Raw genomic sequence first — 125,444 nt, forward strand, 5'->3', positions numbered from 1 at the left:
CTGCCGTGGCATTGGCTTCATCCTGGGGCTTCCGGGGGCTCTGCTCTGACCCAGCCCCAGGTGTTCCAGGGCCAACTCTTGTGTCACCAAAACAGGGGAAGCAGCAGCACATGGATAAACAGCTTTGCCCCACACTCTCCAAAGCAAGAGTCTCTTTCCCTAACTGTGTAAAAATCTGGTGCTTGGCTCTCGCTGGACTTGTCTAGAAGCAGGGGGCAGAGTCTCAGGACCTCCCTGCTCCTTGTGTGGGGTTGTTCCAGCCACAAGAAATAGAGCCCCGTAAGTTACCTAGATAAAATCATCTAAGAATTGGGATGGTCACTGCTGCACCGAGCACCCTGCGACTGGAGGGCATTTGTAGCGCCAGGCATCTGTCCCCACAGAGCTGCCTTGCTGTCCTCTCAGCTTGGAGCTCAAGGTCCTCAGCTCAGAGGAAATATCCTGCAGGCGACTCCGCTGCTGCCAGCAGAGTCCTCACTGGGCACTGTTGGGTTTCTCTCCACTTTACTTCAGACTCAAGGCCTCTGCTGTCATGCCCCATCACCCCTTTACTCTCACAGCCTCTCAGTGTCTGTTCCTGCTCTTCACAGACTTTCCCCTCATGCCTCCCAGTCCCGAAGAGGAGAATCAGATTGGCTTGCTGTCCTGACCTCGCCCAGAGCCATGAGCCCGCATCTGCTCCTGGCCCTCAGCCCGTCGCTCTGTCCCCAGCCAGAGTGGCCCCAGCAATGCTTCGTGCTGCTCCTTTTGGTCCTAACTCCCTGGCTGCCAACTCTGTCGTCTCACCTCTTAGCACCGTGGTCCGTCTCCATTCCCCTGGGGACAAAGCGTAGGCGTTGGCATGGCCTCCATGTACCTGTCCAGTGGGAGAGGAGTAGCCTGTGGGGTTGATCTGATGGGGCCAGCAGAGGCTCTGGCAGCTGCCTTGGTGGGGGGCACATACACATAGAAGAGTGACCCCTCTGTGAGGCAAAGTCAGAGTCAGGAGACCGAAGTTTCTCACCTGTCCTCATTCCCACGGACTCTTCTGAGATGCGGTGCTTCCACGTGTCCTCTGTGGAGGTAGTCGCATCTCCACAGAGCTGGTGAACCCACTGGGTTTTCTTGGGCAGCTGGGGCCAGCTGGGTCATGCTCACATTTGAGTGGTGCCTTCCCGTTGTTCTTCTGCGTTCCCTGGGAAGCAGTGTCTGAGATGGAGCTTAGCGTACAGGAGGTTTAAGGAAGGAGTGCTCTTGGGGTCACTGCCTGTGGATGGGCAGAGTAGAAGCAGTCCTGGGCAAAGAGAAACGTGTGTTGTGACAGAGTCTCCATGGGCGTCCTGAAGCTGGCATGGCTCTTCCGAGGTGTCCTGAGCTGGGGGAGAGGTTGGGAGTTTGTCTCTGTGCTCATCAGCCATCTCTCTGATGGGTTGTTCCAGGAAGGGGCCATGACCTGGGGCCACGTGACTTCGGTGAAGGCGGTTGCGTCTGCCAGCAGCAGCCCAGGAATCAGGTCTTCCCTTTTGAAAGGGGACCCACTGTGCCCTTCTTTCCTGCCTCACTTCCCTTTTCCCCTCATTCTTGTTTCCTGGGATTGTTTCTGATACTCCAGCATTAGTAGGGAAGCTTTGCCCCAGACTCTGCTTCCTGGGGAACCTGGGAACAGATACCCACTAAACCACCACCATCCCATTGGGGAGAGCTTTGTAGTGAGATGTATCAGAGACTATTGGCTGGCCTATGAGATAACGTCCCCTAGGTCAGGTGATCGACTCTTGCCCACTCATCTGTGGCCAGAGGCAGGGTGGGACAGACATCAGTCACCTGGGCTCCAGGGACAGTCTGTCCACCCTTCCCTCAACAAGGGACTGTGAGCACAGCAGGCCCTGGCACTGACCCCTCCTGCACAGCGGTGCCTGTGTTTGATGGGCCTGGACTAGAGGAGGGGGGGGAGAGAGGGAAGGGAGAGCAGGATGACTTTCATATGGTTTCTGTCCAGGGAGCTCGCAGACCAAGTGGAGTCCCTCATCTTTTCCTCTTAGAGACCTTACAGGGAACCCCAAACAGTGGTAGAGGCAAACACTGTAGGCTATACACCGCCCGCCTCCTCCATCAGCCATTCCCACCTACTCTGCAATTTCAGGATGAACTGTGAATGTTGTAAACCCATTATGGTGGCCAATGACTGGTTTGGTCTGGGCATGGGATATGGCTGGGTCAGTGCCCCAAAGGGAAGTCTTAAAAGTTAGAAAAGGATTTCCTCACCAGTGAAAAGCAGCATGAGAGGAAATGCTTCTTTTTGATGACCCGCATGTGATTGCCTGAAAATGCTGCAAGAACAACGTGACTGGGGTGGGGAGACATGGTTGCCATGGTGATGATGGCTTTGTTGATGATGTCGCTGAACCCCAGAACTAACCCTCCAGGAACTCTGGCTCTGGACTCATATTTAGATGAGGTCGTCAGCATCCTTATTAGTGCTGCCCCTAAGACCCGGGTCTCTGATGCCTGATTACCTACCACTTACTAACTGTGTGACCCTGGGCAAGATGCTTCACCTGTCTTGCCTCAGTTTCCTCACCTGTAAAATGGACAGAAAATAAGAGCCATCTCAAAGGCTGCTGTGAAGTGTGAATGTGTTTGTATTTGTGGCGGGCCTATAACAGCCTGGCCCTTAGGGAATGGGGTATAAGTGATAGCTGTTATTTAGACTTCCTTTAAAGGTAGATCTAAGTTAATAGGTAGACAGATCTGGAAGTTCATGACATGCCACTGGTATATTTATTAAAATAACAAACACCTGTGAACCCATCACTCAACTCAAAGCGCCAATCGTAGGTGCTCTGCCTTATGTGTTTCTCTTGAACTGGCACCCGACCACCCCACGCGCTAACCCCTCAGGTGAGTACTGCTCTGAATCCTGTTTATTACTCACATAAGTTTTCGTGTGTGTGTGTGTGTGTGTCTAGTTTCATCACATATAAATGTGCATCCAAACAACATATTGCTTTGTTTTGCCTGCTTTTGAGCATCACAAAAAGGGTACATACTGCATGGTCTTCTGGGAGTGTTTCCTTCCGTGAAGACACTTTTATTTGGGGTTTCTGCTCCTCAGCTGAAGGCAATCCAATCACATAATGCCTTCTCGAGGGAGAAAGAAAAAGCCCACTTTCAGCAAACAGGACACAAAAGTTAGATCTTTCCTTTTCTCATTTCTCGTGCGTCATTTGGCTGTGGAGGCGCACTGGCTCTCCACACAGAGGGTCCTTCCAGAAACATCTTCCTTCTGGATTAATGTGCGAGGGGGTGCACGTCCCGGCCCAGCCTCTCTGTGGGGCACAGAGTCCAGGTGGAAGGGACTCAGAGATGTGACTGCTCAGAGCCCCAGCCCGTGTGGAGAGAGGCTGCGGCTCCCGTGGAATTTTTCTGATGCTTTTGAATCTCCACTGGGAATCGTTTTCCCTTTTCCATCCCAAATATGGGCTGGGGCTCTGGAAGGCGTGGGAGAACTAATTTGAGGCGAGTGTAAATACTTCCATGCCAGTGGAACCCTGGCCAGCAGAATTCCAGGCCATCCGAGAAGTCTGCCAGCCTAGAGCTGGACTTTGGCTGGGACCCTCTGCTGTAGCTACTTTTAGCTGGGAACATTTTTTTCCCAGACTCTGGAAGGCCACACTTGAAGGATTAAGATTTACTCCATAAAGACCCCGAAGTGACCAGGGTCATTTCTACACTGAGTTGACCATTTACATGCCTGAGTCCCAAATTTCCCCTTTCTGGGTAGTGGAACCTGCCTGCTTGTTAAGACCCAGGGCTCAGGAGGCAAGTAAACTTGGCTCTCCCCCAAGGTCTATGTCTTATTGACTTTGGGCCAATTACCTAGCATGTCAGAGTCTGTTCCCTCATCTGCAAAATGGAAATAATATTACTACCTACCTCAAGAGTTGTGGTGAGGACCAAGTGAGATAATAATGCATTGTATATGTTTGCATATGCTCATGCTTGTACCCGTCAGTCCAGGCGAGGCTATGCTGCAGTAACAAACATCCCCCAAAGCTCAGTGGCTTATCACAACAGAAGTTTATTTTTCACTCTTACAAAGTTTGCTGTAGGTCCAGGCCACATCTCAGGGTACCTTTGCCCCATATGTGACACGTGATCCAGAAGATCATATTCTGGTTCTACCATGTCAGCAAGAAGCCCCCGTGTTCTCTGTAGTAGAGGAAGAGCTAAAGAATCGGGCAGAATACTTTTGCTCTCAATTAATGGGCCAAAACTATCACATGGCTCCATCTAACAGGAGGGTTTTGGGAGGTATAGTTTTGTGTATGTCCAGGAAGGAAAAGTAAACCAGATTTTGGGGAGCACTTGTAATGTCTGCCACAGTGTTCAATATACATTAGCTTCCTGCCTTTATTTTTGACCCTGAAAGAGTTTAGAACCTGTTCGGGGGGACAAGGCATAGAGAGCTGAAAAGATAAACATATTTTCGTCATTCCTTAGGAGCGCACCGTCCTTTGTATTTTGTAGAAGGCTTTCTCAGCCTCATCTCCATAGTCTGGAGAGGATGTCTCCTCCTGGTGTGTGAGGAGAGAAAAGATGGGAATAAAGTGCTCAGTGGTTGGACAGGCAAGTGTCAGCACCATCTGGCTCTCGGAGGAACCTCTCTGCCGCAGACCTCCAAGGAGGGCAGAACATGAGGCTGGCGCCTCAGCAGTTCTCTGTGGACAGAAAGGAGAACATACCATGTGCCGGGCCTTAAGCCAAAAGTTGTACGTGCTGTCACTCACGTATTGTTAGCACCCTGATTTGACAAATGAGGAAACTGAGGCTCAGAGAGAGGTGGACTGTCCTGCTGAAGTCGTGCAGTCAAGACACGAGGGAGGCGATGGGATGGGGTGTGGGACAGTCTCTGGCTTGAGGAGCTAGTCAGGAAGGCCCGGTTCTCCCTTAGCCCTTCTGCTCATGCTATGACTGAGCCGGCCAAACAGAGGCAGCTGTTCGCAACATTCCAAATGTGACGATGCGCACGCGAGAAGCTCTTTGCAAAAATCCAGAGTGCTCACAGGAGTTTCTCACAATTAAAACATAAGATTTAACTTTTCAGTGTAGAAGCAGCCATTGCCCCTTTTGGGTGGAAGGGACTTGGGGAGGGAGGGAGGGATTCTGCAGAGTGAGGGAGGGGCTGTTTTCCATGCGGGAGTCTTAGGCTGGCCAAGGTCAGGGTCAAAGTCTCCTTTACTTATAATACAGGGAAACTGAGACCCAGAGCGGGGGAGGGTTTGTTGAGGATCACACAGCAGGAAGCAGCCAACGCAGGTGAGAACTCAGGTGTCCCAATGCACTGTCCCTCTCCCCCCACCATGAGCCTGCAACATACAAATAAAAAGGGAGCAGGGGAAGTGACACCCCTACCACACTTCAGTCCCCCAGAGCGTCTCATTTCCCATAAGGGTTATCAGTAATATGAGGTCATGGTATGTATTAGGATTCTGGTAAGATGGCAGAAAAATCAAGACCAAGAGGCATAAAGAGGGGACACCTTGGTTTCCGTGTTTATCAACCAATGCACCGATGAGGCAAACCTTCCCAGCTCCTCCCTGGCCCTCCCCGGGCTGCCCTCCCAACACTGAACTAGCACCTGCTCCCTAGTGTGCACGTGATCCGCTCCCCAAACCCTAAACTTGGTTTTGCCAGGAAGTGAGATTTGGAATGTCCACACGTGAACGGGCTGTGTGTAGGTGTAGGTGGGGGTGAGCTTCTCATACCTGGGTATGCACAAGCTGAGGTTGGCAGACCTGGCACACTGCAGGGCTTGTCCCACATGGATGGGATGGCCTTCCAGTTCGTGCTCTGTGCGCTGGTAGCTTCTTCTCTCCATTGGCGTCTCCCACACTCCCTCGCACTCTGGCTTGTGCTGGGGTTTCGCCAGTGGGAAGCACCAGCCGGTGAGAAGACGGCTTCTCATGCTGCCAGGCCACAGCTCCTAGCTGACGGCCTCACCAGACACCACCTCCTTTGCTTCTGGTACCTGCTCTGTCTCCTGTCCCTTCAGGCTCCCCACTGTGCTCCACTCAGGGTGCCCACCATCCCTTTTTGGTTCCCCTTCCCCAGTAAGTACCCCATCATAAACTCCCCTCAGTTACCCTTCAGAAGATGCCAGCTGTTTCCTGCCGGAACCTGGACCGATACACATAGGAAGGATGGGACATCCACCCCCTGGACCTAGTCTGTTCCAAAGGTCGTGGCTCCCCAGGTCCTGTAGTTGTCTTGCCATCCCAGTGTTTCTGACAGCCTGGCCCCTCTGTGTGCCAGGCCTGTGCCGAGCTCCCAGCAGTCTTGTTTATTTATTGAACAACATGCAAGCACAGTTTCCTTTTGTGTTTAATGTGTCAGCGTTTCAGTGGATTCGGACTTCAAGGCTTGGATTTTGTTGACAATAATGAGATCACCCAGACAATTATCGTTTGATTTTTCAGTTTGCCAGAGAGGGGAAGATTAAAGAAAAGTTAAGAAGCTTTGGCTGTTTCCTGTTATCCATTTGCTGGGAGGGATGGGGGTAGGGTTGAGGGGCTGGGAAGAAGAGAAAATCTAACTGCTTAAAAATGTCCACATCGGGAGACACGCAGTGTCTGCACCCGTGGGCTTCGCTCGTACATGACGGTGCCCTGATGGGATGATTTGAGAGGCCCCCAGAAGGCTCCTCTCTCCCCAGGTACTTCCCCACCTCGGGCCGCAGCGTCTGAAATTCCATCAGCTCCAACATCCACTCCTCCAGTTCAAATCCTGGAGCGAGAGATAGGAGACTGGAATTAATGAACATTGACTATTATCATTATTATTATTGATAGAATTATTGTTGCTGTTTTAGCTTAGCCACTAACTCATTGACATGGTTGGCTTCACTCCTCTGGCCTCAGTTTCCCCTCTGTGCAGTGAGGAATGACTAAATGAGAGGATCCAAACCCACTTCAGCCCTGACGTCCACCACCGATCGCTCCCCCTTCATTTGTGTGGCTGTATGTTTCAGATGGGGAGACCCTGGGAAGAGGGTGTGAGGGTGCTGAAGGAGAGGAGGCACAGCAGGTACTGGAGCCCTCGTGTCATATCCTGTGCACCTGAGACCTCAGCCCCAGAGGACGGGTCCCAGCTGGGGCTTTCAGAACATGTCCCATGAGTTCCCCAGAGAAGCAGGTGCTGGGGAGGGCAGGGCAAGCTGGGGGGTTTACTGCCTCCTTCCAGCCCTCCATCTGGGGTTCCTAGCGGGGTCCCTCCTGTGAACTACTCCACTGACTGACAGAACATGGCTTTTATGCTCGGAGAGACCATCCAGAAAACGACTCTACCTCTGGGAATGCTCTCACCACCCCCTCTACATCTCACCCCTTTCTAGAACACCACAGAGACCCTCTCCCCTGCCCACCCCACCCCAGCAGTTCCGCCTTTCTCCCTGGCCTTTCCCACTGCTTATCACCTTCTCTCACTCCTTTCTAGATCTGCCTGCCTCTGTGGCCTTGCCTCTCTGCCTTTTCTCCCAGGTTGTTACTGTATCGGTCTCTACAGGTGTAGCACTTTCAAACCTGCTAGGTGTGGGATGTTCGAAGGTGACCATTGAGACAAAGCTGTTTGTCACTGAAGAAAGAGAGACAGAGAGACAGAGAGAGAGAGAGAGAGAGAGAGAGAAGCAGAGAGACAGAGAGACAGAGAGACAGAGAAAGAGAGAAATGATGGGGGTGGGGAGAGGTGAAGAGGACTCAGAATCTTTGAGCAAGAAAAATGCTAGACAAATGGGGAAACTGAGGCCCAGAGAGAGGAAACAACCCAAGTTTCCCAACTTGGCTCAGAACTGTAGCCCATCATGTAGGCTTGAACCCCCCATAGCAAAAGCAAAGGGGATATACTGAATTTTTCATAAACCTTTTTATTCTGGGAGTCAGTCCTTCCCATTTGGGTGTGTCAAGGCCCATTCTGGAGAAATCCTGGTGACAGTGAATAGTTGCCGATTTCCTCTTTAAATATCCTACTTGGCATAAGACACAGATTTTTAAAATTGGCAATGTGAAATTGACAAGCCGTATTTGGGGGAGAGTTGACTGTTTTATGACAGCCATTGTCTGGGAATGTCCGCCTCCCAGCACAGTGAGAAGGACATAGACCAGCGCTTGTTAAACTCCTCCCCTGGTGGGGAGCTCCCTACCTCTCGTGGATTGCGGTTCAGGAGAGCATAGTCTTAGGGAAGCCAATGCCCACAGCTGTAACCGCTGCCTGCCCCCATCCCCAGGCAGAGCCCAGGTGAACCCAGAGCCCCACTGCGGGACAGTTCGCAGTCCAGCCCCAGCCACTCTAGTTCCCGATTCCTTACATCGGGATGGGTCAGAGAAAGAAGGACGAGAGTTTTCCTGCCCATGAGTGATTAAGGGTGATTTTTCACTTTCTTTGCTATTGTCTGAATTTTTCCAATGAGCAGAATCACTTTTATAGCCACTTCCAATAAGTCATGTCTATGTGTTGAAAAAACATAGCCTGGAAACCTTTGTTCTCCAACATTACAAGTAATAATTGCTCATGGAACTAACTTGGACCACCAGGCAAGGGATGAGAACAGCTCCCTTCCGTGAGAAAAGGACGGCCAGCAGTTTGGGTCTTCCCTCTCCATCCTTAGGACCACTCAGCACCGAAGGGCTCACCTGTGTGTTCTGTGTAGGAAGGCTGGGTAGCACAGTTATCAAACACCTTTGCTTGGAGGGGTCCTGGGGGGCAGAGACTAAGCCAGCTCCCTCTGGGGGTTGGTTCCCCTCTTTTTACGTGCCCACCCATCCACACCAATCTCCCACAGACACCAGCCCAGTAGGAGCTCTCCTGATAGATATTTGTGGAGTTGAATAAAAAGGCAGCAGAGAAGAGCCAGCCCCTAAAGCGTGCTGCCACTCCCAGGCCCCCAGAAGAACCCTGTGTGATGGACTTTGACAGACAGGGGTTTGTTTCTTCCTGTTGTTTAGCGCAAAACAGAGCCAGACTCTTAAATCATCTCAAATGACCTGAAATGGTTTCCTAAGCAACCTGGGCAGACCCTGGTGTCCAGAGGGCATCAGGGGCCCTGGGCCTCGGGGGCTGCAGGCCTGCCTGCCCTTTCTCTTTCTGACTCAGATTCCAGAAGGGCAGCAGATGCCAGATGCTGAAGGGCTGGGGCCAGTGAGTGTGTGTGCAGGGTGTGGGGAGGGCTGGGCAGGGTGCAGGGGTTCAGCCTGGGCCTGGGGCAGGGAGGGAGGAAGTGGCCTGGGGTAGCTGGGGACAGAGATGAGCGAGAAGAATGCGGTCATTCTTCCAGAAAGCTGAACGCTCAGAGCTGGGGTAACTGTCGGGGCGGGGGGCACTGTTTGCCCAGGGCAGAGCAGCCTGGGGTCAGTGCCAGAACATGTCTTGGGGATTCACTCAGGAGCGTCCAGTCCCGGGGTGCAGGGGGAACTGATGTTGGCATACCAGGTAGTTCTGTGACCTGGGATTTTAGGATGTGGGGGTGCCTGCCAGTCATCAACAACATGGGGAAACTGAGGCTCAAAGAGGAGCAAGAAATCTCCTGAGCTCCCTTAATGAGTTAGGGGCAGAGCTTGGTCCTTAAGCCAGGTGACTCTGGAGACCTGGGTTTAAATTGCTTATTAGGTGTGTGTGTGTGTGTGTGTGTCAGCCATGGGCACCACTGTCAGTTTTCTGTCCCTATAGTTTTGCCTTTTCCAGAATGTCATAGAAATGCAGTCGACACTGTGGAGTCTTTTGAGCTCTTTATCTTAGCAAAATGCATGTGAGAGTCAGCCAGTTTGTTGCATGTGTAGCTGGTTAATTCTTTTTATGTGGACATACCACAATTTGTTTATTCATTCCCAGTTGAGGGACATCTGGATTGTTTCCAGTCTTTGGCAATTACAAATAATGCCATTATAAACATATGCTTGCAGATTTTTTGTGTGAATATAAATTTTTATTTCTCTTGGGTCATACCTAGAAGTGTGATTGAGGGGTTGCATACCGTGTTTCCTCGAAAATAAGACCTAGCCAGACCATCAGCTCTCATGCGTCTTTTGGAGCAAACATTAATATAACACCCGGTATTATATTATATTATACCAGTGTTATGTTTTGTTATGCTATATTATGTTATATAGACCCAATCTTATATTAAAATAAGACCAGGTCTCATATTAATTTTTGCTCCAAAAGACACATGAGAGCTGATGGTCCGGCTAGGTCTTATTTTCGGGGAAACATGGTCGTTAGCATATGTTTAACTTGATAAGAAACTGTCAGATTATTTTCAATGTAGTGTGTGGCACCATTTTGCATTCCCCCCAGCAAGATAAGAGAGTTCTCGTTGCTTCCTGTATTTCTCAGCACTTGGTATTGTCAAGTTGAATAAAAACTAGCCATTCTAATAGGAGCACAGTGTTACCTTCTTGTGATGTTGATTTGCGTTTCCCTGATGACTAATGGTGCTAAACCTCTTTTCACCTGGCTATTTGCCATCTGAATATCTTCTTTAGTGAATTGTCTACATCTTTTGTTTAGTTTGTTTTTAAATTACGCTTTGAAAGTAATTTATATAGTCTGGATACAATGCAAAGTATTTTTAAAAATCAGAATCTGTTTGTAATATTTAGAGAGATTTCATGTAAAAGTTGGAATTCTGGTTTTTTTTAAATAAAATTGGAAGCTCTGGCACAGCCGAGCCCCGCATCCCAGGTGTCAGCAGTGGCTGAGGCGAGGGGGAGCCGCCATCTTTCTGTGGGCTGCAGCCTGCAGCCTCCTGCCTATTTACGTGCCAGCCCAGCAGGCGTTTGAGTTTGAGACCCTCTGAATGATGCACTCTTCTCTGTTTGACCTATAAGGTGTGTTGTCCACGTTGACAGCGCCTCCTAGGGCTGAGTTCAGATTTTTGCACTGTTTTTCTTTCTATCTTTCCCATCGCCCCTAACCAGGGGCTGAATCGCCCAAACCTACTTATTCAAATGACCTCTAGACCCCTTGGTTGCTTGATGTTCCCACCTGGCTACCATGTTGAGCCATTCACGCAGTGGTTTATGTGGACGGCGCCCCCTGGAGTTGTCCAGTGCACAACCCACACTGCCATCCCTGCTAGCCAGGTCCTTTGTCTCTTCCTAGCCCAGGACTCAGGTGTTACTGTTTGCTCAGCAGATGGGAGGATGCTATGTAGCAGAGGCCAGAACCTGGCATTGTCTCAAGACGGCCCCCCCCCCCTTCTTGACTTTTGAGTTTAAACTTACAAATTCACTGTGAGGATTGTATTGGGTCAATGGTTTCCACTTTAGGGTGTGCTAGAATCACGTGGAAGGCATGTTATAGCTCAGATTGCCAAGCTTCACCTCCAGAGTATCTGATTCAGTAGTTCTTAGGAGGGGCCCCGAGAATTTGCATTTCTAACCAAATCCCGGGGATGAAGACGCTGCTGGTCCAGGACCAGCTCTGAGAACCACTATCCTGGATCATCCCAGAGGGAAGGGGAGGAGAGGAGAGTGATTCTGAGTGGGGGAAGTTGATTTAGGGAGGAAAGGGGAATGTGGAATTCTGAGGTCCCTAAAGTAATAGGACAGAAGCTGAGGAGAGGGCTGTGGTAGCCCCTCCCAGGGAAATGGTCACACCCAGGGTGGCTGCATCAACACTCAGGCCTTAGCAAAGATCCCACACCCAGGAGTGGTTGGAGACGTCAGAATGGCAGCCTCCCAGGGGCCCGGTGGGGCGGTCCAGCTCTGCCTTGGGGTGGGGCCCCATCAACAGTGACCAGGAGCAAATTTCAGTCAGGTTGCTGGGAGGGTACTTGACTTCATGTTTAATTTGATTTTAGAGAAATAAAAGAATGACTTATTTTTTTATACATCTAAGATCATGGAGAAAATTCATACCTGCTATACATGATTTTAGTTGTAAGCACGTCCGTCTACACAGCTGCAGGGATTTAGCCAATAATAAATGGATTTTCTTTCTTGAGCATGGAGAAACTGACGGTGCAGAAGTCAGCAGACGATAAAAATCATGGATAATTTGCAAAGTGGAAGAGTCAGGAGTTGGTTGAAGTGACTGCTGGTTAGTTCTCCCTATCACTAAAGCTTTTTCATGATAATGCTAACTATGATGAGAAAAGCACTAGCCAGCTGCCAAGGAGCTACTTCTCAGGCACTGTGTGCAAGAATGTCCAATTATGTGATTTGTTTTGAATTTCTCCAAAGCCCTACGAGGTGGGATTTTATTACTCCCACACTATAGGTAGGAGGAACTGAGGTTAATAGTGTGTTTAAAAGCTAAGGTCAAGGGCAAGGCAGGATTAGAACCCAGATCTCTTACTCCGTTTACATGAGGAATTGTAGGGCTGAAAGAAGAGCTAAACTCTCAAACGACCTTAAACATAGAGTGGTGCTCCATAGCAAGGATGCAGGGTGAGGTCAAAGGGCAGGGGCTGGGGGAGGCTGGACCTCAGGAAGGCCTGGACAGGGAGAGTCGAGGCTTCTCCCCCTGCTCTCTGGGACCAGCTGGACTTTGTTTCTCTCTGCACGTCAGCGTCATCCTTTCCTTTCATACACTTCATCATCCTGCTTACCTGTGGTCCAGTTTTGGTTACTCCAGTACAGCATTACGGATTGGACCCCAGCCCAGTTCCACTGTTGGGATAAAGGATCTGTTGGCCCAGCTTGGGTCACGTGTTCACTGCTGGTCCAACTGGCTGTTTCAAGGGAAGGTGTGGGGCACAGAGATAAACAAGGCTGAGGGGTGTGTCGGGGGAGGGAGGTCCAGACCTGGGTGGGAGGGTGTTCTCTGAGCAGGCGGCCCCCAGGTTGTGTAGGCAAATCTTAGGCTCTGAGAAGTAATCACCCAGCTCATCGTGAACCCAGAATGGAGCCACTTGCCCAGGTTTGCAAACAGGGAGACCTGGGTCTAACTCTTGGTCCAACTGCATAACCTGCGTAAACTTGGGCACGTCTTTGAGCCTCCAAAGCCTCAGTTTTCTCAACTGTAAGATGGAGAAACTATAACCCACCTCCTAGGGTTGTCGTGAAGAGTGGGTAGTGTGTTGTTGTGCGGGGTGGCCTGCGGGAGACCCTGCTCGCTGCGCCATGTGTCGTTCAGGGAGTCACGCGGGGTCTCTGCTCCCGCTCCCCACATAAGAACGCAGGATATGGTGAGGCCAAAAAGGAACACCCATGGAGCCATAAGTAGGGGGAGTCGTATCACTACAGTCTCACTGGCGGCATCCGCCTCTCTGCAATCCGCTCTTGCTAGCTCAGCCACCATCTTCTTGCTAGCCCCCATTTTCTGCTGGCGTAGCCACAGCAGTTATATTAGTGGCCAATGGCTCACTGATTACAGTTGACAGCCAACTAGCCACAGCTGCTGGCCATCCAATCACAGTTGATGGCCATTTACTACCTGGGTCAGCACCTTCCTATGTGAGGCTGAGAGCCTGGAAACTGCTTTCTGGGGCTCTGTCCCCCCATGTGTCTACTCAGCAATTTGGACATAGTAGATCCCAGCGTTACCATCAGACGTCCCTGGGTTACGGACAGGCCCCTTCCTGTGCTTTTCTTTTCCAAAATAGCTGTATGGAGCACAAGGTCAACGTAAGAGAGGACGAATTCGTGTTAATTCCCTTTGTCTTGTACTTCTTACTTCAAGTCTGTCATTTACTTCGGAGTGACCTCAGGCTGGTTATATGGGCTTCAGTCTCCCCATATCTGTAAAACAGGCACAATCATCTCCCCACTACCTGTACCTTCTTCAACGCGGGGCTGAAGTTCTGGTGGGCCCAGGGTTAGAAAAACAGGAACTTCAAGAGAAACAATCATTTACAAGAGCCGTTAAAAAGAAAAAAAGGTACCTGAATAGGGTTGAAAACTCAAATGCCCCCGAGGATCAGGAAAAAAACCGTCAGAAAATTATTAGCTCATTCCTTCCATAGAGGCCCGTATTGCCAGATATTCTGGTTTTAAAAGAGAAATTAGAAGCAAAATATTCTATTTCTTTAAGAAGTATTTAAGCATTTGATATATTTTAAAAATCTTTTAATATTTGTATTAGTATTTAAACAAAAAATCATTTCAGGGGTCAAATAACATCTACCTAGGGGCCACCAATTTGAGACACCTCCTCACAGGCTGGCAGGGAGGTTTGGGGTCTTACGCTGAAAGCTGTCCCCCATTCCAGCATTGGCCTGAGCCTCTGGTCCAGTTTCTGGCCAGGCTACAGAACCCTCCCCCACCCCCAGTCTCCTCCCTGCCTGGGGCCAGGGAGCACTTTAGCTGGAAGACAAAGGGGCCTTCATGTTCAAAGGCCAGCAAGATGGCTCATCCTCCGTCCTCCACAAACAAACGGGGCAGCTTTGATCTGGGCGGGGGTGGAGGCAGCAGCTCCAATTAGGAGACCAGCCCGTGACTGGGCTAAAGAATGTTGGTAATAAAATAAAAGATCTAAGTGGCGGTAATGAAGGGTGATAGAAAAATAGTGTCACTCAGGATTCTCTCTGAGCTGTCCCCATTTGAAGTGGATTAACCGACTGGTACAGGAGAGAGGACAAGGGGCCTGTCCCTAGGGCCTGTCCCGGCCTTCCCCCTCACCCCTACTCTCAGCGGGGTGAGCATGACCCCATTTCCTGACGCAGACCCCTCCTCACCTTTGCAGACACTGCCCCTTCTACCCATGTGAGTCAGAGCCTTCTCCAGTGGGGAAGGACCCTCCTGTGGGGAAGATGCTTCTGCTGTCCCAGCCTTCGTCCCCCCCACCCTACTGTGGGGTGCTTCACTCTCTGGAGCCAGACCCATGGAGTTTGGTCCTGCCTTCCAGCAGGGCTTGGGCTATTTCGTGCTAGAAACTTTTGTTCCTTGAGGTCAGGAGCCCTTGTGCATTGCTGATGGCAGTCCTTTCTCAGCCTTGACAGCCATCACACTCAGTATGGAGGAAGGTGCACAGGACTTTGAGTCAGTGGTATAATACGTAACCTGCCATAGAAGGAGGCGCAGTGGGTACGTCCAACTACTTTACATCCATCGTCAGGAATACTCTGTATGGTTGCTCAGTGTGTGTACTGCACAACCCAACAGGCTGCCATTTACAGCTTCAGGAGTGACTTTTTCCATAATTCCATTTCTCTTCATGATTATGCTGTAAGGCAGTCATTGCTTCTCGAATGAGGAAACTGAGGCTCAGGAGGGTTGAACGATAGCCCCAAGCAGGAAGACTAAGCTGGGAATGTGGGTCCTGCTGGCCCCTGATGCCCGTATGTTACCACATTTGCACACGACACTGAAGGTAACAGCTTGGAATAGCTGTTCAGTAGCCACTGTTCTGTGGCTGTAGTACATTAACCCACTGAACCCTTACATATCCCGATGAGGTGGCTGCAGTGACTGTCATCTCTGTTTTACAAACGCAGACTTAAGGAACTTGCCCAAGGACATCTAGTAAGTAGAGTTGTATTTGAATTTGAGCTGGGCTCCCAAAGCCCATGACGTGAGTCGCTGCACCCACTTGCTCTCATTTTTACCTCATTCTGGCTACTTCGACTAATGTGGCTTTTTTCCCTTTTAAACTGATGGCTCCATTAACCTAAGAAAGCCTAGGGAGAGATTTTTTCTATCCCAGACCCTGTTTGTCCCTTCCATGTGGGCAGGAACCCCTGGGCAGGAACTTCCTGGGGTGATGGGGAACCAAGTTACCCAACATGCTCTCCCTGTTCTGCCCAGAGGCAGCAGGAGCCATTCCCACACTTCCTGCCGCCCTTCCTGCAAGGGGGTCCTGCTCCTGGGCACAGGGCTGAGCACAGTCTGGACTTATCTACAATATGTTTTAAAAGGCAGTCCTTTCCCTGGCACGGAATTCCTTTAGCTTTTCTTTCAGTTTTCCTTTCTAACTATTAGCTTCAGCTCATTTGGAATGACTTGACATCCCTTGCTTTTGAATTACCAGTGAGTTGATGGCATGGGGCTATTAGCCTTGTTCCTGTCTACTCAGTGACATAAGAAGCGATGTTTTAAGACGAGGGGACTCCCAAGGAGGCAGCAGTCGCCCATCCTTCTTGTGGTGGAAGAGGGGAGGGATCTAAGAAACAGTGGTTCTGGTGTGGTGACTCCGATTTAGCTCCTGAAACGGAGATCAGGCCGGTTGGGAGGGCTAGCAAGGACAAGCAAATCCAGGAGGCCACACTGGAGGCTGCTTTAGACACACGTGTGTGTTTTTCTTCTCACTACTTGTCACAGGCCTTTAAAATCCATCAAACTTTTGAGTTAGCCTCAATAACAGGCCAACCATGCTGCCAAGTGTAAATTCAACTAGGACCCAAAGCACCATGGAGAGGGCCGGGCCCCTTCCAGCATTCTGGGCTGCTGAAGGGTCCTTTGCCAGCAAGTTTCAGCCGGCTTTGCCACCACTTGAGGGAGAGCCATGGCAGTTTACCCACTCATACTGCAACCTCATCCAGAAACACCCTCACACACCCACCTGGGATGACTTTTGACCAAGTGTCTGGGGCCCCAGTGGCGGAGTAAAGTTGACACATAAAATTCGCCGTCACCACCTCCCGCAGAAGCCAGCTGCTTAAAGAAGAGATGGAGATGAGCTCTATGCCCATGGGCTTGGCATCTGGGGAAAGGTCTGTGTACAAAGAAAGCCATATGTCACCCTGTGGGCCACTGTAGGACTTTTCTAGGGTAAATCTGACTGTAACCCAGGTCCACCATCCTTGCTGATATGCACCCCCTAAACGGTACCCCCAATCCCCCCTGAGTTGTGCTCCCCCTGCCCCACCTGTCGTAACCACCGCCTCCAAATTTTCCCCTCAGCTCATATGTAATCCTGGGTGGTCCCAGCTGCCTGTACTCCGTGGTTGACATTCCCTCACCTCCTGCCTCCCACAGGCCACTCTCTCCCCATCCTGCCCGGGCTGGTGGGGTGAACCTTCAAAATGCTCTCTTTTCCTCACAGACCCATAGGCTGTGGGACTGGCAGGGTCTTTAGAGATGGAACATCTTCTCCAGACCTCCTCTCCCTCTTCACCTCTGAGAAGCTGAGGCCTGGGAGGGAAAGGGACTTATGGTCTTCCTGTGTGTTCCCAGGGGCCAGTGGGAGTGGGAGGATAGTGAAGAGGGGGCTGTGGGCATGATGGGGAGACGGGATGTAAGTAATGTGATTAGGGGTGAGTATGAGTTGCAGGTGTGTAACAGATATGTGTGTGCTGTGCATGTGAATAGGTACGTGAATAAGTGTGGCTCCTACAAAATGATCCCAGGCAGTGGACGCTGGATTGAGGGGTGGGGGCAAGAGAGCTGGGCAGGGGCCAAGCAGTGTCGGCCAGTTAATGAATAAAACCACTTCTCTGGGGTGCTCAGTAGAGGAGTGAGAGCTCTACCCGCTTCAAACACAGCCACACCCATGCACAACTTGCTGGGGCTTGCAGAGGGGCTGTTGTGCCCGAGCTTTCCTGGAAGGGTGGGGGTGGGGGATACAGTTTGCCCAGGGTGCTCCTGCAAGTTGGCACACTGTCTGGAGGCAAACCCAGGGGCCAGCTCTGTTGAGCCATTTCTAGCTGTGTTCCTACAGGGTATCATTTCTGTCATGTGTACAGAAGGGGTGTGTCAGTGTCAGGCTGGAGGTGGTTTCTAACGCCAGCATCTGCCCCCTGCCCTTGGCAACACCAGAAAACTAAGGACAATGTAGTGAGTTGTTCATAAGTCTAAATGCATTCCGTTTAATGGACTGTCCTTTCTTCTCAGATGACGTCTTTCTTCTTTTTGATATTCAAACGCCCTTTAAAATGAAATTATAGATGCTGTGTGTGCACATGTTTGCATGTGTGTATGGTTATGGAAAAAGGCAGAGTAGTGATCACAGTGTGGTCCGAGAATGCCTGACAGTCCCTAAGACCCTTTCAGGAAGTCTACAAGGCCAGAGCTATTTTCCTAATAACACTGAGACATTATGCACCCATTTTACTGCACATTTTTTTGCATTGGTGGTACAAGAGCAGTGGGGGATAAATGTGCTGGGGCAGGAACACGAATCGAGCTGTGATGCACTTGCAGGAAGATGAAAACCAGAGAGACAGTATCATTTCAGAATGTCCTTGAAGCAGGAACATTTAATTTGCTAAGTTCTCGACCTTTGAATAGAGCCATTTAAATATTGTGTGTGACCAGATGCATAAAGCATTTCTCCTGCGTACTGAAATACAGTAGTTGTCTCAAGGAAAAAGACTTGTGTCATTGTTTGAGTTGTGAGCTGACCTAGCTGAATACTATTTTTACTTGGGAAAAGAAAAGATTCACAGAGAAATTATGATTATTCATACTTGAGTACTGGCAGACATTTTCTTGAAAATGAATGAAATGTGCCTGTCACTTCAAGGAAAATAAGGGAGAGTATTTAAGATAAAATCAAGCTTTCAAAATAATGGCGATAAATGCCTGGGACAGAATGAGTATCTGATAAAGGCTATCTTTCCCTCCTCCCACCCCCATTTCTCTCCCTCCTTCACTCTCTTCTTGGTTGAGACTAGCTCCTTGGCCCTGACCGGCAAAGTCTCTGATAATTTAGTGTGAGCTGGAGAAGAGGTATCAGTTAGGGTACAGGGTAAGCTGCTATAAGAATAGTCTCCCCAAATACAGCAAATTCAACAAGATAGAAGATTTTTCTCTCATGCAAAACTCCACGTTAGGAGGTAGTCTGGGAGTGGGGTCCAGTTTGACTCCATGAAGGGGATCAGGGCCTAAGCAACTTCCATCTCATTCTCTTCCCACTGCCGTGGTTGAAGATGGATCTCTGCACCATTTCTATGCTTCAACCCACAAAAAAGAGGAAAGGACAAGGTGAAGGGCAAACACACATCTCTGCTCACATCTTGCCCACCCATAGCCATACAGAGCTGCAAGGGAGACTGGAAAATTCAGTATCTAGCTGTGTGGCCATTCTATAGCAAAAATGAATAAGGGGAGAGTAGATCCCGAGGCAGAGGTAACTCTTTCTGCTACAATGGGAGTGGTGTAGGCACGGGAGAGAAAAATATGGGAATAGCAAACGTGGTACCTGTAATTCTCAACTTCAGGGAGACTCTCAGGGGACAACCCAGAGAAGCTGACATGGACGCAGCACTCAGGCATTGCTACCTCTCCTCACTTTGTCAGTCTGGACCCATGATCTAGGCCATGTGCTCTCAGGGTCTCTCGCAACATCTGAACCCGGTAGATGTAGAAGGCATCTTTGAGATGCCCCCTCATTCTATAAAAGGAAGGCGGAGTCCAGAGGGGGAGACTCTTGCCCAGTGACACACCGTGAATCAGAATCAGGGATGGCACCGGAACCAACTCTCCTCCCCCGGCCCACGGCCTTCCTTTTGCACCACACAGCCCTCTCTGCCATGATTCAGTTGGGCCTGCTCCCTGCTGGACACACCCGGTGACTCCCTACCTGAACTGACCACCCAATTCCTCATCCCGTGTTACTTTGAAAAGCACGGGCAAACTTTAAACAGGAACGAACTAAACTTACAGCACAAATAAAAAAGAAGGACAAGCAGAGAGAAGTGATTGAAGGAGGGTCATTCAGGGAAGGGGTTTTCCATCCCTTTCCATTCCTATGTAACTCCAGATCCTTTTGGTGGTAGGTAAAAATCCCACTCAAAGCTGCTTACACAATTAAAGGGGATATATTGATGATGTACTCACCAACTCCATATTTTCAGGGTAGGTCATTTTCAATACCTAACTCTTGGTACCAATTCTACCTCACTGGAGATGGCTGGTTGACAAGCAGCAGCAACAAGCTCTGCGTAACCTGAGTCTTCCAGGCTTTTGTTGGAATAATCCTGGGCTGCTAAGAGGATTGAAGGAAGGGCTGCACTGGACCTGAAAGTTGTATTTCCCAGGGTGTCAGCAACAAGACGGTCTGTCAGCTGATGTTTCTCTCGCAGCCACTTCCGAACCCTGAGTCCAAGGGCCACGTCTAAGGAAAAACATTGTATATCTGCCCCATCAGAAAAAGATGGGGTGAAGAGGGGGAGACTCTCCCGACAGATAAAAACATCACAATCACACCTTCAGTCGCCCCATCATTACCCATGTGTGTTTCATCGATGGGTTATGGCTTTATTCTCAAGTTTTAATTGACAGGTATGTGTATAGACCTTACTGCTAGCATTTTTCTAATGGGAGGCAGTACACAGAGGAGTTAGGAAGTCTTGGCTCAACACTTATTAACTACATAACCTTGAGCAAGTTACTTAAATTCTCTGAGACTCAATTTCCTCATCTTTAAAATGGGGGTAAAAATTCCTTGTTATTGAGATAATGCAAGAAGAGATCTTGAAGTAGACTGAGCATTCAATAAACAGTGGCTACTTTCATCCTTGTAACTTCCCTCCCTCTCTACTCTCTTAGGTTGGGATCCCACAGCAGATTCCCAGAGGAGGAAATGTGTACGAGGTGGGAAAGTGGCATCAGAAAGGGAAGGTGTCAATTAGGGCACAGATTCCCAAGCAAGGGTGGGATATCAAGCAAGGATATTGTATCAGCAAAATGCCCAGAAGGTAACTTGGGCCCACTCCACAGAGGGACTCTGCACATACTGAATTGGGAAAGGGCAGGCAACAGGGCCTCATTGAACCCACGGTCTAGAGACATATATTTCAATATTTATTTGAGAAACATTCACATGGCACTTACTCTGTGCTGGGACGAGTTCAAGTAAACTCATGGCATATTTGTAGGTGGTGTGAAGGTTCTGGGATGTTTGGTGGGATTTGGGCTACCTCGCATCTGATCCTAACCTTTGGAGGAATCATACACCTGTCCTATGTCTCCATGAATGGCTTGGGCATGACTGGGCTGATGGGATTTGGTCCTCTCCAGAGAAGCAGGGAGAGCCGAAGAGTCCCTTCCAGCAAGCAGTGGCTGAAGGATCCAGCGGCAGTGTGGATGAAGGGGGTGCAGATGCAGGCGAGATTTAGGAAGAGGGGACAGAATTGGCACGCTATTGGTCATGGAAGAAGAGTTGGGACGCCCAGAAAGCCTTGCTCTGAGGGTTTGTCAGGACGGCCCCTTCAAACCGTAGAGTGAGCTATGAGGCTCTAACGCAGAACAGCCCCTCTGTCATGTATTAAATGTATTCCCTGGAGGGGAAAGACATTGGCTCTTTGGCCCAGGACACCTATAATCGCTACAGCAGGCATGATGTAGTCAGACTAGCAGTGCTTCTTATGCAGCAAAAATGATGAAGACACAGGACAGATATAGTAAGGAGCTGGAGAAGGAGAAATTCTGGAGACTGACGGGAGAAGAGGGTTGCAGAAGCCAATGTAGGAAGTCGAATGAGCAGGTGAGGGAGATGGACAAAGACGGGCCTCTGCTTACCCTGGCCAGAAAGATCCTTTCTGCTTGGGCTCGTTTGAGTTGGATTCTGTCAGTGTCACTGACAACCAAAAAGTCCTGGAGAAAACATTCTTTTTTGGTGCTTTTATAATAATAATAATGAGAGCCCCCTTTATTGCGTATCTGCTGTTTATCAGGCTCTGTGTCAGGCACTCACACACACTGGCTCATGGTTCCTCCATCTGTGTTATTTGTGTGCTCATCTCCCTGAGGTTGGGTCTGTCTCAACCCTTTGCAGAGCACCCAGCTTGGTGTCCATCCTGCACTAGGTGTAGGGCAGCCTGATGACACCCCTCAGAGGGCCACCTTGGACTTAGCATCCTGGTGACAGGTGGTCAATGCAGTCTGTCACCACAGGGGTTCCACAGGCCACATAGAGTCTGTCCTTTGGCCAGGGGTTGCTTGTGGACTGGGGTGGCTGCATACAAGTGGGAAGGACCCCCCACTCCTGCTCATCCCACGAACCCCAGCCGCAGCTCCCCTTTTTCTATCAGTGTGTTAACAGCTGGTGCCAGAATTCCTTCTGGGGGCTGTGAGAGTGAGGGGACGAGGCACTGTGTTTGCTAAGCCACTTGGGTTGAAGGTAGGGCCTCCCCAGGGCTCCCACTGGGAGCTAAGACAGGGTGTGTCGTAGCCCCCAGAAAGACAGCTGGCTTGTGGAGGAAGAAGTAACATCTATGCTGGGAGTGAAACCTGAGCAGGAGCGCAGAGCGGGGACAGCAAGAGGACAGACTCGGAGCTGCCTGAGCATCTGAGGGGCTGGCCAGATAGTGGAGCTCCAGGAGGCCCAGGGTGCGAGACGAGGGGGAGAGTAGCCAGCCCAGCGCTGGCATTCAATATGCCAGCACGTGTTGCTCACTTTTAAGAACACAAAACTTGGCATTAAAAGTTTTTTTAAATCTAAATTATTTTCATGTGGAGTTAGAGATATCCAGAATGTTCCATGTGCATTAAAACATTGACTTGAATGAGGGGCACAGGCTATGAAAAAGACTACCCCTGTCCTCTGTTTATAACCCTTCTGAGATGTCTTATTGCTGTTTAGTTGTCATTCCCCAGGTTTTAGGGAGGCCCGGGAGCTTTTCAGAGGTTTGCTAGTCCTCTCTATGTCCCCCAGAAGTGTTTGGGCCCCCCACCCCATAGCACCCTCTTACAAAGCGGAAGCTTAAGGTTTTGGGGAGGAGCAGGGAGCAGAGTCTGAAGTGTTGCCCCCAGCCCGCCCCTCGCTGCCTCCATGTCCACTTTCCCTGGGTTGAGTTTACCCAAGCAGAGGGAGAAACTGGTGAGCACAGCCTGGGTTCCCGCTTGGGATACATCTTTCATTTGGCCTGCACCGTGACTTACATTTGTAAGAATTAGTTGCCAATATTTTAAAATTTGGAGATTTCACCTAGAAACCTAGGTTGCCAGCTACTCTTGGAAAATCAAGAGATCCAGCAACTCTGGGCCCTTGAGTGATCCCTGGCGTGGAGCCGCAGCTGTCCGTTTAGGCTGGGCATATGTCACCAGCTCTACCAGGTCCAAGCCCCTCCCTCTCCTGGTGACCCTGTGACCACCGGTTCTATGGAACTCCTGGGCAGTCCCAGTGCCCTTTCAAGTCCCACTTTGGCAAATCATGGCCGTGCCAGGGCCTTCGTCTGTGTGATGAGTGTGTTCAGCAGAGAGGTGAACACACCTTGCTAGGTGCTCTCCAAATGTGCCGGCCACAGTGCCCACGCTCACAGCCAGGCCTCCATTGTCGTCCTTCTGCACTTTCTCTTCCTCCCCTGCCTCCCCCGAGCCGGCCTGCCAGGCTGCGGCATTGTTTGGGGACGCAAACATACACGAGTTATTAGAACCCCAGATCAAAGGCGGCGTCCCACGGCCTGCCTCTCAATGGACCCTTTGTGCAGATGGAAGCTTGTGAGGAGCCAGAACCCAGGCCGAGCGGGAGGCACTAGGGAAGGGGGCTCAGGACAAAGATACTTGTCACCCAGAGAAGCCTGCAGACGATGATGTTAAAAGAGGCGCCAGGTGGAGGACGTACCCCACCTCGCTGCTGGAAGATGCAAATGAAGAAACCTCAGTTCTGCAGAGGAGAAAATGCTCGTCCCCATGGTTTCAGAGGGAAGGGACAACAGCAGTGGCTGGTACACAGCCTCCGTCTGCCTTTCTGCCCTGGCTGGGGGCAGGTATGATGTGAGCAAAAGCCACTTGGAGCAGCTATAGGGTGGCAGTGACCTCCGCTTGGGCACAGAGACAGAATAAACAAAAACGATGTGGAAGGAGGGCTTGAAAAAGGCTGGAGATGCCGTGGGGGACAGTGTCACCTCTGGTCAGATGGCCATTTGCTCAGCCTGCAGCAAACAGTTCTAAAGCCCCTACTATGTGCCAGGCATAGTGTGGTGCCAGGTGGGCACAGACATGACTAACTAGGGGTCAGGGCGGTGGGGTGCTCTGTTGTCCTCACCTCATCAGGGAAAGCCTGCAGCTGGATTGGATGCCCTAAGCGTTTCACACACATTGTCTCATTTATCTCTAGGCTGGTTTGAACAAAGAAGTGCTTTGAGAGTTCAGATGCCGAACCAGGAATCCTGCCTGCTATGGATGGGGGGGCGGTGGGGGTGGGGAGCAGGTAGGAGAAGGATTTACTGAGAAGGGGGTTCTCTACGAAGGGAACCCATGAGGACTGAATGCAGGTCAAGAGTTTGTGGTGATGCTGAGATTCAAGGAGACCCGACGACACTTGCAGACCCCTAAGCTTCCCAGGGCCCCAGGTCCGTGTCCTTGGCTCTCTTCTGTTCTGGTTCTACACTCACACCCCAGGGTCTCATCCAATGTCAGGCTTTCAATTCCAGCTCTATATTTATGACAGCCCAGCGTGTACTTCCAGTCTGCAGCTTGCTTCTGAATTCTAGGCTCCTAGAGCCACCTGCCTGTGTGATCCCACTGTTCCGGTATCCAACAGATCTCTCACACTAACGTGCAAACGCAGCTCGAGCACTTCCCCGCCCGCCCGCAGATGGGCCCACTGCTGGCTTCCTCAGCGCAGCTAAAGGCAGCTCCCTCCTTCCAGAGGCTCAGGCCAAACACGTTGGCATCTTCCTCTCCTTCTCTCTTTCTATCCCATCCAACGCCTAATATTAGCTCATCTTGTCGCCTCGAACTTCCAAATACATTTGGCATCGGACTTCTCACCTCTTTTACTGCTTATCCTGCTCTGAGCCATCATCCATCATGTTATGCCTGCGATGCTGCAATCACCTCCTCATCTGTCTCCTTGCTTCTGCCTGGTCTGCAGCTACCATGTTCTCAACATAGCAGCCCAGTCACTCTAGGGGCTTTCCTCTAAGGGCTCCCGTCTCCCTCCAGTAAAGCTGAAGCCCTTACCAAGGCCCACGATCAAGCCTTGTCACCTTCCAATCTCATCACCTTCTCTTCCTTGAAATCCCCTCTCCCTCCCTCTGCTTCAGAGCCACCGGCCTCCTTGTCCCCTAAATATTTACGCATGTCCCTACCTCAGGGCCTTTGCACTTGCTGTTCCATCTGCCTGGACCCACTTTGCCCTGGCACCCTTATGGTTCCCTTCCTCATTTTCAAGTCTTTGTCCAAAGGCTACTCTCTGACTCCTCTACTTAAAATTGCAACCCTCCCATGGCAGTTTTTGTCCTTCTTTTCCACTTGATTCCCCCCGCTCCCCTGCCCCCGGCATATATTTCACTGACTTTGTAAGCAACAAAGATAAATAAGAGCCTGGTATAGATTAGGCCCTCAACCGATCTTTGCTGAAGGACTTAATTAACAAAAGAAAAACACCTTTACTTCTTGGGTCCCCTCCTCCCTGACTTCTGTCCCTCCTTCTCCTCCCAAGTACTGCTGCTTACTCAATGAAGAGGGAAGTTATAGAACCCTGGCAGCTGCTGAGAAAGCTGAACTTTCTAGAGCCTTTGAGTGTGGTCTACAGGCCAATGACATCAGTCTCATCTGGTAGCTTGCTAGAAATGCCGATTCTCAGGTCCCACCCCAGATTGCATTTCAACAAGCTCCCAGGGAGTCACAAGCACATTAGATCCCAAGCAGACCTCACCTAGGCTATTTGACCCCAGACGAAGAAAGGGGGACCCAGGGTCAAAACATGCACGCAGAGGAGTTAGGAGTGGGGCACAGACAGTACCAGGGATTAGAACAGTCTGTCTATGTGTCTCTCTCCATCTGCTTTAGTAGCTCTGCTGCTCTCTGACCACTGCTATTCCTGCTTCCTTCTGCTTGTTCATCAGCCCACATGGACCCCAAGCAGCTGCCCCAGCTGTCCCAGCCCCTGGGACTATGGAGTCCTTGAGCTTCTGAGACCACCAGGGAGTGGACCCCAGGCCCTGGGCCTCTTTATTCACATTCTACAGAAAGATGCTGATTGGTCACACTTGTGGGTCAGGCATCCAATCAGCTGTGGCCAAGAAATGCGGGGGTCATGTGGTACCAACATGGCGGGGGGGGGGCGGGTGTGAGGGGTGCGGGGGGGGGGGCCCTGAAGCTGTGCTCTGTGGGTGGGAGGAGGGGCAGGAAGAGAAAGCTAAGCTAGAAGGGGAAGCAGGTGAGGCAGGCAGATTGACCACTAGCCTTGCTACAGTGGCTGCTTTTCCTCCCGCCTGGAGCTGGGGCCTTAAGAAGCCCATGTACCCACATGGAACCTCATGTGTAGTAGGTGTCTGATGGCTCCTAGCCTGCAGGTGCACAAATATGTCCTAAGATACACTAAGTGCCCACCATAGACACAGGTGGGTGTACTCCTTCAGGGCGCCTTCCCACAGTGCCTCTGTCTTCACTGAGCTTTCCTTCCTGCCATCCTCTTAGGCGAGATCCCTGGGTGTAGTACCTAGAATCTCAGATTGCAAAGAACCTTAGAAGCTACCAGTCCAGCATTTTCCAAAGTCTGTTCCACGAACACTTGTCTTCACTTGAACTTCCGAAAATGGGTTTCCTGGTCCAGTGAGTTAAAGAAAACCCTGCTTAGGACGCTCTCCTCTTGAAGAATCATAAAGCTCAGCTGCCCACCGAAGGTTCTGACAAGTCCTGCAGGAAAAGGAGCTTGTTTCCTCCCTTTGGCCAACCCAGGGCTGCCCAAAGTTTCCCATGGAGCCTTTTGTTTCACACAACAACAGTGGTGTTCAGAGAACCCGTGTTGGGAAATGCTGATCTGACCCACCCTTCCTTCTATTTTACAGATGGGGCGAGTGAGTGTCGTGATTGGGTGTAGGTTGACTACATGTAATTAGAAAATGAAGGCTTAAAAAGATGGAAGTTTCTTTCTCCCTTTTGTAAAAGAAGTCTGGAAGTAGACAGACTGGTACAGTGACTGCAAGGGCTTCCCAGATAAGCCAGGAAAAGGGCAGAGGGGCAGCAACCAGAGGAGAGCACGATGGGACCGGGCTGGCTCTCTCCAGCACCACCTGGGAAGTGTGTGTGCGCTCTGAACTTGCTAAAACACCCTAGACCTGGGAGGAGTGGGTGGTACAAAAACTCATTTCAGTTCAGCCAACATTTAGGCTTAAGTAGCTGTCTTTGGGGTCTCTTTCCTCCAGTACCAAAATAGGGTGGCTTGGGGACCTCACACCTTATTCTGGGGGAAACCCAGCCTCTCCCCACCCCATCTCCAAGGATGGATGCCAGGGCATGGCATTCCTCCTGGCTGCCTCTGGCTCCCATCTTTTCCTTCTGATGAACATCTACACTCAAGACTGCCTGTGGCCTGTGTTGGTCTGTCGTTCTTTCATTCTGTCTGTCCTGTGCCTCTAACGCAGAGGTGTGGTTAGGTTTGGAGGAATGGAGGGTGATTCCAGCATAGAGCTGGGCTGGTGACAACTGCTAATCGCACACTAGTCACCATCGTCCTGAAAATTAATGGCCGCTCCCTGTATATGCCCCTTCTGAGGCCCGTATTTTTCACTCTTATCTCATACTCTGTTTCCCTTGAGACCCTTGTTTTCCTTTTCCTGGTTGCCATCTCCAAAATCCCTGTGACTTTCTCATGCAGGACAATTGAACTCTCCCTTCCTCACCCAAACCAGGTTTCCAGGCCACTTAGCAATGCCCAGACTCACCAGAGGACGGTGCAATGAAGCAACTCCAGGGATCTCTAGGAGGAACCAGCAGAGACTTGGATGGTGATTTGTTCTTCAGTGTACCCCAGATCATATTCTGGGCAGCCCTCCACCCTCTCGTTGGCCACAACACACTCCAGGGCAGAGGTGGGGCTGGGTGGCTTCCTGTCATTCCACACAGAACACCTCCTATGGGCAGTGCTGGGTACTGCATCTAGAGATCAAGACCCTCACCCACCCCAAGGAGCCCAGACTCTAGGAGGGAAATTGAGCTCCAGCATTAAAAAGTAAGGAGTGCCAAGTGGAGAAAGAGGGGAGGGGACCTTGGCTATTCAGAGTGGTTAGAGCTCTTCAGGTTGGAAGGTCAAGGAGGGCTTCCTCTAGGAAGTGGCCTTTGAAAGGGGGCAGATCAGATGGGTTAACCTGGATACGAGCATGAGGGTGACCATCCAGGGTAATGTGGTGTGTTTTTTGCCCCCAAACCTCCTAGCTCTGCGTCTGACAGATTTCACCTAAACCAGCCTTCCTAAATCTCAAGCCCCATGAAACCCGTTTCTGTTATAATCTCTCTCTCTTATCTCTTCCTTGCCTTCCTTTCCCATTCTCCTCCCCCAAAGGATGGGAAATCTTCAAAGAAAAAGATGTGTCACTGTAAGTACACAGCCCAAGAAATGGGCCAGATAAATTATTAAAACATATAAAAAGACAGTGAGTCGTGGAGCGGGAAGCCGGTGGACACCGAATAGCCACCCCAGGTGGACAGTGGACTGGTGGCCTCTGGGGAGCCCCTCCTCGGAGCCCTGGAGAGGCTAAGGTTTCACCACAAGGCCCACCTCCCCAGTTTCTCACCCCAGGGCCAGGTTGGGGTTCGGGTGAAGGGGTGTCCTGATTTCAATAGCAGTCCCAGGCGCCTGCTGGGCTGGGAAGGGCCAGGCTGAAGGTGGAGGGGGGCCTCTGTGTCTGGGCTGGACTTTTGGGATTTACTTCCCCCAAGACTCAAACTGGTAACTGCAGAGTTTTAGTCGTTGCTTTTATCTCTTTTTGAACTGTAAAAAGAAATTCCCAAGGGGTAGGGGGGATACTTTTTTCTCATGAAAGAAGAAAGCCATGACCGGTTTAAGGAAGTAACCAACTTTCTGAGCACTGTGAGAAAGAACACGGGGAGTTTTCCTTTGATTTAGATGCACCCTGGCACGGGTGGGGGGTAGGGGTGAGAGAAACAAACAGTAATCCCAGCCGTTGTCTTCGGAGGGCTCTGCAGGAAAGCTGCCACTCTGATTCAGACACTCAAACCCCCTCCTCCATGCCACCCCTGAACCCATCATCCTGCTCTTGCTTGTTCCTTCTCCTATAGCTCATGGGTTCACACTTTGGCACTAATGACATTTTGGGCTGGATAAGTTTTTGTTTTGGGGGCTGTCCTGTGCCTGTAGGATGTTTAGCAGCTACCCTGCCCTCTTCTTGCTAGATGCCTTCAGCCATTGCCAAATGTCCCCAGGGGGGCACATTGCTCTGGGTTGAGAACCACTGCTGTAGCTGGTGGTTCCCTCCTAATTTATCCCACTATTTGCCTGTGCGTTATATCGATTGTTTCTTTCAGCAGAGTGCGCTCCATCAGAGTGGGGATTGTCTGTTTTGTTCACTGACGTATCTTAAAGTGCCTAAAACAGTGCTTGTCACACAGCTGGTGCTGAATCAATATTTGTTTCTAGACTGGGAACTCTCTCTCTATGGTGGAATGTGAGGTGTGGACTGTGTTAGGACAACCTGATTTAGTGAAAAACAGCACGGGCAAGGGGATCAACAGGCATGAGTTCAGTTCTTAACCAGGTCACTGGCTGCTGTGTGACCTTGGGCAAGTGACTTCACCTCTCTGAGCCTAGTATGTTTCCTCTTTTGTAGAACAAATACAATCCTGCATCAGTGAGTGTTTGTGAGGTCTCTGCATGACTTAGACAATGGCTGGTATACACGTATAGTAGGTATAGGATAAAAATATGCAGTATAAAATGGACAGTAGTATTTTGGTGGGTCCCAGCACTCTGGAGGCAAATGAAACCGCCCCGCTAAGAGCATTAATGTACTTGCTTACAAGATTAGCCTTCATTTCCACCAAAAAGTATGTGTAAAAAAGTAAGTTTGGAGGATGGAAATAAGACACTGTTGGATGAAGATATTTATGACTCTGGAGGGACACGTAGCTCCCAATGTCCTTTTGAGACATGGAAATGCTCCAGAGCTGTGATGTCCAGTACAGTAGCCACTAAACGAACCATATGTGGCTACTGGTTACTTGCAATGTGGCTCGTCTGGGTTGAGATGTACTCTAAGTGTAAAATACACACCGGATTTCAAACAATGCAAAACGAAGAATGTAAAATATCTCATTATATGTTGAAATAATATTTTTGATATATTGGAATAAATAAAATGTTACTAAAATTACTTTTATGTTTTACTTTTTTAAAAATGTGGCTAGAAAATTTAAAATTAGCTTGTGGCTCACATTATCTTTCTATTGGACGGTGCCACTCTAAGGAGTGGGCAAAAAGGGTAGAATTGAGCCTCCATTCTACAGACCCTAAAACTGAGGCTCCCGCAGAGAATTCAGTCCACGGGGCAAAGCTGGTCTCCTCACTCCTCATACAGGCTTTTCTTTTTCCACACCCAGGCTGCGGGGTATCAGGATGAGCTTAACACCAGGCCCACAAGCAGAGCAGGCATTCTCTCGGAGAACCACAAAGGTGGGGTGGAACCCCTTGATGTCGCCCTCCCTTCTGCAGAGACCTCCCCAGACAAAACAAACAAGCCTTTGGGTCTGGCGAACTGCAGCGGGGAGCGGAAACCAAGGAAGATCAAAGACCCAGCGGTTACCCCCTTCCGGGCCGCGCAGCTGGCAGCGCTTCCCAACCCCAGGCGGGCACCCACGGGCCCCTTGGCGAGGGGATCCCAGCGATTGGCTAGCAACTTGTCGCTTTTGGACACTTGTCGCCCTCAGGAGTGGGCTGGGTCCACAACTGGCTCGAGGTGCGGTGGGGGTTTCTCTTGGACTTCTAAACCAAAACGTAGAGCGCGGGTGGGGGGGGGGGCATGGGGCGAGCAATAAGCTAACACTTTCTGCAAAGGCAGGTCTTGGGAAGACTGGGAAGGGGCAACGCGGGAGGCACGCATCAGGCGCTAGTTCCCCCGAGGCGTACCTCTCCCGACCTCAGTTTCCTCACCTGTAAATTGGAGCCCCTGAGTCCTGCCCAGCCCGCTTCAAGGTAAAATAGAGCGGAGGGAAAGGACAGTACTGTTAGCGAGAGGAGCGGTTGTCCTAGAGAGGGCAGGGCCCAAAAGGGTGTCTGTCCCAATACTCCCACTGGCCAAAGCCCCCAAACCTTGTCCTCAGTCCCGGCTCCCCAAGCCCGGGCCCCCCGCCGGAGCACCAAAGCAGTAGCCTGGAGGGGGGCGCTGTATCGGTCCGGCAGCGCCTCGCCGCGCCCCGCCCCCAGACCGCCGCGCCCCGCCCCCAGACCGCCGGCCCCGCCCCCAGACCGCCCCCTCGGCGGCCCGCCTCGCCTTTGATGCGCCGCGCCCGGCCAATGGGCGCGCGAGGAGGCGCGGGCCGCGGCGGCGGGCTGGGGGCTCGGCGCGCCCCGGCGTCAGTCGGGCAGCGGCGTCGGCGGCAGGAGCGCGTCCCGGCGCCGCCTCGGGCTCCGCTCGGCTCGGGGATTGCTCCCGGAGGAGGAGAGCCAGGCGAGGCGCGGCCAGCCGCGGGGTCCGTGGGCCGGGCGCATGGCTTAGGGACGCCCCGCTCGCCGCGCCCCCAGCATGGGGAAACTTCACTCCAAGCCGGGTCAGTGTCCTCGCCCGCGCGCCGGCCCCCGGGCCCCCGCCGCCTTCGCCCCCGCGATCGCTGACTCTCTGCCTCTCCTTTCTTTCCGGCTCCCGCCGCCGCCGCCGCGCGATGTGCCTGCAGCCGCCGTGTGCAAGCGCAGGGAGAGCCCGGAAGGTAGGGGCACGCGGGGCACAGACCAGGGGGATGGATGGGATGGCCTAGCCCGCGGGATCTCATTATCGGGGCCACCCCCACCCCCGGCTCTGGCCGCTAGTCCCGCAAACCCGCCCCAGGCGCTGCCTTCGTGTCCCCCTCCTCTGTCCACCTACTCCCTCCCAGTGGTCCTGTGCTGCTCCCTCTTTAGAGCCTCAGTCCCTCCTCTCGCGATCCCCGCCTTCCGCGCTCTTTGCACCCCCTCTTCAGGCTCCCAAGCCCCTTCCCCCAAGATTCTGTCCCCTCTTTCTGGCCCCCAGCTCCGTCTCCCGAAATCTCGGCGCCCGCTGCGCCCCTTCTCCTGGCCCTCAGTTCTCCTCTCCCCCGCACCTCGTGTTCCCCGAACCATCTTCAGATCCTCACCGGGTTGCTCAGCAGTCCTGGTCTCCGGGGCTCGCTCTTCTGATCCCCAGGCCCTTCCTCCTCGGGTACTGCTCCCCCTTCGCGCTCCCTCCCCTCTGGGTCCCTGTTTTTGGAGCTTAGCTGAATCCCCTTCTAATTGCCTGCGTCCCTCTCTTGGATTGTGTCTCTCTCTCAACCCCTTCCCCCCCCCCCTGCTTCTGCTGTGCCCACTCTTTCTCTTCTCTCTGGGGTAACTTTCGGCCAGCTGGTGGCCAGACTCAGGGGCTTGTGTCATCCCTGCCCCAGGTGACAGCTTTGCGGTGAGTGCTGCCTGGGCTCGGAAAGGCATCGAGGAGTGGATTGGAAGGCAACGCTGCCCCGGTGGCAGCTCCGGACCCCGACAGCTGCAGGCGGCAGGCACAGTTGGCAGAGGAACCCGGGTATGAACCCCAGATACCCCTCCTTCAACCTGAGATGGGTCTCCATACCCACCCACCCCAACTTTTAGCACCCTCTTGGGACAGCTTCTAAGTCCAAAAATCCCTTCTTAGCTGCCCCTGCCCCACCAACATGACCCTGTACCCCTCATGCCTTGAGGAACCTTAGAAGTGACACAGGTGGCAGTCTCCTGTCAGGGTGGGAGCAGAGGGCCACCTGGGGGAAAACGTCCTAGGTGAAGAGGTGCTGCAGGTCCATTTGATGGGTAATCTTATCTGTGCTGGAGGAATTTGGTGGCCTGCTCTGACTACCTTGTTTTTGTGGTCAGCATTCAAAGGTGGGTTTAGAGGTGGGGCTAGTGAGAGAGGGAAGGAATCTAGGAATATCTGGGTAGAGGGCAGGACTGTCTCTGGAATCTGTTCCAAGTGTCTGTGGCATTCATTGCTACCATCTGCCTGGGAACCCCAGTTAGAGCAGGCTGCTATCTGGGTGGCGGAGCTTGGGGGGGCGCTGGGACCCCCGTATACTCTCTGGCTTGGCCCATGATGAGAGCACCTCATTCTGCTGTAGCTGGGGCCCATCCCTCAGCCTTCACCCAGTGGGTCCCTGAGGTTGGAGTTGTACCTGGGGAACAGTAGATGTGACAGGGGACTGAGTGAGTCCAACGCCAGCTCCTGGCCTGGGACTGGTGATCACAGATGTCCTCTGAGCTCCGGAACTCTGCACGGGCTTTCAGATGGTCTGCGTGGAACTCAAGAAAGCCAAGGATCAAAGGATGAATCAACTTTTTGATGTGACATTTAATTTTTTTTTTTTTTCAACTTCGAGGGGAACAGACTGAGTCTCAGGTCTGGTTAGTTCTTTGGTTTTGTCCATGGCTGGGGAGGGGCCAGTGGAGTTTTTAGATGTGTGTGTATATTTGAGTGGTGAGTCCTGGGCTGGGTGCAGCTCGGTGGCAGGGGCCAGTGTTGGGAGGTGAGCCTGTGGATAAAGCCTGTTCTCATGTGTGTATGAAATAACCTCTGCGTCTGGGAGAAACTCCCATCTCCTCCAACACTGCCACTGCTTAGCTGGGCTTTCTCTTCTGCATTTCTCTTCATCTGTTGGCTGGGTTGGAAATGGACCTGCTGTCCCCTAGTACAGGTCAAACCTTGGTGGGTGGGGGGCACTGCAGTTAGGGCCCTTTAAAAAACAGACATACACACTTCCCTGTCTCCCCTCACCATTGCTAGTTTTTGATCTGCTTAGTTATTTAGAGCCCAGTGAAAATGACCCGATTTAGCCATATGAACAAATGCATTTGTGGCTCAAAACAGAGGCCAACTGAGTGGATTTCCATTAATCAAGTTTTGGGTTTTTTTTCAGCATGTTTATTTTTACAAAGTATTCCTGCAGAATGCCATTTTTTGCAGCATCCCCCGCCCCCCACTTTTTTCCTCTCCTAAACTGCCAGGCAGTTTGCTCCATGGTTTAGGGGAAACTTGAACTACAGCAAGGGCTTACTTCAACTGACTTTTATCTTCAAAGCCGTAACAAATGTTACCCGCATGTTTTTGGTGGGTCTCCTTGGCATCCAGTCCTGGAGGATGGGAGGGAGGAGGAAGGAAGGAGAGAAAAACAAAAGTCTGTCGTTTTTAATTAAATAGTAGTGTTCCCAGCAAGAGGAATGTGAGCCAGTAAAAGTTGCCATGGGGGGAAATGAGGGAGGGTGGGGAAGGGGCCCCGGCTTAAGTCAGTGGCTTTGTTAAAATCACGGAATTTTGTTGCCTGGTTTCTTCCCCCAACTGAGGACAGTCTGGGATGGTGCTTGCCCGCTCCGTCCTTGCCCCCTGTCCCAGAGAAGCACTGAGGGGTCATTAAGTGCTTCTGAAGACGTGAGACAGAGCCATCAGCATGACATGTTCAGTGGCGGAGGGTGGGCCCCGCCATCCAGGATTATTAAGGGGAGGGAACCTCTGCTTTCTTGAGAGTTGTGCTTTGTGCCTGGACCCGGATGCCTGGGTGCCAGCCCGCCCTGACCCAGACACTGAATCTGCAGAGGTGGGGATGGCAAGTGCAGCCTGGGAGTGGTCCGGTGAGCCCACGATGGGGGCCCGTAAGGCAATTTCCGGTGGTTCCCAGAGGAATATTTTTAATCTGAATAGTTAACATTTTTCTTTTATCCGAAGAAAAATAACTAGAACATCAAACCTACGATATCGTGGATGTTACTGCTTAGGAGGAAGCTCAGTTGAAACAGATAGTCTAACGTTGATTCTGAGAAAAATAATTAAGTGCAAGTGGTCAAAATGGTGACTGGGGATGGAATGCCCAAAGTTTGGGAAACACAGATCCTGGACAGGACAGCGGTGGGCAGCCCTCTGTCTGGTTTAATTTCCGCGATTCCCAGCGGCATGGAAAGGGTGGCTGCAGGTTCTTCCATTATATCATCAGGATATAGGAGGGTGTGGGCTCCAAAGTCTGCCGCCTTCCAAGGGCTGGCAGAGGTCCCCCCACCAGCCCCAGGCCTGCACGAGGAATGGCCTCTGTCTCCTTTAACTAAACTGGCTGGAGACACATTAGCGCCTCATCTAACTAGCTTTTATTATTGCAGTGCTAACTACTATGTGTCAAGTGCTTTGCTTACATCGTCCTAATCCTCCTTATAACCGTGTCAAGTCGCCAGCCAGCTGGTGGGGACTCTGCTCTTCTCCCTTCCTGGAGTACTTTCTAGGACAATGGGAGCCACGTGTGGCAAAGCCCAGTGCCAAAGCGGCTGCCTGGAGGGTGTCACACTTACTACTTCCCAGAGAAGTGGCAGCCTCTGGTTAGAGTGCTTCGGGGTGAGGCAGGTTTTGGGGTGGGCAGAAGCAAGAGCGGTCCCTGCCTACACTTGTCCTTCCTGACGGGGTCTGAATAGCTTAGTAAATGTTCAGGGTAGGCGCAAGTCATGTGCAGGTTCCTGAGGGCCAGAGCGTGACCTCGCTGGCACTGACCTAAGCGTGTCCTCAATACTAAAATAAATGAAGTCAGGCTCTGCCGCCGGAGCATGTCACCTTGTATAAGCCATTTTTCCTTTGTATACCTTAATTAGCGCATATGTAAAATGGGCGTAATAACATTCTCGTCCCTGGCAGGGTTATGATAGCTAACTCTTCAAAATGAGTAGAACCTGGGGGAAGGGTACTGGGAGGTTTGCTGAGACACTGCTAGGGGTGGAAATGGGGGGCCCAGATTATAAAACCAGAGGCTCCTGCCAACCCCTACACCACAGACTCACTTGGAGGGACACAGGCTAAGACCAGGGCTTCTCTCCTTTCTGTGGATTCATGGTGAATTCCAAGGGAATATAAGCTCAGAGGAGAAAAACAATGAGGAATGCCAGGTGTACAAGTGCTACGAAAGAAGAATAATAAAGTGAACAATTTATATGCCAGGGAACAATGTGCTCAACAATTAGAAATTAAAACAAGCATAATAATCTCAAGGAGATAAAGGAGGGTGGTGTTGGAAATAGGATGCAGCAATGGGCAGTTATAAAAGAAAACCAGTTGGAAATATTGGGCCTGGAAAATATAATGGGTGAAATAGGAAGCTTATACTAGATGGATGGAGTAGCATAATGGACACAGAGACATTGATAGGACAACACTTGGAGAAGCAGGACCTGTGTGCATGCTCAAGCAGTGTGTACACGTGTGCATACATGCATGCGTATGACCCGATTTAAGATAACTGCCTCCCCCCCACCATTTGGCCCTTTTGTTTGTTTGTAGCAGAGCTGCCTGAAGAGAGCTTGAGATTGGTGTAGGCAAGTCTGTCTCTGGATCAAAGATGGCTGCCAGGCAGTTAGGTAATTTGATTAGGGGACACCTAGTGCATTTTGATATTTGGGGAAGATTGGGAGGGCGCAGGCCCTGTTGGAGCCCTCGGGGACGTGTGGGGCTGCGCAATGAGATTGGAGGCTGGCCCAGCTGCTGCCCGAGTGCCGGATTCCCGGGGAATTACCCTTGAATGATACCAGTTGGCACAATTAAAAAGCCCCATGTCTTCACCATATGGAAAGTGTTAGGCCTCCTTACGTGGTTTCAGAACTATGTGCCTGGGGTGGACTTGACATTTGAGGTAAAGCATAAATCAAATATTTGGTGTTTTGGAATTAAAAGATGATTTGCTTTGAGGCTGTTGGAGACATTTGGGCCTTTATTTGCCGGCATCTTTGAGTTCTTCACGGAAGGTCTCCTCTGCCCATGGCATCCAGGTCAGCTTCACAGCCCCGCCTGGGAACTTTCTTTACCCCCGGGCAATGGGGAGGAGAGACGGGAAGCTTGGGTTGGGCCAAGTGCCAGGTGGGGCATCTGGTTTCCAATAGGTCTCCATCTTTCAGGATGGTGGGTGGTGGGCAAGGGTGTCAGTTTCTGAGTGCTTTATTGCATCTCTGTGACACGTTGTCTGGGAGAGGCTTCAAGGAGTGTCTCGTCCTCCCTTTGAAACTTTTCTTCTCTGAGAAAGAGGCTGCTTCCCCGAGTCAGGCCCTGTGTGTGTTTCAGTCCCTCGAACTCAAGTGTCGCCCCCTACTTTCACGTTTTGTACAAACTGTAATAACCCCTGGAGAAGCTAACCCAGGAAACAATCACGGTGTGTCCCACAGGGTCTTAGAACCTGGGCATGAGTCATCCCCTCTCCCAGGGGGGATGTCAGAAGTGAGAGAAGGTGAGCGAGGGATGGACAGCGACTGTTCATTCTTCTTTGTGCCAGGAGGCTCAGACACCACACTCAGGGACCAAACTGTCCTCTTGAGGACTTGAAACAGCAAGGCTGAACCATGAGCAATGAAAGAATTGCTTTCTGAGTAATGCGTCTTCTCTGTGGTAGCCCCAGGGCACAAAGTGGGCACTCGCGATATTTGCTAAATGAATGAGTGAATGAATGAATGAATGAATGAATGGAAAATAGATGAGGGCACCAGCCTCCTCCTCCCCCAGATCCTCTTCCCCATCCAAATGGAATGGGAAGCAGGAATAAATGGGAGAGGGAATTTGGCCTTTTCTTTCAGGCATTCAGGTATTAATTAATTATGATTAATAATGAATAGCTGTTAATTATTAATTCCCTAGCTGTGCCAGCATTGAGGATACAGTGGCAAATAAAAGGGACATGGTCCCTGTCCTCCTGTAGCTTCCAGTCGAAGAAGGATAAGCACATACACCGGCTCGTTGACAGACAGTAACGCTCGTGAGAAGCTGTGTTAGCAGCACGTAAGCAGAGGCCTCAGAGACCTGCAGAAGGTGTGGGAAGAGGGACTGGCCCTTGTGCAGGGAAGAGCTGCCTGCGGCCCAAGGCTGGCTCTTGTCTGTGGAAAATGGGTGGGGGTTGGGCTGAGCAGTCAAGGACTCGGGGCTCCAAGTGGTCCTGCAGCCTGTGGGGACTGGAAATCTGTCCAGTCTTTCTGGAAAACCTTGTGTATTCGTGGTTCTTGGCCTGTTGCACTGCCTGTCCCTCTGGACAGGTGTGGGGTGGAGCTGGGTGGGCAGTCAGCATGCCCCACCCCCTCCAGCCACCAGCATGCTCTTTACAGCTGATTAACGTAGACTGTCATGTACTTGGGGACATTCCTCCAGTTGTTTGGATGGCTTGGTGGCCCCTGCTGCCTTGGGGGGAGGAGGGTTGGCTGTAGGGCCAGAAGCCCAGCCTTGGTGGGATGTGGGGAGGCCTGAGGGGTAGGATCGGCTGCTTAAGGGCAGAGAGAGGCTCTCCAAGGGCTAGGGGACAAGAGGCAGTGAGAAGCCAATCCCGGAGAGCCATCCTGCCCCAGGATTGCTGTGAGCCTGTGCCTAAGGCAAGAAGGTCCCTTGCCTTGGTTTATCAGATGAGTCTGAGAAAGGGGGCTGGGCAGTTGTCAACGGCATCAGCTGGAGTTGGTGTCAGGCACCCCCAAATCCTCTTAGTTTAGGGGTTCTTGTAGCCTCACTCACTGGCTGTGAGTTCACAATGTGCTTTGGTTTAGAAACTTGGAATTTTTAGGTCGTTTGGTGGATTCCAAAGCAGGCACTTCTGGCTGCCTCCCCGACTTCCCTCTCTTTTTTTCACTCACACATGTTCTTTTTGTGGCTCTTGTCTCTTACAGACATTCTTTCTCTTCCTCACGCTCTCCCTCTCCCCCTCCCTTCCCCTCTCCACCCCCATCATCTCCCCCTCTCCCTGAGGAAGGAAAAAATTCAGTCTCACAAACAAAATATCTGCCATTCCATCTGAGGGAGAACTGAGGCAGGAGCCCAGAATATCCTGGAAGAAACGCCAGAGAGAGCTGAAGGCCTCAGTTGTTTAATCTGGAAGGCTGTCTTTGATGTCACCGTACTCCGTTTATCCTGGGAAGCTGCCTGCTTCTTTATGGCTGGCTTCAGACTCTCTGCGTGAAGAATGGCCGAGTTGCTTCAGGGGCGGGAGGAAAAGCCTGATCACTCCCCAAAGGGCAGGCCTGGTGATGCCGCCGCTCCTGCCAAGCCCAGGTGGGGTGGAGAACCTTTTCTAAACAAGCATTTCCAGAGACATAAGTAATTCTTTGATAACTTCCCGGGAAAGAAGAGGTGGCTGTTTATCCATGTGGGCACCAGTCACGGGGCTCAGCGAGGAAAGCCTTGGGTCCCTCCCCTGAAATCATCCTCAGCCCCAGAGGCAGCACACACGAGCTCTTGCCGGGGGCTCTGCCCTCCAGGGTGCACCCTGGTGTGTGTGTGTGTGTGTGTGTGTGTGTGTGTGTGTGTTTAGAGGGCTCCAGGGTTGGTCTAGGCTTCACTTTCCTGACTTGGTGAGCCATGTGGGCTGTGGCCTTGTGTGTGGCTGACACCTTTCAGAAGACCCCAGGTACTGGGTGGGCTTCACAGTGGTGTGACATCAGCTGACGGGTCCCTCCCTTCTTTGGGCCTTGGATTTTCCAGCTGTAAAGTGAGATAAAGCATTCATTGTAATTTAGCAACGATCTAATGAATGTTTTCTATTCAAATCACTGGTACATCTGTGCAGTAGACACCGAGTGCCTACCTGAGGCCAGGTCTACACTTGCTCTCTCAAGACACCTGTTTTCATGACACTTACACTGTAGTAGGAAGTACTTTTGAAAACAGTTTTCACAGTTGTGATTCGTGCCTCAAAGGAGAAGTCCTGGGTGCTATGAGAACACTCAGTAGGGATCAGCCCTAATCTGGGTGGCGATTCATTCCCCAAATATTTGAGTATATGTAGGACGTTGTGCAAACTGTAAGGAATAGGACATAGTTCCTGCCTCGGGTAACTTAGCGCTTAGTGGAACTAAACGTTCATCTTTGCCTCTCATCTGTTTTTCTTATTGCGTTGGTTAGAATCTCCTCTATTATGTAATAACCGTTAAATATAATATCTGTTGTTTATCTAGTTAAGAAAGCTTTCTTCAACTCCTGGCTTGCTATGATTTTTTTAAACCAGGAGTAATTATTGAATTTTATCAAGTGCTGTTGGGGTATTGATGGGGCTGGTCATTCTTTGCTAATGTATTCATATATGATATGTAGGCATAACTTATACTGTTAGATTTCCCAATACTCAACTTTCTTTGCACTCCTGAACAGAATCCTTCTTTGTCTCGACGATACACTGCTGTTTTAAAATGCTGTTGTGCTTGATTTGCTAATGTTTTCCTTGGGATTTTTGTGTCGATCCTCATGTTAGGTTGGCTCATAGTTTGGGAAGGTAGCTAGTGAACAATGAAGACGATGTTAAAGGAACGTCAGAAGACCCTCTGGGGACTAGAGCATCGAGTGCCAACTGGTCTGTTGTCAGAGGTGTCCCAGAGGAGCTGCGGTTTAGGCCCGAAAGTGACTGGGGGTGGGCTCGTGGTGAGCACGGCCAGGAAAGGGGATGTGTGGTGGCAGCGTGAGTGTCTCCTGGATGGGCCAGCAGCATGGAGTGAAGAGGCCAGTTCATTTGAGATGCTGATTGACGGACCTTCAGTTGGCTGGGGGCTGGGGGCTTTCTCAGCCGTGTTATGGAGCTTGGCCTTTGTCCACAGGGGAGACAAGCAGCAGGCCCTATGTGTGGGGCCAGCAGGGCACAGGTGAGCCCCGTGATCTGGAGGAGTTCTTGTGTGGGGAAAGATGGAATGTGGGGACGGGCTCTCAGTTGTAAAAGTATTTAGGAGGATAAAGAGGAATCCAGTGACTATTCTGTGGGCTCAGTGAGAGATTCTGGAATGTCTGCATTGATCCAGGCACAGCACTTAGTTCTCGGGGTCATCCAGGGGACCCTTGAGGAAGCCACAGGTAGGCGAAGGCCCAGGAGGAGTAGACTAGGACATAAGGCAGTCTAGGGTGGTGATGAGAGCGAGGACTTTGGAGCCCGATGTTCTGGGTTCAAATCGTGGCTGCACCATTCTCTAACTGGGACCGTGGGCATAGTGTGAAACCTCTGCAGCAGCCAGGGGTCCAGCGGAAACACATGCTCCCAGGAGTGTGGGAAGGGTGAAGGGAACCTTCACGGGGTATCGGTGCACCCAGGGACTGAAGGTCCCTGGCAACAGTGGGAAGCTGTTAGCACCCCCAGCGCAGGAAGAGCCAGGGGAAGAAATGTGGGAGATTCGGGGTTGGCTCCCTGTAGGTACTGAAGCTGAGGAGGGGGCAGGCCAGGCAGGAATTATAAATATGGAGGATTAACCATAGTCAGACATAGTATAGTAGTGAGGGGTGGAGAAGAAATAGTCCACATCTCTCTCCTCACATCCTGTTCCTGCCAGGGCCTCCCATTGGCTGAGTGGGAAGTCAGAGGCCTGGAAGCCCCAGTGAATGGAGCCCCAGGGGTCAGCTTGCTGGGGCACAGAGAAGGGTGGGGAAGGCAATAGAATAATCACCTCTGTGCCTCAGTTTCCTCATCTGTAAAGCCAGGATGATAACAGTATCTGCTTCATGGGGTGATTGTGAGGACTCAGACTCTAAAATGGTTATAACTGCCTGGCACATGGTAAGTGCTTAATACAGGTTAGCCGTGAAAGTTACAAAGCTATGAAAAGACATAGGACTGTGGAGACTGGAGAGGGACTTTTTGAAGGAGGTGACTTGTGCGTAGGTCACTGAAGGATGGTCAGACTAAGACCAGGGGTCAGAATCTAAAGGACCTGCAGGGCCCAAAGAAGTCATATTAATCAATGCAGCAGGCCAGGTGGGAGATCCCTGGTGTGGGGACAGGGCTTCCCTGGGGAGCACTCATCCTGTCTCAAGGGGATGACCCCACTCAGCCACAGCCAACCATTGTCATGTGGGATTGTGGCCCTGGTGTTGCCACAGCTTCTGATCAAGAAAAGAATTCAGCCATCTGGATTTTTGTGTGAAATAGTTCTCATTTAAGAAAACTATTGTCAACCAAATAAAATGTTTAGAAAACACTTTCTTTGGGTGGACCTGGACAGCTCGATTTGGCCTGTGGTACCCTGGCTTAGCGATGGTTGATTTAGACCTACCCGATTTTGGTGGGGTTTGAGTCTGTTAGGGACAATACTACCTAAAGGTGAGTGTTAAAGGTGCCTAATGCTTTCCTCGCATTCTTCACATGTGCTGTTCCCCTGTGTACAGATGAGGAGACGGGCTCAGCAAGCAGGTTCAGGTTCCACCCCGGCCAGGGAGAGCTGGATTCAGGCAGCACTGAGGTGGAGGGTACAGCCTAAGCCAAGGCTGGGTGCTGGGAAGTCGTGGGCAGGATGTTTCCGGTTGGCGGAGAGCAGTGAGTGGGGGCAGGTGGGGCAAGGACAGGAACGTGGTTTGGGCCGCTTTATACTGAGGCCTCCGCCTGTGCACATAGTGGGTGTCGCACATGTGGTTGGAGCTTTCCAAAGCTGACTTCCTAGGTGCGAGTCCCAGCTGCACCTCTCCCCAGCTGGGTGGCCTTGGGCCATGTGACGGCTCCAATCTGATCCTCTGGGTCACATCTGGGGACTGGGTAGAGGCATAATTCCTGCCTCCTGTAGCTATTCTAAGAGTGAGAATTCATGAGGCAAATCAGGGAGAGCAAAGTAGGTGTCATCCCTCCTCCTACTGCTTGCTAGTGGCTCTTGCTCACAGTCACTCAGATGTGTCCAAGGACAGGGACAGGGTGCCATGAGAGAATAAGGAGGGGGCTCTTCTCGGACTGGGAAGTGACATTTAAGTTTTTGAGACCCAAGGAACACCCAGGCAGGTGATGAAAGGTTTGGTGAGAGCATCTCAGACGACGGGTTGGGGACATGCAGGGGCCAGCAGGCATGACTGATCTTTAGAGAAAGTCCTCAGCACACTTCCGGTGTCTGACTTGGGACCAGACTCTAGTCTGAGATGTTCGGGCAGAAATCTGTGGTCCAGCAGAGGGGCTGGGTGGTGCCGGGGGACGAGGGGGGCTTGTTATATGTTGTAACTCTTTGTGAGCCCTTGTCCACACGCTGCAAATCTTCTGTAACTTTATTTTGTTACTGATGTCTGTTCACTCCAGCTTCTCTCCTTTCTGGCTGGGTGGGTGGTTGGGGGAGAACTCTCGGTCTCATGAAGCAGTGTGAACCTGGAGCTGATTGGCCAGCCTGCCATGTGCTGCCCAAGCCCCCTGGCCCCGAGTGCAGAGCTGGGGCCCTGGAGAGCCTAAAGGGGCAGAGCATAAAGGGCCCCTGTTAGCAGGATGGGCCTTTCCACCCTCAGGCCACAGGTGAGGGCTGGGAAGACCACAGCCTCCCTCCAAGGATGTTTTCCTAACTGCAGAAAGCCGCGTGGGCTGGCTCCTCACGCAGGAGCTTTGGCTTGTGGTGGCTCCACTGAGTGGGTTTGGGGGTGCTGCGTAGGGGTGCCACTCCATGTCTGGCTTCTAGAGGGAGGCTTGTTATAGGGCAGTTTGATCTTGACTCCATTGTGTTACCCTTGCCCCCCTCCCCCACAGTGATATAGCTAGACTTCAAAAGCAAAAAGATGATGTAAGAAAACTACTACAAATTGGGGACAGAGTTGCCTTTTCAGTGGGCACTGGGGGCTTCTCTTGTCACTCTCCTCCCTGAAAATCACAGGGGTGCATGGCCCCGGTCAGTCCTGGGTACATGCCTCCTGTTTCGGTGTCCTGTGGCTGCCTCTCTGTGTGGCTGTTAAGGGCCCACTGTGAGCCCCGTGGCAAAGCATGGATGCAGCATTGAGTGTCCGCTCTCTGCCAGGCCCTGAGCCAAGCGCTCGGTTCTCTCAGCACCATTAGGAGGCAGATACTATTATCATCCCCATTTTACTGATAGGGAAACTGAGGATTTAAAGAAAGTATGCCTCCTTACCCAAAGTCACTTGACTTGGAAGTGGAATCTTGCTCCAGCCAGACTCAAGGTTGGTCTGAATAGAGAGCTGTCTTAAATTTGTATAGATGACTTTTTTTTTTTGCTTCAGCCATATATTATAACCCCATTCATTGCTCATGAAATCAATTTAGTGTCCAGTGTTAAAAAAACAAAATAGAGACGTATAAAAATATGAAAAAATATCACATAAGAAGAGTAAATATTGCTTTGTGCAACTTCTTGTTTTTTTCCCTTTTTTAAAATTGCATTTGTTGGGGTGACATTGGTTAGTAAAATTACAGCTTTCAAGTGTACATTTCTGTCAAACATCATCTACATGTTCTTTGTGTAACTTCTTGTTTAGTTTATGGACATGGATTTACAGACATAGATACCCGTGTCTGTAGCTAGCGAGCTGGATCTATCTATACGTACACACATACCTCTACCCAAACCCAGAGGTCCATGGTGAAACATATTTCTTACTGTGGGTCACGATCAAAGTGTTTGGTCACTGGTGTGATCTCTGAGCCTGGTTTCAAGTCCTAGATCTGCTCACTGGCTGTGTGACCTTGGACAAGTTCCCTAACCTCTCTGTGCCAAAGTTTTCTTTTTTGGCTTCAGGGCCTTCTGGTTTGTTGACTTCTTGGTGAGAACAGATTCTCCTAGGATTGCTGTGGGTGCTCTTTCCTCCCTTTGCTTAGGGCATGAAGAGAATGAGGAATCCTCTGTGGTCCCCAAGTTCTCTCATCTGGGAAACCAACCTCTGAGCATGAGCAGCAGCTGCACCTTCATCCTAGGAGAGAGACGTGGCTGCGTCTTTGGGGACTCGACAGAGCTATGTGCTGGGAATCCTGAGCCTGGGCAGGAGTTGGGAGGGTGGGTGGTTTGGCTAGCAGGTATCTCTTGTGTAATGAAGAAAAGGAGGGTGTTTAGGTTATATTTTGCTATGTAACAAATTACGCCAAAACTTAGTAACTTGATCATTTTATATTTGCTTAAAATTATGCAGTTTGCGTAGGGCTTGGCAGGGACAACTTGTCTGTGGCTCCATGTAGCACAGTTGGTGTGGCTCAAACAGCCAGGGGCCAATTGCAACGACTCCACTTGGCTTATGTGTCAGGAACCTCTGTTTTCTTCCAGGTCGCTTCAACACATGGTCAGCTTGGGCTTCTGCTAGTATGGGGGCCTTAGGGCAATCAGACTTCTTACAGGGGGGCTGGCTTCCCCAAGAGTGCGAAAGTGGAAACTGCTGGACCTTCTGAAGATTTAGGCCTAGAGTTGGCAATGTCACATTTCTCTTGGTTAAAGCAAGTCACGGGTCCAGCCCAAATTCAGGGGAAGGGACAATACAGGGGCATAAACACGGGGAGGTGAGTCTCATCGGGGGCCATCAAAGTTCTCTAGCAGAGAGGATGTGCTCTGCTGGAGAGAAACTGCTGAGGGGCTAAGTCAGAAACAGGACTGAAAGGTGTTCGTGGGATTTTGGATGCTGGCAGTCACGGTTGGGTTTGGCAGGAGCTGTCTCGATGGAGGGACATCAGAGGTGACACTGGAGCGGGTCATGAGGGGAATGAGGAGCACGTGCACATAGACAGATCACATGCTCGGAAGAGGATCCAGGGCTGTGTCATTTGGAAGAATGGAAACTCCGTAACAGCTCAGATATCCGCCACGGAGGGCAGGCTAATAAACAGCGGTGTAGCCATGGGATGGCTCTCTCCATCACTGGTAAAACCAGGGTGAGCGAGGGCTGCACACCAACGGGACGGAGGCCCGGAGACGCTGCTGACTGAGCAAAGCAAGAGAAACACCTAAGTGGGAGGGGGTCCTTCTTTTGGCATTATACTAACGTCTATTCGGGCCTAAGTATCTGTATGTCTGCAGGTGCACAGAGAAAGATCTGGAAGGGTACCCTGTCAAAGGCTATTTCCCTGAGGAGTGGAGTGGTGGGAGGTGGTAAAGACTGAAGGAATTTCGCTTTTCGCATTATACATTTCTACATTGTTTGACTTTTTTTCTTCGATGAACATGTACTACTTTTGTATTTTTCCAAAAGCCAATACATCTTACAAGAGAATGAAAGATGAGGACGAAGATGGCATATGCAGGCACCTCTATGGGGCACCTTCATTGGTGAGGGTGCAGACGGAAGGCAGTAGCTGGAAGGGCCGACGGGGTGGTAAGGACTCAGGGTCTGGCCTGAGGGCCCCCTACCTCTGAACCTCCTGAGTGCTGTTCAAAATGCAGAGACCGTGGGTCCCCATTCCCCCGAAGCCCTCTGAATCAGCGCCTCTCTGTCCTGGACAACAGCTGTATTGATGGGACCCTGGGGACCCCGAAGGAAAGGTGGGGAAGGGTGCAAGATAGGGGAAGGCTAAGGTGGGGATGGCCCTCCCCATCTGTAGAATTGTGGGGATCAAGTGAGTGGCCCTCTGGAGAAGCTGGCGCAATTCCTGACTCCTGAGCAGCTCTGTCAGCAGCGCTGTCTCCTGTGCCCTTGCCCATGGCTGGGGCTCCTTAAACCTGCAAGTGGATTTAGAACGTTACTGACAGTTATTGATACCCGGCTTCTCTTTCAAGGGCTGCCAGGCCCTTCCTTTTATAAGTGGGAGGAAGGAGATGTTCAAAGGACCTCTAGACTAGTGCTGTCCGATAGAACTTTCTGTGATGATGGGAATACTGTGTCTGCACCATCCAGTACAGGACCTGTTGGCCACCTGTGGCTACTGAGCACGTGGAATGTGTGACTGAGGAACTGAATTCTCAATACAGTTTATTTGAATCCATTTAAATGTAAGTTTAAATAGCCACGTGAGGCTGGCGGCTGCTGCGTTGGACTGCACAGCTCTGGACCAATGGAGGAGATCAGCAGGAGGCTAACCCCAATCCTGAGGGGGGGCTAAGGACTTACTTGCAGCAGGTGGTGGTGGAAAGAAAGCTCTCCCCCCAGGAAGCAGTGGTGAAGCCCTCCTGGAGGCTTTCCAGACCCCACTCCTTGGAGGCATGACTTCCCTCACGCTTTGAGGGAGGCCGCTCCATCGGCCACTGCCGCGATCAGTGATGGGAAGGCTCGTGGGGGATTGGAGCCCCTTCTGGTGTCACAAATCGGGGCCTTCTGAACCTTGGGGGTCCTACTTGGCAACTGCTTCTGGGGTTCTTGGGTGAGGACTCGTCCCGTTGGCTCTGGCCTGGGGCACTGCAAGGCAAAACCCATTGCTGGGGATGCAGGCGGCAGCACTGAGAGGGCCAGCTCTTCTCCAGTAGCAAAAGCCAGTAGTTGTCCAGAGTTTTGTGGTTTGCAGAGCCTTCCTCATACAGTGATCTGTTAGGTATTCAATATTTGCAGAAACCTGGCTAGGGTGAGTAATCACACCCTAGGGAAACTGAGGCCAGATCGTGAAATCCGTTAGACTCTTCTGTATCCTCGGGGACTTTTGTACTGTGTGGCACGCGGCAGAGGCTCAGAGAATATTTGCCAGGGAAATGGGTCTCAGAAGGGCCCAGCAGGGGGCACAGAGCCTCAGAAGGGGGCAGGAGTTCAGATCCTGGCCCTCCAAATCCCCAGCTCTTTTCACAGATACACAGTGCTCTCAGCCTCTGAAGAGCACCCCTGCTTGCTTCTCCCCTGCTCTTCAGAAAGAGCCCTTACTGTTTTTCTTGTGGTACATGAAGTCTTGCACATGGTAAAAAACAAAAGAAAAAGAAGGAAAATTCCAAACGGTACTAAAGGATATGTAATAAAAGGAAGCCCCTCCCTCCCTCCCACCTCTTCCACTGGCCTCTCAGCCGCCTCTTCCCAGGCGTCTGCGGTCACCGTGTCCTCGAGGCTTCTCTCGCTGTGTCCTCTGTCTGTGTGTGCTTATCCAGCATGGGTAGTAGAAGCCCTCTTGGCCCACAAGACTGGGAAGCGTTGGTATCTGTAGGTTAAGTGAAAAATTTGCTTAAAATAGGGAACTATAAAACAGTGATAGAGGCCTTCAACATTTTCTTTTAAGTTGCATGTTATAAAACCCGAACAGTGTATCTTGGAAATCATTCCATACCATTACATATAATCTTATTGCTCTTCATGGCTCTCAAACCTTCCATTGTAAGGAGGGACCATAATTTATTACACTGATCCCCTGCTGTTGGGCACCTAGGTTGTTTATGGCTTGTCCTGTGGTCTGATTTAGATCAATGGTGTTCCTTTCTGTGACTGTGCTTCTGCATGCGCCTCCACCCCCCACATACACACCACACACCCTGATGTCATCTCCAGGGGTGGCTCTACTCCTCCAGGCCAGTGTCTTCAAATCCTAGGAGGAAAGCAACTTCAGGAAGTAAGTATGGCCTCTTTCTCTGTATGGAGTAGTCAGGATCCTTTGAGTTTTAAGCCCATCTCAGCTCTTTTATACAAAGATATTTTACTGGCTGGTAGAACTGGGAAGTTCAGAGGGAGTATTGGATGCAGGTACAGCTTGGATCCTGGAGCCCCAGCTCTGTCCCAGGATGGCAATTTGTGTCTCCTGCTCTGGTTTCTTCTAGGCCGGCTTCATTCTCAGACAGACTCTCTCCAGGCCGTGGCAGTTTGGCTCCTAGCAGTCCAGGCTTCCATCTCCAGCTAGAAGAGACAGTTCCAACCAAAGCCCAGGCAGGGCTCCCATTGTTTTGATGGGTCACGTGCCCATTCCAGAACTAATCCCTGTGCCTCTGATGGTCCTGGGTCACATGGCCACCCTGGAATGGGGGCTGGGATCAGCTTCCTCACCCCAATCCTCAAGGACTAGAAAGGAGGGGGTGGATGGTTCTCTAAAGAAAAACCACCTGTGAGAAGAAGGCTGCGGAATGCACGCTGTTGGGGATGGAACCATCTGTGCACGGTCCGGCCCCTGGGGTAAGACTCACTGACCACAGCTCCGGTCAGCAGCAGGAGAGTGTGGGTGGGGACAGGGCAGCCCAACAATTAGCTGGCCATCTCGGGAGATCCACTTCTTGCTCTTGGATCTTGGAAGAGACCTGGTGGTTTGCCACCTCCTCTGTGTAGCCCACATGGGTCACAGCCTTCCTTTCAGTCTCCTGGCCTCTCCATGATGATTATAGATCCGTGGTTCCTAACCCTCAGAGGGTAGGTAACAAGCCCCTTTGGGGAACCTGCCAAATCTGATGGTGTCCCTCTCCTCAAATCAATGCACTCACACCTTTAACTCCTGTTTCAGGCTACCCATAGCCTTAAGATTAAGAACCCCTGCCTTAGTTTGAATGGCTATTTTTTAAACCTCATTTTATTAACTTTTTTCCCTGTGTGGGTCTTCTCCCAATTCCAGGGGGCCCAGAACTTTGAACCTGGGCTTCAGATCTGGGTTTATACTGAATTCTATCAACATTGGGCCTTAGTTCCCCCACCCGTAAAATGAGAAAAAGACTACCCACCTCTTGGAGTCGTTTCCGGGATTAAATGAAATAATGCACATAGTGATTTAAGGCTTAGCGGGCACTCAGTGAATGTACTCAGCAGCCTTCAGAGCTGCTGAACATCGGCAGGACTCCCAGGAAATGCACTCCGTCTCTCCTGGCCCAGGATAGCACCTGGAAGGGGCTTGGATGCTGTTTGATGGATGAAGAGAGGACATCTTTGTTCGCTCAGGAGTTGCCCTATAATGATTCTTCTCCACTTCCAGATGGGAAAGCTATACCTGGGAGGTTTCATTGACTTATCCCAGTGTCTTGCGATTAGTTGGGGCTAGTTGTTGAGTGCCTGTACACTCTGATCCTAGGACACCCCTCGTTTTATAAGCTGTGCCTCCTATCTGGCCAGGGACAGGTCACAGGTGACAGCCCACCTGTGCGCCATGGCCGCCTGACGGAGTTCCCCAGTCTCAGCAGTCCTTTCCAGCCCCTCAGCCCCAGCCAGTGGCTCCCCTGCCCGCCTGGCTGGGTACCAGTTCCAGGGTCGTGGGTATTGTTCTGTAGAAATTCGAACTGGTTCTTTGCTTGGAGAGTATTAAGACACAAAGTCCCTGTGGTGAGCAGCGAATTAATCAGTGTTAAGGAGGGAATGTCGGGTAGACATGACTTCATGAGCTTGTCATAAAGTCTGCCCCTGCCATGTTTCACTCTCCAAGATTTTTGACTTTCAGAAAAGGAACCACAGATAGAGTTACCAAGTTTTACAGAAATATTTTTACTGGGCAGAAGATTGCTTTATGGCAAGAGCCAGTTATTTCAGGAGACAAGCAAAGAGCTCTTTATTCTCACGTTCTGTGGGAGGAAAATATTATGCTGAGAAACCCGCTTCTTGGAGGGGCCTTTTGAGAGGTCAGGCCCCATTTCTGGAGTTTGGAGTGGGTGACATGAGATGGTGTGGGGACCTGGGGGGCCCCCACACATGTGTCCACTTTCTCCTAACCCTCCCTGGGAATTTTGGGCTTGTTTTGCAGGCAGAGCAGCAAAAGGAGGTGGTCAGAGCTGGGCTATGACCTGCAGATGCAGGGTGGAGAGGAAGAATCTGGGGGTGTACCCCCATTGTGTGAGGCCCCCTGCTGGAGAAACAGCAGGCCACTTACCAGCTGTGTGACTCTGGGTCCTCATGCCTCTGAGCCTCAGTTTTCCATGCGTCAATGGGGGATAACAGTTATCCGTCGCATGGGCTTGTCAGCATTAAGTGAGGTCATCCATGTCAAGTGCTTACCCATTTACTCTACCCTTGATGTCCATGATGATTGTTGGAGGCAAGGAGATGAGCCTTCCTCCATCCGCTTTCCAGAACCAACTCACCTTGCAGCGTCCTTTGCAGTGCTTTCAAAGGGCAGTGGGCCTATTTCTTGAGTCGCAAGTAAGGACTTCCGGTCTGGTAGTGCAGCTAGGGTTGGCAGTCTGGGCCACCCCAGCAAGCTGGAGCTGGAGATTTATGGGCCTCATTCCTTAAGCTCCAGTAAGTACTTCAGTTCATGGAAGGGACTGTTCTCTCCTGGAAATTAGGGGGAAAATATTGGCTTGACTGGACTCAAGGAGGGTGGGTTTGACCTTTGCGGATTAAGATTTTGTTCTCCCTCTCCCTTCCTCGATGTGGAAGGAGGACGCCTGCCAAAAGTTTTGTTTGTGTCTGGAGCAGCCATGGGCCTGATAAGGAGACAGCATCTTTGCCCCCTTCTCGCTTCTGACCATAATTCCTTTCAAGTTGGGCGGTTGGAGAGGGTTGATTTATTTCGTTCTCTTCCTCACCTCCCTTTCATTATTTAGAACGCGAGGGAGAGTTTATCTTGTTCTCGAGGAGATCTATCGTTTCAGCTTTGGAATGGCATCGAAGTTTACAGAATGGAGTCTGGTGCCCAGAGCCTTGGGGTAAATATTTTGGGAAGTTGGATTCCACTGGCATTAGGGCCCAGGGGCTGGGCAGTGGGTGCTTTTCCATGATGAGATGGCTGAGCTTGGACTCGTCTCATGCAGTGCCCTGCACGTGAGCTACGTGCGGAGGCATCTTAGCGCCCAGAATTCCTGCTTCTCACGGGCCCCCTTGTGCTGTGCTTTCTGCTGGGAATCCACGCATTGCTTTTTCCCTCCCTGCAAATACACCTGTCCCTTCTTTAGCCACGGCACCTGTGCTGCCTTCTTTCTTCTTCCTTCTGATGCAACCACCACTGCTCATTCACCTCCCCCACCCCTGAAGCCTTCCCCTAGGGCTGCCCCCATTGTCCCTAAAAGGTTTCACAGGGCTTTGCTGACACCTTCTGTGTTCTGCCCTGGTTGGCCGAGTCAGGTAGGTGGGCTCTAGACAAGATGCATGTTCTCTCAAGCCTCCGTTTCCTCATCAATAAATACGGATGGAAGTACTAGAACCCCCCCCTTCTGGGGTGAGTGTGAGGGTGAAGATAATGGGTGAGAAGCCTCAGGGCGTGGTGTGCAGTAGGGTTTGGTAAATATACCCCCATCCACCCTGTTAGATTATAAGCTCCTCGAAGGCAGATGCCCGTTCTATTTATCTTTGCGTCTCCTTGAGAGTATAGCATCCTGTCTGTAGCAGGCCCTGAGGACATTAAGTGAAACCCACTGGTTAGGAGTGACGGTGACTCTCCGAAGGGTTTCTTGGGTGGAGAAAGTCTCTCAAGCTTACTTTTCCGGGCTTTGGGGAAGATAAACACTCTTGCTTTAACAGAGCGGTTGGCACATAGAGGGCACTGTTCACTGTGGTAGCCCCTCTAGCCATGCATGGCTACTGAGCATTTGAATTGTGGCTGGGCTGGATTGTATAGCAGATTTCAGTGGCTTAGTATGAACACAGAAAATATAAAATTTGTCATTCATAAGTTTTACGTTGATTACATATAGTGGTAATATTTTTAAATGGCAATAATTTAGGTATAGTGGCTTAAATAACATTAAAATTAATTATATGTGTTTCTTTTTAATGTGGCTACTAGAAGAATTAAAATGACACACACGTGGCTTGCATTCCATTCCTATTGAGCAGCCTGGTCTATGTTCTGGATCATTCCCAATGACGATAATATTGCCCCAAGGAGGCAAAAATTGGTTTGGGGGGTATCAAAAAAAATCTCACTCTTTTTAGGTATGAAGCACAGATATACATATAGATCTGTATAAATAGGCACACAGTATATCTGTGGTATTAAAATTTCATGGTGGGGTGATTGGGGGAAAAAGCCTAAACAGGCTCTGCATTGAGTAGGGGGGCAAATAATGAAAAGTGAAAGACACTGCTCCGGAGACAGCCGGACCTGATTCCGATGCTGACTTGGCCCCTAATTAGCTGTGTGAGCTTGGGTGAGTCCCTTAACCAGTTTGTGCCTCTGTTTCCTCACCTGTAAATGGGGGTAGAAATGGTACTTACCCCACAGAGCTGTTGTGTAGATTAAACAAGAATGCCTGTGAAACGCTTCACTCGGTACCTGACACACAGAAAGCTGTGGCAATAAGTAGGAAAGTTATCGTCATTCACATTCATGTGCAATTACTATTAACGTAATTACTGTTTGGCCTCTGGAGGGCGAACAGGGTAGAACTTCGAACAGGGTAGAACTTCCACTTCCAGAATTTACAGAGTAATCATAAAGTCTGTAGGCTTGGTTTTTCCATCTGGAAAGATGCATTGCTGGGAGGGCTGTACATCTGTGCGGTGCTGTGTGCTGAGTCTGGATGTGGCTGGAGGGTCTTTGAGTCAGATGAGCATCGCCCCCACTCCCACCAACCACGCCAGCTGTGCGCCAGGTCTGGGGGTTTCTACGCTGAGGGCTGGTGGTGGTGGCCTTCACAGAGCTCATGGCAGACCCTCTTGGCTGTGTGGGCGTCCAGCTGTCAGGGCCTGGCCGGGCTGTGCTGGGCATCACCTCCCTAGGGCCGCCTTCCAAGAGGGAGCTGGGAGGAAGGTAGAGGGGGAAGAAGGGGCTGTCCATTGACTGCCCGACACAGACAATTGGATTAAAGTTACCTTCCAAGGCCTTGGGAATTGTCAGTGACATGGGTCCTGGCCTGGAGACTGCAGACGGCAGCTTTCCAATAACAAGACCAAGTTCCCGTCTAAGGTCACAGTTTCAGAGACACAGATGCCAAGGCTCTTTCTCCTGTAGGAGGAAGTGATGGAGAGAGGGCAGTCAGCAGCGCAGATGGCATGAGGACAGGCTGGCTGGGCAGCCTGATGGACCCAGGGGGTGTGTGTGCACAGGGCAGCTTTGGCGGTTGGGTGGGTGTCTTGGGAGTCACAGGTGCCCTGTGCTCTAGCTGGGCAGGGGCTCAGGGGGTCTGCTGTGGGATCCCGGGAAGCAGAGAAATCCTCTCTGGACCAACTAGCCCATCCCTAAATGTGGGTGCATTGCACCCCAGACACAGCATGGCATTGGGACTTGAGCAGAGCTGGGTCCAAAGCCATTCTCTGCTGAGCCCAGAAGGGGTGCTGACCTGCTCATGCAGAAGAGGGCAGGAAAGTGGGTTCTAGAACTGGATGGGTTTCAATGTTGGGCCTGCCAGTTATGTGATCTTAAACAACTTTATCTTTCTGGGGCCTCACTCGGCCCATCTGTACAATGGAACTACAGTTGAACCTCCCTCATCTGGTTGTTTTGTGAATTCACTTAAGATTTTGTATGTGAACCCCTGTGGCCTGGCGTAGATGAGGTGTTCAGTAAAACTGCTCTTTTTACAACTAATAATTACTTCCTTTAAGATTACTTTTTTGTGAGGGACAAGGAGATAAAGGTCTTTCTGGAATTTTCTTCCCCCACGGAAAGATCTTTGTTATTTTCTTCCTTCTGGAAACCCCGTTCCCCTACCCTTCATTCCCATCCTCTCCCCATCCCCCCGTTGTGCCCCTGCACCCTGTCTGGTCACCAGGTAATTCATTAGTTCCTCCAGTTGGAAGGTTACCGTGGAGACCTCGTTATACTGAAATTGTTCTTTGGGTGGGTGGCTGTGCCCCTCAGACCCAGGGGCTAAGGTCAAGGGTTAAGGGAACGAGGAGGCTCACTTTGGAGACTGGTCATCTATCCTCCCCTTGAGCTGTTCTGTAAAGCCAGCAAGTGCCTTCTGGGGGCAGATCAGAATTTGGCCCGGTCTCTGCCCCAAAGGACCTCCTTCATGGATTGGCATATTGGCGTGGGGCTGGGAGAGGGTCCTGCCCTTTGGGATCTGAGATCCTTAGATGTTCAGCACCATGGGGGGATTACATCCTCTCTGAGTTCAGCCTCCAAGCCCTTTCAAATCTTTCTGGCAGTGGTTCCCAACACTGCCTCTTGTGTGTCAGAGTAACCTGGGGAAATTAAGCAGAAAAATAATTTCGGGGTTCAACCGCTGGCGATTCTGATTCAGTAGGTGTCTGAGACCCCTTATGGAAATGGGTTAGGCCCACCTGAGCCACAGGAACTGAGAGGGGAAGGGTGGTGACCCAAAGAGTGTCAGGGTGACAGATGGGGGAGGGGTGCCGGCTGCACTAATGACAGCTGTCGACTATCTATATCTGGGGTGCTGCCAGGAGTCTCTTTTTCACACACACATACATGTATGTGTATATATGTATAATACATGTGTATATGTACATACATAAGCATTGTTAGATTTTATTTGTGCTCTTCCCCTTTTTCACAACTTTTGAATAAACATTCTCACTCCCATTTTATAGATGGTAAAAACTGAGGCTCTGAGTGACAAGGTACCTACTTCCAGGTCACGTGGGTATTGAGTGATGGAACTTGATATTGGATCCTAACTCAGGACTGCCTGTGCTCCTCCTGCCTCACCACTGCCTCTCTGGGGACTCAGTTTTCCTGCCTGTCAAATGGGTATGGTGTACTTGCCTTGCTGACCTCCTGGGTGGATAATCCTTGGAAGGTGGAGGTGGGGTTGGAAACTGATGTGTGTGAGTCACCCCTCCCGACTGAGGGTGAGCTCCCCGAAGTCAGGGCTCGGGGCTGAGGTGTCCTGGGAGGGCCTGTTTGGTTTGGTTGACATTTCCGAGGGATGCTGGGCCTCACTGGTGCTCTGGCTGAGCAGACACAGCCATATTCCCCTAGGGACTAAATTTAGGATTCCTCGGCTCTTGGCTGGGCCTCGTCTTGTTTTTGGAAAGTCTCCATTTTGTTCCTCCTGCTGCCGGCAGCTGAAGCTTAGCCACAGCCAGATGACTATCCTGCCCGGTCTCCACTCACACGCTCTGGCCTGAATTGATCCTGTCGGAGTTAATTAGCAGCTGGCCCTGCAGGCCTGGCCTCCAGCATGCAGGAGGACCTGTACTTGGGGTGTGCCAGGAGCCAGGGGGTCCCCACCCCACAGCCTGCCTCCTGCCGCCTCAGGCAGAGGCCCTCTGACGGAGGCGCTGGGGTTTTCTTTGGCACTCGGTGAGCAAATGGCTCCCTCTCCCTTTTCTTCTGAGCCCTGTAAAAATAAAAAGTTAAAAGACCCTCAAGTTTGAACAGTAAAACCAAATACATGAAACCAAGCTGTTTCCATGTGGGGACCACGGACTGTGAACACCCAAGTTTGAAACTTCCTCTCGTCGGAATTTATGGAAGGCTTGGAAACTTTTCCTTTTCCCTTTAAACATCAGAATTGGCTCAGGGCATTCTTTAAAAGCATAACCCTGGTGCTGCTCACAGCTTGATTTAATACAGCTTGAACACAATAGTAACTTCTGAACCCGTTCTCTTCAGAGAGGGCTGGAAAGTTGTTTCATGATACCAGTAAGTAGGTTTTTTTTTCCCCTTTAGCCAAGAAGTATATTCTAAGATTTATTAGATTCTCCACTGCCCTCCTCCTAGTAACCCAGATTTTTGCTCAAAGTAAAGGAAACTTGCTTAGAACAAGTTCTTTAACTAGGGGCTGGAAGATGCGGAGACCAGTCCGGGGGCAGTGTTGACAGAAAGCTTCACCTGCCTGCTTCATCAACCAGAACCTCAGGGCCTGGGCCTCAGGAACATCAGCTGGGGGGCAATTATACTGGGGGAGCTGGGGCTGAGTGGGGGGGGGCGACATTGGTGAGGACAGTCTCTCAGCCTTCCTGCAAAGGGTCTTGGCTTCTGGGGATGAATTGATCAATTTGTGTTTTGGGGGAGAGGGCGTTTGTAAGGCCAGTGATGTGTGACAGTACCCCCAGAACTGACTCGAATTCCTCATCCGTTTCTGCCTTTGTGGTTTGGGGGCTCCTTCCCCGGGCTGTGGGGTCGAGTTTGGTCTTTAGGGAGCTCAGGAAGGGAGATCCGTCCTTTCTTGTTTTCCCTCTGGATTTAGCAGAGGCTCAGCTGGTGACCTGCACACGTGTTTTTGACTCTTGCAGCATAAAAGACAAAATCATTTTTAATTAATTAGTTGCCAACATTTAAAAATTGGACATTTTACATAAAAATCCATGTGGGGACAAAGCCCCCAAAAACAGTTTGCAGGCTCTCGGCCTCACATAGAAAGATGCTGGCTCGGGTAGTAAATGGCCATCAACTGTAATCAGATGGCCGTCAGCTGTAACCCGTAAGCCATTGGCCACTAATACAACTGCCGTGGCTACGCTAGCAGAAAATGGGGGCTAGCAAGGAGATGGTGGCTGGCAAGCGCGGACTGCTGTTAGGCAGATTATGTAGATCCTGCTTCCTGTGTCTCCAGCCCAGCCGCCAGTGAGAAAATAGTAGTATGACTCCCCTACCTATAGCTCCGTGGGTGTTCCTTTTTGGCCTCACCATGTCCTGCGTTCTTATGTGGGGAGCGGGAGCTGAGACCCTGCTGGCCACCCTGCACGACAGTCCAGATATGAGAGGATGGAAGATCTGAAAACACCAGGCCTAGATTTTGGCGTGGCCTCCTTTGGTTGTACCCTTTAGAGCAGGGCTTCTCAGTGGCAGATAGGGATTTCGGCATTGTCTGGAGATGTTCTTGGTATCACAACTGGGGGCGCTGCTGCTGGTATCTGGTGGGTGGAGGCCAGAGGTGCTGCTAAACATCCTACCGTGCACATGACAACCCCCCCCCCCCCCATCAATAGTGCCACTACAGAGAAACCCTGCTGTGGGGAGCATGTGGTTTCTGTTTGGCTGCAGAGCCCTGCAAGCCCACTCTTGGCTTCTGGAAGATTCTGAGTTCCCGAGATTGGCTACTAGCTTCTTGGCTTATTCTCACCTTTTGTTCAAAGTTGAGACTGCATGCTGATTTGTCCTCACCTCTCCCAGCAGGTTGTCAAATGGATGGGCAGAGTACACTCTGTAAATAATTTCATTTTTTCCAAAACAAGTTTTCATAACTATTCTTGATCAAGGTAGTAGACATAATTAAGCACCCAAGGGTCTTAAAGTTGACCTCTGTTTGTGGGCTTTCAGGTGGGCTTCCTGTAGGAGGTGGTGGCTGATCAGACTTAGCAAGATGAGTTTTTCCTATATTACTTTTGCCTTGAGCTGCTCATCCTGGTGAAGATTTGTTTTCTTGACCCATTTTTCCTTCTCTTATTTTAAACTGGGTAACCCGAGGTGTTGTAGCAAATAAACCTTAATATTCCAGAGGCTTAACACACTAGAATTTTAGCTATTACTCATGTACTGGTCTAAAACAGGTATCTTGGTTAGAAGGTGACTCTCACCCACATGGTGATTTAGTGGCCCGGGCTCCTTCCATCTTGTGCCTCGTTCATCTGCCAGGGCTTCTGAGTTCTCTGCTTCCAGTGAGCGAAAGAAGGAGAGAGTGGAAAAACTCTACCCACTTCCTAAGATCTCTGGCAGTGAGATGGCACAGAGCAGGTATTCATATGGCCTCATGAAGCAAGGGGTGCTGGGAAATGTAGTTCTGTCTGGACAGCCACCTCCCCGTGACAAACAACACTGCAGAAGGGGGAGCGCGTATCTTTGGATGCAGGTATCTAACTCTGCCCCAACCCCAGCTTGAGTCCTTGTGCCCTTTGCAGGGATTGTTGGTGCCTAGGCCTCCTTTTCTGCCGACTTCCTCAGCTGGCCATGTCTAGCTCCATGTTCCGGAAGCTTCTGCCTTTTGTCACACGTGAGTGGTGTTGCCCCTGGGGGGCTGCTAGTGCTTTGCTGAGAGGCTCAAACCCAGGTTTTAATTGGAAGCCCCTGCTGCGGCATTCCTCGCACTGCTGTGGCTGTCCATCTGATTCTGAGAAATGTGTGGGACCAGCATCCCTTCCCGCATTGTTCTGAAATTCCTAGGGGACCTCCTGCAGGCCTGTGGTCCTCCTGGGCAGCTTGGGAGCCAGCCTGGCTGCGGCACCGGGCGGTGTCTGGGTCACTGCTTTCGTGACGCCTCCTCTCATCAGAGGCTGCTTTTGTCTCTGCAAATGCAGGTGTTGCTGTATCCCTCTGGAGAAGTCACTTTACACCCATGGGCCTGTAAAAATAAATAAACATCCAAGAAAGCCTTGGCCACATAGCACATGGGCCGTTTGTTACAGAGATCTACTGAGTCCAAGGTGGAGCTTCTGCGGATTCCATGAGAGGTTCCCTAGACGGCCTGGCCACTCGGGGTCTCCACTGCACGCCAGGCTCAGAGCTCACCCCTTCTCACATGTGCCAAGGTGAGCCCAAGTAGAGGAAAGGGCCAAGTGCCTGGGGTGGGGGCTTAGCAAAGTCTCATCCTGGGGACGCCCTCAATGCATCTGGCACAAGAGCAAGTACACGCACGAATGCAGTACACCTGCCGACTGAATGAATGCAAGAGACAGCACCCGAGACAGCAAGAACATTCACACCCTCCAGCTCTGTGTCCCAAGGGCTCCCTGGCCAGTCAAGCTTGGGGAACAGGTTAATGAGCATTTTACTCTTCCTTTTGGCGAAGAGCGCAGTTTGGTGGCTCAAATCAAGCCCCCAGGAATGTTTTATTTGACCCACTCAATTTTTCAAAAAATTGAACCGGCATTTTAAAAATGGGGGATTTTCACTTAGCAGTCCATATTTCTGGCTTCTTGTTAAAAATTGGGAAGCTGGTAACACTGGTATCAGTTTCTCAGCCTGGCAAGGTTCAGCTGCAGCTGACTGTGGCCGGGCCCTCGGACAGAGAGGTGTGCACCCCCCAGAGTCCCACAGTGCCCACTAATCCTGTTACTCTCCCTGTGGTCTCTCATTATTATTTCTTTTAAATCAATGTTTCTGTTTCTTTATAGGAAAATAATTCTATCAAAGGGAGGGGGAAAAGATGAGCCAAGATGGTTCTTTGTTTTAAGAAAAATGAGAGAGTATATTTCTTCATGGAGATAAAAATTTATGCTTCCTGTGCAAATGTTAAACCGGGCCCACTTCACTTTATTTAAATAATCTAGTTCCCATAGGATTGTAGCTTGTGACATCTGCCCTATGCTGATGTATTGCTTATCACAGGATAGTATTTTTCAAATACAGGATCCCCCTACGAATTCTGGGGGGAAAAGAGTCTATGCTCAAATAACTTTAGGAAGTGACGAACAACCAATGAAGAAGTGTCTTGGCTGCAGGACTTCTCAGAGCCTTTATTGTGCTGACGTGCACTGTGAATCTCGAATGTGGGTTTTAGTGTGAGTCAGTGTTCCTTCAGTTTGGTGACCAGTTTCCCAGGCTTCTCTGGCCAGGGAGCCCATTGGAAACAGACTGGGGGCTGTAGTGCTTTCGCTGTCTGGGGTGATGCCTCTTGTATTCACTCTGCAGGTGTACTGCATTCCTCGTGTGTACCTGGTCTCATGCCAGAAACATCGAGGGCCTCCCAAAGATGCAGACTTCGCCTTTGTGAAGGTTTTGTTTTCTGCCAACTCCTCACTGAGATTTCAAGTCCTCCTTGCTGTGTGGGGCCCCCGCCACTTGCTCAGAAGCAAGTGGATGGAGAGAGCTGGCTGAACAGCCTGTGCCCACGCTCTGTGGTCAGATTGTGGCTCTGGGCAGTTTGTGGGCTTCCACAGAGCTGGTGACTTGTGTTTCTGATTCAGAATGATGCTGGGCTAGGCTGTTTTGCAACCCCCCTCCGTTGCTGTGAGCCTCCAGGGCTCAAGGAGTGGGACCTGCGGAAGGCGGAATGGTGTGTGTAAGAGCCTGCCTGCTTCATCTCCCTGACCTGTGCGTGCTGTAAGGTGTAGTTCTTGCCCAGTAATGCATTGGTCTCTTTGCCCAGCCATAGTGAGACAGGCTCTGGACCAGATGCCAGCCTTGATCTGCTGTGCTCACTGGGATGTTTCTGAGAAGGCCAGAGTGCACAGCCCGCCCAAGAATGTCTCAGCTAATTAGTCCATTAGAGCCTATGGGCCTCTGAATTTGGAGCTGGCTGCTAATTATGCCTCGAATGTAATTTTAGTTAAACAATTAAGGGCCCTCCCAGGGCTGCCCTCCCTGCAGCAGTCCCTCGGGCCTCTGCCTAGAGCTCTCCCCCAGATGAGATTCTTTTCTGTCCTAAGAGAGACCTGCTCCCTCCAGGGCCTGAGGGAGGCTAGATCTTGCAGGTGGCCATTTCCAGACTGAGGTCTTTGCAAAGAACATGGTGAACTCACACCTTCCCGATGTCCCTGGTATGTGCAGTGGTGGGAACAGAGCCGTTCCCTGGTCATCTCACACATTCATCCTGGACGGGGCCTCAGGTGACTCCGTAGGAATTCTAGGGTCCCAGCCTGATGCCTTCGCCGTGGTGTTCATTCCAGAGCTGTCTGTGGTTGTGGTGGGAACGTACATTTGCTCACTCGACGTAGGTGCCTCAGACCTATCGCAGGCCTGCTGCCAAGGGCGGATGAAGGCCTGAACGCATTGCTGCTCCACTCGGTGTGTGCTGGCACTGACTCGGGTGTCGGCCTGAGTGGGCTGCGTGTAGGAGGTAAGAGGCTGTAGTGGGGTAAAGTGGCTGCAAATTCTTTGTCACCCTCCCATTGAGAGGTAGCGTTTATTCCGTACGTAGCATCGCGACAGGGCCTGTAACTGCTTCACCCAGTAGAAGGCTCTGGAAGGAACACCTAAGAAGACCTGGCAGCTTCTGCTTCTGTGCTTTTGAGAGCCCTGAGCTGCCATATGAGAAGTCCAGCGACTTGGCTGGAGAAACTGCATGGTGAGGTCACAGGGAGAGAGTGAGGTTCTGAGACAGAATAGAGTGAGAGGGGGACCCCGTGAGCCCAGGGTCTCAGCTGAGCCTGGCCTTCCAGCCATGCCTGCCAAGGGGCCAGCACCATTTTGGGTGCTCCAGCCCAGCCGAGCCCCCGTGACTGCGCTCTCAGCCACCATCCGCCTGCAGCCTCAGAAACTTTAGTGCGACCAGCAGAGCTGCCCAGCTGAGCCAGTCAACCCACAGCATCATGAGAGAGTATAATAAAGTGGAGGTTTTAAGCCACTAAGTCTGGGGGCAGTTTGTTACACAACAATAGATAACCACAACAGAGGTGTAGCTTAATGTCAGCTTGCATGGAAGAAAGGTGACGTGTCCCCTGGCACTTGGTAGAGCATGCTGATTTAAATGGGTTTCCCATTCAGAATAGTGTCACTATTCACCCTGTTAATCTCAGCAGGTGTTTTCCTATGTCAGAGGAGAGTGGGCAATACGAGAGAGAGAGAGAGAGAGAAAGAGAGAGAATGAATGTCTACATGTATACTCCTCTATGTAAATTTATGTCTAGTTGGCTATGTAACAAACCACCCTAAGACTTAGTGACTTAAAACAACCGTTATATCCCTCACGCATCTATAGATTCGTTGAGCAGTTTTATTGATCTGAGCCCGCATGGGCTGATCTGCGTTGGGCTTGCTCTTGCTACTGAGGATAGTTGGCGGGTTGACTGGCAGCTGCCTGGTCTGGAAAAGAATTGGCTGGCACAAGTTGACTCCTTCACGTGTATTTCACATTTCTCCAGCAGGCCAGCCCAGGCAGGTCTCGTCACTGTGACGAGTGTCTAAGAGAGGAAGTGGAAAACCCAAGTAGCTTACCAAGTGTCTGCTCTGATCCCGTTGGCTGGAGCAAGTCACATGGCTAAGCTAGTGTGGGAGTGCACCAGTAAAAGGTGTGAACAGATCGGGGCCATTAATGCCATCGGCCTGCCACAGGTGGGCTGAGGGGTCTTTTTCCTGCCCACAGGCCCTGGAATTACCACTTTGCAAATGTGGAACTTTTGCCGTTCTTCAGCCTGGGTCTGTTTGCTCATTTATAAAATGGGCACAGTACTAGAAGGGATGTTGCAAGAGTATAAAAAGAAGATGAATGTGAAGCACGTGGCACAATGCCCGGCACAGAGTAAGCGTTTGGTAAATGTCAGCAATTATTTTAATGGTCAGCCAACTTATAAGTGACCCTAGGTCACAGGCACATGGTAATTGGTAGCTACGGGGGCTGGTTAGTATCTCTTCTTTGGCCTCCATGGATAAACAAGGGGTCTGTTCCATCTAGGGTGGCACCACTGAGCCTGTCTCTTCCTGACTGGACAGCAGGGGCTTTGTGACACTGCAGCCCCCATCCTACATCCCCGGTGCCCCTAAGGGCTCTGGGTTGTTGTCTGTAGGTGGGAGTAAATCCCAGATACCCAGGCCAACAGTCCCAGATGTGGGCCGATGGGCTGGCTGCACAGAGCCTCCTGAGGGAGGGAACAGAGTGGGGCCCAGCGGTGGCATTTTCCGTGTCCCCCCTACCCCCCACAAGAATCATGGCTGCTGCTAGATCCGGGATGTGCTGCTGCTCTGGAGAACAGAGAGGGTGAGTTTTTGTTCCTTTCCCCCCCAAAACTTGGCCTTTCATAGGATTTCGTTCCAGGTTGGGAAACCTGTTATTAGATTCAGATTTTGACTACGTGGTATCTGCCACCATTCAAGCACTGAGGATACCAAGGGGAGTGACCAGTCTCTCACTGGCACTTGTACCAAACAAGCATCTGGGACAGGGGCTGGGGACACTGGCAGTCTCAGGTTTGTCTGCTCAGGAGCTAGCCGGGGCCTTGGTGGGAGTGCGGGAGAAGACGCCCCAGCAGCTGGGCTGTGTCAGCCTCGTGGAGACATGGTCCCTGTTGGCCAAGGAATTCTGGGCTCGAGTCTGAGATGAAGCTGCTTTGGAAGCACATCCCTGGTCCTGGAAGGATCCGAGTGCCCTGGGCAGCAAGCCCGATTGGGGACTTGGGGCCGGAATGCCGGGAACTGAAAGCTGGCCTGACTTCTGAGGCCTGAGGAGCTGGCTCTCGAGAGGCCTCGCTGCCTCCAAGATGCAGCGGCCAAGCTTTTACTCAGGCAGGGCCTTCCCCTCCTCCCAGCGCTGCCCCTTCGGCCTCTGTCTCACATCCCTTCCTCCCTGTGCCTCAGCCCCCTAGACTGCGCTGTCTGTCTGCATTGACTTTTTTCTCTTCTCTCCAATTAGAATCTGTAACAGTAGGAAGAATGATAGCCGTGTGAGCAGCTACCATATATTGAAAGACTTCATGTGCCACAGACGTGCTGAGCCCTTTGTGTTCAGTATTTCGTCGAGTCTTTTGCTATTTAACAGACGTGCCCAGTAGGCTCACCCTTCCTTGTACCACAAAGATGTCTGTCCTGTGTGTGTGTGTGTGTGTGTGTGTGTGTGTGTGTGTGTGTGTCATGCAGGGCTCACGATATGCCTGTAACTAAGTGTGTCTTGTGAGATAGGTGCTGTTACTGTCTTCCAGTTCCAGACAAGCATCCCAGGCAGAGAGTGGTCACTTCATACGTGGAGCTGCGATTCCTACTGCAGCGGTCAGGTGCTGACCCTCAGCCACGCTGCCTCTAGGCCTGGCCCGTGTCCCTTGGGAAGAGTTCGTGATCAGACATTTTAGAACACTGTAACCCCTCCTCGTGGCACCAGTATGAGCTCAAGGCCGTTAGGACTCGACCAATTGTAAAATTAACCCGCTAATGATTATTTTTTGAGGTGCACGTTGTGAGGTGGCGGCCCCTGCAGTCTTTCCTGGGGTGTTTTATGTAGGTATGTGTTTGCCTTTCATTCCAGGCAGGTGTAGGTTTGGTGTTTTCCGTCTGTGCCATGCGCGTCTCACTGTCCGTGGTCAGGTAGGGCTGGACTACAGAGGGATTTGAGTTGGTCGGAAATAGGGAGCCACTGAGGGCTGCAGAGCAGGGGAGGGACCCTGTGAAAAGAAGCAGTGTGCCACCTGGATCGTGGCAAAGTGTTCCCCAGGTAGCTGACCTCAGTTTGGGAGCGTTGGCTGAACCAAGAAATCAGGTTGGGAGGCTGCCCCGGGGAAGGAGAGCTGTGTGTGACTGGGCTGAGCTACCCGAGGGGACGCTGTCTGCTCATGAGTGGAACAACCTGGGCTGTGTGTGGGATGTCACGGCCTTGGTCTCAGGGCGGAGAGGCGCTTTGCACCTGTCCAGTGTGCATTCTGGGCAGGGACTTGGCTGCCTCTGAGGACAGAGCTGGCTGAGGCTGCGGGGAGACGTCGGGCCTGTGTTTTGAGCCGGAGCCAGGGCTGGATGCTGGCATAGACAACCGGCCCAGGGCCAGTCCATGTTGGCCCCAGATCAATGGAAGCTGTCACAGGGCCAGTGAGTTGCCACCAGCACCACCTGGGAGCTGCTGAACTGGGCGGGGCCTTCTGGGGCCGCTGTCCCCAGGGTCACTGGCTCTGAGAACATTATCAGCATGTCCTGGCCTGCTAGAGGGATGTCTTTCCCCTGCCTCATGCTGTCTCCACTCCGTGATTCATAGTCCCTGCCTGACAACTCACCCAGGATGCTTTTAGCTACACATGGAGAGAGGAGGAAGAGGGGGGTTCGCTGTTTACTTTTGGGGGGCTGTTTTAAGTTCCAGACACTGTGTCAGCTCTGTAGGGTCTGCAGTGAGGACGAAGAAATGTACGGTCCCTGTCCTCAACGAGTTTGTCTAACCAAGTCAGGGAGATTGCGATGCCTAAGGAGTAATAACACAGAGCACGGAGGACTACGATGGGGGCATCGCAGACAGCTGGGGGACACAGGTTGGGGGGCTATGTTCCATCTGGGGGCTTGGTGTGGCTTCTCCAAGAGGGGACATGATAGCTGAGGCTGGGAGTAGGAATTAGGAAGTAGTTAGAAGGAGAGAATAGGGGAGTGACCTGGGCAGAAGGCAGTGATGGGGAGAAGGGAGGTGGCCAGAGAGCGTTGCCCATGGGGGCAGGTGGAGGTAGCGTGTGGTGGGTAGGGCTGCCACTGGCCTGTTCACCGGTGACAGTGCAGTCGCTCCTGTTGTCCTGGCCAGGTGATTAATAGTGCTCTGATTCCCTCTCAAAAGTGTCCCAGTTTGGGCATTAAAATTAGATACAGGTACTAGTATCCTGGTTTTACACATGAGGAAACTGAGGCTCACAGAGACATGAATTAATTGTGCAAGGCCCTGGAATGAGGATGGGACAGAGCTGGGATGGGAATGGGGCCTATGTGACTTCAAAGCCCAGCTGTTTTCACAATCCCATGCTACCTTCCACGGTACATGAAGTTATGGACACAAGCACCTTAAATATTTTCTGAGCAAGGACTCCGTGCTCAGCACTGTGCCAGGGGTGGGTGGGGTGAGAGGAGGCTGGATTGAGCAGGACTCATTCAGGGATCCACGACAGAATACAAGCTCAAACTGCTTTAAACAATAACGGGGCAATTTAGTGGTACATGTAATTGAAAAGTCCAGGGAAAGGACTAGCTTCAGGCATAGTTTGATCCAGCTGCTCAGACAATGTTGTCTGGACCCATTTTCTATCGCTTCCCTTCCTGGATCTGTTTTCCACTGTGTTGGCTTTTTTCTTAGACAGAATCTCCCTGTAAAGAGCTAAAATGTTCTCCTCAGTGTCAGATTTTCACCCTCACATCTCATTAATGTCATCAGAAGAGAGCAGATGTCCTGGAGTTGCATCTCTTTGTCCCGGCTTGGGAGGTGTCCACCTTTGCGCTAGGGGGAGAAATTAGCCCTCTCTACCCCTCATGGATGAAAGTGGTAGATGGGTAGGATTTCTAGATAAAAGATAGTTAAATTTGAATTTCAGGTAAATAACACATTTTTTTTATGTAAGTATATTTCAAATACTGCATGGGACATATTTATACTGAAAAATGATTGAATCTGAGATTCAAATTTAACTGAGCATCCTGAGTTTTTATTTGTGAAGGCTGGCAAGCTTCCAGAGGGATGGCTTTCCAAGGAAAGTCACAATGTTACCAGGAGAAGGAGGAATGGATGCTGGGGGGAGGCGGGAAAGGTAGGGATGGGGGGGTTATTTGTCCAAATCACAAGTGGCCACTGCAGAAGCAAAGAGATATAAGGAGCTTTCCTTTAGCCTTGGATTCCTCCTGGACGTGCAGTCTGTGAAGTCAGTCCTAAGAGCTGGGGATATTCAATGAGAGAAGTCCCTGGGGGATGAGGTGCTGAGAAAGGGCTTCCTGTACTTGAATTGGGCCCCAAACGTGGGGAGAGCCCTGAGCCTCAGTCTCTTCACCTGTAAAATGGGGTGATAGATAGCTCCTTTGTTGACCTCTGAGGGTGGTTGGGTCAGTCAGATGACCCAAGGACGGCAGTAGGAGAAGGTGCAGGTGTAATGGGTGGCGCCACTGCCATGAATGCCCCTGGGCCCAAGGCCATCCTTAGTCCCTGTAGCATCTCCCTGACCTCCATGGGCTTCCCAGGGGACCACTCCATGTGGCAACAGGGGTCCCTGATGTGGGCTGCTGAGACGAGACTTGCAGGAGCAGGCGGCCAGCTGCCTTCTGGATATCCACAACCTTTTTTGTTTTTAATTTAATTTTTTTTTTTTTTTAGCTCTTTGCTTGCCTAGAAGTGGAAACATTTGAATTTGGTGTGCAGCAGTGGGGAAGGGAGTGGGGAGGACAGAGCTGTCATCTTCCCCTGCTTCCAGCGATAGCCTAGTTTGTCATGCTCAGGAGGCCTTATGCCCTTTCCGGAATCAAAGCCTTGTCTGCATTACGTGACCACAGAAAAGGGTATTGCCAGCCCCCTGGCTTCTGACACGTGCATAGCTAAGAGCAGCGAGAAGCCGGTGGTTTCTGGCCATGGTCTCTTCGTGGTCAGTGTGCCCAGCATGGCTGTGGGAGGGAGCCATGGGGCCTGGGGTGTGGAGCAGCCCATTGCCTCCACCTTCCCTCCCCAGTGGAATCAGAAAACCACCCATTTCACTGGAAAGTTGCAAACCTCTCCATCTGCTTGAGTCAAGAGCCTTCCATCAGACTCCGTGTGCGAGTCCTTCTAGAACCAACTTGGGTGCCCACTTCTCTGCTTTAATGTGCTTTCTCCAACATGCTTCGCTGTTATTTCTGATCGTAGAAGTAATCGTGCATGTTCATGGCAAGCAATGTGACAATCTTGAACCCAGCGCCCAGGCACAACCTCTGGGACCATTTTGGTGTGGTCTCCTCGTCGGACTCAAACTACGTTGCAGGGAAATGCATGCAGGGAATTTTAGCGGATGCAGTTGGGTCCTCTGCTGTTTGGCAAGTGCTGTTCTCTTTCAGGAAAATGTGGGGAATGTTTCTGAGTCAGTGAGCATAGAGCCACACTTAGTCGTCCAGCACGTATTGGTTGGTACCTCCTCCATTGCTCATTGCCAAGGGGTGTGTCAGATGGTGGTAAGAGCCCCAAGAAGGCTAAGGCCAAGGAGGGGTGAGGGAGTGTGGGCGAGGGCCTGCAATTTCAAACCGAGGGCTTTGGAAGACCTCACCCAGAGGATGAGGTGACAGGGAGCCAACATCTGAAGGAGGGGTGGGAGGAGGGGCTATCTGGAAGAAGAATATCTGGAAGAAACAGGGAATACAGAGGTGCCCGAGGTGGGAGTGTACCAGGCATGTTTGCAGCAAGGAGTCAGGGTGGCTGGGGCAGAGTGAATGCCAGGGAGGGGTAGACGAGGGCAGGGAGGGGATGGGCCAGACAGGTTGGGTGGGTGGGGCTTCATAGGGCATTAGTAGGACTTCGGAGAATGGGGTGGGGGGCAGAGAATAGGAACGGATTGCCATCGTCCGAGTGAGAGAGGATGGCCTCTCTCCATGGCTGGGAGCCCCTGCTAGACATGGAGGTGACCACGGGTTGGCTTCAGGGTACATTCTGAAAGCAGAACCAACAGGATACACGGTGGGTTGAATGGAAAGGTTGAAAGAGAAGCTGCCCCCGAGTTTCTGGCCTGAGCAGCATGAAGGAGGGGGTCGCCCTGGTCAGATACAGGGAAGAAATCGGGGAGGCCAGGTCTGGGGCACCAGGACTTGGTTTGGACACGTTTGAGATGCCGATTGAACAGCTGGAGCATGTGGCCAGTAGGCAGTCAGCTGCATCATTCTTCCTAACGTCATGGCCACTTTAAAAAACTTAGCTTCTTTTTAGTATAAAGCCATTGCCTGCTCTTGGTTAAAAAAGAGAGAGAAGAGAGACAACACCACAGATCCAAATAGTTCAGAAAGCTGGACAGCAGAAGGGGACAGCTCCCCAGCTCCCCATTCCCATTCCCCAAGGGCAGACACTATTAAGGCAGGCCCGTGTGTCCTTCCAGAATGTTCTGGAGGATGTACCTCTTGTTTATTAACACAGCCCTCTGACCGCGGGCCGCTCCTCACCTGTTGTCCCTCCTGACAGCCCTGTGGGCTCTGGGACCCCTCGCTCTGACCAGCACCTTCACCTCTTCTGTTCTCTCACGTCCCCTTCTTATGGGACCCCCAGACACTCCTGTGTCACAGGCCCCTGTTGCAGACGTGGACACAGACCTACAGGCACAGAGCCGGTGACGCATAAACAGCTAACATTCCGAATAAACTGAGTCTCTGGGAGCCCAGAGTGCGACTTTTGATTCTGCCCAGATGAGGGGTGGTGGTGCTGGAGTCTGCAGTCACGCTGGCGCACAGTCAGGGTCCCGTCTGCAGGCAGAAGCAGCAGCGCGAGCAGGGGTTTGGAGGCCCGAGGCAGGCGGTCCAGTCTCTGGGAAGGATGGTGAGAGGTCCCCAAAGCTGGGTTATGGGGCCGGCAGAGAGGAAGGGCGGGCCCGGTGTGTACTAGGACCCGAGGGCCAGGACGGTGGCTTCTGCAAGAGCTTGAGGGCCAGGTGGGGTGGACTGTGTGTGTGTGTGTGTGTGTGTGTGTGTGTGTGTGTGTGAGAGTATATGTTGTGTGTACATCAGGAAGTTCCCAGAGTCTGGCCTAGACCATTGTTCTCTTGTCCTCTCATAACAATGAGGACTCCTGGTGTATGAAACAGGAGGGTCTTATTCCAATTTTAGTATATGTGCTGCCGAAGTGAGCACAGGAGGGTCTTATTCCATAGTTTTGTTTAGTTCGGAGAAGCAAGAAGCCCAACCCCTCACTCCAAAGGCCGAGAAAATTGTCACACTTGCCGTGGCTCCCAGGCTGCATGGGGCCCCCAGGTGGGCTGCCTCTGCCCCTGGCAGGGGTGCACACCCTCTCCCCACAATGAGGTGGCCCGTGGTCTGCAGGGGCACAGTTCTTTGGTCGACAGATGACAGTGCCATCTGTCAAAAGTAGCCTGGCTTACAGCCACCCTGGACGCTGGCAGCAGACCCAGGGCCTGTCCCCGGGCCAGGAGCTGCTGGCAGAGGCAGCCCCAGCTGCTCAATGATCAGAGGCACAGCACAGCCCCTTTGGCCTCTCCTGTTGTCAGCACTCGGCTGTGAGGCGTGGTAGGCTGGTGATGTGGCAGGTCGGTTGTGTGGCGGTTCGGGGCACGGTGGGGTCAGCGGCATGGCAGGGTCAGCATTGTGGTGGACAGTGGCACGGCTAGCCAGTGGTGCGGTGGGCTAGCCGCGTGGCAGGTTAGTGATGTGGCAGGTGTGGGGGGTCATTGGTGTGGTGGGGTCAGCAGTGTGGCAGGTTGTGGCAGGGTGGACCGGCGGCAAGGCGGGAGGGCAGAGACCCTGAGAAGTGCTAAGTGCAGGCAGCCTGCCACAGGTGCCACTTGAGGCCTTACAGGGTGCTGGAGGCACTGGGCCCGGCTGTGACCAGGTGTACCTGGCGAGGTACACAACATCCCTGAGGATGGTGGGGTAGAAGAGAGGATGGGAGGGCAGAGAATGAAAGACGGGCCCCAGAGAGAGAGGACCCGCCCCGTTGACGGCACGCCGCTTGCCTGGCGGTGTGCTGAGTACTTCATGTTAGGCTCTGCTCCCCACCAGCCCCTGCTGTCATTTCCATGTTCAGGTGAGGAAACCGATGCACAGACAGGTGAAATCATTTGTACAAGGTCACACAGTGCAGAGCGGTGGAGCCAGGGCTTAAAGTCAGACCCTCAGGTGAGTCACTTACCTTCTCTAAGCCTCGGTTTCCTCGTCGCTAAAGCGGGCTGACCACGGCACCAGCTCATAGGTTGTTGGAGCGTTTGGCAATGCACTTAACATGCTGAGCAGAGCATTCGGCCTACGTCAGGCCCTTGCAAAAGAAACGCTGTGTTATTATCACTGCATCCTGTATGTTGGTGACCTTAGTTACTCCTACACCCCGACAAGCCTGTTCGATCCTGGCTTCCACTGTAGAAACTTTTGAACACTAGTCGGAAAATTCCAGTCACATCAACAGCGAACTCTCAAAGCCCATGGCCATACTAGCCCTGGGCAGTCCGCCTTGCGTTGGGTCATCTCCTCATGAGAGCTCAGAAATCCCGAAGGTGGATGACTGGGGAGGGTTCTGGGTAACGCCCAACATTGCCATTTTCTGTTGGCATTAGCCATTTTTCTCCATGCCAGAAATCACACTCCAACATCAGGAGCCTTCTAGGAGGGCCTGCGGTCAGGTCGGGAGGTGGGGGGAGCGTCTCTGGGGTCCTGAGCGTTATTTCATCCACTCTCACCAGCTGCTTGCCTTGCCTGGTGTCTCCCCTTCCTCCCCCCACCCCTTCCCGCCTGTTGGAAGCAGCCTGATGGCTCGGGTAGGGGTCGGGGGAGAAGACACCAACTTCTGGTTGTTGAAACCTTGTAATTCCCAAAGCATAATCCTCATTGTACTGAGGGCTGGGGGATGGGGATCGAGGTCCGTGGACATCATGTATTTTAATGGTTCTGCAATAGTTTAATATGCATTATATTTTTTTTAAACTCCAACTAGGGACATCACACCCATGATTTCACTGATCTTATTGCTTATGATAAGACTAGGTTTTAAAAGAGAGAGAGAGAGAGAGAGAGAGAGAGAGAGAGAGAGAGAGAGAGAGAGAGAGAGAGAGAAAGAGAGAGAGAGAGAGAGAGCGCGCCAGTGTAAAGAAAAGTGTAAAGTACTCAAGGTAGCCCAGGTGGGATCCAGTTCTAGGGGGAAGTCGGGGCGATGGTGTGTGGATGCTGACAGCTTGCTGGGGTGACAGCCCAGGAACTAGGCTTTGCTGGCCCGCTGCCGCCTGTGGCTGCTGCGGCAAACCCACCTCTGGGGCTTCTTTGCACCCTGAAGGGTCTCGGGCCTGGGGCTCAGAGGGAGGGAATGCAGTGGCTCCAGAGTCAGGCGCAGAGTAGAAGGCATTCCTACTAAGCTCAGCCCTCCACCTTCCTGATAAACAGGCCCTCAAGTCCAGAAAGCAAGTTGGGCTGGAGTGCCCAGGGTGTGGAGGGCAGAGGCCGGGGTGTGCAGTTAGGGGCGCAGGGCTTACATCTCGAGCAGATTAAAAACGGGGAGAAATCCGAGGAATTTTAATTGCTGCCGAGTATCTCTGAGTCTTGAAGGCCCGGTGCCTGCAGGCCGTAGCTCTCAGAGCCGCTCTCCCCTCCTGCACTCAGCTCGCTCCACCACGTGTGGCACTGGCGTGCGTTGGCCATCGGCTGGGGTCGAGTTGGTAATGCCCTGCGCTTTGGCTGCCGTGCTGGTGGGTAGAGTGGGCTCTGGAGGCCCGAGAAGGGCCTGGGGGCAGAAGTAACAAAGGCCCTCAGGTTCGAGGTTGGAGACGGAGCTGTTGCGGCCCAGAACATGGATGGCCCTGGTTTTCCTGCCACTCCCTTGAGTCCCGGCTGGAGCCCTAGAGAAGGGGTCTGCCCGCTGCTCGGTGGGGCTCGTCTCAGAAGGTCGGTGTTTGAGGGGACCATGGGCATCTTCCTGGCCCCCCAGCCCCTTTTAGAGATGTGTTGCCTGGGGCCGAAAGGTTCTCACCCAACTGTGCTGCTCTCTCCCCAGAAGTGACTTTGGACCAGTCCCCCTGGTAAAGTGGGTTATTGTTTGGGGTTTTATTAAATTAGGTTTTAATGACCTAAGTGTCGCATGAATATACTCATCTTAAAAATTAGGACAGTTCTGACAAGGCTGAAGTTTCTGAGCCCCACCCCACGTCCATCTTTCTTCTCACTGCCCTCCCTGGGGGTGACCATGGGTAGCGCGTCCACGTGCTTGGTGTTTTCCCAGATGTACACGTAGCCTCCTGCGCGGCATGTGCCCTACATGTGGGCGTGTACAGACCTGCCTGTTTTGGGACCCGCTGTGTACACATGGCAGTTGCTTCTGACGGCCTTTCGGCATGGTTCTGACTGTTGGCTCATAGGAACGGTGCTGCCCTCGACGTCACTGAACTTGACTGCGCCTCCCTGATGCGTGTGGGTGAGTGACGTGCCAGGGTGGAGCTGGGGAGTCACTGGGCACTAGGGTTTTGCAGGGACAAATGGGAGAAGGCGCCGAGTGTGGAGGACCTGGGAGCTACAGGAAGAGGACAGAAGCTCATACCCAGTGTGCCCCACCTGGGCATCAGACACCCTCCCAGGAATTTTGTCCACATTTTCTCACTGACTCCTCTTTGACACCTAAATCTCCATTTTACAGAAGAGCAAAATGGGGGCCAGAGGGGTTCAGTCAGGTGTCTGCGGTCAGTCAGCCACTAAGCGGGCAGGTGCCCTGCTCCCAGGTCCTGTGGGTTCTGCAAATGGAGCATCTCTGCCCTGGACAGTGGGCTCTTGCTCTCAGTGAGGCCTGCCCACAGCGGTGCCCCTTCCCTGGGATGCCATCCAGGCTGCTGTGCGAAGTGTGCTGAGAGGAGAGAGCTCGCCAGGAATTTCCTGGGGCAGCTCCAGGGCAGACAGCTTGAATGGAAGGGGTACAGGGTGGCTGTGTCCTGCGTCCCACCCTTCTGTTCCCCGGCCTGCCCCAGCCCTGTACGTTCCTGGAATCTGTAAGTTGTACTATGTTCTGTGGGCACCAGGAGTTTCCTTTGAAACCTGTGGCACCAACATCTGTTAGTTCTTAGAGCACAGAAAGATTGACAGAACTGCTGGGGCAGGCGAGGGTGAAGGGGGGGAGGTATTAAGCTCAGGAGTATGAAGTCTCAAAAACAAAGAGGAAAAACCCCAACGGAACTCCAGCCCCGCTCCCCAAGGCCCTGCTTTGATGTGGTTTCCCGTCCCCGAAGGCCTTATAAGGCATTGTGCCTGTGATTCTGGGTTCAGGGCTGGTGCTGGCCTCTCCTCCTGGGGCCCAGTGTGGGGCAGGAGAAGGGCGGTGCTGGGATTCTGGAGGAAGACAAGCGTGGGCCCTGTGGCCTGAGAGGCCACCAAGCCCGGCCACTGGCCAGGGGGCAGCCTGGCACTAGGCTGGGAGGGGCAGGAGGTCTGGGCTTCCAGGAAGCCTTTGATTAAAACTTGGACCAGAGGCTGCGGCTGACTGTTCTGGGCCCGGGAGAGAGGGGACCTGGGGCTGGGGGCAGAGTGATGGCTGAGCAGACAAAGGAAGCAGTGATGGGAAGTCACTGCATACCAAGTCTCACACACCTGGGCTTCTCACAGGGCGGTGGCGAAAGGCGTGGGCTTAGGACCCAGAAGGCCTGCCTTCAATCCTGACTCTTGACACTTACTAGCTGTGTGACCTTGGGTAAACCATTTACCTCTCTGTGCCTCAGTTTTCTCACCTGTAAAGTAGGTTAGTAATGGTACTACCTCATGAGGACTAAGCGCAAAGCTCTAAAAGCAGCAGGCAAAACAGGATGGGAGCATGTTTCCAGATGTCTGTGGGGCACCTTGGGTCTGGTGAGCCTTCAGCTTCTCCCAGCACAGTTCTGGTAGCCCTCTGACCGTGGTAGTAGGAGTAATAAACTTAAGGACTGATCCCCTGAGCCCCAGTCGTGGTGCGAGGCAGGATGCTAAGCACTTTATATTCAGCGGCTTACTAATCCTTACACGCACCCTGAGGCGTCGTCAGCGCTGGCCTCCCTGTGTACACAGTGGAGCTAAAGCCCCCTCAACCGGATGTCTCAGCGTGTGTGAGGCAGAGCGGAGATTTGAACCCTGGTCTCACTCTCGTTCCATGCCGTGTACCCTCCGCGCGGGGGCTCCAGTGGGGCTCGTGGCTCTCGTTGCCTGAGTGGCTCCCTGCAGGATGGTACCGAGTGCCTGGCCTGGGACCTTGCACACAGGGCTCAGCCAAGTCCCAAACCTAGAGGGGGGCCTTTCACACCCACTGGACAGATGGGAGTGCGTGGCCAGGCTGCTAACCAGGCTGGTCTTCTTGCACTTCTTTAAATGTGATCCTTGGGCCCTGCCAAGTGCCAGGACTCTTGGTCACCTCTGTCCCCAGGCCCACAGAAGGCCTGCTCCACTGTACAAGCTCAAGTGGCGCTGGCTTGAATCTTAGCTCTGCTCCTCACCGGCTGCTGATCAGGAGCTGGCGTCTTGGGGCCTCTTCCTCATTTAAACACAGGGCTAGTGGGAACCCTGTTCTCTGGTGGTTCCTGTGAGGGACCCATAGGCCAGTGCCTCATACACCATAAACACTTGGTTAGTGATGTGAATGGCTTTCATTAGCATTATCATCCCGTCTGATAGGGTCCTTGAGGATTGAGGGGCACTTTCTTTGTAGAAAAAGAAACACTAATAATAACTAAACCTCTCACTTTACCATTTGCAAATCATTTTTATGAGCATTTATTCCTTGAGAGATGGAAAGAGCAGGGTTGTTGTGATGGTTAAAGGACATTATATATATGCTGAGCACGGTATCTGGCACATAAGAAGTACACAGTGTCAGCTGTCATATAATTGTTGTGGTTTATCACTGTGCCCATTTTACAGATAAGCAGATTGAGGTTCCAAGAAGGCAAAGGCTGGCCCCAGGTCCACGTGCGGGGGAGGCAATGGAGGCAGGACAGGATCTTGTGTCTGGCTCAACATCCCATGTTGCCTCTGGCCTAGCGATTCAAAGCTCGAGGACCGCAGATACTGCCCTCCACAGGCCCTGACTGACTGGCTCAGTGGATGAAATGAATTTTTGCAGTAGACCAGCACAGTATGTCAGCAGACCTTGGTGCTGAGGAGCTTTCAAAGTGTCATACGGAGCAGGGTATGATGTGGTGGGAATTCGCCAACCCCAGAACGTGCCAGAATTTGCCAGAACTCTGCTTTAATATGCAGGCATATAGCTTGGATATGTCAGAGAACTTGGTCTTCCCAGCAGCCAGTTCTCACAGAGCATTGAAGCCGTCATCAGAGTGATGACTACAGGTGTGTTATACGCTCTGTGAGGCGTCGTTATGGGGTCCCAGATGGCTGCTTTGTTGGTGGTGACGTTTGGAGTCTTTAAACTCTTCCAAGTGTGCCAGTAAAAAGACACGAGTGCTCCAAAGTCTTTGTCTCGCAGGTCCTGTGGGCCTTGCTGGCAGCGGTCAGGGTGATGGCTGAGGTCAGCGCTGAGCCCCCGCCCTCCTGCGGACCTCAGCTATAGAGGTCTGTGGTTCTCTTGAAGACAGTCCCCTGCTCCTGTGAGGAGGTGCTGCCTGCCAGGTTTTTGGCAGAAGCGACATCCGTCTTCCTCTGGCATGAAAGATCAGCTTTAATTGGCTGCTGGGGCGTCCCAGCTATCTAATGATGCCACCTGAGTGCATCCCTTTCCTGTCACTGTCTCCCAGCTCCCCTGTCAACTCCGGCTTTGTTAACACAAACAGCCAGTTTACAAGCCCAGGAAATGTTCGGTGATTATAATAATTGGCGGCGGAGGAGAAAGAAACCATCCTGACTGGAGGAATAATATAGCCTGGTTTGGAATTCAATAGGACACAGGAGTCTGAATGACCACCTTTTAACAACCTGTAAGAAAGAGTGTGTAACGCCCCAGAATGGTTTGAAAGATGTGAAAGAGACCAGAGAATACCAACCCTAATCCATAAAATGTTAGCTGTTTATTGTAAAAATAAAAAGCCAGAATGGGGCTGGCGGCCGGTTAGCTCAGTTGGTTAGAGCGTGGTGCTGGTAACACCGAGGTTAATGGTTCAGTCCTCGTATGGGCCATTGTGAGCTGTGCCCTCCTTAAAAAAAAAAAAAAAAAAAAAAAAAAAAAAAAAAAAAAAAAAAAAAAAATTATTAAAAAGAAAAAGCCAAAACAAAACAGAAGACTTACCTCCGGCTGTGTCCAGTTGACAAGATCAGATATACAAAGCGTTTTTAAAATTTAATTTTATGATTTTTTTCTTAATCAAAATGAACACTTTTTCTTTTAAGCATCTGAGCTACAGGATTTTTTCTTTCTTTCTAATTTTTAAAGGAGAGGGTGCTTTTTTCCTTTTCCTTTTCACTTTTTTTCAAAAAGAAAAGTTGGTGACAGCTGCTGAGTGTGGGCTTTTTTATCGCTTGTCATTTTGTGGTTTGAGAAGCGCAGCCGTGGCATAATTGTGGGAATCAAGAGATATAGGCTGTGTAAACATCCTCCCCCCGCCAAAAAAAAATAAAAAACCTCATCTCTCCCCTCAGAGAGGAATATTTCCCAAAGTGGGTTCCTCGGAACATGAATCCCACGTCATGCTTTTGAAAAATAAAATTCCATGGTCTCAATAGGCTTAAGGATTGCAGCATAAGCTAGCGCATTATTTGGGTATTCACAGTGCCCGTTGCCATAGTAAGTCTTGCAGTAAAGGACCTTGTTTAACTTTGTTCAAAACAGTCTTTTTTGATCACAGAACTCTTCTTGGCAGGATACCAATAAATACAGAACAGTTTGACAAGCGCTAGTCTAGCTTCTTGTCTAGCGTCATCCTGCTGGGGTGGGGTCAGATAGATGGGACCTTTTTTGACATCCCAGAAATGTCCCAGCCTGTGGGCCAACCATACTTCCCTGGCCATCCTGACAACACTCGAGGGGCAGCCTGTCCAGGCCGACTGGGAGCTCGCTGTCGTACGGGATGAGGAAGCAGACATTTTTAACTCACGCATGGGGACCAGGCAGGGCATGTGCAGCGATCAGGCTGGTTATCAGAAAGTGCGTGTGGCAGAGAGATGAGAAGCGTGACTGAAGTCACAGCATGTGGGTTCCTGAACGTTGTGCTGACGAGTTTGGAGTTATGTTAAGGTCGGTAGGAACCCGTCCTACAGCACACGAGACCCTCTTTATAAACCCACCAAGACCGCCCTTCTGGGACCCTCTGTTGGAGGAAGGATACAAATTGATCTCTCTTCTCGTAGACCGCAGGCAGGGCTTATTGGTCCCTAGCCAATCAAGTTGGCTCAGCGGGTTAGTTGAGGAACATTTTCCGATCTTGTCTTTGTCTTTTTCTGGGGTGGAGCGTATGATTCCCTTCCTGAGGGAGAAATGTGGTCCTGTGTAGTAGTGTTTCACCGTGGGCTGTAGCCTGAGAAAATGTACTTCCTGAAAAGCCAGGTGGTGATTAACTCTTCAAGTGTGACAGGGCCTATACCTCAGTTGACCTAAATTTCCATTGGAGGAATCAGAACAGGGTCCCTGCTTCCTTGCAGCCAGCCAGGCACATGCTCATGACACCACCTTTACTGTTCAAATGCCAGGCTCCTACCTAACCCCAATACTTCCTTAATATCCCTCTTTTGTCTTCCTTTAGGAGCTTGTGGGCGAAGTTTTCAGAGAAACACTCAGCGAGGAGGAAGAGGAAGACTTTCGCCTGGAAGGTACTGAAATACATTGTGCTCTTTCCAGGGGTCAATGAGGTGGGGAAGGGGCCGTCTGGTCTACCCCATGTCCTGAGTGCCCCGCAGAAAATTTACAGGCCAGGAAGAGGACAGGACTGCCTCTCGGTGGGGGTGGGTGGGGGTGTGTAAGGGTGAGGTGCAAGAGGGAAGTGTGGCTTCATAGGTCCCTATTCAGGAGGAGCCAGACCACCTGGGTTCATATCCTGGCCTGCTCTGTGTTAGCTGTGGGACCTTGGACAGGTGGTTTTACCTCAGTTTCTCTGTTGGGAGGTGATCATAGTAGCTACTCATGGGTTCCTCAAACAGGAGTAGACATGTAGAAGCGCTACTTAAAGTAGCTATGATGTTTCCCCGTTTCTCCATTCATGTCGCTCATCTGGAGCACAAGTGAGTGGGCAACAAATACACACTTGTTGCGTACACACAACATACACACACACACACACACCTCTCCCTTCCCTCTCTCCTCTGTTTCTTTCTTCAAGGGGAAGCACTGTGTTGTAGAAAGAATTGGGACACTTGAGAGGGTCAGCCACCACTGGCATGCTACCTTGACTTTGGGCAAGCCACGTGACCTTTCTGAGCCTTCCTTTCCACATTTGTAGGATGGGAAGGAGGGCCCTTTCCCTGTGAGACTCTCTGAATTGGTGCAAGGAATGGATGGCACCTGAAAGTGTTTGTAAGTGGGATGGCATTTCCATTTTCTACTCAGACTTAGAGGAGAGAATTGCTGAATTGGGGCAGCCTTAGGACAGTGAGGCCCTCTCTGCTGGGGCGGAGGGTGGGAAGGTGGTGGCAGGCAGCTGGCAGGAGAGCTGGGCACCCGGAGTCTCTGGGAAGCATCTAGGCCTTGGGGGTCCCATATGGCCCTGAGAGGAGAGCAGACGGTGCCAAGAGGTCCTCCAGAGGAGCCTGGGCCAGACTTCAGGACTCTGGTCACATCTGGCTGGAGAGTTGTTATAAAGGTAGAATGCCAGGCTCCAGCCCAGACCCGCTGAGTCCAGTCTGCATTTTAATAGGCTCCCAGGTGACTTGTATGCACATTGCACTCTGAGAAGCACTGTTTTAAGAGAGGCACTCGGTTGCCCAGGAGTTAGAGGCAGGCTGGCGGTGCAGGCATCTATCAAACGTTGCTCACAGAGGAGCAGATCCTCAATCAAAGGGGAGGCGTCTAATGGACTGTCAGCTTTGTCCAGGCTTGGGTTCCCCTTGAGTGTGTTTGCCAGCAGATTTGGTGGCTGCGCTCAGGAGCTCCCCCAAGTCTCGGCTGTTATCGTTGGTTCCATGGAGAGATGTCAGGAGTTGGTGCTTAGAGAAGATCTGGGGAGTCAGGTAAAGGTCTGCAGGATATAGGCCCTGGGGACTGAGGTGACCCCAGACATTGATTATCTGGGCTTCAGTACTCACTCCATTTATCTGTTCATTTGCTGATTCACATGGTAACCTATTAGCAAGTTCATTTTCTTGTTCATCTATCCGTCCATCTATTCCATCTATCAGCCATTCACTATCCAGTCAGCCACCCACCTGTCCACTCATCTATCTTCTATTCATCTACCTATCAATCTATCTTCCATTCATCTACCTATCACTGACTCATCTCATCCCCGTCACCTACGCACACACTAACCCATGATGCACCCATCCAGCACTCATCCATCCATCCATCCTTCCATCTACTGCCCATTCATTCATCTACCTACTCTTCTGTCAATCATCCATCAGCCAGCCAGCACTTATCACCCAGCCACCCATAGTCCATTCTCTGCCCATCTATTCTGCAGCCATCACTCATCCCATAATCTACTTAACCTTCCTTCAATTATCACCCAACTGTCTCTCCATCTGTCTTTTTACCTCTCCATTATTTATTGAACCCCAGATTATTGCCCCAAATGAGGCACTTCTCTGTCCGCTGAGTCTCAGTCTGAAATCAAATGAGATGTCTTGCCCATGGAATCCACCTCCCTCTGAAAGGGAGGGTCGCTTTGTTCAGTGTCCGCATTCAGAGCATGAGTCCTGTTGGTGTGAAGTAGAAGGAACACTGGCCTAGCAGCCCATCGACCTGGCTCCCCTCCCAGCCGGCAGTGACTTGCTGTGGGTCTTGGTCGGGTCCCTCTATGTCTCAGCCCCCTTGCCCTCTGGAATGATGAGTGGGGATGTGGAGCTGGGCGTGGTAGGTACTCAGAGGATTGGGCACCATGTAGGGAGGGCCCACCCCTGTGGGGGGGGGGCTTACAAACACTGGTTAGTGGATGCGGGTAAATCCAAGGGGCTCAGTTCCTATCGGGGAAAGCGTGGGAGGTTGGCAGCACTTGTTCTGACCCCATGGCCCCCCAGCTGCATGCCAGGCTTCGAGGGCAGGCTGGCGCCTTGCTGGTCACTTATGGTGTCTGGGCACTTTGGAGCCACCACTGATGATAAAGGGCATTGGGAGCCGATCGCCTGCCTCTGTTCCCAATGGGGGGAGGTTTCACTAGGTTGTTGGTGGTCAAGCTTTTCAGCCTTTTTCTTCAATCAAAAGCAGTAGCTCCTTCTGGACACGGAAGGAGGGGACCAAAATTGCAAAGAGTGGTCAAAGAGGCCTGTCGTGTTAACTGTAATGCTTTAACGTTTACAAGAATGCAATCACATATTCCCCGTGAAATGAAAGACTAATGACAGAATTAAAAAGTGAAAATAGTCAATAAAACAGTAAGAGTAGGGCTGCTCTGGCTGGTGCTGGGGCCTGCCTGCCCAGGCACAAGGGAGGCTGGGCCCAGTGACCGTCAGTGGCCCCCCAGCTGCCTACACCAGGTTGGGGGACGTGGCTGTGTGTGGCAGGCCACTGCACGGCTGGGCCTGGGGAGAGCAGGTGCTGCCCAGTCCTGGCCACGGAGAAGCCTGGCCTGGAGCTGAGGCTGGGAGAGCAAGCTGAATCCTGAATCTCCTCTTTGTCTTCCTGTTGGCCAAGTTCATTGCCTCTTGGCGGGCTGGAGGGCTGTTTAAAAAGGGAGAAAAAAGGCCATCTGAGGCGTGAAGATAAAAAGAAGTCTTTTAGCCATCCCAGGAGAGGATGGCTTTAGCTCCTGCGTTGTTCTGTAAAGCCAGCCCTAATCCAGAGTCTTAACCGCCTTAACTGGCCAGCTGGGAGCACGTGGGATGGGAGATTAAGGCTGGGCTTGGTGCAGGGCTGGGGAGGGCTGGGCTGTGGAGGTCCTTTTGAACCGTGGAAAGAACAAAGTAACCATCAAAAGTTCCAAGCTCAGAGCTGGCTGGGTACTACCAGGGCGGGATATGTGGCTTTAGTGGGGAGAAGGGGAGTGGAACCCTTTCTCTGCTGACCCAGCTAGGGGTGTGAGGACACGGAGGTTCAACCCCACACTTCATCCACCTGACTTCCCAGCCTCCCCACTGGGGTAGGACAACAGGTAGTGGCAGACTGTGGCTTGTGGCCTGAGGTGCAAATTGGTGCCAGCTCTTATGGCAGACCCACGTCCCCCTGAGCGGCCTCCAGGAAGTGCTGGGTCCGGGGGTGTCCTCCCAAACGAGCACGGGCTGCAGCTACTGCTGGATGCCCGTCAGAAGGGAAAGGTCTATAAATGGCCGAAGGCCCCTTCTCTCCGGGCCCCCTCTCTCCCTCCACCTAGTGCTGTCCTCACCCTGCCTTAGCCTCTCAACTCACTCCTGCCTCTCACCCTCTGGCCTCTGCTCACTGACCCTCAGCATCCCCACGTGCCCATTTCTTGTCTGCAACCTCTTTGCCTGGGGGTAAAAGCCACTTGGCATCTTCCGCAGAAAGCTGACTCCAGAGAGCCCAGTCCAACCTGCTGATCCCGCCCAGGGGGGCCCAGCTGCTCCCTTCCCTCTGACCCCAGCCTGGGTTTGGCCTGGCAGGGCCTGTGGGACGTCTGCTGCCCTGTTCCCAGGGTGGCTCTGTCTGGAGTAGCTGGTCCTGCCAAATGGAGTAGTGGTGTTGGGCCTGAGACCTGGGGACCTGTCCCAATGTGCACGTTCCCCGAATTCTTCCTCCTCTCATCAGCGTCCACAGGAGGTGCCTTCTTTCTCCCTTTTATTCTGACTTCCTGGGAATCTGCCAGTCAGACCGCAGTTCCCCCAGCCTGGCTTTACCACAACTCACTGTGTGACCTTGGGTGAGCCACTTAACTTCCCTGTGCTTCAGTTTCCTCGTTGGGGGCAATGATAGCACGTTTTTTTCAGGGTTCTGTGAAGACAGTGGGGTCACTGATGTAGGCCCAGAGAGGAGCCCTGGTACCGTATGTGAGCTGTCGTGATTCTTGTTGTTTCATGGGTCCATCTTTCTTGAAGAGGAGCCAACCAGCGTTTATAATCATTTGCTAGTCCACAGCAAATAAGGCCAACTTAAAATCAAAGCTTCTTTAATCCTATTAGAATCTCTGGATGGCTCCTTCTCCTCCTGGTGTGTGGCATAGGGTCTGGTATGCTTTAAGTGCTCAATAAATGCTCACTGGAAGAATGGAGTCAACACCGTGAAGTCACTGAGGTCTGGTGAACCTGTCCCTCAGGCCACCCAGGCTGGTCTCGTGTACCCCCTCAGGGCCCAGGCCAATCCATCCAGGCTCCAGGTGTGAGATGTCAGCCTTTCACAGAGCTGAGGAGTCCTTGTGGGACGGCCTTTAGTCCCCTTTATTTGTAGTAGGAAAGCTGAGGCCCAGAGAGGGGACGGGACCTGTCCAAGGTCACACAGCAGACAGAAGAGAACTCAGGCCTCTCTGACTTCTCACTCAGCGATTACCTGCTGTAGGTGGGGGGTCCTGTTGAGCCTGGTTCTCAGCCACCAAGGTAGGTGGACCCTGCTCTCTGGATGTCCACGTCAGAGAGGTAGGCAGTGAATAAAGACACCAGACAGTGAGACTGCAAGTTGGTGGTGTGGGGCTCTGCAAGGAGGGCAAACCCTGAGAACGGCAGGGCATGACCAGGCCTCTGTGAGAACGTGACATTTGAGCTGAGAGGCAGATTCCGGGATGAAGCCAGCCCGGGCAGATGTGGACGTAGAGCATCCTGAAGCAGTGAGCAAAACCCCGTGTTAGAAGGAACTGGGTTTCAGGGAAGGACAGAAAGGAGGCCCGTGAGGCAGGAGGAGACATGGCGATGAGGGTGTGGCAGTCTGCAAGGGTGGGACCATGTTCTTGGGCTTTCTGCTGCTTTTGAAGGGAAACCCTTGGCAAGTTGTAGGTCGGTGAGTGCCAGGTTCTGACAAGACAATTGTGGCTTCTGGGAAGTATGGGTCATGCAGAGGGAGGAAGGGAGCAGTGAAAAAGGAGGTGATTGTAATAATGCTGGTGAGAGGTGACGATGCTGCCTGGCGTGGGAGCTGTGAGGCTGGAGAGAAGAGGATGGAACTGAGGGGAGGGGTGAGATGGGGTGAGGAGGTGGATGGGGGAAAGAAAGGAATCCGGCTACACCTTAGACTTTGGCCTTAAGGAACTAAGGAAATGGTGGTGTCACTTCTGAAGTAGAAGCTTTGGCAGGTGACAGTCAAGGCTTTTGTGTTTGGACATGTTGGGTCCAAGATAAGATGCCTGTTGGACATCCAGGTAGAGATGCTGAGTAGGCAGGTAGACACTGAGTCTGGAGTTCAGGGAAGATTTGGGGGAGACAGAGAGGACGTCTCCTCAGGAAGTAGCCACAGATGACTTCCTGACAAGGCTGGTCAATCGGAGGGTCTGGCTGCTGGCTCCCTGCACGTCTGAGAGGAAGGGGAGTTCACTGGAGAGGAGCGGGGCCAGGCAGAGGGGCAGGCGGGCCACACCCCGCTGGCTTTTCTCCTTCACTAAAGAGCCTGTCCTGCTAGCGAACGAGCGTCAGTCGGCCAGACTCCACTCACTGCAGCCCCCAGAAGCCCCGGTTTCAGCAGTGACAGCAGTTTCTCTCAAGTCTCTTCTTCACAAAAGCTCAGCTTGAGCAGTGGAAATTCTGACTTGTGTCAGATACCAAGGAGGCTTTAATAGTTTCAAGTAGCTCGGGGTTAGATTTTAAAAGTTGAATTTCATCCCATGTTTTAACTTGGGCAAGGATGGGGGGAGAGTGGAAGAGACATGATATTTTTAGCCTAAAGAAGGCTTTTTTTCCTTTTCCCTTTTCCTCTCCCGGTGTTTCCCCCTCCCTCCTTGAACAGATGTTTCGTCTCAGTCCTATTTGAACCTCAAAGTACAGTGGCCATCAACCTTATGCTGAGGAAAAAAAAACACACACACACAAAACCAGAATGCTATTTGTTGGGAAGGTTTTCCTTTTTTCCCCTCTTTTTTTTTTCTTTCCTCGTTCCCCTTACTCACAACTAGCCCTTAAATAAAGTCTACGTACAGTAAAATGCAGCCTGGGGAGGCAGGATGGTGGAGACAGACCCCGGCTGGCATTTCTGGCCTCAGGAAGGGGTAGACAGCTGCTGGTGGAAACTGCTGGAAGCCACCTTAGAGTCTTGCATTGGGTAAATCACTGGGCTTTTTTTTGGGGAGGGGGGAAGGGTCCTGAAAAGCAGGAGCTCAAAGTGATAGGTAGTTAATTCAGAATTCTTTTGGTTCTTTGGGATAGTCTACCCAAATTTGCTTAAGCTTTGGTTCATGAAATTCAAAAACCCTAGGGTAGATCTTGCCTAGAAAGGGCTGGTGAGATCCAGGAGCTCAAACCATGTCATCAGCACACACACACTCACTCGCTGCCTTTCTCACCCTCTCTCACCTCTCCCTCTGCCTTCCTGTCAGCTCGTCCCCCTAAGGTGTTGGAAATGATGGTCCAGCTCTAGGTGCTCACATCCTAGGAGCTCAACCATCACCGGTGAAAGAGAGTTCCCGAGTCTCAAAACTTCTTGCAAAAGTTTGAGCCTCACTTTACTGGCCAAGGTGGATCTAGGTTTTGTGGGACCCAAAGCTTACCCAGTTTTTGGGGGGGTGTCCCTTCTTTAAGAAAAAGAATACACGATTCTTTATAAGTATGAACCAAATATATATATCCCACTTACCCTAAATAAATGCATCCTCAGCTTAACCTCCCCTTCTCTGGATTCCAGAAATGCCTGTGTTCACTCCAACATCACGTGACACAGGGGAAGGGTGGGAAGTCGGAATGGAAAGAGACAGCAGTCTTAACCGGTTAAGGATAAAATACATAATTTTGAAAAGGTCATGAAGACAAACAACCATGTGAACACATTGGAAGGGGCCCATGTGAGTGAGGGGGCCCAGACGCTTAGCTCATTTGCATCACCATGAACTCTCCTTTGCTGCTGACCTAAGACCTGCCACAGTGGCCGTCGGGATGAGATAAGCTGGGTCAGGTCTGGGTTCTGAGTCAATCCCTGAAGCTAGAGTGGGGTCAGCCCTTCGTAAACCACGTGGATTGAGAGGGAGTGAGGTGTGGCCCACCAGAGGAAGCCCAGATGCTATGCTCAAAAGAAGGAGAATGGTTGCAGGACAGGCAGGAACAGGTGTCAGTTACAGTGGTTTTACAGAGTAGGGAGACCAGTGGCCCTGGAGCCACAAAACTGTGATTTTCATTCTGTTTCTGCATCTTCCAGGTTCAGATCCTAGTTCTGCTCCTTATATTGTTTCATGTTGATGAGGATGACGACGTAGCCATATATATAGTGTGATAGGCTCTGTACTACATATTGGGGCCCCAGTAGGAGGATTCAACTCACTGAGAAGTGATACAGGCTCACTGAGCAGGGAAACCTCACTTTGCCCTGAGAGCAGAGGACATGCGCCTCCGAGGTGGGGAGGCTTCAGCTGGAGGCCTGAAGGATGAGCAGGCGTTGGAGAGAGAGAAAGTCTTCTTGGCAGGGATAACAGTGCTAGAGCACGGCAGGGTCCAAAAATGAAAAGCAGTTCCGGTGGAGAGACGGAGCCAAGAGGCAGCAGCAGGCAGATCGTTTTCAGAAGAGAAATGGCTTGATCAAGTTTGCTTTTCAAGCTTAGCTTCCTCTTTTGTCAAATGCAAACCGTAACACACCCTGCATGGTGTTAAGAGGACGCAATGCAATGATGCGTGTTCCCACTCACTTCACCAGTATCCCCAGTACAGCCCACTGCTGCGTGCACTGACAAACAGGTCTGTGTATCTCTAGGACCCCCGCTCCCCAGGAGGGCCTCATGCAGATAACGCAAGAAACCATTTGGCCTGGAATGCACATATGATATCTTTCTCTTTTTACTGGCAGCAGATTTACCCGCCTAATTATATTTGGCATAGGCTAATATTAAAATTCATCTGCATTCCCTCTAACAGCTGCTGTCGGGGGGTTGGGGAGTCAGAAACATCCTGGCAAGCCACCCGGAGACAAAAATATTTGTGGCAGATAATCTGTACAGGGACAATTGAGAAAGGACGGTGGAGACGTTAGGGCGAGTGTCCAAACTCCAGCAAGGAAACTCTGGCTTGTGTTAGGTCTTATATTGTGTTAACTGAGCATTTGCCAGGTAACTGGGCTCAGAGAGGCGTCCGCCATGCATCGGACTGTTCGTCATTTCCGGTCTTTGGTGGGGCTGACTTAGTCAGAACCGTGTGTCGAATTTGTCTCTTCTTCCAAAATTTAATATCAACCAGGCCTTTCCGGATTGTGTTAAAATAAGCGGACATTTGCTGGTATTGGTCAGGGATTAAATCTTAGCCGAAGTATGGGATTCAGGAATACACATACCGCTTTCCCAGGCCAGTCCTCAGTCTCAAACAAGCCAGAATTTATGGTGTGTTTGTTCTGTAGCCTTCGTCATGTTTACCTGTGGGATTTGCTGCCGTTTAGCACACTGTGCTGGACTGTGTGCACGCCTGGTACATGCCCTACACCGTGGGCAACCCAGGGCCAGTAGCCAGCAGGGCCCCAGCTCTCGAGAAACTTGCATTCTGGCTGTGTAGATGTGGGAGGCCCCTGTGAGGCCATCGGAAGAGCCCAGATAGACCTGTACAGAGTCAAGCGCTAGACAGGATGGGCTTAGACAGCAGTCAGCTAACAACAACAAATGCATTTGTGCAAATTAGAAAAAGCTGTCCCTCCTGAAGACACCTTTTTGCCATCTGTCCAAAACCATGTCAGAAGCAACATACAAATCTGTACTGCCTGGCGTGGGAAGGTGCCTCCTACACTCGTGCGGTGCGCGGCCTGCTTCTCAGAGCCGGTCTCCCAATGACCCCAAATGACTCTGACCCAAAGCCCAGGGGAAAGAGCCCTGGGGTGCTCATCCTGCTTAGGAGGGTGGGGTGCGGACGGGTGGATCTGTTTTATTTCATAGCCCTTCTTCTCGTGCTGTGTGGGTGGCGCCAGCTGTCAGCGGCTCGTGCTGGGTGGGCTGTGCCATCCTGCTCCCTGGGTCACTGCTATTTGCCAGAGTAAACAGTCCGGAGAAAGTGACCGCGGGGCGGCTCTCCCAGCATGCTGTCCCAAATGAGCCCGGGATGCCTCCCCTGGGGCCCATGGGTGGGGGTGGGGGTGGGAGGATGGGAGCCCAGACCAGGTATGTCCTCACTGTCCCCAGGGCTCCCCAAGCACTCTCGTTTCTCTCCTTCTGCCTCTCCACCCTCTCCCTTTTTTGTAAACTGGGGGAGGGGAGAGGGAAGCGACTGTCTTTGATCTCAGTGGAGGAAAAAAGTCTGTTCTGTTCAGGCTTTTGGCTAACACAACAAACAGTGTTTAAAATTTAACTTTGCTTAATTAATTAGTAATTCTGTTTAATGCTGTCTGATCTCCCTCCAAAAGGTATTTTGAAGCTTGAGAAGGGAACATCAAAGGGAGCCGGGTGAAGATGGTCAAGTAATGCATTTAATCTGGCAGTTGCTGGGGGTGGAGCGATGCCAGGCGGGAGCTACCGCGGGGGAGAGCCATCATCTGGTAAACACAGCCAGCCTGCTCCCTGTGGCGGGAGGAGGGAGGAGGGACCCGGAGCAGTTTCCAAAGAAAAGGAGTCCCACACACGGCCCCCTGACTCGATTGAGCTGAGCCTTGGTTTTAAGAAAGCAGAGTGGACATTGCCCTTCTCCCATGGCAACTGTGTATGGTTGGGCAGGTTGCGTTACTGCATAAGGGTCTCCAGTCAACCAGGTGAGCAGCACCTGAAATCCAGCCTGCACCTTGCTTATCAGGGTACCCTGGTGGGGGGGAAGGCTGCATTTATCTAACACGCAGTTCACAACGTTTCTGTGAAAGGCCAGGAGAAGACATATTTTAGGCTGTGTGGGCCACGCAGCCTCTGTTGCGACTACTCAACTCTGCCGTCGTAGAGTAAAGCAGCCATACACAATGCTTGAGAGTGTGACTGTGTCCCAATAAAACTTTATTTACAAAAACAGGCAGTGGGCTGGGTTTGGCTCTCAGGGCATAGTTTTCCAATCCCGCTCCACAGTCACCCACAGGTACTTCTGAGTCAAGTGAGAGGCTTTGCTTTCCTCCTGCTCTTTCCCTTCCCTTCTTTTTCTCCTACGTTTTACCATGCTTTCCTTTCCTCTTTCAAATTAGCAGTATCTCCTGTTGTTACTGTGACTTGAGATTGAAGAGGGATCAGAGTACCCCTGAAATCATGACCCTCAAAAGATCATCTCTGGGAAAATGAATCGCTGGGATGAGTAGGAGTAAGAGACCGAGAAGGGGCTCTGCATCTGGAGCCGAAGCCCATCTCGGCAACAATATCATTCTCTTCACCGAGGTTGGACCTGGCAGCCTGTGATGAGCGCCATTCTCCCGCCCACCCGTGAGCCTGACGATGGATGGATGGATGGCAGTTTGTTCTGCGCAGAGACAGTTGGGGGCGCGTGCTGGTTTGGCATGGTTACAGAGGGCTCCTGACTCCCAGCTCTTGCCTCTGGCATTGGGGTCTGCAAGGCTTTCTGATTGGTTCTCTGACATCTCTTCTGGCCATTGGGTAGGGAACAGTGAGAGAGTGAAAGGCCACCTTTGGTGGGGCAAAGGGGGTGCTAACTGTCCTTGTTCCTGGGCCCCAGGCCCCCAGGCCAGGATGGCTCCCAGTCCTATTATCCATCTGTTCCCTGCCCCGTGCTGGAAGGGGTCCCCAGTGGGTGTATGGTGGTTTTCCGAGCTGGGGTGGGATGAGGGATCCACTGGTAAAGGGAAGACACAGGAAGAGGGTGAGGGGTTGGAGGTATATCTTTCCGCACCTTGGGAGAGGAGAAAGGGAGGCAGAGAAAGACCTATGGGAGGACAGGCTGTTGGAGTGCAGGGGGAGGGGCGCTCCACAGAAGGAGAGAGCGGGGACAGAGGTTTCTTTTCTTTGGGTTTTATCAAGTGGAACTTGAAAGGCAACATTGAACCTGAAGGTGGTTTTCTGATAACTTCCCTTTGAACTTGAAGTTTGGTTTCGATAAGCCTGGTCGGCTTACATCTCCAGCCAGGACCTCTGCGGAGGGAGGCAGCAGCTTTGAAGATGGAGCTGGCCTTTGTTTTTCTTTCTTTTTCTTGTTCTTTTCAGCTCCCCCAACTCCGCCCTCCAGGGTTGGGGGGGTGAAGAGAGGATGTTGTAGGTCCCGATAGCACTGTAGTGTCCGCAGTGGGGCAGTTTTGGGGTGAGGGGTCGTTTGGGTCTGGGCCGTCACTGGGGCCATGTCTCATCTACGTCTTTTGCAAAGCCAGCATTTACTGAGCGCTTACTGTGTGGAGGCCACTGCAAAGAAGGCACTTTTCTCATTGCCTTGTCCCGGTAGCCCTATGGGGGAGAGACCACTTCATCCCCATGTTACAGATGACGAGACTAAGACCCAGAGAAGCCAAGTACTTTGCCCCAGGTTGCCCAGGTCAGTGGCAGAGTCAGGATATGAACCCAGGATATGAGTCCAAGGTGCCCTGTCGACCAGGACACTCAGCGGCATCTGTTGGAGTTGCTGGGGTTTCCGGGGCTCAGGGCTTCACTTAGTGCTGGGGACAGGGAGAAACCGGCTCCCCGACTCTCTCAGACAGGCCTCGAGGCCTTCTTCCCTCTTTTGAATGGGGGTGACAGTAGTGCCTACTGCTTTGTGGCCTTGTGGAAGTGGCTGTGCATTGCACCCTGTGTGGTCCCAGGACGGTGACCGCTCTGGCCCAGGCTGCATGCATGGCTGTCCTTGGGTCACTGGCTAATCACCCAGCTGCCTTTCCCGGGCTCAGCATGACTGTGGAGTGAGATACCTCCTGGCCATCGGGGAGCAGCAGAGAGAGCAGGGCTTGGTCCAGTGCATCAGAGTGCTCAGCGTCAGTGACCTCCCCCTGACAACCACCCAGCAGTGAGCATGCCCAGTGCCCCGCCCGTGGAGGTCTCCGAGGAGCCTGGGCTTCTTTTAGGTTGGTCCTCATTGGTCTTGTTCTGTGAAAGCACAGGAGGGACCAGGAGACCTTCCTGCCTGCGCCAGCCTGGGGCACCCTTATCATTAGTCCTCCTCCTCCTGTCCTGCTCCCCACCCTGGGCTGCCTATATTTGATGTGATGCTTTTAGGTCCTTTTGTATTTTGAGAAAACTTAGCTGCCAACTGTGTTGATTCCCAAAAGATTAAATGGGGAGGGGACATCATTCACCTGACTGTTACCTAATGGGTCCTGGGCTCCTAGCCCTTTTAGTCATAGCTCATTGAATGCACACAGCAATCCTCTGCGGAGGGGACTGTTATCATCCCCATTTTATAGTTGGGGAAACTGAGCTGTCTAGAGCAGCCACGTGACCCGCTCTGGGCCACATGTAGTGATGGAGGCTCAGAACCCCAGCAAAGAGTAAGTAACCTCTCCGCAGGCTGGCTCACAGAGGGACCAGGTCTGCTGCACCAAGCCAGGATCATCACAGAGCGGCCGCCTGACGTGAGCCAGCCCCTCATTTACCAGCAAAGCACATAGCCTCTCTGGCCTCGGTTTTCCCATCTGGAAAATGGAGCTACTAATAGTAACTGCCTCACAGGGTTGCGGTGAGGACTGAGTGAGTCAGTGGACAGCCAGTGTTCAGTCAGTGCTGCGCTGGACCTGGTGCTGTGTGAGGTCACTGCCTCCTCTTTATGCACAGAGGCCACCAAGATGTGAGGCGTGCTTTAGGTAATTTTTGCTACGAGAGCCCCAGCCCACAGGATGGGAGTGAAACAGGAGAGCTGGGGCCCAGCCCCACCCTAGTGGGGAGCCCCTACCACACCTTCCCCAGCAGCCACTCTTGGGTCCTGGTCGGCAAAGCTGGGGTGTGTGAGTGTGGTGGGGGGACATGCAAAGGTCCCCCCCAGTTAGTTTCCTGGCCTAGTCACCTCGTTTCTGCAGGCATCCTGTTTGGGGCTACTGCCCAGGTGTCTCAGCTCCTCACATGGCCCTCCTGGTCCATCCTCAAGTTGGGCGTGGGGGGAGGTCTCTTTAGTGGAGGCCAGGTTCATTTGCTCACCTGTAAAACAGAATAGAATCATGGCCCCAGGGCAGCTGAGGGAATCTAGTGAGAGAAGAGCCGAGAACATGTTCTAGAAAAGCTTGTTTCCAGGCCAACCTGAGTCCCTTCTTCAGGCAGAGACAAAATGGGCAGAAGGGGCCGAAGGAGGCTTCTGGGACATTTTAAGGTTTGGTGGAACCTCGTAGGCTGGGTACCAGGTCAGGAACGATGGCTGCTACCCTGGGCTGCCTTCCTGGCACCTCTTGGGGGTCTTCACAGGACAAAGGTCATGGGCTATCATGCCCACCCTCCCTCTGTATGCTCCGAAGGACATACAGAGGACTGTGACCTTTGGCGGAAGGGGAAGACCCCTGGGTGAACAGGAGCCAAATGAAAGGCACGGGGTTTGCTCACTCATGAAGACCACGCCATGTGCATGCGTGCGTGCTTGTATGTGTGTGCTGATGGCGGACAGGCCCTTCACCGACCTTGTTGATCTCTGTTTCTGTCTCTTCTCCTGACCACCCACCAACGTGCTGTACCCTGGGCCCGGGCAGGTGGCATCTTTGAGGAAGCCAAAATGTCAGCATGAAAGGCAGCGAGGCTGTGTGGCCATGACCCACTAGCTTCCTCTCGGGGCTCCAAAACCACCCCTTTGCCCACATTCACCTGCCCTTTGGTCTGACACTGTGGGTGGCCTCAGGCTGCTTACCTGGGCAGGCTGCTTACCTGGGACAGAGAATGGAGGCCTGAGGCCCAGTGGGTAACCTGAGTGGCGGGCATGGACACACCCTAGGAGGGGGTCTCCCCTGGGGCAGCCCCGGTCATTCCAGAGGCCAGAGAGCAGAGAAGTTTTGACCCAAGCAGATGGGCAGGACAGGAGGGGGCCCCAACACCCTGGGTCCTCCACACAGGCCCCACAACAAAGCCACAGTGAGCGTGGTGGCCCCAAAGCCTGGCATCTCACTTGCCTCCCCTCGCAGTGGCCCTGCCTCCCGAGAAGACTGACGGGCTGGCTAGTGGAGATGAGAAGAGGATGGAAAAGTCGAGCGAATCCTGCCCGGGCTCCAAGAAGCAGCTGAAATTTGAGGTAAGTTTCCTTTCCTGGCACTGGGCCTAGAGGAAAGGGTTTTCTCTTCTCCGTGGTGCTTCTCAAGGAGGAAGCTGAGGCCTGTCCACATGTGAGGGCCTCTCGCCACCTGCATGGACAGCAGAGGGACGGCCCAGACAGCTCACTTCCTTGGAAGCCCAAATGGGTCTGTTTCTGGAACGGGGCCAACTGACTGCCTGGGACTCGTCCATGGTCCTTGAGGAACAGTCACCTGAGAAGTCCAGGTGGTGATAGGGGGAAACACACATGACAGGGGGTGTGGGGGAGGTAATCACTCAACTCTGTTTCTGAACTTCAAACCCGAGCTGTCTTTGGAGCCAAGGAAAGGGGCCAAGGAAAGGGAATTAGGTAAACTCTGTGCATGTGTGTGCGTGCACACGTGTGTGCACGTGTGCGTGCATGGGTATGTGTGTGTTTGTGGGTGGGGGGCACGTGTGTGGGGTGAGTGCTGTGCCTCTTGAAACCGTGCCTTGGAGAGCAGAGCGGGCACTTGGCAGGTATCAGACGGACATGTCACAACTGAGGGAAGGCTGACTTTGAACTCAGCATGGGCTGCCCAAGAACTGTTGGAGAGAACCAGCTTTGAGAGGCAGAGGCCGGAGGCAGGGGCACCCGTGCTCCGTCACATTCCTGCCAGTGTCCTGAGCAGGAACCACCCCTCTCGGGGCTGAGCCTGTCCTCACACGGTGCCAGCTAGTCATGGCAAAAGGAGTGGAGGGCCTAGGCAAGACATGGAACAGGATGGGCTGGAGCATCTTTGCTTGCTTTCATGATCTTGTGGATCTTAAAGGCCATTTGTGGAGTCTCTTTCCCCAAGTGGCCGTCCATTCTAGAACACTGGTGTTCAGCTGGCCGCGGCGTACATCTGGCCTGGCCAGCAACAGAGCTCACTACTTCCGGCCCAGAGTCCCAGTGGTTAGATACCTTGGGTTGTGGGAGCAATGATACGAAGTCAATTTTGTATTAATCATCACAGGAAAGACAAAAAACAGCAGCTACTACCGTTGACGGGCCTTTTCTATGTGCCAAGCAGCCCCTCCCACCCCCGTTGTTCCCAGTTCTCACAAAGCAACCCTGAGACAAGGACATGGGGGTGATCCCAGGAGCAGGGATGGAGGGAAGCCGATAAAGGGTGGGTCACGGCCAGGGCAGCTGGGGCTCAGGGCCTCTGGGGTCCCTCCCAGAGCTGTATACAATGCCCTCAGACTTGTCCCCGGAAAGGGTGAGGATGCTGGGGTCCCCACCCCACACATGCAGCCCCATCCCTGGCTCTTCCTTCAGGGCTGCCCTCAGACATAGAAACTGGGTGCTTGAGGTGGGAGGTCGGGGACTGTCCCCCACAGCTGCAGGGTGACTGAAGGGATAAGAGGCGTGCCCGTTAATTCTCCCAGCAATTTTATGAAGGCAACACTGTCATGTTCCGTAGTTTGCACGAGGGGAAACTGAGGCACAGAGAAGGCATGCCCAGGGTAGTGGACATGCAGCTGTGCAGGGCCACACATGGGCTAGCACCCGAGACTGTCGGAACTTAGTTCTTCGTGCTCGCCCTCTCCTGCCTTAGAGGTCAGGTGGCCACCCTGGGAGTTCCCACATGGCTTCCCAAGTTACTGTGCCCTATGTCTGTCAGTGGCGTCTAATCCTCGGTCCAAGTTCAGTCTTTCTGAGGCCACAAAGCCCCTTCTCAGACCCATTCCCCTCGTGTTTTCTTTGCCTTTGAGGACCCAGAAAGGGCCTGGCACCCCTGCAGGCATATCTCCCCTGGCCAAATCTCCTCTGCCTAGCCCGGCCTTTCTCCTGGGCCCATTATGTCTTGGTCATTGCTCTGCCCTCACACAGTGTCTGGAGAGGGCAGTGGGGAGGTGGCAGCCCAGTGACCCGGCCTCCAGATGTTCCAGCTGCTGGGTGACCGGTCGCACCATTGTGTCATCTGTGCCTAGGAGTTACAGTGTGATGTGTCCGTGGAGGAGGACAGCCGGCAGGAATGGACCTTCACCCTGTACGACTTTGATAACAACGGCAAGGTCACTCGCGAGGTGAGTGCACCTGCCAGGCCTCCTGCTGCGGCCACGCACTTGGGCTCTGGAACATTCGTTCTGCTCCTGGCCCCGCTGTCCCTTCCCCTGCCCCTGATGTAGGTCTTGCTCCTCAGGGCAGCTGTAACAGGAGCGGGGGAGGGGTGGGGGAGGCGAATTTGATGGAAACAAGGCATTTGGCAGCTTCAGGGAGATAAGGAGGGTGTCCCAGAGCTGCCCAGACACTGTGGAGAGGGTCAGAGAGGAGGGGCTTCTGTACTCAGCCCTTCCTCTCTGCTCCCCTGGGGAAGGAGCGGCAAGCAGGCATGTGCAGGGCCCCGAGGCCTCCCCGGAGAAGTGTCCTGGGCCCCAACAGAGCCCTGTCCTGCTTCCCTTTCTCCGTGGTCCAGAGCTCTGGGTGGGGGCTGGGACCACCTCAGCCAGTGTGCCCAGGAGCTGGGGCGGGTGGGCACACACAGGTCTCTCTCCATTGATGCAGGAACAAGCAGCCCCTTCCCCTGAGGGCCATGCAGTGGCTCTGCTCCCAGCCCCGTCACCACCTGTTCTCACTTACCCTTCCCTCTCTATGGCCGTCTCTCCCCTCAGCCCTCCTCCCACATCCCTCCCCTCCCTGTGTTCCTCTCGCCCTTTTTCCATGCCTGTGTCTGCATACTGAGCACCCACTGTGTGCATCGACGATGCACTAGATGTGAGAGCACGTGGGGAACAGCACTGACAGTGCCTGGCCTTCCAGCTCTGACAGTCTGATGAGGGACGCAGAGCCCTAACTATTACAGGATAATTATAAGGTGTGATGTGTTCAGTGAGGGGAATAACAGAAGTGTTCCACAGAGACGGCCGGGGGTGTCCACAGAAGCCTCAAGGAGGAGGGGACACTGGAGCTGAGCCGTGTGGCATGCTGCGCTGGGAAAGCACTGGGTGTTAAGGAACTGGGGGAGACTGGTTCCGTGGCCCCTTAGTGGGAGAGACATGGCTGCAGCTGGAGCCAGCAGGGCGGGTCCTGTGAGGGCATGGAGGCCCTGGCAAACCATCTGGCTTTGATTCTAGTGCTGAGGGGAAGACAAGGGAGGGCTGGTTGAAGAAGGGGCCTGACCTGGTCTGAATTAGTGCTGATGACTGCGGCCTCCCTTTTGCCCTGGGTCTTGGTGTCATCCCTTCTGCCTCCTTGTTTCTTTTCCTCTCTGACATCCTATCCCTCCCCAGGAAGCCCTGGTTTTCAGGTGTGGGGCCTGGTACAGAACCACATAGAGGTCCCCCGCACACCTCCCTTCCTGCACGTGAGGGCTTCAGGGCTGTTCCCAGAGGGCACTGCAGCTTTGCTGTCTTATCTCCCCGTCCTGGCTCAGGACTAAGTCTTTCCTTCTCTGCAGATAGTACAGGAGAAGCTGCCAGAAGGGAGACCTGAGTGAAAAAAGGCCATCTCCTCCTCTGGCTTGGTTTAGGGGATGTTAAAATGGGGTGGGGGAAGAAGCTATGAATGACTTGTAGGCATTCGGGATTCTTTGGGATGTAAATGACAGGATCCCAGCACACACTACTGTAAGTAAAAAAGAGGAATATATTGGTGCATGGGATGGATATTCCTGGGGGAACTGACTTCAGGTGTGGCTGGATCCAGAGGCCCTGTGTCTTCAGGACTAGCTGTTCTTCTCGGGTCCACTTCCTCCCTTCCTTTGTTATCAGGTAGGCGCTCCCCCTGGCAATAGCAAGATGATAACTGACAGTTGAACCTGTATCCCATCCTCTTAGCAACTCCCCCAATTCAGAATGTCCACAGAAGTTCCAGAACCGACTTTCACTGGCTCCAAGTGAGTCACATGTCTGGGCATTTTCACCACGGGCTTGTGCTGCTTTCAATGGCCACGTGCTCATTCTGGAGCTGAGGCACTTCTCTGTTACATGAGGCACATTGACCGAAAGTGGAGGGGGTGGGGATGGATTCACTGACGAAATAAAGTCAAAGTGCTGTTATTAGGGGCAGGCAGTAGATTCTGAGCAGGCAAAGTCCCCAGGGGAACCTGGGTGCTGGGAAGTAGTGGAGTTGGGGGACGGTTTAGGTGACAACCCCCAAATTCCCTCCAGTTGCAATGCTTTGGGTGAGGGGTTACTGTTTTGGGGGAGCAGCGAGGAGCCATTCTGGGAATGGCAGCTGTGGCATAGTTACCTTCACAGGGAAAAGTGGCGCAAGTGCGGCACCTGGGGACCCGAGCTTGTCCAGCTATTTGGGGACTGGGCTTGTCCAGCTATTTGTGAAGGCCGCATGGGCAGCCAGGCTGGCTTCTCAAGGATGTGGTAGCATCATGCGCTCTTCTGACCAGGGTTTCCAGGCGGGAATTCCCGCCTGTTCTCAGGAATTTTTTTTCGCTTTCTTGTTCCCGAATCCCGAGATATAAACTGTTTTCTGTTCTCCACGATGAATCATTTCCACAAAGTGACGGCCGATACCACCAACCACCTGGGTTTAAGGAGCCGGTTTTTGCAATTTCCCGACCAACTTTTCTCAGGTTTCGGGAACGGCAAAAGCAAAAAAAAATTCCCGAGAACAGGCGGGAGTTCCTACCCAGAAACCCTAGCGATAAGTAGGAAAAATGTCTAAGAGATACACTGTGAGTAGTACGTTTATTTCCCATTGTGGGTATTACTGGGTTCAAGGAACCGATTTCCTTACCAACTTTTCTCAGGATGCGGGAATGGGAAAGCGAAAAAAATTCCTGAGAATGAGCGGGAATTCCCTCCTGGAAACCCTACTTCTGCGGCTTGGATGGTGCAGCCCCTGGCAGCTGCCTTCTTCATTCCTTTCTGGTTGAGGAACTACTGAACCGTAAAAGTGTTTGCCCCCCACGCTGGAGGCCTTACAGAAACCTATGGGCAGACACTGCTCTCTGATGCTGCGTCCTGCCCTCCTTTCCCCCTTGGTAATGAGAGGAATAGTGAGGAAGGAGAGCGCCGCAGGCCGGCCTCAGAGAAAGCCCTCACCGGGTCCTGTCTTCTCCCAGTCCAGGGAGGACCCAGCCTGGTGTTTCCCCTGGTCTGTTTTTAGCCCCAAAGCCACTCCTCAAACCTGGCTGTAAACACCGAGCTCTGGTCGTCAGCAGCACGTTTCTGTATGCAGTGGCAGATGGGCCCCCACCTCACTGCAACCACAGCCCAGAGCTGGCGTCTGGGCTGCTTCCCAACTCAGAAGAAGGTACCTGTTTACCCTTCAGGCGTGAGTTAGTGCAGTAAACATTCACGGGCACCTGCTCCTTTGTGCCAGGCCCTGTGCAGCCAACAGCGTTCATTTTCCAGCTGCGATGGCCAAAGCATGCTTGTTCTTAGACTCTGATCACACCAGGGCCCCAGGCCTGGTGTATAATGCTTGGGGGGTGATGTTGGTGGACCTCAGTTTCCTTATCTGTAAAATGGAGATAATGACCCCTCCTTCATGGGCTTCCTAAGATGCAGACAGGTGGGGGCAAACCTGGCTGTGCAGAGCAGCTCAGGGAGGAGAAGGGAGAAGAGGAAGCTTGTATGGGCCTCACCAGAAGAGCTCGGGTCACTGAGTGAGCCAGCGAGTGGCTCGATGCTGGGTCTCAAACTGGCTGCCCCCACAATCCCAGTCTAGCCCCCAGATGTTCTGGCCCAGCCCCCCAGAGGGTTTTCTTAAAAATTAAATTAGCCCAGGCAGCAAAAGTAAAAGTAGGTAAATGGGAGCACATCAACATTAAATGTTGATACATTTCTGTGTATCAAAGGACACAATCAACAAAGTGAAAGGTCATCTATGGACTGGGAGAAAATGTTTGCAAATTATACAACCAGTAAGGGAATACTATCCAGAATGCTGTACATAGAGAACTCCTAACACTCAGCAACAAAAAGTGTAGTAATCCAATCAAAATGGGCAAAGTATCTTAATAGGCATTTCTCCAAAGAAGATATAAAAGTGGCCAAGAAGCCCATGAAAAGACACTCAGCATCATTAATCGTTAAGGACACGCAAGTCAGAACCACAGTGGGATCCCACCTCGCGTTTAGTAAGATGCCTGCTATAAAAATGGACAGAAAACAACGTGTGTTGCTGAGGACCCATTGAGTGGCACAGTTGGAAGCCTTGTGCATTGTTGGTGGGAATGTGAACAGGTGCAGCTGCTGTGGACAACAATATGGGGCTCCCCAAAACATGATACATAGGATTCTATATGATCTAGCAATTCCACTGCTCGGTATACACCCCCCAAAAAAGCGTCTTGAAGAGATACGTATGTACCCATGTTCATAGCAGCATTATTCAAAATAGCCAAAAAGTGGTAGTGACCCGATGGACAAACAAAATGTGGTCTATCTGTGCAATGGACTATTATTCAGCCTTAAAAAGGAAGAAAATTCTGACACCTGTTACAACACGGATGAACCTTGAGGACATTATACTGAGTGAAATAAGCCAATCACAAAAAGACAAATACTGTGTGATTCCACTCATATGAGGGACCTAGAGTATCAAATTCATAGAGACAGAAAGTAGAAGGGTGGTTTGGTTGCCAGGGACTGGGGGAGAGGAGGATGGGGAGCTGAAAAGAATAATAAATTAATTGTCAATATTAAAGGTTTTGAAGAGTTAACAGGAGCCTGGATTTCTGGCTACTCTGGGGTGACCCTCTGCTTGCGTTGTCATAGGGCAAGTCAGCTGAGCTGAGTGGCTGCCACCTCCTTTGGGTGGGGCCAGTGTCCCATTGGCCCGGCCACTCCCAGTCACCCGTGCACATACCTGTTGGCCATGGTAGTGCTTGGTGTCTACTCTGCCTCAGGGACTTATGGATGGGGGATAAAGGGAGGCCTGAGTCTCTTCAGGAAGAGTCTCTGGGCAGATAATTGACCATCTGTGGCCGTGACCTAGAGAGAGCGAATGCCTTTGCCAGTGGTCTCCAGCATCACATCGAGCGGAAAGCCTCCCCTCAGACAAACCACCTTGCAGATGCCCAGGACCCAGGGAGGCCTGGTGAGGGGGACCTGGCCCACCCCTCCATCCCCAGTCAGAAGTCTCTGAGGTGCCTCATGAACCATGGGTGGGAGACCGCTGTCTGGTTGAGGGGACGACTGAGGCCCAGGAACAAGACATTTGCTCAAGTTCTCACGGAATCGTTTAGGGACACATTTGCTTTTCTGCTTTTCACTCAGGAGGTGCTCATCAGACCTGAGGCAGATGCTGTGTGTGCCCCACCCCTACTCCCTGGCCCACCTCTAAGTTGCCCTGTTGCCGTGGTGGACAGTGCCCACCATAATAGCTTTCGCGGACGCCTGGTAGCTGGCTCAGCTTTCGCTGGACAGCCTCAGAGTCCGGGCCCTGAGGGATGGGTTTTCTGAGGCGAGTTCCGAGGGCCCCGGTGTGACTGAGCCCAGTTGCCTATGGCTGTGACCTCATTTAGGTTTTTTATGGGCTCCCCCGCCCTTCACTCTCCTTGCTCCCTCACTCCTTCCTAGGATCCCCTCCCAAATGAAACTCTCCCTTCCACGTTTCTGCCTTAGGCTCGGCTTTGGGAAACCAGAGGGGTTCAGCGTTTCAGGTGTCAGAGGCCTTCTGATTCTGGTTTTACATGCACCGTGGCTGAAGCCGCGTGTGGTTTCTGCTTCCCTCCCGCACGCAGGATATCACCAGCCTGCTGCACACCATCTACGAGGTGGTGGATTCCTCAGTGAACCACTCCCCGACATCCAGCAAGACGCTGCGGGTGAAGCTCACCGTGGCCCCCGACGGGAGCCAGGGCAAGAAGAGCCTCCTGCTCAATCACCCCGGTGAGGGGCTGGGGAGCCGTCCTGCAGGGAGTGGAGGGGGGGTCATAGGTGCTTTTGCTGGGAGCTACTTTGTGAAGGGTCGGGCTTGGAGCGGGTCCTTGAAGGAGTAGGGTTTGAATGGCGGAGGGTCTGCAGATGAAAGGCCTTCTGTGAGCCAAACACTGGAGGTGGGCATGCGCATGGCAGACAGCTATGCTAAGGCCTGCGTTGTGATGGTGGGCGGGCGGAGCCTTAGGCCTGTGTTGTGAGGTGGGGGGGGCGGGGGATTGAGCGGAGCATTGAAGGCCAGCGAGGGCCCCTCAAGAGGAGGTAAGCAGCACAGGTAGCTTCGAGAACTGCCCCCCAGCCCCCCGCCCAGGGTTCTGGCTCTGAGGTCCCTGCCACAGAGCCTTTGGGAAGCTGCTAGGGCCAGCTTGCCAGGTAGCTTGGTAAACCTAGGCAGGGCCAGGAGGCCAGTGGGCATGGGCAAGCTGCTCACCCCTCTGTTTCTCGGTGGGGACTCAGACCTCCAGAGCACCAGGCCCAGAGCGGAGACCAAGCCCACGGAGGAGCTGCGAAGCTGGGAGAAGAAGCAGCGAGCCCCGCTCAGGTACCGCAGGAGTGGGCGGAGGGGCGGCCCAGGGCCCCTGAGCATGTAGTGAGCGCCAGCTGTGCACCTGCACCTGAGCGGATCCAGCAAGAGGCTCCTGTCTGCGCGCTCCTCAGGGGGCAGTGATTTCAGAGGCTCGCAAACCTCAATTGAAAAAAACAAAAATCAGAACTGAAATTTTAAAAATAACTAAATGTAGGTCTACATTGCTTCCTCCAAAACACTTTAGGCCAGTCATGCTTTGGAATTTAGTGATCTTCGGGTTTGGAAAGGTACTCCTGGTGTATTTTTTTATGTGTTGTTTGGGGTCTGGGCAACATGTGGATATTTGTGCAGGGAGAGGTAGAAAGGGTCACACTGAGATAGACAGACTATTGCTACCTTCCCATATGCTTAGGGTAGGCTTGGCTACCAAATGGGCGATGAGAAATCTTTGTTTTTTTAGGCTCTTTGGACTTCAGGATTGTGGAGAGGTGAAAGACTTCGATTACCTTTCACCAGGTGTTATTTCTTTAACCACAGGGAAAGAAGCAAGAGGGTGGGAAGAAACGAGAAAGACTGTTTAAATAAAATTATCGTGTAAATGGTCATATAAAGTAACAGTGCGATACAGCAGTACTGTATGAGGCATGAGATATGTTAATACCTGTTGAGAAAATGGAAAGGAAATATCTGGAGTTTGAGAAGCACCAGCACAGGGGAGAGAGAAGGCAGTCCAAGCAGGGGACACAGCGTGATGTGGGGAGGGCTCTAACAATCTGAGGTACCCCAGCTGGCTGCAGATGTGGGGGGCTCTACTGGGGGAGGGGGAGGCGGGGAGGTGGATGTAGGCTGATCACGGAGGCCCTAGAAGGGGAGGGGCAAGGAGCCCAGCATTCCCCCACCCCTGGCAGCACCTTTCCCCTCCTCCCTCCCCCTACACACAGGGAAGGCCCATTCTGGGCCTTGGTTATGGAGTCTGCTAGCCTCAACTTCAGCGTCTTGGGGGCTTCTGCTGCCCACACCACCGGAGAACCAGGCTGGAATTAGGCCACCTGCCTGCAGCAGGCACACCTGGTTTGAAGCCTGGCTTTGGGGCATCCTTAAGTTTTCACCAGTGTCCTCTCCTCTCCTTTGGGCCTCTTCAGAACAAAGTCCTATCTCTTCCTCCTGGAAGGTCCAGGGAGGCCAGGCAGGGGTCTCTGCCTCCACTGGCAAGGGAGGAAATGGAGGCACAGAAAGTTGATCTGACCACACCCTCCCTTACCCCTGCCCAGGGCCCAGAAGGAAATTAACAAAGGCTCCAGAAGTATTTGTCCTGGTGGCTTCCCAATAATCTGTGGGACTGCACCCCATCCCTCTGGGGGCCAGTGCCCACCCACTGACTTGCCTTCCTGCAACAGGTTCCAGGGTGACAGCCGCCTGGAGCAGTCTGGCTGCTACCACCATTGCGTGGATGAGAACATTGAGAGGAGAAACCACTACTTAGATCTCGCTGGGATAGAAAACTACACGTCCCAGTTTGGGCCTGGTAAGGTGGGGCGAGGAGATGGCATGGCCAGGCGGGCAGGTGGGTGGTGGTCGCCATTCCCCCTGGGCTGGGGGAAGGTGTTGCTCTGATTGGTCCGGTTAAAGATGTTGCAGGAGATGACGTTAAAAGCATTTTAAAAAATTAAAGTATACATGCACAAAGTGAACCAAATCAAAGAGTAGTATCTGAGGGCTTGTAATACAATGAAAAACAATAGTTCCGTGCCGTGTCCAGCCCACCTTCCCGTTCCCCTCTGTTGGCTGTTTCTTCAGGTGAGGACCCCTATGTCACTAAGCAAAATGCTGCTCTGTCTTTATTAGCTCTTGCCATCTTAGCTCTTGCTGAGATAAATGAGAGTGTAGCTCATGTAATTTCAGCCCCAATTTCATTCTTCTCTTCCACCCCTGCCATGTTTAATTCCTCTGGGGTTACCTCTATAATTAAAGTTTAGGAATATTCCTACAGATTTCTTTCTTGCTCCCATGACCTCAGACAGTTATCAGTCTCTGTCTCCCTCGCTTTCGCAGCTCTCTCTAGGAAGGAGAATTATTTTTAAAGACCTAACAAAGAAACAGATATTCCCACTTAGCAGAGGGCAAAGTTCCATTCCAGAATGGTTTCCTCCAAGGCAGGGGGGAGCAGTGGGAGGGGGAACTCTGAGAAAGAGCAGCTGGCTTTTATCAGTCTTGGCGAGCTGGGGGCAGGGATCGTTTCCGGGGCACAGCAGCACTGGCACACAGTAGGTGCTTATTCAATATCTGTTGCATTGGTTCCTAGGCTCCCCATCAGTGGCCCAGAAGTCAGAACTGCCCCCCCGCACCTCCAACCCCACTCGATCTCGCTCCCATGAGCCAGAAGCCATCCACGTCCCACACCGAAAGCCCCAAGGCACGGACCCGGGCTCCTTCCACTTCCTTGACACCCCATTTGCCAAGGTCTCGGAGGTCCAGCAGCGGCTGCGGGGCACCCAGGACGGGAGCAAGCACTTTGTGAGGTCCCCCAAGGCCCAGGGCAAGAGTGTGGGTGTGGGCCACGTGGCTAGGGGGGCAAGAAGCAAACCCCCTTTGGGAGCCGCCACCCCTGCGGTGTCCCCATCCGCTCACCTGGCCACTAGCCCGGCTCTCCTCCCCACTCTGGCACCCCTCGGGCACAAGAAGCACAAGCACCGAGCCAAGGAGAGCCAGCCCGGGTGCCGGGGCCTGCAGGCGCCGCTGGCCGTGGGCAGCACCGTCGTGGGGCGGGACCACGTGAGGGAGCTGCCCGCCGTGGTGGTGTACGAGAGCCAGGCTGGCCAGGCGGTCCAGAGACACGAGCACCACCACCACCACGAGCACCACCACCATTACCACCACTTTTACCAGACATAGGGCCCCTCCCAGAGCCCCCACCCCTGCCATATGAAGGACCCCCTTCCCCATGTCCCCAAGGCATTATTATTCTATTAATTATTGTTATTATGACGACTATTGTTATTAATAATTATTGTTACTCCACTAATATTCAGCTAGCCTCCATGTAGAAGATATATGGAAACACAGAACTAAACTTTTATTTATATGTTGTGGGGACTGCATAACTTACCCAAGAAGTGACTATGGGTTTGGAAATGGCCTGTAGATGTCAGAGGCTCCCTGGGGCTCCCAGTGGTGGCTTCCCACGCAGGCCCACACCCTTCCCAGCCCCAGGGGTGGGGGTGGGACTGGGCCAGAACTCTACCCCACCCCCGTCTCTTCCAGGAGAACACCCTTACCTGGCCTGGCTTCCAGAGACCCTCGAATCTCCGAGAAGATAAACAGCTGCTACCTCTTAGTATTATTCTGATTTTGTTTTGCCCTTAACTGATTGTAATGTGCTACAAGGATTCCAGCGGACTGCAAAAGCGTGACCTTCCTCGCTGTTGTTTTTATGTCCCAACCTAGAAACCTTAGCTGTCCTTTCTGGAGTTATTTTTCATCCCTTTCCAGTGGGATCACCCCTTGCCCCAAACTAGTCCCAAATTTTCTTCCGTGCACAACATGAAAATATACTTCTCCGACTTTCCCTCCTTTTCCTCTCTTCTTTAGAAAGATACACACACACATTTGAAAACTGTCCCTGCAACCAGACTTCTCATTTTGGAAACCTCCAGAGAGGGAACCAACCACATAAACAAGCATGGTTTTCCAAGTTCGGGCAATTGTGTATTGTTGGTTGTGGGAGATGTGGAAACCTCGTGTACTGCCATTGGCAAATATATACGTACTGACGTGCTTCTCTAACAGAGCTTTCTGTATCTATAGCTAAATGCCATCTGTCCATTTCTATGTGTCTTTCTATAAATATACACTCTCAGGTACCTTTTCTGGTGTGCCAAAATCAGTGGTTTGTTTCTCTGGTCATCTCCTGAGCCCAGATGTGACCCCACGTGCCTCCTGATGAGGCCACTGGGTCAGATGTGAATAGCTGCTTGTCTTTCATCAGGGGCCCTTTCTTGGGTTTGGGGTCTGACAGGTTTGGAGGGGCCTGCTGGGGTACAGAAACTTGGAGGGAAATGGGGACAGTGGCCAGAGTTAGACCCTGGAGTAGTGTCCTCTGCAGAGCAGGCTTTTGTCTGATGAGAGCCTGGGGGACCAGAAAAGGGACCACTCTCAACCAGTCAAGGACCCTGTGGAAAACAGATGACACACACTCATACGGTGTTATTTGAGGAGAGTTTAATAAAGGGAATGTTTACAAAGTGTGGGCAAAGCCTCCTGAAGGACTGCAGAGTCCTGGGCTAGCACTGGGGTGCCACCACCACCCCTGCAGTGGAGGGAGGAGGGGTGGGGGGAGGGGAGCCATCTGAAGGAGCAGGGAGTGACCTTCACTGGAGGGATGCAGCCAGCCTCTGGGGACCGTACCGGGAAATGAAATCCTGGTCTCAGTCTTGCCCTGAATCCTGTTGAGGCCTCCTTGGCTGAAGCCTCCGGGAGGCAGAGGGCAGGGGAGCTGTTGCTGAGGGTTGCACAGGCATTCTTCCAGGGCAGAGAGGAGAGTGGAGCGTGAGTCTGGAGGGACACGGAGGGAAGAGTGACCCCAGCTGCCTGCCTGCTGCTTGGTCTTCCTCTGCCACCCCCTTTTCCGGAGCCTCTAGTTCGGGTTCAGTGTGGCTGGTAAGGAGTTGTTTTTGAAGACAGTGGGCTTAATTGTTGTTCCCATATTGTTACTTGTATTAGTGCCTGGTGTGCCTGGGATGAATCCAGGTAATCCTCATGGCAGCCCTATGAGGCGGCCAGTGGAAGCTCCGGGAGCACGTCAGGCTCAGAGAGGTTAAGTAATTGGCTTGAGCACACACAGCAGGCGGCAGTCTGGGCCTCTAGTCTGCCCCATGACCCCTTCACCACCGAAGGGCGTAACCGCTGAGCCTGCGCTTCCCTTTCGGGGCTTGTCAGTCAGCACCCAACTCAACCTGATGTGAATGTCGGCGGAGCGGGGAGGCAGGGTGGGAGCTGGCTTTGAGATGGCGGGATCCAGGGTGTGAAGCAAGCGGAGACTGGCTGGTTCTGTGCCGCCTCGGGAGTCTACCCCGACATGCCCCGTCGTCGTGTGCGGCTGCTGGCTCTCTGGACAGAACTCCGATGGATGTCCCACCAGCGGGAGCCCAGAGAAGGATTCTGATTGGCTGGACTCAGCCGATACTATCTCTGGGCCAATCACCGTGGCCCACTGGGGTCACATGGCCAACCTGTGGCAAAGGGGTGGGTCTGTGCCAGGGAGGGAGAGAGGGATGCTGAGCAGAGGGGAGCTAATGGCGCCCCAGCCCCGGAATTGCTGCAACCGTGGAAACGAACCAGGAATTGGGTCCACGCAGGGATCCTCTCTGGCCTGGTGGCTTCAGAGCCTTTGCTCAGCCTCTGAGAGGAGGCCCCATGCTGCCTTCCCCAGCCCCGTGCCTGTCAAGGTTCTGTTATTTCTTGGTAACTGGAATTGACTTTTAAAAATCATCGAAAAAAGTAACGAGTGCTCATATAAAAGATTCAGATAGCACAAAAAGACGTGCAGTAAAAAGTACACCTCCCTTCAGCACCCGTGACTCCCTCTACCTTCCTGGGTGCCATGCATGGTGGCCATTTAAGGCCGTTCAGTGTGGCGTGGTGATTGGGAGCCCAGACTTTGGGGACAGGCTGTCTGGGTTCAAATCCCGACTTCCTCTCCTCGTGCTCTGTGTTTCAGGTGGTATATTGTACCACTCAAGCCTCAGTTTCCCTTTTACAGAGGGGAATCACAAGAGACCCACCCTACGGAGTGGTGAGAATGCAGTGACTTAAATCTGTGTCCAGCCCACGGGACACGATGAAGGTGTTAGCTGCCGAGAAGAAGTGCATTTATATACGGTATCTCCCCATTTAAATTTTAATGTTTTTAAAAAGACTTTCAGAGCAGGTTTAGGTGATAACAATGTCCCCCCCACCCCCCACATGCATCACCTCCTCCCACTATCAACACGGTTCACCACAGGGGTACATTTTTCACCAAGGATGAACCGGCACCGACACGTCATTGTCACCCAAAGTCCATAGTTTTCCTTAGGGCTCACTCTTGGTGTGGGATATCCTGTGGATTTGGATACATGTACAGTGACACGTGTCCGCCATTATAGTGTCATACAGAGTCGTTTCACTGCCCTAAAAAGCCTCTGGGTATCACCTAGTCATCTCTCCCCGCCCCCAATTTTCTTAATTTTTAAAATATTTTAAACTAAGTTTGAAACAGAACATTGTTGTGACAGTAACTGGGAACTCACACCACCCAGATTTTACAAATGCTGACGTTTTGCAATATTTATTTCAGATCTATTTTGAAGAAAGAAAACACTGCAGTCACTGCCTAATCCCCTTCCTGCCCCCGCCCTTTTATTTTTACCCAAGGAGTAGCATAGTATTCATACCTAGGCGCTGTCTCTCTGTGACCTCATGCGTTTGAAGATCGGCCCCCCTGCGTCATATAGCTCTGCCCACTTCTCTCTAACAGCTGCTCGCTCCTCCTGCTCCCAGGCGGTCCTGGACTGCCCCACCCCCTCCTGCCAGGCGTGTGGGTCTCTCACCCTAGGCCATGGCAGCGCTTGTCTCAGTGCCTACCAGCAGGAGCACTGGCAACAGAGAGTGGTATCGTGTAACTGCTGAGTTCAAAGGCATGTGTGATTTCAGTTTGGATGCTATTGTATATGACCGCTAGAAGAAGTTGTACCAGATAATTAGAAGTTGAAGGAAAAAGAGAGAAAAGAAGACGGAGGGAGGGAGGGGAAATTTAAAGGAATCCACCGTGCTCCTTGCTGAGGCTTCGGGCACATTTTCCTGCAGGCCGGGGGTGGGTGAGTTTTGTCTTGTTTGTAAATCTCCTGACACTGTGGCCTGTCTGGGGCCTGGAGAAGTCGGGGAGACTGGTGGCGTGGCTTTGCTGGCCTCACAGACACGTGCACAGAAGCACTGCTGGTGCCTGGCTGTCCCGTTTCTGCTCATCTGTCACTGGGCACCGAGGACGGCTGGTGTGTTAAGGCAGCCAACGGGGTGAGGCTTGCAGCTGCCTTGACCTGCTCTTACCTCCCGGGGAGTGTGGGGTGGGAGTGGGGGTGCACTTCACACCCAGCCATGCCAATTACACTTTTTGGCAAGGGAAACAGCCGGGAGCAGTTTCTTCTGCTTTCCCCCTACCTTTTTCTCGCGTTTAGATGTCAAATCATTACTGGGCCAGTGGGAGCGCTTTCTTGGAGGTGGCAGGAGGAGGGAGAAAGCTGCCTGCACCTCAAGTACCATTTCTGTCAGACGCCTGCACTAATAACCCGGCTTCTGAGAGACCTGTCAACGCTCAGGGGAATGAAAGGGAACCCCTCAGATGTGCTCAGTGCCAGTGGGCTGTGACACTTTCCCCCCACACATGCCGCCCTCACCTCCTCATTGAAGGTAGGGCTGCCTGGGGACTGCCTGCCCCAAAGACCCTGGGCAGCCTTACCCTTGTCCAGTCCAGCCCTAGTGTCCACCTTCCATCCCCGTCTTTGCTCCCCAAGGTCCATGCGTGTGGCTGTGTTTTGCAGTCAATACAGATGGCCCAGCCACACGCTTTATGGAATCCTAAATGCTCTGCCTGGGGCACTCTTTCCCAGTCATTAAAGCTTTGTCACTTCCTGCAGTCATGCTCTTGTTTGGGGCTCTGATCTGGCTTTTAGTCTTGTCCCCTCCCAAACCAGCAGACCTCTGAACCCGATTCCTCTTCTCAGGAGCTCTTGAACGATTTTACTGGTTAATGTATTTCCCTGCAAAGGTCTTTCTATACCATGTTTCTCCGAAAATAAGACCTAATGGGAAAATAAGCCCTAGCATGATTTTTTCAGGATGTCCCCTGAACATAAGCCCCAATGCGTCTTTTGGAGCAAAAATTAGTATAAGACCCGGTGTTATTTTCGGGAAAGCACGGTACCAGCATCTTGCTTTAGCATGAGAAGGGGGTGGGGAAATTGAGACCCATTTTCTAGTAGCAGAAGGTGAGCCTGGGGAGGCCATGGCAGAGGCTGGCCTCTACTCTCCATCTCCTGAAGACTGGCCCGTGGGTTTTCTCTCCCCACAAAGTGGAAGCAGCCTGGTGTATTTGGTCCACTGGCCTGGCAGAGATAAGTTCTTCAGACATGACTTTGGCATAGACCAGGCTGCTGGCAGGGGTGGGGCAGGCCAAGTAGAGCGGCTGAGGTCAAGGGCATGTGTGATTTCAATTTGGATGTTATTGTGTATGACGTCTAGAAGTTATACCAGGTCATTAGAAATTCAAGGAAGAAGAGAGAAGCCTGTAAGTCTCAGGAGGACCTGAGCCTCACCTCTGATGATGCCAATTCACGGGTCTGAGGTGTGGCCCAGGCATCAAGCTGTCTCAAGCTCCCAGTTGTTTTCCTGGACAGCCAGGCTGAGAGCCCAGAGCCTTATTTCCACCAGGTGACCTCAGAGGACACTTTGAGGAAATTCCTAACTTCAGGGGCCATAAGAATCTCTCCTGGAGCATGTTTAATGCAGGTACCCAGGCCCAGCCCAGAGGGTGACAGGACTTGGGTCTGGGGTTGGGAGCAGGGGCCAGTGCGTCTGACAAACTCCCCACCCCAGGAAATGGGGTTGCAGTTGGGCCCATAGACCACAGGCTGATAACCCAGGGGGCTAAACCTTGGTGAAGCAGGTGGAAGCCAGTGGCCCTGCCTTAAGAAAAATGAGCATTAAGGTCTAGGGGAGGCAGAGAGAGCTGCCCTGTCCCTGCCCCTGCCCCACCAGGGACCTCCAAAATGCTTCATGATGTTGGAGCAGGTGGCCTGAGCCCACCTGAGGATAAAACTGGAGAAATCAGTAACAGCCTCCGTGTGTGAGCTTCCTTTTCCAGTTGCCTGGCCACCTAGGTTCTCAATAACCTACCCCTCCTCCTCTTGTGTTAAAGTGACAGGCACCCAAAGAGAGCCAAGTTTAGGTGACTCTCAGTGGTGTCCTCTAATGAGGACGGGTCCACAGTGACCCCTGGTATGTGGACCACATCGCCTCCTTTCTCTTTTGGCCCTTTTGTGGAGATGTAAGTGGCCTCTTCCCAATCTTCCCACTTTGCTTTGGGGCCCTTGCTCCCTGGGGGAGGCACTTGTGCCAGTGGTCAAAGACGCTTGGGGAGTAGGGGCTCGGCACAACCACCAGCTGTCCCACTTTGCTGTGCTATAGACCGAGGCTTGGTTCCCCACTCGTGTTTGCCTTGCTCCCACGAGGTTCTGCTTTGGGGGTCATGTCTGGGCAGAGCTTTCAGAGGGCCCTTCCCAAACTCACATGTCCAGAGGGAAGAGGCGTGCAGGGAGGGGCATTAGAGACTTAGAAGGACAAGCAGCCTGGAAGCACCTTCCAGGGTTCAGGACGAGCACTGGAGGAGGAGAGAAGTCCCAGACCCCCTGGGCCATCGCTCAGATCTCAGGGTGACAAGCAGAGGGAGATCAAGGTCTTAAGGGACCCTGAGCTTTGACTTCCTCCTGCTCCACTAAAATAACTCTTTTCTAGATGTTTTTGATCACAAAATTCTGGATAAGTTCATCAAAGCTGACCTTTTCTATTTTTTTCTTTCCCAACAAGGCCTCACTTCTTGGAACCAACCTCATTGGTGCCCAGACACAGGGGCGGTCAGCAGTGACCATCGTCCTAGTCTGTAGAGCCCCCGTGGACAGGGACTTTTGTGTTGCTGTTTCCTTAGGGCACGGCACACAGTAGGCGGTCAATAAATGGAAGAGAGGGAATGAAAACTAAAGGAGGGCAGAAGGGGTAGGACTGAGGGTCTCACATCCTTTACTGGACTGGAGGGCTTGACTGTGGAGATTGACAAAGCAGTACCGTTTCAAATAAAAGTTTGAGAGAGCAACACAGCATTGCCAACTTTTAATTTTGCTGAAGAAAAATATAAAGAAAGAAAACTGCAGTCTCTTATTGTGTAAAGAAACCAAAACCCAAAACGGACATAATTTAGCTTTATTTAAAAAGAAAAAACCCTCACTGCATGTTGTCTTTTTCTCCCCCTTAAAAACCGGTGAAAGTTTGGCCAAATTTGGCCAAATGTTCATTGCGTTCGTCAGCAACTAACAGGCAGGATTTCCCCTCCCATTTTAGAGAGGAGGCTTTGTGTGTGTGTGTGGAGAACAAAGTGACACTTTCTCCTGAAACTGAGCCCAGACCAGCTCTCAGGCCCCTTTTGCAGGCTGTGGCTTCAGCTGCCTGCTGGGGGACATGGGGCACGGCTGGCACAAAGCACAAAATTGCAAAAAAGCGTGGCACTAAATAGACTATGGACCGAGCACTTGTTTATAATGTGCGAGCAGAAACAAGAAGGCAGAGCGCTGCCTCCTTGGATGTCAGCTGGAAACGTGTGCGTCGAGTGTGCGTCGAGCGGCTCACCATGTTCGCTGCTCTGCGGTGACTACGGTGTCCATGAAAGAGCCGTGAGTATAGATTTGGGGGTTACACGTAAATGTGAGCGAGCAGGTGAATGCGTAAATAAAGAATCTGTGAATAATCAGGACCGACTGTATGTACTTGCTTGGTTCCCATCTGTTCCCACCAGAGCACTTTCGCATTCACCCAAGATTATTTTGTAATCCCAAAGGCTCAGCACAGAGAGGTGCTCGTCAAATATCAGCTGAGCGCCTAACAACAGCTCATTCCTGCCCCCGCCCCCGACCCCCCGGCCCCAAGCCAGACCTGGCGTGTGGCCTGCTCCCTGCATGCCACACAGCTCTGCCCATGGGACTCATAAGGCAGGGGTCATCCCCTCTCACAGGGTCCCTGCTCAGACTCATTAACACAATTCTGCCACCAGGGAGGGGTAGCAGCATCTGGATAGACTGAAAACCAGGAATGTCCTGGGGGTATGCTGGGTGGAGTGGACGAAAGGGGCAGGGCTGCTGGACTCTGCCTGCAGGTCCCCAGTGCAGTCCAGGTACTGGGTGACATAGTGGCCCAGGCCCCTGGACAGATCCCCTCCAGATGGAGGGAGGCCCCTGGCCATCTTAACTGAGGTCACCTGATTCCATTTCCTTTGACTCTGTCCTCAAAAAGCAGCATCTGATTGTGATTTGGCTCCGAAATTCCTGGCCAGAATATTCTAGTATGGTCTGTGTGACCTTTTCTCCCTCCCTTCCTCCTTCCTTCATTGTGGAGGAAGGATGTGTGTATCTCATTCAGTCTTGGCTGTACAGTTTTGTTACTGCAAGTCAGTCTCTAGGGTCTGACCACTCCCTGGTGATAGAGAGCTGCTCAACTTGAGCTTATTCCAGGCTTGGGAAGAGCAAAGGGTGACCCAAATCTGGTACTCACTGCCCAGAGAGATCCTGCTCAGGCTCAGCGGGCCTTTCCCAAGTTCATCTCCAGATCCCTCCATCCATACTTTCAAATATTTATTGATCAACTACTACGTGTCAGGAACCATATTCTGACATGCTTCCCACCTACCTTCATAGAGCTTTCAGCCCGGTGTGGGGGGCAGCTGTGACAAAAATCACATCCTTATCAATCATGATAACTTCTGGGGAGACGTTTGAGGGAGTAACAGAGGAGATATGATTGAAACTGTGGGTTGGAGAAGGCCTCTCCAGGAGGCCACGTTTAGGGGGAAACATCAAGGATGAGGAGGTATTAGCCAGGTGCAAAGCTACAGGAAACAGCTCGCGCAAAGGCCCTGAGGTGTGAGGGAGGGTGGGCCATTGGGTGAACTGAAAGAGGCCAGTGAGGCTCAGCATGGAGAGCAAGGCGGGGTCAGGGTGGGCGAAGCCTGGGGGGCCGCTCATTGTTTGGAAGAAACATCCAGAAGTTGGAGGGTCAGCTGGGGGTGAGGGTGGGACAGGATGTGACCATCCCACCACATAGTGGAGAAGGGATTGCAAACACTATCCTGGAGAGGGGGCTGTCATCGGCAGACACAATGGCGGCCTGTCGGACAGAAGTTTCTTGTGACATCCTTACCCCTAAAAGTGCTAAGGGTCCACTTGTTTGTCTATACCGGGTATCAGCAATGTTTCCTGCTGTTGAACGACAGCTCCTTAAGTGGGGGAAGGAACCCCCGCCACACACACTTTTTTTTTTTTTGACTTTACTTAAATGTAAAATTGGATGGAACGGGAAGGCAAAGACAGAGAGACTGGGAGAGAAAGAGGCCTCAGTTTCCTCTGTGGTAACTGCTGAACCCGCGCTCAAGGAGACAGAAAGGAAGGGCTGACTCACCTCCCTCCGCCAGGAGAGGGTGAAGAAGGGAGGCATGATATTGACTTAACCGTGGGGGATTTTAAAGGCCCCTATGTTCCCACTTTGTGCTTTGCTTCTCACAGACAGCCTGGGACCTTTGAAGTCTGCTGGCCCAGTGGGGAGCGGGCTTCTGTGGAGACAAGATGCTAACGGGGGCGGGGGAAGGGGGCCAGGGGGCGGCCGAAACTCTATTAGGCATGCTCTAGCAAAAAGAAAGGCAAACCCAATGATAATGTACATCTGTTTCAGGGAATTTATAAGCTTTGAACATTTTTTATGGGCAGATAAGTGGGTCCTTTTCTTACCATAACTTAGAACTTCAAAGCTGAGTGTGTGGATAATGCAAATTGCTGAAATATGAGATTTCCCCTACAAAGAGGTTTCCAAAAAAGACGAGGAAGAAAAAGAGAGAAGGGGAGAGAGAGAACGGAGGCTAATTGATGCCATGGTCTTTTATGTACATGGTAAAAATGGGACAGAAATTGATTTTTATGAAATAAGAAATTGATGGGCGCGAGAGACAGAGCTAGGAGGGAGAGGCCAGGAGGCAGGCGTGGGGACTGGGTCTGGCAGGTCAGGCCAGGCTGGGGGTCAGCCCTGGGGACACGGACCCTCCCCTGTAGGAGCCCTCCCCCTTAGTGCAGAAGAGGCAACAAATGGGCACAAGGACACTTCAGAGCCAGCCAAAGCAGTGTCAAGCCAGGGCTTGGTCCAACCAAGGTCCAAGGGGGCTCGGGCTGGGTGGAGCCTGGAGACCCACCCGGCCAACTCAGCAAATCGGAAGGAGAGTGGCAATATGGGCCGGGCAAGATCCTGAAGGGCAGGGGGTGTTGTAGATAGCGAAACAGCTGGATCAGGGGGTCCCCGGCTTATGCCTCTGCCCCCCAGCCCCACCACACTCAGCCCTCTGTGCTTTTCTTGTGCTCTCTCACCCCCAGCCTGCGAGCTCCTTCAGGGCAGGGACATAGTAAGCACTCCATACATGCTGTGAATAAATGAATGAATGAATGAATGAATGAATGAACGAACTAACGAATGGCATGGAGGGTTAACCAGCTCCATCTTTTCACTATTTCACATGTTTCCAGGGGAAGATTCAGACTAGAAGGGAAGAGGGGGGTGGATTTTGTTCCTTGTGGTTGACCCCAACGTCCTTTCTGCGTCAAGGTGATTAGTCTAAGCCAGTCTTTTCTTTTTACTTAATACAGTTTGGTTTTAATATTTACCACATAACCACATACGAAGTTTTGAGCTTATAAAATTGTCCTTTTGGCATGACAAATGCGGTTTCTTTTTTCTTCTCCCCTCCTTTCTTCTTTGCCCTCCGCTTCCTCTTCCTCCTTTCCTTCTTCCACCAATGCAGAGAAGTGGGAGGTCTTCTCCATGAATTTTCCTGTTTTCAAAGCCAGTCGCCTCCCTCTGTCCTCACTCCCGTCCTTCTCACAGCCCCTCTTGATTCTTCCCAACGCTCCACTCTTTTTCACTCCCTCGTCTCCACTTCCCGCTTGCTGTACGTTAGCCCGTGGTCTGCATTTCCACCACCCTCTACCCAATACCCTCAACTCTGTCACCTCTGTCCTTCTGTTCCACTCACCTGACAAACACCAACTCTGGAAAAAGTAGAGAGCTCAGGATCAAGGGCTCTGGGATCAGGTGGACAATTGTCATTGTTACCAAGTTCCCATTGACTTTTTGTTCTGAAGTCCAGTGAGCATTTCAGCAGCTACCTTTCTTGACTTCTTGGCTGTATTTCATGATGGTGGCCACATCGTCCGTTCCAGAACTGCCCCCGCCTTTGGGTTCTCTGCATAGGCTGCTAGTTGCTCCCCTGGATCCCTTCTCCCTTCCTTCCTGGAAATGGAACCTCTGGTTTTGAGTTCAAGAAGAAAGATTACAATTCTCAGACTCTTTTGCAACTAAATTTTGTGGCTCAGTCTGGTCAGTAGGAAGTGTCATGTGGCAGCTCCCGTGAATCTTCTTTAAAAGGTAGCTCGTTTAGTCCCATCATCCCTTTTCCTCTCCATCCCCTCTTCCATTCTGCTGCCTGGAAAGCAGATGTAACAGCTGGAATTCCAGCCACCATTTTGGACCGTGAGGACTTGGACAACGGCCTCGAGATGGTGCTACAAGAAGCGTGTTCCTAAGGATTTGGAGGAACAGGAATTCTATTCCAGACCAGGACACTTACATGGAGACGATCAAATGAGGAAGAAATCAACTTCTCGTTCATTTAAACCACTCTCACTTGCAGCTGAACTACATCCTAAGAGAAATCACCTTCCTGACTTCCAGCCCTGTTAGATTTTCTCCAGCCTCTCTCCTCCTTTAAGAATTACAGCGTTGAAGCTGGGTACGTGGGACCTTTCTGTACAACTTCCTATGAGTCTGTAAGTATTTCAAAATAAAAAGTTTTAAGAATGGTGGCATTGCTCCCATCTGGGCCCTGGGCACCTTGTCTTCGTGGCCTCACTTCCTGAAATCTCAACCACTGCCGTGGCCACAGTGACCTCTCTAGGCGGCTGATAAGGAGTTCCAACCACGTGCCCCTGCCAAGAAAAGAAACTTGTCATCCAAGCCCGAAATTTGTTCTGAGCTTAGTAATTGGCAAGACAGCCCGCCACGTCGCCCAAGCCAGAAGGCCGATGTCCTCACCTCCTCCTCCTCCCTCACCTCTAATCCAGTTACCAAGAACTTGGTTCTGCTTCCTAAAGAGAGCGAGCTCACCTCTACCCAGCCCCTCTGTCCCAGCTGTCGTGGCCCCAGTGGAGAGCCTGTCAGCTGTCCCCCGGCCTGGTCAGCAATTCTTCCAGCCTTGCTCCTGCCATCAGTCTCCTGCCATTCAGTCTTTGTGGACAGAAAGTGCTTTTTCAAATACCAGTCTGGCCAGGCCACTGCCCTGCTATTGACCTCAGAACAAGGGCCAACTCCTAGCCCAGTGGAGCAGGTACCTGGTGTTCCTATCCTCTTCCCACCTCACTTCCTGTCACTTCCTACCTTTCCTCTCTGCACTGCACCTACTGATGGTCCCTGAACAATACGAGCCTCTGTTTTCGCTTCCATTCTGGAAGGTACTCCTATCTCTGCTGGCCCCTGGGCTCGTGTAGCCTCGGTTCCCCATGGTGGGCCTGAGAGAGGACCTGTGTTTTGGTAGCGTGATGTCAGGAAGAAGAATGAGGAAGCAGGAGACCGAGATGAGAGGTGAAAACTGACATAATGGTGTGTTGCCAAGGTTGCCAATGGAGGACCTCTTGGGGTGTGTACCTGGAGCATGTGTTCAGGGGTTCCAGCCCGCATCTCAAGGGTGCTTTTTCATGGGTGGTGACGCCTCCTCACTTCCATGTACTTGCAAGCAGCTCCTGCTGGACTGCAGAAGGCCCTGGGAATTTTTAGGAAGACAAGGGACAGCGTGACATGTGATTTTGCCAGGGCGAGGTGAGTCTGTGCTAGCTGGACTGTCCCTCACAGCCACAGTTGAAATTGTAGGTGGCTGTGGGCCTGCAGTGCATCTGCCCAACTCTTTCTGCAAGACCCGGCTCCTCCAGGAAGCCTTCCCTGATTCCCCAGTCGGGAGTAGATGCCCCTCCTGCACATTCCTTATATCACAACTGCTTATCTGTCTTCCCGGCTTGGCAGTAAACTACATTTAAGGCACAAATGATATGAGATGATAGGGCTTAAAATAAGGCTGTGGAAACGAAGTTAGAGCAGAGAACTGTAGAGATGCTTTAAGTTTACAGAAAGCTGTAACAGGGCTTTCACAGAGTCTAGATGGGCGTGAGAATCCTGGAGCCGGGGTGAGGAAGCAGCCCCTTCCCTGCTCTGGGCACCTCTGAGATGCCATGGTGCTAAATGCCCACTGGAAGCAACATGGTCCTTCAGGCAAAGCACTGCCCATTCAATCCTCACAGCAGTCCTACCTTTGTGAGGTAGGTCTTCTATCACACCCATTTTACAGGTGAGGAAGGTAAGGCTGGGAGCTTATATAATTTCTCTAAGGTGTTTGACCCAATTAGTAGAATTCAATCTCTCCCTCTTCTCTCTCTCTCTCTCTCTTTCTCTCTCTCTCTCCCACTCACTCACTTTTTTCTCTCTCTCTCTCTCCCTCTCTCTCCTTCCCTCTCCCCCCACCTTTTCCCCTCCCTCCCCAGAGCTTCTCCCATGAAACAGGCTATGGTGGGCAGCACATTGGTGGAAGCAGGTCATATGGCCAAGCCCAAAGGCAATGGGGCAGGAGGGCACCCCCCACATTAAGGAGGGAGAGGAGAGTGGAAATTCATCTGCTGGACAATAGTCCCGTCTGTCCACGTGCTCATTCGAGATGAGGCCCACCCTTGGGGAGTTAGATGGCTACGTGAGTCCCAGCTTGGTTGCTGATTTGCTTTGTAGTCTTGAAATCATTTCTCCTTTGCAAGCTTAGTGTCTCCAGCTATGCACTGGGTTAATGATACTGTAAGTCCCCAGCTAGGGTGACTGGAAGGGTGGTCACCAGGGCTGCCGATGAGCAGAGGGCTGTATGAAGTTGAAAGTGACGTGGAAGGCAATGACCCAAGTGTCCTCTGCACATGTCCCCTCCCGCAGATTGATTTAGATCCAGTTCACTCTGACCTGGGGTCCAGCCTGACCAGGTTCCATGGATGGCAGCCACCCCAGCCTCACCTCCACCATGCCCTGGCCTGCACACCTGCTCAGACAACCGCACAGCGTGCTCTGGAGGCCTCAGTTGGCTTCCTGTGAAGATGGAGGTGGGCAGTGAGGATGGGGTGGGCGGTGTCAAGATGACCACAGGACAGGCAGGACTTCCCCTAAACATTTAGCTCAGCACCATGTGCCACATGCCTGTGGGAGGCTTGAGATATAGGGATCATGACAAGAGAGAATACAATTTCCTGATAAAATAGAAGAGGTGATTAAGTTAATGAAGGATCATTTGGCTGGTTTGAGAACTATAATTAATAGGCATTAATTGTATATTTCGAAGTTGAACGTGGCGTGGGCTCTGAGCCGTCGTCCAACACAATGACACCCCTGCGTAATAAAAACGGGGCCCAGATGGTCTTCAAAGCCCCTACGAGAGCTGCGCGAGGGGCTGCTGTGATGATAAAAGATGCCACTTGCCGTTGTGCTCTTCCTTTAACGACATCCTTTCCAAGATGATGCTTATCATTTGTACTTTCATCTTTGGTTAAATAGCATATGGCTCCGGCTGATTAAAACCCCCTTCTGGTTTTAATCAGCGACTTGAGATCAGGTTTCTAATGGTGGCAGTGGTGGCCTTGCTGGTCCCGTGGTAAGCTTTTCAACCACATCTAAGTCTGGAGAAAAGGTGGTGGGGGTGAGGGGCTTGGAGCTGGCCCTGCGTGCATCCCAGGTGGGGACAGGAGAGCTGCCACAGCTCTGCTGGAATGACCTGAGTCAGAAGTCAGTGTCTGGGACGCCTCAGAGGTCAGGCTGGGCTGGTTGAAGTCATCTTCAGGGGACCACGTTGGCTCGAGGCCAGGTCCGGCTATCTTTGGCTGAGAGGTAGGGTCTCAGATCCCTTCCTTCTTATAGAAAGCTTAAAAGGCAAGGGAAGCTCTGCAGGGTTACTCACTTGGGGAGGGAAAGGAAGGGCCACGGAAGGGACTGGAACCATTGAGTCAGACTGATGGCATTTGAATCCACTGCCCATGGCTTCCAGGCTTCACCGATCTGAGACTCACTGTTCTCACTGTTAGTGGATGACTTATTAGTCTCTTATTGTCCCCATTGTACAGATGAGAAAACTGAGGCTCATTCAGTGGTTGAGAGCTGACTAAACTTTGTCGGTGACCCAGAAAGAGTGGTAACAAACAGCGGGTGCCGAAATGGCGGCCTGGAGAACCTTGGTGAGGGTCTGCTTGATCTTGCACCCCACCGCTCATGAGCTCCTTAAGGGCTGGGACCATATCTGTCCTGTCCGAGGAGCATGCTGCCCAGCTCTACGTCATCCTCAGTAAGCGTGGCAAGGAAACGAGTGACCCTATGGGAGTGGAGGAGAGGAGCACAGCCGGAGATGTCCAACAGGTAGCAGAGATGTCTACTGGTCACCAACACTTCACATGCCTCCCAGGTGTCCCGGCTCTCTCACAGCTGCACAGGGGCACTAGGCGAGTCCTGGCCAATGGGCTGCAAGGATTTGCAGCGACCTGGGTGGAAGGATTTAAGAGCCTGTGCATGTCCTTCCAGTTCTGTCTGCCCCTAAAGCCTTGTGTCAAAATGGCACGGCTGCGAGAGCAGAGCAGCTTGGTTTGCTGACATGACGCAAGGAGAATAAAACGTCTTGGCAAGATGCTGACTTGCTCTGAACTCTGAGAACAAGAAAGGAGTGTGTGACGTATTGAGTCACTCCAATGTCAGGTGAGCTTCTTATTGCCACACAGCCCAGCCTTCTCCTGACTAATACAAAGCGGAATTACTGAACTGAAGTTAGGGGCAGGTGGAGGGCGGCCTTCAGGGGTCTGGCTGGCACCTGAGCCTAGCCGTCAGGCTATAGGTCATCTGGTCCGGCCCTGCCCCACCCTCACACCCTGTGGGTCATGTACTCCTCTGTGGATGCCAGGCCGGGCAGACTGCCGCATGGGGTCTCCTCAGTGGAGGAGGGTCCCCTGGATGAGGCAGAGGCCAATGGCTGTGGAGGACTTAGAGGCTACGGCCATCGCTTGTCTTGCCACCTTGCTTGGTGTGCGTCTGTGGAAGAGGCCTGGGGGTCACTGTACCAGCCTCTGTAGCTGCTCAGAGTCCTCAAGGCGCTTGTGAACAGGATATCGCAATAGCTAGGCTCTGGGCTCCCCACCTCTCTCCTCAGCGGTAAACCATTTGCTCTCTTCACCGAGCGATTTTAATGCATAGAAATGTCTAAACCAGTAGTGCTCAAGGTTCATTCCGTGTCAGACTCACCTGGAAGGCTTGTTGAAACACACATGGTTGGCCCCACATCCAGTTTCTGGCGCAGTAAGTCTGAGGCAGGACCTGAGAATTTGCACTGCTGACAAGTTCCCAGGTGATGCCGCGGCTGCTGGTTTGGAGAGCACACACTGGGAACAGCTGGGCCAGGCATCTGTGGAAGACCCGCGCTGTCCCAGGGCCACCTTGCCCCTCCTACACATCCTGTTCCTTCCCTCCCACTGCTCCCAGGGGCTCTAAGCCATCTGAATAACGGGCGGTCCTGTAACAGGTCTTCCTTACCTCTGGGGCTGACTGGATATAGCTGTTCCTTTCGTGCACGATACACAGTGCCTCAGAAATTTGAAGGCAGCTGTATAATCAGAACTCTTCTGGCTGATGAAGTGACAGAATCCCAACTCAACAATCTAGCTTAGGCCTAAAGGATGATTTATTCGTTCTTAAAAGATCTGACAGATAAATAGAAGGCTTTCAGGCACAGCTGGATCCAGGAGCACAATGGGTGTTGTCAGCACTAGTCTCCTTCTCTCCTTAGCTGCAAGGGGGAGTGTTAAATGCTGAGCGCGTGTCAAGAGAAGGAGGTGAGAATAGGAGTCTCAGATGTCCCCTGCCTATTAGTCCCTGAACCTGTAAAATGGGATTGTCAAGTTCAAGGAGAGTAACATAGGCTGCAGGAGTCACAGGGCTGTGAAGGCTTTGATCCATGCCTTTGGACAGTCTCTTGGGTGGGAAGGTACCCAGGCAGAGGCAAACCCAGAGGTGTGACCCATTGTAGGACCTTTCTATGTGGTATCCCACTTGAGTGGGCCTCAGTTTCCCCACCCAGACTTGTGCCCTCGCACAGAGACTCTCTCAGCTTTGACATGTGATGAGCCTGGAAGGGGCTCAGACTGTGCCTAGAAATGTGGTGGATGGAGGAAATTGTATTTGCCAAGTCCTTTGGGGCACTGAAGGGAGCAAGGTGCCTGAAGACACAAGGTCAGGTGATAAAAGATGACCACAAAATGGCCATCTTTTGTCACAATGAGAGAAAAACCTCATCTCAACATGCTAAGCAAAAAGAAAAAAGGGTGGGTGGGTGGGTGCGTGGAGTGTATTGCGGCTGCACTCAGGTGCAGTTTGATCAAGGAACTTAAGATCATCAGGACTCAGAGTCTGTCCATTCTCCCCACACGTTTTGGCTTCATTCCCTTAGTCCTTCGCGGGCACGCTCCCTGACGGCTCCTGGACTGCATCTGTACCCCACCGAGAGCAGCCAGAAGAGCTGTCCTCTCTCCCAGAAGTCAGTGAAGTCAGAGCCGCAGGGACGTTTCTCTGTGGTTCTGATCGGCTCACATGCCCATCTTGAAACCAATCGCTGAGGCCAGGAGGTTGCCAGATTCCACTGGCCAGGTCTGAGTTGCACACACAGCCCATAGATGGGCTGGCGTCAACACCTCCTGAACCAGATGGAGGGTGGAGGAAGGGTAGTTACCTAAAGCAAAATTGGGACGCTCTGCCCAGAAGAAGGGGAAATGCATGCTGGGAGGCCCACCCAACCCAGGTCAACTACTGGCGCCAAATTATCAGCCGGCCTGAAGTCATCTCCCCCACCCCTGCCTGTAGGCTCTACTCTTATCTCTGCAGCCCCCACCACCAAATCCTGAAGGCCACCCAGCCCAAGATGCCCTGTGATCCTCCTTCCTCCAGGAGAAAGGAAGGGGGTGGCAACCACATTCTCTCATTAGTCTCTCTGACATCTTTTGTCACCTATCAGGGGAACAACCAGGTCCTTTGATCACAGCAAAAGGAGAAAGAGTATTTAAAACACAGCCTGTGAAGATTTGCTGAGCAGAAGGTGGGAAAGGCGGTCGGTGGCAGTTTTCAAAGCAGAAACACGATTTTCAGTCTCCAGACTTGCTTGTCTGAGGATTGTTAAGGAGGATTCACCTGCAGCCTGGGTTTTTTAATGGGCCAAGGATCCCTGAGGTTGGGGAGGGCGTCCCCAAGGGACTTGGTGGAAGGGGGTTTCTGGGAGGAAATTGGCAGCTCAGCCTTTGATTCTTCATGAATCACAGACTGTTCCAGCTGAATGGTCAGCTGGATTCAGGTTTGGCCTCATCTCCACCCCTCTCCTCACCCCACCTGCATGGGCAGCAGCCACCAGCAATCAGAGCCCAGAGCCCCACATCTGAAGGGCAGGATCCTATTGCCACTGTGTCTCTCACAAGCTGCATACAAACTGCTCCAGGAATGTGCATGGCTGCTTGCCATGGGGCTGGAGAGGGGGGATGGGTAGCTGCTACTATTTATTTTTATGTTGTTCTCATTTGGGGAGCCAGACATTTCCAGAGTAGGACATTCAAAAGCAACTGGCCCCACAGCTATCTCCAGATAATGTATCAGTTAGCTATTTCCACATAACAAACAGTCCCAAATTTCAGGGGCTTGAAACAATAATTCACTATTCAAATTCATGGATCACGTTGGGAGTTGCCTGATCTTGGCTGAGGTTGCCCACAGTCTGGGAGTCAGCTGGCCATCAGTTGGTCTCAGCTGCCCCTGGCTCTGCTCCATAAATCTCTCACTCTCCGGTAGCATGTCCTGGGCAGGTTCTTGTTGTGACAATGGCAGAAAGTCAAGAAAGAGTGCAAGTGAAATGCACAAGGTCTCTTGAGGCTAAGGCTTGGAACTGGTACACTGCTCCTTCTGCCACATCATACTGGCCAAAGCAAGTGTCCCGGATAGCTCAGGCTCAAGGGGGTGAGGCAATTGACCCTGCCTCTGTAGCGAGAGGAACTGAAATGTCACATGGCTAATGGCATGTAGGAGGGATGAAGAGGTGGGGCCATTCCTGCAATTTACAACACCTTCTCATTTTAACCAGTCAGCTGTAAGGATAACTCTGCCCCACTACCTGATGGCTAGTCCTGAGTGTTCACCTTTAATGATTCCTTCCTGTGGCTTAGGGAACATGTGGATTTGGAGTCAGAGCACTATGCTAGCTGGGGCTGTGAAGTGTCTTGGTCTTCGCTGTTCACTAGTCTGAGAGGACTGATGTTCACCTAACCACCCCCTGACACCTCCACAATGGTACAGTGCCACCAGGCAACACAGACTGGGGGCAGGAGCCTCAGGTTCAAATACTGATTGGCACAGTGCTTGGTGCATAATAAATATTGAGTTCATAATTGCTGCATCCGTGCATTCTTTTATCAAAATATTTTCCTTGTGGAGTACAACACCCACAGGATCCTGCTTAAAATGTAAGTGTGCAACATAAATTGTTACAAAGCGAATGCCTTTGTAACCACCGCCAGGGACTAAGAATAGAACACCACCCACTCCACTGGAGACCCCTCACTGCCCCTGCCACCAAGCCCCCTCCCTGTCCCAGAAGTAACAGCCACTATCTGACTTCCATAGGTATCCTTTCTGCTTTTTTTCTTACAGGAGTTCTACCCTCTAAGTAAGTAAGCGTCCTTAACCACTACTGTCCTATTTGTCCTCTTCTTGAACTTCCTTAAATGGCAGCCATACAGGCTGTGCTCTTCTCTGTCTGGCTTCTTTCACTCATTCCCACTTGTGAGATTCAGCCTCCTCACTGTGTATACGTACACTTTATTTTCACGACTGTATAATATTCCAACACATGAATAGGCCATAATTTACTATGTTTTCCTGTTGATGGGCATTTGGGTTGTTTCCAGTTGGGGGGTAATGTTGGGAGCCAGGGCTCTCTGAAATTCCAGCTCTTGCCTTTTGGTAAACGTTGGCCCATCTATCTACAGGGCACAATCCTACGAGTGGGAGGGAGTGTTGGGTCCTCGCAGAGCAGTGTATGTCGAGCTTCGGCAGATGTGCCAAATGGTTTTCCTAAGTGGTTGCACCAGTTCACACTCTAACAAGCAAGGTATCCTTTGCTTTTTCTTTTCCCTCCCACTCTCTCCCCCTCTTCCTTCTTTCCAACCCACGGCTTACCAAAGTCTCTGGATGGGGCCCAGGGCATTGAATGGTGAAAAGAAGTCCAGGTGTGCAGCCCCTGGGAGCCCTCCGCCCTCCCCCAGTTCCGTAGGTAAGTGGGTGGGAAGCACCCAGAACCATCTAGGTTCTCAAAACGTCGGAGGAAGGGTCTGGGCAGGAGCACCGCACTCAAAGCCTCCCTCCTGGAAAGCGCTGCGGCGGGGGTTCTGGCCCCCCACTGAAAAAGGGCCTCTCCCCCCATACTGAGGGAGGCCTAATCAAGCTCCCGCCCCCAAAAGCCAGCAGGTCACAAGGGGGGCGGCCCTGGGCGGGCCCTGCTCCCGGAGGCTCCGCACACCGCACACCGCCCTTAGGCGCCCCGTTTTGTTAGGAGTTGCGGGTTTCACTCGCTTCCTTCTGATGGGCCTGAGGAGGTAGGCGGAGGGGGCGGTGGCGAGGAGGCCTCCTTCCGCCTCTTGGGGCCTCTGGGCTGCGGGAAGAGGGGAGGGTGCAGAAACCGAGCAGGGGAGGTCCTGAACCCCAGTTGTGGGTTGCCCGGGACCCCAACTAACAGTGGTGGTGGCGGGGTAGGGGTGGGGGGCGGCTAAGGAGACAGCGACGCACGAGCAATTTCCCAGCAAAGCTCTTGCTTTCTAGCATTATTTTCGACCCCTTTGAACGGTTTTCAGCCTTGATTACTTTTTAGGGAAATGCTCAATTCCCGTCCAGGTTCATTCCTTTGCTCCCGCACAGCCGGCAAAGCTTTCGGAGCCGCCAGTGCGGCCGCGCCATCTGCTGGCCGCTTTTTTGCTTGCAGGATTAGAACCTCCCTAGGTGCTGGCTCCTTCCAGAAGTACTGGGTTAAAAAAGGGAAAAAGAAACAACTTTATAATCTTAAATACCATAGAAAGGACCAGTAAGGCTCTGAAAAAAAATGTCCATACTCATTAGGAAAAAGGATATGCACATTAAACCATGGATACGACTTCTCATCCATCACATTGGAAAATAGTAGTTTTAAGATGCAAACACCCAGTGTTACGGAAATTTCAAGGAAATGGGCATCTCCTACTTAGCTGGTGGAGTGAGTTAGTGCAGCCTCTCTGGAGAGAGAGAAATTAATAATATCAAAATCATTAAACGTGTTTCATTATGATTCAGAAGTACCACTGCTACAGAGTGCCTTAAGAGTGCACAAATCCAAAATAGACGTTGGGTCTGCTGCTTTGTTGCCTGCAATAAGGAAAATCTGGAAGATTACAAAACGGGTAAAACAACTAGGGCGCTTACATTAAGATACAATGAAAGCATTAACAATGACGCCGAAGAATAGTCTATGTTACAGGGAAAGGCTCATGATATATAGATAAAATGGAATCATACTTTAATTTTTCATACTCTAATGGTGGATACATGTTAATGGTGGATACATGTATCTGAACCCATCGGATGGACAACACCAAGGGTGAATCCTCATGTAAACTGTGGACTCTGCATGATAAACCATGTCAGCGTGGTTTCATCAGTGGTGACAAATGTACCGTTCTGGTTGGGGGTGTTGATAATGGGGGAAACTGTGCATGTGTGGGGGAAGGGGGTACATGAGAAATCACTGCACCTTTTTCTCAATTTTGCTATGAACCTAAAACTCTAAAAAATAAAGTCTATTCAATTTGCAGAGCAGATTATGAAACAGTATGTTAAGACCTA

The 125,444-nt window shown here is 52.0% G+C and overlaps 1 protein-coding gene across 1 annotated transcript; it reads left to right on the top strand.

Moving 5' to 3' along the window:
- Positions 1–31,112: 31,112 nt before the first annotated feature.
- On the top strand, positions 31,113–104,457 carry NKD1 (NKD inhibitor of WNT signaling pathway 1). The gene is made up of 10 exons (XM_081032923.1): positions 31,113–31,307; positions 31,431–31,463; positions 32,151–32,284; positions 77,693–77,759; positions 92,092–92,198; positions 94,157–94,252; positions 99,877–100,024; positions 100,529–100,613; positions 101,996–102,123; positions 102,901–104,457. Exons 1-10 carry the CDS (start codon positions 31,283–31,285, stop codon positions 103,488–103,490), a joined length of 1,413 nt encoding a protein of 470 aa, XP_080889049.1. The 5' UTR covers positions 31,113–31,282; the 3' UTR covers positions 103,491–104,457.
- The last annotated feature ends 20,987 nt before the right edge of the window (positions 104,458–125,444 follow it).

This window comes from Rhinolophus hipposideros (assembly GCF_964194185.1).
Source record: "Rhinolophus hipposideros genome assembly, chromosome: 21".
In the NCBI taxonomy this organism is placed as follows: domain Eukaryota; kingdom Metazoa; phylum Chordata; class Mammalia; order Chiroptera; family Rhinolophidae; genus Rhinolophus; species Rhinolophus hipposideros.

Excerpts from the sequence above, each read along its gene's own strand:
- NKD1 (XM_081032923.1), top strand. The coding sequence starts at position 31,283 with ATGGGGAAACTTCACTCCAAGCCGG. Across the intron at positions 31,464-32,150 it reads GCGCAGGGAGAGCCCGGAAG|GTGACAGCTTTGCGGTGAGT; the intron begins GTAGGGGCACGC and ends TCCCTGCCCCAG. Across the intron at positions 100,025-100,528 it reads CCTCCTGCTCAATCACCCCG|ACCTCCAGAGCACCAGGCCC; the intron begins GTGAGGGGCTGG and ends GTGGGGACTCAG.